The 140,591-nt window shown below is 41.4% G+C and overlaps 2 protein-coding genes and 2 pseudogenes across 6 annotated transcripts; 3 read left to right on the top strand and 1 right to left on the bottom strand.

The window, feature by feature from the left end:
• Positions 1–29,966: 29,966 nt before the first annotated feature.
• On the top strand, positions 29,967–48,251 carry CDV3 (CDV3 homolog). 4 transcript variants are annotated; one of them, XM_046002592.1, is made up of 5 exons: positions 29,967–30,606; positions 31,364–31,440; positions 40,746–40,891; positions 44,274–44,433; positions 45,856–46,027. In XM_046002592.1, the coding sequence occupies exons 1-5, from the start codon at positions 30,367–30,369 to the stop codon at positions 46,004–46,006; spliced, it is 774 nt and encodes a 257-aa protein (XP_045858548.1). In that variant the 5' UTR covers positions 29,967–30,366; the 3' UTR covers positions 46,007–46,027. The 4 variants fall into 4 exon arrangements, with proteins under 4 accessions (XP_045858548.1, XP_045858551.1, XP_045858549.1 ...); XM_046002595.1 differs by lacking the exon at positions 45,856–46,027 and adding an exon at positions 46,034–48,251 and having other exon boundaries at positions 29,970–30,606; XM_046002593.1 differs by lacking the exon at positions 45,856–46,027 and adding an exon at positions 44,867–45,840 and having other exon boundaries at positions 29,970–30,606.
• Positions 48,252–60,132: 11,881 nt separating this feature from the next.
• On the top strand, positions 60,133–72,341 carry LOC123940034 (annotated as a pseudogene).
• A 5,391-nt stretch (positions 72,342–77,732) lies between these two features.
• TOPBP1 (DNA topoisomerase II binding protein 1) lies at positions 77,733–138,609 on the bottom strand. Of its 2 annotated transcripts, none has more exons than XM_046003432.1 (28): positions 138,249–138,609; positions 137,677–137,767; positions 135,791–135,925; positions 133,583–133,726; positions 132,539–132,720; positions 131,364–131,560; positions 129,628–129,807; positions 128,770–128,939; positions 125,811–125,974; positions 125,411–125,658; positions 117,362–117,678; positions 116,503–116,675; positions 111,260–111,471; positions 109,718–110,004; positions 102,509–102,682; positions 102,309–102,418; positions 97,348–97,471; positions 96,625–96,771; positions 96,404–96,506; positions 94,206–94,398; positions 92,420–92,640; positions 91,221–91,387; positions 90,874–90,985; positions 89,510–89,673; positions 88,582–88,719; positions 86,586–86,675; positions 86,246–86,407; positions 77,733–78,466 (listed from the first exon to the last, which is right to left on the bottom strand). In XM_046003432.1, the coding sequence occupies exons 2-28, from the start codon at positions 137,758–137,760 to the stop codon at positions 78,323–78,325; spliced, it is 4,542 nt and encodes a 1,513-aa protein (XP_045859388.1). In that variant the 5' UTR covers positions 137,761–137,767; positions 138,249–138,609; the 3' UTR covers positions 77,733–78,322. The 2 variants fall into 2 exon arrangements, with proteins under 2 accessions (XP_045859388.1, XP_045859387.1); XM_046003431.1 differs by having other exon boundaries at positions 138,439–138,609.
• LOC123941010 lies at positions 115,931–116,055 on the top strand (annotated as a pseudogene).
• Positions 138,610–140,591: the final 1,982 nt, after the last annotated feature.

Here is a 140,591-nt window from a genome sequence, read left to right as displayed (position 1 = left end):
AGCAGTTTCTATACAACTGAGGTTTTTCATTTATTTATTGGCCTTCCTTCCTCTCTTTCATTCCACTTTCTGTGAATTGATGAGGTTTTATTATGTCTTGTTTAATCAAGACCAAACGGTCTATGACAGTGCTCTGGCTTTTATGTTTATTGGGGTTAAGTGGTGCCTAGCTGATACTCGGCAGAAGACGTCACACTCCCAGCATCCCTGGTGCCCAAGCTAGATTGGTATTCACTCCCGGCACACAGCGAACATTTCATCTTCCAGACATACGATTGAGCCAAGGTTCTATATGAGTCAAATGAAAAAGTAAGGCCAAGGGCACTTCTGTCCTTGTTTGGCACCTGGAAATATCGTTAACTTTCTCTGGGCTCCTACTGAATGCTAACACTCACCAGGAACTTTGCAAAGAGAAAGAAAAAAAGACGATGAGACAGAGAAAAACTGTCTTGACTCTTGAAGAGTTTAATTAGTATGAAAGCCAAGAATAAGCTGGAAAAATAATTATCAAGAAAGCATAAAGAAGGGGAGTGGTGCCTGGGTGACTCAATCAGTTAAGCATCTGACTCTTGATTTTGGCCCAGGTCATGATCTCAGAGTGGTGAGATGGAGCCCCACATTGGGCTCTGGGCTCAGCAAGGAGTCTGCTTGAGGTTCTCTCTCTCCCTCTCCATCTGTCCCTCCCCTCCGTGCTCATGTGCTGTCTTTCCTGCTACAATAAATTAAAACTTTAAAAGAAAAAGAAGGGGAGAAAACTAGCATTTCTTGAGATTCTACCATCTGCTAGAATGTGCTAGAATGCTAGTCCAGGAGTTCTCACAGTTGGCCAGTTATTAGAAGCCCCTAGAAGGCTTGTTAAAACAGATTGTAGAAGGAAGGAAGGAAGGAGAAGGAAGGAAGGAAGGGGAAGAAAGGAAGGAAGGAGGGAAGGAAGGAAGGAAGGGAAGAAGAAAGGGGAAAGTTTTGTTGTAGGAGGGGTGCCCTGCCCCCTACAGTTTCTGATTCAGTAGATCTGGGGCAGAATTCAAGAATTTACACTTCTAACGAGTTTCCAGGTGATGTTGATCCTATCAGCCTAGGGACCACACTTTGATATCTGCTCAGAGTTGCTATATGTGCTAGACTTATGTATTATCTCATTTAAACATCCCACAAGCACTGTGAATTAGTTCTCATTATCCCCATTTTGTACATGAGGAAGGTAAGAGTTCAGAGAATTTTCAGAACTTTCCCTGGGTCCAAACATTGAATTTTGGTCTGTCTCAATCCAAAACCCATGGTTTTGTCACTATTTCAAACTTTCCCCAAAAGCTTCCTGGAAAATTAGACCTCAGATATTATCTGAGATGGTCGCTGTCAGAACCTTCAGGGTTTGAGAGTAAACAGGCATGGTGGCATCATTTAGGATCACATGCTACTAAAGTAAGAAGGTGGTTAACTCAATGGTTTGGAAAGGATCCAGAATGTAAGAGTCAATGACCCTGACCAAAACTATCAGATTCTTTGAAGCTAACTCAGAATGCGCAAAAAAAAAAAAAAAAAAAAAAAAAAAAAATCCTTCAAGGCAACATATCCCAGTTCCTCCTCTCATAAAGATGGAGCCTGGGTGCCTGGGTGGCTCAGTTGATTAAGCATCTGTCTTCGGCTCAGGTCATGACCCTGGATCCCAGGATCGAGTCCCACATCCACCTCCCTGCTCGGCAGGGAGTCTTCTTCTCCCACTGACCTCTCTCCTCTCATGCTCATGCTCTCTCTCATTCTCTCTCTTTCTCTCAAATAAATAAATAAAATCTTAAAAAAAAAAAAAAAAAGATGGAGCCTGGTTACAAATCAGATTTTCATCTATCTCTCTTCTGCTTCCCATAAGCCCCCTGCTGCATTTATTCAGTATAAGAAATATTTTTATAAAAATGTAGAAAACCAAAAGCTTCAAACGTAAGTAGATTTTCTCATGTGAACAAAGCAATTCTATCGTCCTGTTGAATTTTTGTCTTCTAAGTCTTTACTTCAGACACAAATTACCAATTTAAGAAGTGAGAGAGGAGATATCACTAAAGATTCTACAAAGATTAAAAGGATGATAGGTACATTTATGAACACCTTTATATCAGTAAATTTGATAATTTGATGAAATGGATGCTTTTCTTGAAAGACACAAACTACCAAAGCTCACTGAAGAACGAATTGACAACCAGGACATCTACTAAAGAAATTAATTTATATCGGGGCGCCTGGGTGGCTCAGTGGATTAAGCCACTGCCTTCGGCTCAGGTCATGATCTCAGGGTCCTGGGGTGGAGCCCCGCATCGGGCTCTCTTCTCCGCAGGGAGCCTGCTTCCTCCTCTCTCTCTGCCTGCCTCTCTGCCTACTTGTGATTTCTCTCTCTGTCAAATAAATAAATAAAATCTTTAAAAAAAAAAAAAAGAAATTAATTTATAGTTTAAAAACCTTTCCATGAAGAAAGCTCCTGGTCCAGATGGCTTTACAGGTGAATTCTACCAAACTTGAAAGGAAGAAAAAATATCAGTTTTATACAAATTCTTTTGGAAAATTAAAGAGGAGGGATTACTTTCCAACTAATTATATGAGGCTAAAATTACACTGAAATGCAAAGACTTTAGATCAAAATTTAAAACTGCACTTAATATTAAGGGAAGAAAGATATCACAACTTTGGTAATGTTAACCAACATTGAATCCCGAGCCCCTGGCAGCCCCAGGGAAGTAAGCAAGCTTCATTCATATCCCTTTGGCAGATAAGGAAATAGTTAGAAAAAGCTCAACCTACATACCTTTCCTGTGGTACTAAGGACGGCAGAGATAAGAGGACACCAAAAATAAACTGCCTCACAATTTCTGTGTGAATGAGGTTAGAAAATGTTCAACGTCACCCAAAAATGTTAAATATGGTCCTTTTAGAGGAGGACCCCAAAGATGACAATTCACCTCATGGGAAGGTTTAACTTCTTATGACAGAATTTCAAACTTATCTAAAGGAGATAAATATAATGAAGCCCCATACCCAAACCCAGCTATCAACCGGTCAACCAGTCTATGAATCCAGACCTTCATCCTTCTCCTCTATCACACATTATTTTGAAGCAAATCCCACCCCTACTATCACTTTGCCTATAAATCTTTCAGGATTTATCTCTAGAACAGGCCCTCTCAACCTCAGCACTCTTAACATTGAGTGCCAAATAATTCTATGTTGCGAGGAGCTGTCCTGTTCGTTGTGGGATATTTAGTGACATCTGTGGTCTGTACCCATTAGAGGTTGGTAACACCCCTCCCCCAGTTTGGACAACCAAAAACGTCTCCAGATATAGCCAAATGTCCTGGAGGGTAAAATCTCAAAACTGAGGACCACTGCTCTAAAAGATGAGGACTCTTTTTAAAAATATAGCCATGGTACTATTATCACATAAATTATTAGTCATTATTTAATGTAATTAAATATCCAGTGTTCAAATTTCTAATTGTCTCATAAATATTATAAGTGATGAGGGCGCAGGAGGCTGGCTGAGAACAAAGCAAAAGCTAGCACCTTGCCACCCCCTCTCCATCCGCATGCCTCAGGCACCCCTGACCACCATAAACGAGAAACAAATAGTTCCCCTTGAGTTACAAATGTCCTAGAGATCCACAAACAAAGAAGTTACCTTGTGCTATGGATAATTTCCAGAGGCAAATAACTCAGTTCCTCAAGCCCTCCCCTCCACACACAAAACTGAAGGAGGCTGAGGTAGAAGGAAATGTAAAATAGTTAAATCTCTTCTGAACCAAAATCTCACTAACAAAGACGCTTGATAGCAGGATTGTGACACCCAGCCAGGAATCTCCCAACTATCTTGATGTTAATGGACAACGTGGATCAAGCCTGAAGACCTCCAGATACTCCCAGCACCTGGTAGGCCCTCTTTAGCTTGTGAAAACTCCGTTGAAACCTCCCTTCCCCTCACCTTCCCCCAACCGCAGGGTATATAATCTGCCATCCCTCACAACCCGGGGCAGCTGCGGCTCAGTCTGCCCATGGGTTGTGTCCCCGTGCTTTAATAAACCACCATTTTGCACCAGAGACATCTTAAGGATTCTTTCTTAGCCGTCGGCTCCGAACCTCACCCCACCGAACCTGACTTAGGTTCTGGAACTTCTTCATAAGTAGATTCTTTCCAATAGTTTTTTTTTTTCCTAAAGTTTTTAAAATTATTATTTACTTGACAGAGAGAGAGAGAGCACAAGTAGTCAGATTGGCAGGCAGAGGGAGAGGGAGAAGTAGGCTCTCCGCTGAGCAAGGGGGCCTGATGCAGGGCTCCATCCCAGGACCCTGGGATTATGACCTGGGCCGATTGAGCCACCCAGGCACCTCCAATAGTTGTTGTTGTTTTTTTGTTTTTTTTGTTTTTAATTTATTTGACAGACAGAGATCACAGGTAGGCAGAGAGGCAGCCAGAGAGAGAGGAAGGGAAGCAGGGTCCCCGCTGAGCAGAGAGCCCAATGCGGGGCTCGATCCCAGGACCCTGAGATCATGACCTGAGCTGAAGGCAGAGGCTTTAACCCACTGAGCCACCCAGGTGCCCCTCCAACAGTTTTTTTTAATAAGAATCCAAATAAGGTAGGGGCGCCTGGGTAGCTCAGTGGGTTAAAGCCTCTGCCTTCGGCTCAGGTCATGATCCCAGGGTCCTGGGATCGAGCCCCGCATTGGGCTCTCTGCTCAGCGGGGACCCTGCTTCCCTTCCTCTCTCTCTGGCTGCCTCTCTGCCTACCTGTGATCTCTGTCTGTCAAATAAATAAATAAAATCTTAGAAAAAGAATCCAAATAAAGTCCCTATACTGTGATTGATTGATATATCTTTTAGATAGCTTTTATTTTTTTAAGATTTTATTTATTTGAGAGAGAGAACGAGTAGGAGAGGAGCAGAGGGAGGGAGACAGAGGGAGAAGCAGACTCTCCACTGAGCAGAGAGCCTGATGCAGGACTTGATCCCAGTACCCCAGGATAATGACCTGAGCCAAAGGCAAATGCTTAACTGATTGAGCCACCCAGGTGCCCCTTAGTTAGCTTTTAGTCTATAGGTTTCCCCTCCATTACTTTATGCATTTTTTTTTTTCTAAAGAAAAAGAGGTCATTTGTTCTACAGAGTCTCCCGCAGTCTGGCTTTCACTGCATACACATTTATAGTGCACTTTAATATTTTCTCTGTGTTCTCTATTTCCTGCAAATTGGTAGTAGGATCTAGAGGCTTGCTCAAATTCAGATTGCAAGACTTCAATATTGTGTTCTTCCATGTAAACAGCCACTGATGACCAATGCCATTCTAATTCTACCATTCTTTCTCCATGTATTAACTAAATTCTTCTGTAAAGGGGAATTTTCCCTGAGAAGCAATTGTTTTGGATTAGTACCACCCCCACCTGCAAAACTAGGGTGATCAAGATTCTGAAGCCTCGTGCAAACTCAGTAGAAAGGCCGAGCACTGATGACTGATGCCTGACGTGGGCCGAAGACAGAACAGCAGTAGTTAATTCTTATCCCCAGTCTAATTTACTCCCTCTTTTAGAATTGAAGACTCGGTAGGAAGAAATAAGACCATTAAGAGTGGCATAGAATGGGGGCACCTGGGTGGCTCAGTAGGTTTAGCATCTGCCTTCGGCTCAGGTCATGATCCCAGGGTTCTGGGATCGAGCCCTGTATTGGGCTCCCTGCTTGGTGAGGAGCCTGCTTCTCCTTCTGCCTGCCTCTCCCCCTGCTTGTGCTCCCTCTCATTCTGCCAAATAAATACATAGAATCTTTAAAAAAAATTTTTTTTAAAAGAATGACTTAGAATGTGTTGAATATGATTATGGAGTCAGGGTGGACTCAGAATCAGAGTGTTTATTTTTCTTGTTTTTAGTGTAATCCCCAGTGTGGACAATATTCAAGGAAAAGCCACTTTGGGATACTGTTTGTGGGAATGTAAATTGGAACTTTTCTGGAGGACAACTTGACAATATAGAACCAAAACCTTAAAAGTTTGCATATGTCCTTTGACCTAGAAATTCTACTGCCAGAAATTTATCCTAGGGATGTGCAGGGAGACTTAGCAAAGACTGTTCGCGGCAAGTCTGTAATAAGGAAACATTAGAAACAATGTAAGGGTTTGCCTAGAGGGGTTAGCTAAAGGCAGAATGCTATCCAACTCATGACCTTGCCATTTTGTCATTTTGATATTACAGAATACATAAGGGCATGGAAAGATGTTTGTACCTTATTATTGAATGGGAAAAAAAAGTCTGAAGTAGTATATTCAGTAAATCTCATTTCCTATTTTTAAAAAAGGAATTTACACATGGAAATATATGCATAGTAAAAAAGGTCACGGTAGATGTGCCACAATATTAAGTTAATATTAAATTACTAATATTACCTGATGGTAAAATTGGGAGTAATTTCTATTTTCCTCCTTTTGCTTATATGATCTTTCAAAATTTTCTGTAAGCGATTCTCATCGCTTTAAAAGAAAAGCTTTAATACAAGTATTTTTAATTAGGGTTACTAAATAAAATACACCATGGGACATACTTATATTAAAAATTTATTGTGGGGCACCTGGGCGGCTCATTCGTTAGGCGTCTCCTTTGGCTCCGGTCGTGATCCCAGGGTCCTGGGATGGAGCCCCGCATCTGGCTCCCTGCTCAGTGGAGGCCTGCTTCTCCCTCTCCCGCTCCCCCCTGCTTGTGTTCCCTCTCTTGCTGTCTCTGTCAAATAAATAAAATCTTTTAAAAAAAAAGTATTGTTTGTCTGAAATTTACATTTAAGGAAGCATCCTGTATTTTTATTTGTTAAATCTGGCAAGCCTACTTTTCATGCAAAGTAATCAAAGGAAAAGGGGTGCCTGACTGGCTCAGTCGGTAGAACGTGTGACTATTAATCTTCAGCCCTGTGTTGGGTGTAGACCGTCACCAGCCTCACCATCCCCCCCCACCCAGACCCATTCATCCCACAATCAGTATGTCCTGGGGCGAGTTACCTGTCTTCCCTGAACCTCAGTAATAATGCCTGTCGTGCAAGGATCAAATGAAAAGTGTGTGACGGCACTTTGTAAATTACAAAGAGCCAAGAAGCCCGTTATTATCATGTTAGTAAATTACACACACAAGGACATGTTGAACAGGAACGAAACAGCTGCCACAGATGACTGCGGAATTGTTCCTTGCAGCAGATTTTTGATGGCTCTCTGAGGTCAAAACAACTCAAGGTTTAGTCACTCGGAGACTGAACCCGTATATTAACATCTATCCAAATTGTTCTTACGGTCCTATTTATAGATGCACTGATCACTAGATATTGTGGGAATACTTTGCCGCAAGTCGGTTGCTAAATTGGTTGGCAAGCAGCGGGCCGCGAGTGGCTCAGAGGAAGCCTGCGTGCTTCACGAGCTTGGCAGCTCATAACTCCAGGCCCTCACCTTGTCCTCACACACTAGTCTCGGTCACCTTGGAAACTGCCCTATTCTAGATGCAGAGCACAGAATGCGCCGGCTGGCATGGAATTAATCAGCAGCCGCCTCTCTTCTGGTCTGTTACTGAAAATCCATCAGTACCTCTCAAGCCATTTTAGGGAGGGCCCATGGTGGGGTTTTAAGGCTCTTCCAGGGGGAAACTAACACGGGAGGTCAGGGTTTATGGAAAAATGGAAAAATAAAATAAGGGAGAAAGAAATTAAGGGAGAAGGAAAGAGGAAAGAAGGGAAGGAAGAAGTGAAAGAAGAAAAGATCAAAGGAGGAACACACGAGATATTATCCTATTTTACAGATGAGAAAACTGAGGCCCAAGCTCACCCAACCAGGAAATATCAGAGCTGCATTTCAAATCCAAGGGAAATACAATCCCTGAAGGAGGAAAAAGAATCCCCTAAAATGATTGAATTTTCCAAGGTCCAAAACAGTTTCCGGTGGGAATCAGATACTCCAGAAATAGTGCCTGCAAAATGCAACTTGTGGCGTGGGACAGAGGAGGGGCGCGGTGAGAGGCGGCCCTCTGCGAATCGGGAAGAGGGCGGTCACCCGGACACTAACCCTGATCTTGGGCTCTCCAGCCCTCAGAACTGTAGGAAATAAGTGTCTGCTGTTTAAGCCCCCCAGGCTGTGGTATCTGTTACAGCAGCCTGAGCCTACCAAGCCGTGGCGATTCTATGGCTAACTTCTTAAGGAGTCATCAGAACTGTTTTTCACAGTGGCTGCGCCATTTTCCATTCCCTCCCTCAGTGTTTGAGGAGGGAATGTCAATGTGGAGCCCCCCCAGCCCCAGCCTCAGTCTTAGCTTTGCCACCCACGTGACCCAGCAACCTCCTCATGTGACCTCTCTGGCTCTCAATGCCCCCACTGGTAAAATGGGGGTCATCAGGTTGATGCGGATTGCACGGTGGCCTAGAAAAAGCTGCTAGCATACACTACGCAGTACGTGTCCGTGGATTCGTGGTTGTTGCAGAAAGAACCACAAAATCGCAGTATGGGAAGGGGCCCAGTAGGCACAATAAATGATTTTACTTCATGGATTTTCACAGCAAGATTCTCTATCGTGCATCCTGCCAAAAGTTACCCACCAACCTCACTGTGGGGCACAATGGGCCAGAAGCACCCACTGGACGTCAGACAGCATTTCCCAAGTATGTTCTAGGAAAGCTGGCTTTCATGGAGTATAAATGAGGATTATGAAGAGAGAAAGAATTCTGAAGTCTGAAAACTGTGGGTCAAAAACACCAAAGCAGATTTCTCTCTTGCAGGACTTCTCAGAGCATTGAGCAGGATTGTGCATTTTGAAATCGCCAATGAGGAATGGAGATGGCAACGATTCCTCAACTTCCCTGTGCTGGGAGACTTTTCCCAGCTCGTTGAAGTCTGCATCGGGAAATGAGGCATCTGTCCACACAGTGCGGAAACCACGTACAAGGTCAACCTCAGCCTTGAGTTCTAAATAGTCACCCCAAACCATAGCATTGCAAAAGTTTTCTCCTTTGCCACTTTAACCCAAATGGTGATTAGTGTCCGCAATCATCCCTGCTGTGTGATGTCGATCTCCAAGTACAAATTCAGGGTGTAGGATAATCTTCCAAATGCCCAGAGATGAGGGTCACCTTGTCAAGACTGAGGAAGCCCACTCTCCCCCTCCCCACCCTGTAGCAGGTCCTGGATGAAAGTGAGCAGAGCTGGGTTTCCCTTCTCAGCCAGGTTTTTCACCTGCTGAGTTCAGTAAATGTCCAGAGCACCACATTCTAGGGGTTCTGCAATTGCCCCTTTGTATGTTAAAGCACTTTTCAAAAAATCCACCATAAGTCTGGAGGCCATAACTAAGAGATGTAAGGAATGGTCAGGATCTGGGACAAAGCAAAATACTTAGTTATTTCCTGAGACACTAGACAAGGAGCTGGAGGCCTGGTTCCAGAAGACCCACCCTCCAACATTCACATGTAATGTAAATGCTAAAAAGTTACCCCCTCCTCTTGCACCTTCCAGAATGGTGAATGATTCCATCTCTGACGGCGACCCAATAAAACGACTCTCACATACAAGCTTACCTCGAGCTTTCTATTCTCCGGGGCGCTGAGGAAACTGAGGCCTTTTTCCTGAATTCTTTTAACTAAAATGAAAAAGACGGTCCCAGGAAGACCCCAAGACCCCAAGACAGGAACCCTGGCACCGGAGACTCTTCATTAAGCACTTACCACATGACAGATCCATGTGGTCCAACAGCCAGAGGGGAGAGCCAACTGCACGCAAAGGCCCATGGCTGGGATTAACCCTAGCGGGTCCCAGGACCGCTGCCTCCAGCTCCCCCACACCGCCCGCTCAGCTGGAGTTTGGGAAACCGCGTAATGTCTGCAATGTAAGGAATTCCATCCACCCAACCTTTATCAAGCCCGTCAGAAGGTAGCAGCTGCCCGTGAAGCCTTTGGGGAGATTTGCTCAAATATGAAGCCGGACGAGGGTCTTCTTTTACTGACACACTTGAGGGAAGGAGCAAGAAGAAAGGCCGCGGAGCTCTGCAGGTGGGGCATGGGGGACCTTTGCACCGGAGCCAGGGGGCCCGGCTATGGAAACAACGGGGTGGCATGCATCTCAGGCCTTTGCATGCCCCCAGGATCCGCAGTCTGGGACGGCAGCAAGTGTGCAGAGGAAGAACAGCAGCCTGCCATGGTGGGGTCAAAGGTCAGCCGCATGGCTGGGCCCCAACAGGCTGGGGGATCTGACCAGCTCATGCCCCTCTTCGGACCTCAGCTTCCTTGCCAGCCAAAAATGAGATGGTTGTTCTAAATCTGTGCGTTGGGATTTGTTTTTTCTTGTAATAAAATTCACATAACACGGGGCACCTGGGGGGCTCAGCCATTTGGCATCTGCCTTTGGCCCAGGTCATGACCCCAGGGTCCTGGGATTGAGCCCTGCATCGGGCTCCCTGCTCAGCGGGAAGCCTGCTTCTCCCTCTCCCACTCCCCCTGCTTGTGTTCCCTCTCTCTGTGTCTCTCTCTGTCAAATGAATGAATAAAATCTACCAAAAAAAAAAAAAATTCACATAACACAAAATGTGTTAGTACTGACATTTGGTCCATTCCCAGCACAGGGCAACCATCATCACTCTATGGTTGCAGGGCATCTTCATCAGCCCCCGAAAAAGCCCATATCCCCATGAAGCAGCTCCTCCCCAGTACCCCTCCCCCCGGCCCCTGGGATCCAGGAATCTTCTTTCTACCATGTGCATTTGCCTGTTCTGGGTGTCTCATATGAACAGATCCCACACTTCTGTGGCCTTTTGTGACTGGCTGCTGTCACTCAGCACCGTGTTGGCAAGGTTCATCTATGTTTAAGCATCTAGCAGCACTTTGTTCCTTTTCATGGCCAAATAATATTCCATCGTAGACATTTACTACTTTTTTTTTAAGATTTTATTTATTTATTTGACAGAGGGAAAGAGATATCCAGAGAGGAGATCAGGCAGAGGGAGTGGGAGAGGGAGAAGCAGGCTTCACACTGAGCAGGGAGCCTCATTCAGGGCTCGATCCCAGAACCCTGAGATCTGGCCTGAGCCAAAGGCAGATGCTTAACCGACCAAGCCACCCAGGGGCCCCACATAGAGTCTCCCTTAGGGCAATTATGGAATCACGGCCAGACAGACAGGACACCCAGCCTCCCTGGCATGGAGCTTTATCTCATGGGATGTCGAGGATACACTTCCCTGCCAGCTCACAGCTAGGAAGGGGCTGATTTTGCTGTATAATCATTTAATCACATATAGAAGGGAAATGCCAGCCCGTCAGCCAATTGGGTTGAGGACCAAAATTTTAGAAACTTGGTCACAAGGTGAATTTAGGGTTCTGGCTGAAAGGTCTTATACTAGCTTCCTACGGCTGCCCAAGCAGACTGAGACATATGGTATTGTGTGTGTGAATGTCTGTGTGTGTGTCTGTTTAAAGATTTTATTTATATACTTTATTTTAGATAAAGAGAGCAATCGTATAAGAAGGGAGAGGGGCAGCAGGAGAGGGGGAGAATCTCAAGCAGATTCCCTACTGAGCATGGAGCCCAAAATGGGGCCCGTTCTCACAACCCTGAGATCAGGACCTGATCTGGAACCAAGAGCTGGATGTTTAACCGACTGAGCCACCTAGGTGCTCCTGTGGTATTGTATGTTTAAGCGACTGAGGAACCCCAAACTCTCTTCCACAGTGGCCACACCATTTTCCATTCCCACCATCAATGTCTGAAGGTCCTGTTTGGTCCTCAACCTTACCAACACGGGGGCCCTTTTAAGCAGGGAGAGCATTTAGTAATAAAACTGCTGCTTTTTTTTTTTTAAGATTTTATTTATTTGTCAGACAAAGTGAGCACATAAGCAGGGAGAGCGGCAGGCAGAGGGAAAAGCAGGCTCCCGGCTGAGCAGGGAGCCCGATGAGCCAAAGGCAGACGCTACTGACTGAGCCAACCAGCTGTCCCAGTAAAACTGCTTCTTATAATGAAATCCTTCTTGGAACCCTACTGTAAGAAAACCGATAAAAGAGAAGCTGTTGAGTGGAGGGGATATGACAGCACCTCTGAGGAAGCCCTAGGCCTCTAAGAAACAGCGTGAAAGCCATTTGCTCTGGATAGGTTTGTTGGATCCTTCCTGGCTTGGAATCCAGAGCCCTATCTTGACCTGTTTCCCAGGTCCATCCAGGTCCTTGGAGGTGTGGCCTACAGAAGAATCTCCCCATCTCCATCTTACGCTTCTGGGGGAGGCTGGAGGTTACAGTGCTCTTCCAGATGTGGTGTGGGGCCCATCTGTGCGAGAAACATCTGGTTCTCCTTAAAAGGAAAATTCTGGGATCCTACCCCAGACTAATGGAATGGGAATCTTTTTCAGAGGAACCCTGGAATTTGCATTTTTTACATACTTCCAGATGATTTTGATGCCCCCAAATTTGAGAACCACTGGCCTGGAAGGGTCTGAGGGGGAGGGGTTTGCAGGTAGATGCCTCCGTACGTAAGGCCAAAGAGCAGCCATCTTGCTGAACTGTGGTAAGCTCCCTCGCTTGCTCTTTAAGTGAGAGAGACGCGCTGGATTTTGCTTTGGAATCCAAGTGCCCCCTGGAGCTACCCGAAGGTCATACTGGCACCACCTCCTTCCCACAGGACTGTGAAGTTCCAAAGGATAAGGACCCTCTTATGCCCCTCAGAAACTGTGCACAGTGTTTAAGCATTCCCAAGCGCTGTTATTTCTTTTAATGATGGTTATTATGGTTACTTTTTTGAAATTTGAAAATATAGCAGATCAGTCATAAAGCAATGACTATTTATGCAAGTTTTAGCAGCGTTAAGCAATGCCTTCCTTGTGCTGAGAATCAACATTATTTACTTTGGGAATCTTGCCCAGATTTCTGTTAACTCACTCACACATAGCTTCTCCTCCCAGCCTTGTGACTCAGTGAGGTTTTCCCCTGCTGGGGCAAAAAAACTGTTATGTACAGACCCAGTCTAGTGCAATGGACTCATCAAGGATCATCAAAAGCCCCCATTCCACTTACACCCCCGGAATAGAAACCCCCTCTTCAGGCTCTGCTGGGACTCCCCCAAGAAGGAGTAGCTACTGTTTTGGTTACACATCGCTATGTAACAAATCTTGCCAAAACTTAGTGACCTAACACAACAACCATTTTACGATCCCTCGCTGGTCTTTGGATTGACTAAGCTCAACTGAGCAGTTCTGCTGCTTCTGTTGTCTGTAAGACCACAGCCATCTGGGGGCTCGAATGGGCTGAAGAAGTCAAGCTGGCTCAGTCACATGACCAGGAGCTGATACTGGCTGTCAGCTGGGAGCTTAGCTGGGCCTGCTGGCTGAAATGTCCTATACATGGCCTCTTTGTGTGGCCTGGGCTTCCCGCCGTATGACAGCTGGGCTACAAAAGGGAGTATCCTGGGGCGCCTGGGTGGCTCAGTGGATTAAGCCGCTGCCTTCGGCTCAGGTCATGATCTCAGGGTCCTGGGATCGAGCCCTGCATCGGGCTCTCTGCTCCGCAGGGAGCCTGCTTCCTCCTCTCTCTCTGCCTGCCTCTCTGCCTACTTGTGATCTCTCTCTCTGTCAAATAAATAAATAAAATCTTTAAAAAAAAAAAAAAAAAGGGAGTATCCTAAGATCCAGTGTTCCAAGAGGGAGGAGGGAACTTAAAGCACTGGGATTCAACCCGAGCTCTAAGACCTTGCATATGCCATTTAATCTCCTAGAACCTAAACTTCCCCATCCACCACATGGAGATAACGCCTTTCTCATCAGAAGGACGTGAAGACTGCGATGGGGCATATAAAGCTGTTCACAGTGCTCACACAGAGTGAGAGGATCATGGGCACACCAGCACCTGATCCTAGGACACCCCGGCCTTCTCCACTTTTTCTCCCACCTTGTCCAGATTCCTCAGTGACCACCTCTCATTTGAAGACAAAGGAGAGTTTGCTGTCTTTAATGGGATCCTGTAGGTCTAGATGCAGAGATTAGAAACTCTGACAGGACTCCTTGGAGTCAAAATATTTGAAGATATTTGTAGGAAAACGTTGCTTGCTGCCGTGTGAATTACATGTTACGATAGCATGTTATCAAGCTAAATGTCTGTCAATAAGGGATGAGAGATGATAACATTCGTATTCTACTGGGTATTCTTTGCTCTAAGAGGGGCATCTAGCAACTGATCATCCTTCTTCTCAGGGGGAAACTCTAAGACAGGAACTAAACACCCCTGCTGTCTGCTCCAGAGGCTAAGAGGAAGGCAGGTGAGCTCACTCCTGCTCCCTGGAAGGCGTGTAAGCTGAGTGTGGGCAGCCAGATGCTCCTGCTGAGCAAAGTCACAGGCAGTTAGTGACGTTCCAGCTTCCCAGGCTGGATTCCGGTGGCATATAGGTCAGCAGCTGGCAGAACAGAGCTGCCTCCCTGACCCAGACGACTCAGCCTGGAACTGTTGTGGATTCGAGAAATGAACTTAAATTCATTAAGCCACTCTAAGTTGGGCTTTTTATGTTATATAGCTTATACTAGTTACAGTGACTTGAGAACATGGCCACCACGTTCCTTCCATTGAGGGTTAGAATCTGTGTTCTCTCCTCTCAAATCAGGACAGGATTGTGACCACTTAGATCAAGGACTATAGTGAAAGGTCATAAAAGGCCACATGGCTTTCTCCCTGCTTACGGAACACTAGCTCCTGGAGCACTGAGCCACCCTGTCAAAAGTCAGACTACCCAGGGGCTGCCACACTGTGAGGAAGCCTAAGCCATATACGGAGGCCATGTACAGGCACTCTGGTCAGAAGCTGTAGCTCATAGGGCACTTGGAGGGCTCAGGCAGTTAAGCGTCCAACTCTTGATTTTGACTCAGGTCGTGAACTCAGGGTTGTAAGAGGGAGCCACACATGGGCTCTACGCTCAGCATGGAGTCTGCTTGAGATTCTCTCTTTCTCTCTTCCTTTCCCTTTGCCCCTCCCCCCGACTCGCTCTCAAAATAAATAAATAAACCTTTTTTAAAAAGCCTTCAACCTTAGCCCAGGGTTCAAGTCATCCCAGCCAAATCTCAAACATGTGAATGAAGAAACTTCCTGATGATTCCATTACGCTCTTCCCACACCAGCTTTTCATCTTTCAGTTTGAACTTTCCCAGCTGAGGTCCCAGACTGTGACATCATCCCTGCTGTATCCTGTTAGAATTCCTGACCCACAGACTATATGAGCATATGAAATAGCAATTGTTTTATTCCACTAAGTTTTATGAATCGTTATACTGCAATAAATAATAGAACACTGAACTACATGTAATAGATTCTGTGGGCTATCAGTACTCTCTCAAAAAATTCCTCTCTGGGGCGCCTGGGTGGCTCAGTGGGTTGGGCCGCTGCCTTCGGCTCAGATCATGATCTCAGGGTCCTGGGATCGAGTCCCGCATCGGGCTCTCTGCTCAGCGGAGAGCCTGCTTCCCTTCCTCTCTCTCTGCCTGCCTCTCTTGTGATTTCTCCTGTCAAATAAATAAATAAAATCTTTAAAAAAAAAAATTCCTCTCTTGCTGATTCAGGTAACCAGACTTGGTTGCTGTTGTTGCCGTCAAGAATATTGACTGGTATATATACAATGAAACATGCCACAATGCTTAAACTGTTGGAGCTTAGATGTTCACAATGTAGTTTTGAGTGAAAATGGCAGGTTCCAAAACAGGTATAAAATAGTTCTATTTTTGTAAACTAAAATAATTTTTGCATAGAATAAATTCTAGGATGCTATGTACTAAAATTATACAGTAGTGTGTTTAGATATTAGAATTATGGGGGTTTTTTGTCCTTGTGCTATCTGTATATTCTAATTCTTTAATAAACGAATATCATTACACAGTTACATGTATAATTTTTTAAATTAAAAAATATTTTTTAAAAAATTAAGCCAGCATTATAGATTAAGGAATTTGAGGGTACTTAGCATACCTCTCCACCTTTGAGGATTTTTTATGTTGCCCATTGAAAGACACAAAAATACAATCTCTAGGAAGTATGATAGTCCCTAATAATTCCTCCTCTCCCTATTAACATATGCAGTTTCTCACACCAGTAGTGTTTGAGGCACTTTCCTGGCTCAGGTGTTGGAGCATGCAAGTCTTGATCTCAAAGACCTAAGTCTAAGCCCTATGTGGGGCACAGAGATTACTTACAAAAAACAATAGTAATGTTTAGGGGCACCTGGATAGCTCAGTTGATTAAGTGACTGCCTTCGGCTCAGATCATGATCGTGGAGTCCGGGAATGGAGTCCTGCATTGGACTCCCTGCTCAGCAGGGAGTCTGCTTCTCCCTCTGACCCTCTCCCCTGTCTTGCACTCTCATTCTCTCTCTCTCAAATAAATAAAATCTTTTTAAAAATATATTAGTATTTAGTTCCCCTTTTCTTAAGTCTGGGCAGTGCCTATGACTGCTTTGGCCAATGGAATAGAGCAAGTTTGAGGATTTCTGATCTCAAGAGTTAGGAAGACTTGTAGCTTTTGTTTCTTCCTCTTACATGCTTGTTCTTGAGATGTTCCCTCTTAGAACCTAGCCCAACCCATGTGGCAGAGAAACAAAACTCTCCAGTTGGCTGCCTCAGCTGAGCTTCTAGCTAATAGCCAACACCAACTTTCAGCCATGTGAATGAGTCATTTGGAATTCCAATGCAACCAAGCCCCAGATGACTTCAACTCTAGCCAACAATATATGGGGCAGAAGAATCACCCAGCTGAGCGCTGCTGACCCACAGACACATGAGAGGTCCTAATATGGTGGTTGTTTTAAACCACTAAGTTTTGAGATAATGGGGTAGCCAGCCTCCAAGATGGCTCCAGTGATCATCTTCTGATATTCGCACCCTTGCACACTATACCAGGGCTGGTCTGTGTAACAAACAGAATATAGTAGAAGTGATGTGTGGTGTGTTACTTCCAAGATTAAAGTATAAAAGACCTTGTTGTTTCTCTCTTGGTCACTCTCTCAGATGACTCTTCATGAAGTGAGCAGTCCCATGGAAAGAAATCTACGTAAGATGACCAACTTGTCACCAGGTTGCCCAGGACTTTCCTGGTTTTAGACTGAGAGTCTCGTTCTGTAAACCCCCTCAGTCCTGAGCAAACGAGGATGGTTGGCCACCCCACACTCATGTGGTACGGTCCTGAGGCCTTTGGACAACAGTGTGCTAGAAACTGAGGCCTCCTGACCATAGCTGCATGTGTTGTGCTATCTTGGAAACGGATCCTCCAGCCCCAGTCAAGCCTTCAAATGACTACAGTGCCAGCTGACCACTTGCAACCCTGTAAAAGACCCTGATCCAGAACTACCCAGGTAAGCTGATTCCAAATTCCTGAGCTCCCCCAGAAATTGTATAAGATAAAAAATACTTGTTATTTTAAGATGCTAACGTTGGGGTAATTTTTTAAATACCAGGAGGTAATTTATACAGGTGGCCTGTTATACCCAAATCAGTAACAGAAAAAGGGGCATGTTCCTGTCATCCACCCTGCTCTAAATAGCTGTGATGATCTTTCTGTCTGGGGACTTCCTTTCCTTTCCTGAAAATCAACCTGAGGGAATTTTGCCTCTTGAGTTCCTGAAGAGCAGTGCTGGACCGGGCCCCTGCTTACTGCTGGGGAAGCTCATTCCAGTTCTAATTGTCTTCCGGGCATTAACAATGAATCTCTTGGGCTCACAAGGTCCTCCCCCTCTCCACTTCCAAATACTCTCTGAGGCCATCCTGATTTCCCTGAAGGCCTGAGGTGCTTACCCACTGCTTCTGCAGGCTTCTCTGCTAGAAAGTATCCCTTGATCTCTGACAACTGACTATCTGTGCGCGGAAAACAACGCATGGGGTGTGTGATCAGCAGGACATGCGGACTGTTTGTGAAGATCTGGGAGACCTGACCTCAAATCTCTTCCAACCAGGCACCAAGGTATTTGAGATTTGGCCTGTTGCATGTGATTCATTCGCTTGGAAGGGCTAGTCTATTCACCAGCTCCTTTGTCCGGGTGAGTTGTAAAGTCCTTCTTGCCTGGGCAGGGGAGCAGAAGAGCAGTGGGAAATTAGTCGAGGGGAGCACAAATGGTAGGGGGCCCCCCAAAAGCTGATCTGGGCTTCATTTCTGGTCTAGTAGGGGGTTATGCTGGCCCCGTCTCTGGGCCCCCTGCGGGCTGCACACATGCAGGGCGCCCAGCACACTCGGGCCAGCTGCCGTGTGCGCCTGGGGAGCCAGAGACATCTGTAAAATAGATAAAGATACGAGTAACATGAGCTGAGCTATCAGTGTTCTGTAGTCAGACCACAGACCGCGTGGCTTCAAAGAACAGAAAACTATTTTCTCACAGTTCTGGAGCCCAAGGTCCAGAATTAAAGTGTCAGCAGGTTTGGTTGCTTCTGGGGCTGGGAGGGAGACTCCATCCCATTCCCCTCTCTGAGCTTCTAGTGGTTTGCTGGTCATCTTGGGCGTCCCTGCAGCCTGGCGCTGCGTCCCCCAATCTCCTGTTCGCCTGGTGTGGCCCTGGGTCTCTCTCTCTCGGTCTAAGTTTCCAGTCCTGATTGACCCCGTCTTAACCTCATCATCTGCAAAGACCCCATTTCCAAATAAGGTCACATTCACGGGGAGCAGGAGTTAGGACTTCAGCACCTTTGAGGGAGCACAATTCAAGCCATAACACCGAACATTTAGTAAAAACAGCTCATATCCGTGAAATGCCCAGCATTTGCTACGATAGGTATTTTGTATACATTATTCCTGATTCTCACGAAGATTTCCTAATTTTATAGCCGTAGAAAAAGGATTGGAAAGGTTGCGGGGCTTATCCTAACTCACATAGCTCGAAAAAGGAGGCTCTGGAATCAGCCTAGCTTCACCACTTCTGTGGGAGGGAGCCCTTGGACAAATTACTTAACCTCTCTGAACCTGTTTCTTCATTTGTAAAGCGAAGAATCACGCCTCCATCCATGCTGAGTGGCTGCAAAGGTTTTAAAGATAATGCACAGAGCCCGACCACAGTAATTACTGAACTCATGTAACTGTTATAATAAAGAGTAGAGTCAAGATTTAAATCCACATCTCACTTAGCTCTGATACCTTCATCGTCTCTAGGATGCCGCACAACCAGGTGCCAGGCCCTTCTTCACCCATGATCTCACCACATCATCACTGTATTTTATGGATGAGGGAACCGAGATACAGAGAGGTGAGGTGACCTGACCAAGGTCACCCAGCAGATAAAATCTTCTCATCTAGCTCTGCTGACTCAGATAATTTTCCAGTATGTAACCCCTCATCCCAGTGCACAGATACAATATAGTAGAACACTGTCCTCTACCACGGTTTGCTATATCTCCGGATCCAAGGGAGTCAGCCAATAGGAGTTCATAATCTTGTGGCCCTCCCCAGGTCTACTGCAGGCAAAGAATTCTGTTTCCATAATACTCAGCTCCTGCTGGTTCAGAAGGCTCAGTTCAGGGATGCCTGGGTGGCTCAGGTTAGGTCTGCCTTTGACTCGGGTCATGGTCCCGGGGTCCTGGGATCAAGTCCCACATGGGGATCTCTACTCAGCAAGGAGCCTGCTTCTCCCTCTCCCTCTCCCCCTGCTTGTGTTCCCTCTCTGGCCATCTCTCTCTCTGTCAAATAAATAAAAAAAATAAAATTAAAAAAAAAAAGAAAGCTCAGTCCAGAAGATAGACTTACTTTTTCTTAAGTCCTTCAGAACTCATTCTCTCTCTCTCTCTCTCTCTCTCTCTCTCTCTCACACACACACACACACACACACACACACAATGCTTATACTAGGCCTCACCCCTGGAACAAAGTTACTAATCACTGAAAGGGAATGGGTTGTATAAGCTACCTCAGTTAGAAAGCCTGAAAAGTTCAGAACCAGCTGTGAGGCCTAATCCAAATTTCCCTGGCCAACGAAGGTAGAGAAGATTCCAAAAGGCAAAAATAAAAACCGTATAAACACCTCAGAAATAAGCTCCTTCAGGTTTCTCTGTCAGGACAAAAAAAGAGACAAAGCAGCTCGATTCTCTGGCCAGGCCTTTCTCGGATCTTCCTTCTGCCGCCTCTTACCTAGCCAACCCTTCCACACCACAGCTCAGCCCTACCAAAGCCTAAGCTGGGCACCTTGGAGGAATGGTGACCCAGCGGCCTCCAGACAGGTCCCGGATTTTCCCATATTGGTTCTTGGACTAGGCTGTTTTACTTCCTCTGAGATGCCTTCAGCCCAGCTTGGCCAGAACTCTTCACACCTTTGAGGTCCCTATGAAGGCCTTCTCGGGACCTCCCAAACACATGCAAGCTTTCTTTCATTCGTTGCTCGAAATCACCTTGTCATTTTGAAGTCTTCTCACATTTGCATATCACAATTTCTCTTCCTGGGAGTCTTCCCCCGCTAGCCAGTGGCTCCAGCGGGGCCCAGCCCTGTAGTCGGCTTCACCACAGTATTAGACCCGTGAATAAGGACGCCATCTTGACCCTCTAAACCAGCCCAGTCGCCACTGATCTAATACCTCAGTTCATGCCACATGGAACAGAAGAATTGCCCCGCTGAGACTTGCACACATTTCTGACTTTTCCACCAGCTGTGAGATACAATAAAAGGGTTGCTGTTTAAGCCACTAAGTTTTAGGCCAATCTGTCATACAGCAGTAGATAACTGAGACAGTTGGGAAAAATAACAAAGTGTTTAATCTTGTTAACTATTTTCTTCAAGTTTTTTTACAAAAAAAAAAAAGTGTCTCTCACACACACGTGTGCACACACAACTTAGAGAAGGGGAAGAGAACTAGTAGTTATTGAACTAATTTGATTTCTGTTTGGCCATTTTACATGCATTATCTCTAATACTCAAGACAATCCGGCTCATATTATTATTTACATCTAAAAAAAGAAGACAAAGCCCAGAGAAGTTCAGTAACTAGCAGATGATCACACAGCTCATGAGCGAGGGAAATGGGAATTGAATGCCCAGTCTGGTCTATCCAGCCACAAGATCCAGGTTTTTGGCACCCACCTCACCTTCCTACACCGCCTCTCTGGGCTGGGACTGTGGTCTACACTCCACTTAACGTGACACCATATGTGGTCTCTTCATGTTGCTACAAAGCCTTCAGTCCTTCCTATTAAATGGCCACATACGTATATTTTTTAAAGATTTATTTATTTGAGAGAGGGAGAAATAGCAGGGAAGGGGCAGAGGGAGAAAGAGAATCTCAAGCAGACTCCCTGCTGACCCTGGAGCCTGACAGGGACCTCATTCTCATGACCCTGAGATCATGACCTGAGCTGAAACCAAGAGTCAGACACTCAACCAAATGAGGTACCCAGGTGCCCCAGTAAATGGCCACATATTATTCCAATTATAGTTTACATACCATTCCCCTCCTGCTGAGCATTTACATTCCTTCCAGATCTTTTTGCCATTACAAGAATTCTGACAGTTGCACCATGCCACAAAGAGTAGGAATTCTAAAGGGTGGGGTGAGCCTTTTTTGAGTTTCTTGGGTTTTACCAGGAATCTCATCTACGTGACTCCTCCAGTCATCCACTCTTCACCCAGCCACCCTCTCCACGCCGACTGCTGTAGGGAACCTGGGCATACAGGCGCCTGAGGAGAGTGTCCCAGGTGCGGCAGAGAAAGAGGAGAAGAATTTCCTTGAAACGCACACCCATTCAGCCCAGATGAGTTAATCACCTTTTATCAAGTTAATGCAGACCTCAGTAACCTTAAATAGCTTTGACAGCTGCAAAAATGAAGATTATGTCAGGATTCTTGTTGATTTTAAAAAGATTACAAATCCTGTGATTTCTAAAGGGCCAGGTAAAAGGTTTTTAAATCCTGTTAAGAATTTTAGCAGATACCCAGAAAGCAGTGGGTAGACATTAAATGGTTTTAAACAGAGGAGTGGGGACCTAATCTGATTTTTTTTTTTTTTTTAATCTGGAAAGAACATCCTGGATGGAGGGCAATGGCAGGATTTAGTGATTGAGAGGATGGAGGGTGGGGGTAGGGAGGACTCCAGCTGGGTAGGTAGGAGGAGAACCAGGAAGGAAATAATGGGACCAGGTGAGCTAGGGGTGCCTGAGGGCAGCACCTGGGCCAGGCCAACTTCTGCCTGCTAGGACCAGGGATGCAGACCTGGGAGGGAGGGCCCCATAGGCCAGGAGGGAGAGAGATCTGGAGAGCCACAGCAGGCCCCAAAGGAGAAGTGAGGAAAGACGCTGGGGAAAGGCCCTGAGGCCTCAGCAGCCCATGAGGCTGCCAATCCTTCCTTCCTAGGAAGGGGGTCCCAAATTACCCCATCTTAAGGGGCTGTTTGAGCTGGTCATCACATCCCTGGAGGGTTTCAGCTCAAAGATTCCCATGGATTTTATACTCAGGGGAAAGCACTAACCCAGATGGAGCCCCAGGAAGAAAATTTCCTTTCTTTCCTTTCTTTCAAGTATTTATTTGAGAGAGAGAGAGATATCAAGAAAGAGCAGGAAGGGATGGGGAGAGGGAGAAGCAGGCTCCCCTCTGGGCAGGGAGGCCGAATAAACTCAGGGCTCAATCCCAGGACCCCGGGATCATGGCCTGAGCAGAAGGCAGATGCTCAACTGACTGAGTTACGCAGGTGCCCCTAAATCCCCTTGTTTCTGACCTCCTAAAGATCTGTAGCCAGCCAGAGACAAGTGCCAAGGGGACTAGCACCAGCTCAGATCAGTGCTTTAAGAGGAGCAAAGACAGGCGCCCAGGTGGCTCAGTCGTTAAGTGTCTGCCTTCTGCTCAGGTCATGATCCCAGGGTCCTGGGATGGAGTCCTACATCTGGCTCCCTGCTCAGCAGAGAGCCTGCTTCTCCCTCTCCTCCCTGCCTATAGTCTCTCGCGCGCTCTCTCTCAAATAAAATCAGAGGAGAAAAGACAACCTGGGGGAGGCAGAATTTCATTCCACCTGGGCATCAGGGAGCAGATGGGATAGGTTTTCCTCTAGGCGGTGAAAGACAAGTGACCAGCCATGCAAAGATCCAAAGGGCAGGGGCGCCTGGATGGCTCAGTGGGTTAAGCCACTGCCTTCAGTTCAGGTCATGATCCCAGGGTCCTGGGATGGAGCCCCGCATCGGGCTCTCTGCTTAGCTGGGAGCCTGCTTCCTTTTCTCTCTCTCTCTCTGCCTGCCTCTCTGCCTACTTGTAATCTCTATCTGTCAAATAAATAAATCTTTAAAAAAAAAAAATCCAAAGAGCAGAAAATACAGGACAGGCCAGAGCTAGAGCCGAGGGAACTTTGCAGCCATACGATGTTCCAAGCAAGCCATGTGACGACGTAAGCAGATACCACTGTTTTCACTGCTCAGACTCACAAGATTGTGAAGTTCTGGGCAGCCATCTAACCACTGCCCCATAGGCTTTTTCATCATCAGTGGCTGAGACAGAAATTTTCTGTGACGTCATCTGGGAAAATTGTCCTCCAAAAAGCAACTTTCCAGAGCCTGTAGTTTAGTCGTGCATTTTTTGTACTAGCCTCCTTGACCAGCTTCTTCCTGGCCTACCTGAATATTCCCTTTTGCCCTCTTTCTTAAGCCTTTGGAGGAGGAGACAAGGTATGTAAAAATAAACAAATCTATAAAACACAAAACGTATCATCTTTCAAGAGACAGCCGTGTCCCCCAAATCTACAGGAGGGCCAGTGGTACTGTGAGTCTCATGGCGGGGGGGGGGGGGTGGCGGGTAGCTTGATGGGGCCAGGGAGGCAGGGTCAAGGAAGGAAGTCCAGGAAGGGGCAAGCCTGGGAAGGGGACTCTGGAGGCAGTGACTGCAGTGAACTGGGACAGAAAGTCCTCGGGAAACCCGGAAGGTTATTAGTCTAGCTACATGCTTAGAGTCGGCTTCAGGTGAGGCTGGTCAGGCAAGTCAAAGTCATTTCTGTTCCAAATGCCATATTTGAGAGTTAAGAGAGGACTTTTCAGGCTTCACATTTTCTACACCCAGGCAAAGAGATTCCCTTCGGTGTAGGATAACTTGGGAAATGTGAAGGACCTAGGGATGTGGAAACTGGGTGGGGAGATGGTGATAAACGCTCCTGGAACAACTGCAGAGCTGAGGCAATTTGGTGGGCGGAGCAGGGGCGGGTTGGGATCTGCGCTTCCAAGCCATGGGCATGGGTCGGAGGGGAACAAGAGACACAGTATCACTAAGAGCCTTCAATTAACTTTGCCATTTTACTGAGAATTTACAAGTGGAGTTATTCTTGGTCCAGCTGTGTTTGGCAGCAAGTTCAATACATAACATAGAATTGCTACATAAATTTACAATTGTTTACAAATACACGGCAACGATATTTGCTCCTCCAAGGCCACAACCCATAGATCCCGGCAAGAGGAGATTTGCCAGCAACAAGGGAGAAAGCCCCAATGCAACCTCACAAAAATTTTTCCAGTTCCTAACCTTTCAGCATTCCTTAGGCAGGGCCTCCTATTGTGTGGAAAGGTCCCTTCAGGACGGTGGGGAGGGCCTGTCAAGGGAGGCAGACCTCAGAATCACCATCTAAGATTAACTCCGTGCAGGAGGTGGGGTCATGGTCATCAAAATGCTTTCTTCTGTGTAATCATCAGATAGGAGGCTTATCAATGATTACCTGAGGAGACCCTTCTAGCTTCTCCCTTCAGATGCTGGACTGAGGAGTAGTAGGTCAGAAGTCCAGTTCTGTTTGGGCTGAGTGGGAAAGGGACTCCCCAGCTCAAAAGACCGAGTGGAACAGCAGGTAGCAGTGAGCTGCTCGGTCTGTCACTAGACAGTTCTTCAGGGTGGCCATTTTGATCCAGACATCCTCAGGTCATAGACGGTTTAACGTGAGTAAAAACTGTACAATCAGATTTGAGAGAAGATGCTAAAATACTAAGTTATTTCATACCTAGTAACTGCAAACATAAAGAATGACATTTTTTTTTTCTGTCAGTGAATGTTCCGTGATTGTCTCCTCTGGAGCGGACACTCACTCCGTAGGCACTCAAGACCCAGTAATGAAGAAGAAGCAGGGTCTGAGAGGATAGATACAAGAACAGTCACCTCACACTCCCATGTAACTATGATTCATGATACATGCCTTAGCAATAACATGAACATCCCAGTAACAAAACCTAACATTAATTGGGCTGACAATTGCAGGCCCTGAGCTGACTGGTCCTCAGTTGGTTCCCTCCTACAGTCCTCATAACTCCCAGGCAACTGGGTTCATCATCCCCTTTACGGATGAACACACCCGAGGCTGCACAGAAGTCAAAAGACTTGCTGGGAAGAGGCAGAGCTGCAATTTGAATCCAGGTCTGACTCCAGAAAGCTGGCACTTGACCCTGAGGTAAAGAGCAGGAAGAAGTAGTAAAGGACTTGCCTTTGGCATGGAGGAGATCTCTCTGTGCTCCCAGTACCCTCACCCTCATCCTGCCTTCGTAGGCCAAGTAGAAATGACGATTCCTTTGACCTACTGACCTGGTAACCAGGGCCAGAGAATTTCATATTTACTTGTTGGGTCATGAGATAGGACCAGGAATGGAGTTAGGGTCAGGAACAGGATAATCGTGCCTTTCCAGCATAATGACATCCTTGCACTCTGTGATCAAAATGATTGAGTCATGAGGTTTTTCTTAGTACCACAGCCATCTAACTTGCTCTCAAAGAGGTCACCCAGGGTTGTTTTACTTTGATGTATTTACCAGAGAGCTGACCCTGTTTTGCAACCAAGTCAGTACTCTGGGGTCCAGCTGCCTGGAGATGCCTGCCTCCCACCAATCCAACTCAGAGGAGGTTGACGCATATAATCAGATACTCGTGTACTCATTCACAGCTGGTGTTAGTCCTTCAGTAACTGGAATGCTCCTCCCTCAGCTGGGGCATCCTTCTCCCAAGAACAGCAATCGGAGAGCCAAATCAGCCATCAGCTGGCTGGTTGGGGAGTATATCCCAAGAGTTAGCTGCGGGCAGATTGCATTCAAGTCAGGGTGGGGCTTAGCGAGTCGCCTCCACCTCACAGCAGGGCACTTCTGGGTGAGCTCCAGTTTCCTGTTGTTCGTTCCTGGACCACGGTGGGTAATAAGTGTCACCGGCTGGCCTCTTGGTTTTACTCTACTTCTTTGTCTTTTCTATTCTCCAGCCTTCTCCCTCATTTTTGTTTCCTGCTTTCTCCATACAGTACAATTGATAAGATTGCTAGTCATTCCATTGTTATTATGTTCCAGCCCTGCACCCTGCCCTCCCACGATACATCAGGGAGGTGATCTGATGCGTGGGTGGGCTCGTCCAAGCTCTTCCTTTAGGTATTTATTCTCATATATATTAGGTTGAACCATATGAAACTGCTATATGCGCAGGCCAAAAACAGTCAGAAAGCAGCAACTTCATGTGGTTCAACTAACAGCAGACCAGATTTATTAGGGGTGGGCTTAATGTGTCCGACCCCTGCTTGCAAGCCTCGGTGGTGTGTGTGTATAGGGTCATACATGGCAGCCTCTTACTTAGCTCTAGAAACAGGCTTCTCTGGCTAGCCACTGGTCTGGCACCTTGTTCATCTTGCTATCTGTTCAGCCTCTGATTAGGGCCTTAATGTCAGGGATGACAAAGGAGGGACTTGAGGTTGAGGGAGAAAGTCAAATTCTTTGTTATACCTGAGAGTATGCGTTCTGAAGCCAACAGAGAACAATTTTAAGGAACACTTTTTGATAGTCCATGTCTTATTTATTCCCCTGTTAATGTGAAAAATTGGAGACTAATGGAAACAATTTTACATTCTACAACATCAAATACCCGTGCGATGCAGACTGATGCCCCGCACCATTCCTACCTTGGGCAGGGTTTTCAAGGGTTGTAGTTGTATGTACATGTATTTGTCTGTTTCTGTTTCGGGCAGCAGCTTACTGTACAGTAAGCTCTGTGAGGGTAATGCCTATCTCTGACTTACTTACCCTTAAATTGTATCATAGGCCTGGCATGGAGTAAGTGATCATTTTAAGAAATGTTTTACATAAGTGAATGAGTGAGTGAGTGAATGAAGTTAAACAACAAGCAAATCATGGAAATACCAGGAAGGCATCAAATACCATATCAAACAAAAGGTCTCTGGACCTTTAAAGGTCAGGAACCAGGCTGCCTGCAGAAGTCACCAGTGACTCCCCAGAGGAAGTGGTCTGAATGCATTTGCTCCCCAATTGGAAAAGGTTGTGGAATAGCTCAGGCCGTACGTAGCACAGTCTGCCTCACAGATGTGAGAGAGGAAGCCACAAATGACAAGAAGCCACAAATGAAAAGTTGCTCCGTATTTCCTGGCAAGCTCTTTGTCCAGTATGAGCCGCATTCCTTTGAGCTGAGCGTGTGTGGAATTTTCAGCCTAGGTAGCAGAATGGAACTTGGAACAAACAGCTCAGCAAAAAAGAACCCAGGGACAATGGGCTGGGTCCAGCTGCCCTTTGCCAGCTCTTGAGCTCACAGAATGTTGGCTCAGTGGGTCTCGTTGAGGGAGATAAATGATCTTTTGGATCATACCATTTCAGAGGGCTCAGAGAGACATTTCCATGTTCAGACAACTCCAAGATCCTTAGAAGATACGCTGAAATACCTGGGAATGGTCTGAGTCCTCACCACTGTTCAACTTTCCATCCAGCAAGAACAAGTTAAGGTTTGTTTTACTTTAAAGATGGATACGGTCTTGGGGTGCCTGGCTGGCTCAGTCAATTGAGCATCTGCCTTCGGCTCAGGTCATGATCCCAGGGTCCTGGGATCGAGTCCCACATGGGGTTCCCTGCTCAGTGGGGAGCCTGCTTCTCCCTCTGCCACTCTCTCCTGCTTGTGCTTGTTTGCTCTCTAATAAATAAAATCTTTAAAATAAAGATGGGGCGATCTAAATATTGGAAGGCGGAGGGGAAAAACCCATCAAGAGGGAGCTGGAGGATACTTTGAGGTGAGGGCAGGGGATGATGAGGGGATGACGGCAGGATTCAGGGCGCTGTGTAACCAACCTAGAGGAGGGTGACAGGGGAGATTGAAGAGGAACTGGTGGGAATGCATCCTGTCAGTTTCAGAGCAGAGGATTCAACTAGGAAGGGGTGAGCTTTTTGGAAGAAAGAATAACTACAGACAACAGACATATAGAAAGAATAACTACAGACACAACCACAAAGATACTGGTGTCTCTACTGGCCTGCCCAGTACATATGATCAAGTTCTGGGAGCATGTCATGAATCACACTGAAAAATGTAGTGGGAAATTTTGTGGTGTCAACCCTCAGCTGCTATGCCTTCTCTACATTTTCCCAAGTCATTAATTCCTTCAAGACACTGATACATTGATGGGGACCTAAGAAAGGGGCGGGGAGGGGGGGACTGAATTCCAGTTTATATCTGGAATTTCTTGATTATAAGGGAGTTGAAGCCAGGAATGACAAATTACTCAACCTAGAATAAGGCACATAACCTTAAAATATAGCTAAATAGGTGCTTCACAGATAAGGAAAGGACAAAAATTAAAAAAGGAGGCAGGGAGGAAGGGAAAGAAAGGAGGAAAAAGAAATTGGATCAGAGACGTTAAGGGAGATGGGGGTAGGGGCAGGACTTGGCCTGCATCACAGGAAGATAAGTGGTGTCACAGAAGGAAGTTACCTAGGGTTCACCTGGGTGACTGGGGGCAGGCTACATCTGGGGAATTATACCTATGCTTACTGTTGCCCACCGCTAAGTCCTTGATTTACTTTGTTGACACTGGGAACTCAGTTCTTTAATAGTAGTGGAGGTGGGGGAGGGAGGGAAGACAACCTTTAATGGTGAAACTAGAAAGGAAAAGACAAAGAAGTCACTCCTTTTACTGGCTGTACTGTGTCTACCCCATGAAGCTACTAACATAGTCTGAGTCATTTCCTTAGTAGCTGCACTCTCCTCTGTCCTTAGAAGGAGGAAGTTGAAAGCCTAATACTTGACATTAGGCCACCGATTTCAAATGAAAGAATTCCTTTCATTCTCAAGGCCCAAAAACTACTTAAATGGTAAAACCAGGTTTAACATGGGTATTTTATCCCCATCCCTATGACACACCGTTCTCCTCCTTTTACCAGATATATAAAAGCTAAGGATAAATTGCATCCACCATCTAGACTTAAGTCAGGGCAGGGAGCACTATTTAAATGTATTAAAAAGTCGTGCATCCCACATCCAAGGCGCGTTAAGCTCGGTGCTGGGTAGCTAACAGGTCCTCTACCCCAACTTATCTTACAAGAGCCAATACCCTCATTTTACATATCAGAAGCTCCAGGATCAGATTTCTTTAGCTTGACCTCGGTAGACTGCTAGCAAAGGGTGGAGTCCAGACAAAATTAACCCCTTATCAAAGACCAAAACTTCAAGCCCACGGCTCCTCTCTTTTCCTAGTAACCATCCCATAAAATGAAAATTTAAAAAGTTGCCAGACCAGAGGGGGTGAAAGTACAGAGTGCAGCGGAGGAGGAGTTACCATCTTGAACACAGCTAGCTTAACACACAACCTTTCCGTTTCTCTAAAGTTCAAGCCACAAGGCCACAGTTCGTTCTGGGCGAGCAGACACGCGTGCAGCCTACGCATGCGCTCAGAAGGAACGCACCCGCCCCTGCCACCGGACCTCTTCAGCCAAGTCACCAATGAGCCCTCCAAATGCCCGCCCTCAAGGCTAAACCCCTGGCCAATCGGGAGGCAAGAGCCATCAGGAACATCACTTATTTCGCATACACCCTCCTCTCTCTGTCCCAAGGCCCCGCCCCGTCTGAGGCAGGGATTGTCGCCTAAGCGCTTCGTTCTGACACCTGATTGGCTCCTCTGGCAGCTCCGCCTCCGTCTCCTCCCGCCGCCCTCCCCTTTGCGCTCCCACAGCGGCAGGCGGAGCTAAGTACGCACGCGCGGGCGCTGCCTCTCTCTTCTGGTGGCCCGCCCTCCCTCCTCCCCCTCCCTCCCCTCCCCACCCCCCTCTCCCTTCCTCTCCGGGCCTGCGCGCGCGTGTCTTCCTCCTGCACGCGCCGCCGCTAGCCAAGCACTCTCGGCGGAGCCGCTGGCCCGCGCGTTCCTTTTCCCCTCCGGCTGCGGAGCGGGCGGCATCCTGCACCGCGGGCTCGGCAGCAGCGGCAGCCCCGGCGCCTTCGAGCGGCGGCACCGGCTCGCGATCCCCTAGGCGGACCGTACCACCGCCCGCCGGCACGCGGGGGGAGCCGCCCGCCCCGCCGCACACGCCTCGGCGACCCCGCGGGGCTGAGGCGTCGCCGCGCCCGGGAGCTTGAGCGCAGAGCCGGCCTCGACCCCGAGCTCTGAGCCCCGCGGGCCGCGCCTGCCGCCGGCCCCACCCATCCAGGCCGAGGAGGCTGCGGCCATGGCCGAGACGGAGGAGCGGAGCCTAGACAACTTCTTCGCCAAGAGGGACAAGAAGAAGAAAAAGGAGCGGAGCAGCCGGGCGGCGAGTGCCGCGAGTGCGGCGGGCGCCGCCGGCGGGAGCAGCGGAGCCGCGGGCGCGGCGGGCGGCGGGGCGGGCGCGGGGGCCCGGCCGGGCGACGGCGGGACCTCGGGCGCCGGGGCCTCCGGCCCCGGGGCCGCCACCAAGGCCGTGACTAAGGTGAGGGGCCGGAGAGGCCGGGATTCGGGGCCGGGCCGCGCGCTTGCGCCCATGTGCCCGCCCCCGCCGGCCGCCCGCCCGCGGGGGGAAGCGTCCGGGAGGGGCCGGCCAGCGGGCGGACGGGCGGGGAGGCTGGCCATGTGACGGGGGCTTCCCACGCCGGGCGGGCGCGGCCCGCCTCTCCCCGCGGGACCCCCAGCCCTCTCCCGCCCCGCCCCTTCACCTCGTGTCGCTGGCCGGGACCGAGAGCCGGGCCGCGGTACCCTCGAGGGGAAATGAGTCTGGGTCCGAAGTACCCAGCCCAGAGCAGCATTTATCGAGTGACGTCTGCTCTGAGTAATTTGGTGTTCTGACTTCAGCCCGCCAGTCGGAGCAGAATTTTCTAACAATCGCATTTGTGGCAGCTTTAATTGCCATGGCTTGGTCTCTAAACCCGTAACAGAATAAAGTCGCATGACAACATTGTGGTAGACTTTTAGTTGTGGGGTTACCATTGACTTTTTCATTCGACTTTTCCTGGTTGCTTTCAAAGTAACAGCTCTCTGGACGGAACCCGGTGGAAGTGAGAGGGTCGGACCGCTGGGCACGTTTGTCCTCTAACCTAGTCGGCCGCCTTGGGATCAAAAAGGGCCTTTGGCCAGAAAACGAGGCTATATTTTAGGTTCTAGGCGCTTGATCCTCTTTTCATAGTCTGATACTTGCCTTAGTTGTGTTTTAACAAATAGCTTTAATTGATCAAATGGTGTGTGTTTTACAGGATGAAGATGAGTGGAAAGAATTTGAGCAAAAAGAGGTTGATTACAGCGGCCTCAGAGTTCAGGCGATGCAAATAAGGTATGGTCTGGTTACAGACTTTTTGATAACCCTTAGGTATAGTATGTTTGGTTTTTCACTAGCCCCCAAACTGTATCACAGGGGCCTCATGCTTTAGATATGCATATTAGGGCTGTCATGGATTGTGTCTTCCTCGTCTGTGTGGGGGCAGTCCTTCTGTATGCTGATCAAATTAGCTGTCAGCTCCAAAATCCTGTGAGAGCTTGCCTACTTATTTGAGACCGCTAAAATGAAATGGATTTTGTGGTTTGAAGACGTTCACTTTTAACATTGGTGTGTTGAACTTAGGGATTTCGTTCGTTTGATTCAAAAATAACGTGGTTTTCAGATCTCTCCAATAAGCGAGTTAATACATACGTATTTTTGTAATTTAAGTATACTTAATTGATGTACAGATTTTATATGTTCACCCAGTGAGACCAATCTGTGTAATCAACAGCAAGGTCAAGAAACTGAACAGTACTCCTGCAGAGGTTATCTAAAGCCCTTTTAGTCACTATCTTCACCCCCAAGAATAGCCAGTATCCTAACACTGCAGATTTATTCTCCCTAGAATTTTATAGGGCATCAGATAGTCTGAGCATATTATTTTTTTTTATTTATTTATTTTTTTTTATTTATTTGACAGAAATCACAACTAGGCAGAGAGGCAGGCAGAGAGAGAGGAGGAAGCAGGCTCCCTGTGGTGCAGAGAGCCCGATGTGGGGCTCGATCCCAGGACCCTGGGATCATGACCTGAGCCGAAGGCAGAGGCTTTAACCCACTGAGCCACCCAGGTGCCCCTGAGCATATTATTTTTTAAGTTCAAGAAAACAGGGGCACGTTGGTGGCTCGGATGGTTAAGCGTCTGCTGCCCAGGTCATGGTTTCCAGGTCCTATTGGGCTCCCAGCTCAGTTGGGAGTCTGGTTTTCCCTTTCCCACTCCCGCTGCTTGTTTTCTCTCTCTCTTTGTCTTAAATGAATAAAATAAAATCTTTTAAAAAAAAAAAATTGAAGAACACAGTGGTTTTTTTTAAAAATGGGTTGGTTGAAATTTGAAATTAACGTATTAAGTCCAATCTGTGATAGTTGGTTTTAGATTCATGTGAATAGATGTCTTACTTTAATGGGCTCGTAAAGTAGAAAAAACAGGTGAATGTATGGTTCCACCGTTTTTAAGGTTAAAACTCTTTCATTCCCAGTTTAGAGAAATAAATGTAATGAACTGCCTCCAGTTCAAGTTTGCAGTTTGTGTACACCAGTGACCACGTGGCACACTGACAGAAGTAATTTTCCTCAACAGAATACTGTCTTTTGACTTCTCCAAGTGGTAATACTTATGGCCTTACATAAGTTACTCACATTCAAACACCAGGGCTCATATTTTTGACTTTTGTTGAATACCTCCCAGAGTGCCAGGCGTTTTTCTCCTAGGTTCTTTCTCGTCATTTAGTGAGCTTAACCAAAGTGAAACCTGACTGATTGTGGGAAACATTTTAGGAAATGGGGCTTCTCCACTCTTGAGGTTCTTCTGAAGTAATGATAAGTAGAAGTGATAAGGCTAAATTTTACTCCCCAACAACTTCTTGAATTTGTGTGTGAGATGTTTCTGGAGAGGTGTAGTTAAGAAAATATCCCTGATTCTGGGGTTTGACCTGTGAAAATGAAGAGGAGGAGATGTGAAGTTCTTATCCACTGGGGCTTTGGCACTGGCTGTGCCGTTTCTGTTTGGCTGTAGAATAAGGCTCTTGGTCTGTCTTTCCTGAGCACAGGTTCTTAACCGCAGATTCTGAAGATTGACAGGAGGAATAGAGTTTGACCATGTTGAACTTACTAAGCAAGAGTAGCACTTTCTGAGGGGAAGGGTTTCAAATTCACTGAATGCTAGAAATTGATTTTATTATATTATGGAGGATATTCTTATTTTTATTATATTTTTTTATTACGGAGATTTATTTTTCTGTCATTGATTATATATCCTATATCCATACTCAAGGTTTTTTTTGTCTGTCTTTCTGGCTACTCCAGAGATGATGAAACATTTCTTAAATTACGTCTTTCACCTCTGTCAGGGGCGTAGGTAAATCTCAGCTAGTATGAGTGTTTAAATTCTGCTTGACCTGAAGCTTGACCAGCTTTTATGTTGTTTTTCCTCGTTATTCTTAGCACCTAGTCTTACTCCTGACTGGTCTGCCACAGGTCTTTCTCTAACCTAACATTGAAAAACATATTTTCAGGGCGCCTGGGTGGCTCAGTGGTTTAAGCTGCTGCCTTCGGCTCAGGTCGTGATCTCAGGGTCCTGGGATCGAGTCCCGCGTCGGGCTCCCTGCACTGAAGGGAGCCTGCTTCCCTCTCACTCTCTCTGCCTGCCTCTCTGCCTACTTGTGATCTCTCGCTGTCAAAATTAATAAATAAAATCTTTAAAAAAAAAAAAAAAGAAAAACATATTTTCAGGAAGCTGCTTTTGTGGCTCGTCAGTCACTGTGGAGGCAAGAGTCTTTTTTTTCATTACCTTCACAGTCTAACAGCCTTCAGGAAAGACTTGAGTGTGAGACATCATCTGAAGTCTAATAATAATGACAAATTTTCGCACTGTATACTGTCTATCCTTGTAAACTTTGTATTAAATGTTTTGACAGTGAAACTCGGTAGGATTGGGATCCACACTTTGTTTTCTTCATAGGAGTGGAAGTAGGTTACTCACATAAATGGGATGGAGTTGATAATGTCACGAAAACATGGACTTTGGGGAAAGAGGAGCCTGGGTTTCAGCTCTGCTTATGTGTGACCTGGGCAAGTCATTTTACTTTTGAGTGTTGGTTTTGATCTGCAGAATTGAGACAACTCGTAGGCTTGTTGTGAGGATTTTGGGATAGGGTAAAATATGCACTCAGCAATACTAATCTTCTCTATTCATTGGGTAAATTAGAATAACTTAGTCTTGGCAATTTGTTATTTAACCACGAGGCACCTGATTTACACCACCAAGATTTGAGGACAAGGGGTAGTGAAGGTACACTGACTACTATCATGACTAAAGACTCTGGTGAGTCTGTTCACGGTGAACCTAATAGAAAATGACATGTTCAGGTTGGCATGAGTATGACCATATCAAACAAAAATCCCTCTCAGAGTGTTCAACTATAGACCTTGAATTATTGTCTTCTGTAGCTTGGTCTTAATCTTTTAAGCAGAAGCCCTTAGGAAGGGGCAGAAGAAAGGAGATACCTTTGAGAAGTTGGGGCACATGATTCTTTATGCCTTCAGTTTGTTAAACTTTTTCTATGAGAGAGGCAACTTTGCTATCTCTGTATGAAACAAGGGAATATGAAACTTTGGAAGTTGACTTAAAATATCTTGACATTTTCAGCCTTACAATCTTAAAGTTTTTTCTTCCAATTTTTTGCTTTGAAAAATTAGAAACCTTAGGAAAGTTCCAAGAAAGATAAAATAAGTACCCAGATACTCTTTGCTTAGATCTCCTGGTCATTTTTGTCACATTTGCTTTAGTCCGCTGCAAATTCTGCATATAGCCTTAAAATTTTTTTGACACTAGACCTTATGATAGGTTAGCATGCTGGACCTTTATTGAAGGTAAGTGTTCATTTGAAAGGAAGTTTTCAGTAGTGGCAGACAATGCTGTTTTAAATGTCCTAACACATTTACCAACTAACTCAAGATTTAAGTGCCAAAAGTATTAAAAGAACTTGCGTACAGATTTTGTGTCTAAATTAATAGATGTGTTCAAGGTCCTCATTATGTAGAGGTAAGTTATTTAGAGGGGTGCCATTGGGATGGTGATAAAAGGGGCTTAACATTAGAGAGCTTGGATTGTTGGATTGTTAGCAGTCTAAATGAGACCTGTAGGTCTTTCATCTTTAAAATGGATTTAATTTAATATTTGAAGTTACTAAATGTTGAGCATTTGTCATGTTTCAATAATTAATTGACTTGTTGGAGGGGCACCTGGCTGGCTCAGTAGGGGGAGCATGCGACTCAATCTCAGGGTTGTGAGTTCGTGTCATGTTGGGCTTACTTTAAAAAAAAAAAAAAAAGAGTTCTTGGAGCCCATTGGTTTTTTAAGGAACCTTTTTAAGAAATCTAGAACTTGGGGTGCCTATGTGGCTTGATCATTAAGCATCTGCCTTCGGCTCATGTCACGATCCCAGAGTTCTGGGATCAAGTCCCGCATCAGGCTCCCTGCTTGGCGGGAAGCCTGCTTCTCCCTCATCCGCTCCCCCTGTTTATGTTCCCTCTCTTGCTGTCTCTCTGTCAAATAAATCTTTTTTAAAAAAGAAGAAAAAGAAAAAAATCTAGAATTTTAGGGACACCTGGGTGGCTCAGTTGGCTAAGCATCTCCCTTCAGCTCAGGTCAAGATCCCAAGACTTTGGGATTGAGTCCTGCATTGGGCTCCCTGCTCCGCAGAGAACCTGCTTCTCCCTCTTCCTCTGCCGCTCCCCCTGCTTGTGTGCGTTCTGTCTGTCAAATAAATAAAATCTTAACAACAACAAAAGAATCTAGACCTTTAAAACCATTAGGTAGAGCTGGGTAAGTTGTTACTTGAAGAAATCATTCCCGCAGCCAAGCTGGATTCATTGTAGAGAATCTTAGTGTGACTGTAGTGTGCTAGACATCAGGGTTGTAGAAATGATTCCTGCTCTCCTAAATACCAGTAGATCATTTCAGTGATGGGCAGGATACTGTGGAACACAGGAGAGAGACACTTAGTCTCCCATGAAGACACTGAGAAAGAGTCCTTGGAGGAAGCTGCCGGCATAGCTCGTCAGGCCATGTCTAGCCATTTTGCTGTTGTAACAGTGGCTGGGTAATAGGGCAAACCAGTGGAGATGGAGAAGCACGGTCAAGTCTGGATCTTGTTTTAGCTGCTAAAACCCTAGTATTGGGGAGGGAGGGTTAGGATGTATAAAACTCTCATGTAATGTCCTGTGAGAGAGAGAGGTAAGGATGCCCCATCTTTATTAAGAAACTGCTGCAGGTTGTGTAATCCTTACCAGCCGTACTGAAAATGAATTTGCTCAAAATAGAGAAAATTTCTGTGTCATATGTTAAGCTCTAAAGAGGATGAAATGAAAGAAGCAATCTGAGAGAGAGTGAGCTCTGGAGACAAGGGGTTTGGCTTGCTACTTTGTAGCCCTGGGGAAGGGGCTTAAATGTCCGAGTGTCTGTGTCTTCCTTTGTACAGTAAGTCCCCTGCCTGCCTTGGTGTTACTGTGAGGTTTAATTTGTGAAGTGATAGGACCGGGTCTGGCTTTCTAGGTTCTCAGTAAATATTACATTTTCTTGTCTCATTCAGCTGCACCACCGCTAGCTCCTCACCGGCTGTTGCTTATTTAAGACCATAGACTTTACATTGTGATCATTCATTTACAAGTAGCAGTGTAGTGTTTAGAAATGTGAAATTTAGCCGATATATTAATCAGCTCTAGATTTAGCTGTAAATTTAGCTATATATTCTGTTTGGGTCAAATACCAAATTTTAGCCTAATTATCTCTTGTGGAAATGATTCTTTGCAACATGTGTCTTAAGACATTTAGAGATTTGACATTTTCTGGAAGTGTGTAAGTAAGAAAAAGTAATCGGATTTTTAAGTTATTTCTACCCTGCCCTTAGTCCTACAGCCTTTTGACAAGGCTTCTAGCATCTCTGGGCCTTTGTTCCTTCCCTCTCTTGGATGAAGGGTCCTTACTAGACAATTTCCAATGTTTAGTTTAATACTTTAGAATCTTAAGAAACCAAAATATTGGGTTGTCTTGTGCCTATTATTACAGATGCACAATCCCTTTAATTAAATCCCTCTTACTTAGTAATATTTTGTAATCTAAAGGGATTTTTTAGATTTGTGATTTTTTCATTCTTGTCTCAGTGTGAAGAGGTAGTAAACATTACAGTAAAGGAACTTGTTTCACGTGGATCATCAATATTCTGTCAAGCCAAATTGGGGCTTTTCTTTAGTATTTTATTGTGAATTAGAAAAACTGTATTTTTTTAAAATATTTTATTTATTTATTTGAGAGAGACAGTGAGAGAGAGCATGAGTGACGAGAAGGTCAGAGAGAGAAGCAGACTCCCTGTGGAGCTGGGAGTCCGATGCGGGACTCGATCCCGGCGCTCCGGGATCATGACCTGAGCCTAAGGCAGTCGTCCAACCAACTGAGCCACCCAGGCGTCCCAGAAAAACTGTAATTTTAAAGGGTTTTTAAAAGGTACAACAGCTTAAAAATCATGAGTGATCTCTAATCCCTTCTGCTTAGAGATAATCGGTGTTAAAATTTTTTAGTTTTCAGTTTATTGCTTACTGTAAGCTGATAATTCCAGTTTAGATATTTTAATCAGCAAATATTCAAGAATTTGAAGAAAAATCTGTTTTAGAATACAGTATGTATGTTTGAACAAGTGATTCAGCACATTTGCTGAAGTAAGTGTTTCACGGTGTAAATGACAAGCAGAAAGCTAGCATACCTTGGGGATATATATGAGTATAAAAGTGCGGTGAAGGTTCTTAAAGTCCTTGTAGGGGTCTTCCTTGTCTGGCTGGGATTGGATTACTGGGACATGCTAACAAGTCTTACGTAACTAGGTAAATAACACTCGTGTTTTTATTCAGGAACCAAGCAAATTACATGAAAGTAAAATTACATTGGCATCAGTTCTCAGAAGTGGGTGACTGAAAAAAATTATTTTGGAACAGTTCTAATGTTAGGATACCACTGTTAGACTCCTGGATAAATTAGGACCTTCATATCCTTACCTGCTCATTCTTTCCATGTGTAAATTGTCAAAAACAGGGTCATAGTGTTTGGTATCTTATTTTTAAAAATCTATTTAAAAAGAACTGTTCATGTTGTGGGTTTTTGAGATTCTGAGTTTTGTTCTCTTATTTTTTTTTCCTAGTATAAAGATGGCATTCATCTGAAAACTCAAATGGATATTAAAAAGCATGTTATAGTGGGGCGCCTGGGTGGTACAGTTAATTAAGTGTCTGACTCGGTTTCAGCTGGGGTTGTGAGATTGAGCTTCTAGTCAGACTCCATACTCAGCATGGAATCTGCTTAATATTCTCTCTCCCTTTGCTCCATCCCCCACTCCAAAAAAAAAAAAAAAAAAGTCATAACATTTAACAGCACCTGCTCTATGTCAGGCACTTTTCTTGGTGCTTTGTGTCTATTAACTCATTTAATTTTCATAATGGAGCTAATATCCCCATTTTACATAGAGGAAACTGAGGCAATAAAAGTTAAGTGTCACACTCAAAGTCTCCTGGCCTAGTTCGTGGCAAAACCCAGATGATTTGAACCAGGAAGTCTGGTTTTAGAATCTGCTTGTAACTACTTGATGCATGAAGAAAATAATATCAGGCATTCTAGCACCCAGCTACTTTTTTAAACTTCTTTTTTTTAATCAAAATGTCCTTCTACTTAAATTAAGGTGTATAGATTTTGTTTTAGAAAGCCATTGGCTTAACTGACGTGAATATCACTTCCATGTCAGCATTTTAAACAGCTATACAGATTCTATTACGTGTTAACAAAAAGGAATTCTATTTTAAATGGCTGTACAGATTGTATTATGTGTCAACAAAAAAAGGGAAACTGAAGGGTGGCTTGGCCCTATTCTCATTCTTTTTTCCTCTTACAGTCTTAAGTAAAATCATGCTACAAATGCTGGTTGAGGATGTGTTTACTCCTCTCCCCTCCCTGATTGTCACCCTTGGCCTCTAAAATCTGGAATCACCTCTGTTGGTGGTCCTTGTCTTTTAAATTTTCCCGTGTCTTTTTTCTTTATTTAAGATCTTATTTATTTGTCAGAGGGACAAATATTTGTCAGGGGAAGTGGGAGGCAGAGGGAGAAACAGGCTCCTCACTGAGCAGGGAACCTGAGGCAGCACTTGATCCCAGGACCCCAGGATCATGACCTGAGCTGAAGGCAGACGCTTAAACCCACTGAGCCACCCAGACCCTCTATAAGGTCTTTAAAGGAGACCGTTGGTTATTCGAGAAATTTGTCTTATAGCTAGCACTTTCCCTGTTTTAACAGAAATGGCAGGAGAGCACTCTTGAGATGTCCTTTTGTAGAAGCCAGGAGGGGCTGTGATGTTCCCACGGTCCTACACAGTAGGGTAGGAGTCATCTGTACATTGTTAAGGCCATGATCACTGATCAGGTGTCAAAGGGAGAAGATCTCTGAAAGAGTGAAAGGTGGAGAACAGCTTTAGGCAACAGTCCTGTTTTTTTTTCAGTAGGAGAGAAAAGCTTGGTCAGAATGGTAAAGGAGGTTGATAGGCTGAAGTTCTAGGAAAAACCACCACTGTCATGAACCATAATTCAGTGAAAGGTTGGTTGTCTGTGCCAGAGGCGGTAGCAGCAGCAAGGGAGAATCTTGACAAAAGGCAGTTAGATTTGACTCCCTGATTCTTGAATCAAGCCAATTTAAGAATAAAGAAATAAGAAATAGGCATAAATACTTCACACAGCCTTGGGATACCACTGAGGCTATCTTCCGCATTTCTATTTACTAATAAAGCCAAAGACGGAGTTTTTGTGTTCTCTTCTTTAAGTGGGTGACATATATCTGGTGACAGGAACCAGTTCTCTATCTTCCCTGTGTCAGACGGTAGAGACCGGCACTAACAAAGTCCGTAGCATTGATGTCAACTCGAAACACAGGCTTGTTTCTTCTGTTGGAATGTGAATTGTCATTTTGAGAGTGTTTTGTAATATGTGCTAAAGGATTAGGAAATTATACAACTTTCAAAAACCATTTTATTACTGAAAATTTGCTTACCATGAGTGCCTATTCAGCCACTCTGGTCTGGTCCTAGAAAAATCCAGAGCTTACCCTCTTAATCCCTCTTAAGTCCCCTTTTCTCAGGTTAGCCTGGGCCTCTTCGTTCCGCAGTTGCATGAGGTTGGTAGCTGGGGTCCTGCTCTAACTCGGGGCTGCTGTATGTAATGACGTACGTTGTCCTAAGCCTGGCTCGTCAGTATGGTAAATATTTCTAAGTGCTCTCGACTACATGAGGTTTGCAAGAAAGGAAAGCAGAGACTATCAGACCACGTAGTTTTGTGAACGTTTTGTAGCAGTGCAGTCCTTTCATCCGAAGTCAGGTGAGAGTCCCAGTGTATAACAGATAACATCCCGTAGTTCTGTGTCTGTTTCTTTGAAGCAAGTGGGTCACTGGGGCTCTGAAGAGGTTGGGTGACTTGTCTTGGGGTCGCACAGATGAGCCTTGAAACAAGTAAGGATATGGAGGGATGATTTTCCTGGTGGTTCTATAATTGAATTACTTGTTTGCTTTTCCGCTAGTGAAAAGGAAGAAGATGATAATGAGAAAAGAGAAGATCCAGGTGATAACTGGGAAGAAGGTGGAGGTGGCGGCGGTGGCGTGGAGAAATCTTCAGGTCCCTGGAATAAAACAGCCCCCGTGCAAGCACCTCCTGCTGCAGTGACTGGTAAGCTTGATGTTTTATTCTCCTACAGCTGTCTGTGTAATTCAGTGTACTGCTGGCCTGCAACTAAAGGATGCTTGTAGTAGGATGCGCGGGGTTCCTTTCTGCTCTTAAGAGAGATGTTTGTATTTGTCTGTTTGAAGAGTTCCTCACATCCTGTGTAAAGGAATTTAGACCTTAAGAGACGTGTTTTTCTGTAGGCTCCTTAAATTTATATGTAAACTAACTTGCCAAACTGAAATACTTGTAATTCGTGTCCTTTTCTGACAGTTGGCTAAGGGAAATTGTACCTGCGTCTCCGCCTGTGTTGATGCTTTTTCCCCTGTTCCTCATTTACTCCGTCTTGAGGCATGAATTCTCAGAAGGGCACGTTGTATCAGGCCTTAGAGTCGATAAGAAAAGGTTCTTGGCGGGGCGTGAAGAAGTGTTCGATCTTCTAGTGGGGCGTTGCCCACCGAAGGGCCGAAGTGTGTGAGCAGGTGCACCGTGGATCTGTGGTATTGACATTTCCCGTGTGGGGCATGTGGTGTTTAGGAAACAGATGTCTAAAAGGGTTCCTTAGAAATTGCAGTTGTTGAGAGAAGTTTGAGAAACCTTGCGTTATAATATATACCCATTTTTTTTAAATGCAGGATAAGAGAATAATAGTTCACTCCAAATCTTAACTGCCCAGACATCACAGATAATTAGTATGTATCAGCATTCTTGGCATCCTTTCTAGCCCTTTGCTAGGTGTGTGTATATGTTTTTCCATTTAGCTTTTTTTACTTCCTCTCTCTCTGATGACCTGAGCATTGTGTAATCTCAGTGTCCAGGTCTCCATCCTCACCCAGTTTGCCCCATCAGCAGCGCTTGCCATAGCTGATCACCCCAGGACACCACAGTCTCCTGCTCCCTCCGCTGTTGATTCTGTCTCCCTGGCTGGGATTTCTTTTCTCCTGCCTCTGAGAGAGAACCTACCCCAGTGGCCAGCCCCTGCCGCTCTCTTTTCTGTGCCCTCCCTCCCTCGACAGTGTCCGCATGCCGCCAACTCCACAATTCACACCAGCTAACGTCTCTCCTGACCTCCGCACACGCTTAACCGCCCAGCCGGCATCTCGATAGCCACATATCCCCAGCTGAACTCATGTACAGTGGACCCTTGAACAATGTGAGGGTGGGGGCCCCGAACCTCTGTGCAGTCAGATCCACGTTTCACTTCTGACTACCCCAAAATTTACTGAGAGCCTGCTGTGACTAAAAGCCTTAAGAGTAACAAACATACCAGTAACCAGCTACTAGTTGTTATCAGTAACAACACATATTTTATATGTTTATCCTACTATATTCTTAGAATAAGCTAGAGGAAAAATATTAAAAGTGTGAAGAAAAAAATCCATTTACAGTTCTCTGCCGTATTTATCAAAAACATGAACGTGGTAGGGAGCCATGCAGTTCAAACCCATGTCAGGGGTTAGCACACAGCTTTCCTAATCTCCTTGCTGTTCATTCAGTCCCTTAGGCCACAAATCTTGGGGTCGTCTTTGATGCCTTTTCCTTACTCCACACCTAAATCTTTGTCAGTAAATTTGTTTCATCTTTATTTTCAAAATCAGACTCTGTGTGACTAGTTCTTTCCAGGGCCACTGCTACCACCCTGGTTTGAACTTAATTTTTATATGGATCAGTGAGGTCATCTCTTGCTGGTCTGCCTGCTTCTGTGCATGCCCCCCTCCTCAGAGGAGAAGCTGAAGTTCTCAGTGACCTGCAGGGCCTGGGATCCCTGCCTTGGGATCCCTTCTTCTGACTTGCTGTTTCTTTGACTCTGGTCCTCACTTACCCTGCTTCTTGAGGATACCAGGTACGCTGCTGCCGCAGGCCCTTTGTGTCTTGGTTCTCATCCTGAATCCTCCTTCCTTTATATTAGGAGCCTCTAAGAAAGCTGCTTCTGCAAAGGGCCAGATAAGAGTAATTTAGATTTTGAGGGCCGCGCGGAAGAGGGTTTTAATTGCCGGGCCCTGCTGTGACAGCAGAGAGGCAGCTGACGCAGACACCCAGTGAGTGTCGCTGCATTCCAGTGCGCCATTTAGGAAAGCTGGAGTCAGACCAGATTTGGCTTGTTGCCTGCTCTAGCTAGGTTTGCCTCCTTATGGCTTTGAGTCCTTGTTTGGTTTCCACCTCAGCTCTGAGACCCCTGCTCTCCGGATGCTCCCTTTACAGACCCTTTCCCCCACTCATTTTCAGTATGGCACCAACCTTTACATGGGTGCGTCTCCTTCCTGGAGCCGAGCACTGCCCCACAGTACTTTCTGCAGTGACACAATAGCATTGTTGGCGGAAATAGCTGCTAGCCTCAGGTGGCTGTGGCGCACTTAAAATGCGACTAGACTACTAGAACTAAGGAACTGAAATCTCAAGTTTATTTCATTTCGGATGGCTGCGTGTGGCTAGCAGCCTGAATATCCAGTCCAGTTCATGAAGGCGTGTCCTTAACATTTGTATCTTCCACCGTGCAGTTGAGGACAGTGCCTGACACAGCAGGTGCTCAGTCACTAATGAATGCGCGCGGTGCTACGGCGGTCCCACACTTCATTAAAAGCTGTGAGAGACCATACGCCTTTATAGTAGTAGTCAGGTGGCTGCGTTACATTGCCGCTAGTAAATGATGGCGTAGGCGTTTATTTGAAATGAAGTTGTTGATACATGGAAAACACACATAAAATACTGAATCCATATTGAGAATGGGGAGAGAAAAAGCGATACATAAGGAAAGGCTGGAAGATTCTGTCCCGAAAACATGAGCCATCCTGGAAGACTGGGGGCTGCTCAGCTGCCTCGTTCTTTTCCTGCTTGACCTGTGTTTATAAACTAAGACAAAGAGCCTTAAAATCCACTGATGTGGAAGACAAGGAGATTATTAAAGATATGTAGTGGTTTATTTTTACTTGTCTTTTAGAAGTAGATACATACACAAGCATTTTCATAAGTGAATTCTTTACACATGGTGTGTTGTCTAACCCACCAAACAGATAAAGAAGTCATTACCCACATTTACCTGTATGTAAACTGAGGGCTGAGGTGGTGCTATTCTGAAAGACAGTAGCTGACAGACTGTCTCCCAGGTCCACAAACAAGATTCCTCTCCCACTCCAGTAAGTTTGAAAGAACTCATTTACATAGGTAATCGAAGTGTTGTACATGGAAGAGAAGTTAGGAGACTGCCCCTGAAAGAGGAGTATTTTCTCTGTCAGACATTTTCTCAGATAACTTTCTTCTGTTGTTCAGAGACTTCTTGTGTAGGTATTGGGTTTTTCTCTGTAATTGTCAAGTCATTGGGAATGCGGAACTAGCTTACTAGAATGCCAAGGCATTTGAATAGTTTCTCTAAACTGTTATGAAATGTTAGTTACAGAGACCCCAGAACCGGCAATGACTAGCGGTGTGTATAGGCCTCCTGGAGCCAGGTTAACCACAACAAGGAAAACACCACAAGGACCACCAGAAATCTACAGTGATACACAGTTCCCATCCCTGCAGTCCACTGCCAAGCATGTAGAAAGCCGGAAGTAAGTACCGTCAACTCCTGCCTTTTGTCTGGAGCCCTGACCCTTGTCCAGCGAGTGGGATATAGGAGATAGGAAAACCCCCCTGAGGTGGAGGGGAGGGATCTCCTTGGTAAAGCCCAGGCTACAGCCGACAGGCAGCTGTGCATTACGGGGGATTTAACAAGCCTGGGGGTGGGGGAAGGGGGTAAAGACCCTGGAAGGGGGCAGTGGGTAAGAAGCACCAAAGATACAATGTCTGCAAGTTTCTTTATTCCTGGTTTGTGTTGTTCTGTAGCTATGACATGTATCTATTTAGAATTCTTTGTAAGCACATGTTCCTTATAACATGGAAACTAGAAATGTAAGAGCAGTATTTCATTGTATTCCCAGTTGATGTGAATAGGTGAAAGATGTTGGCATTTATAAATCTAATATTAAAATAATCTTATTTCAGCAGGTACTTAAAATGAATGCTACCTGGAATTAAATGACCACATATGACACTTCCACATCCTTTGTAGGGACATGATTTTTTTTTTTTTTTTTTTGAAAGTAAATAAAATGGCAAGAAATGTAAAGGACATCAGATGGAAATACTGGTTTGGGGGGAGGTTGGCATTTAAAGTAAATCCCAGTCTTTTTGTCTCTTTGAGAGCCCATCTGGCTTGAACTTAAGCCTCTGTTGGACTTGGTCCTTTGCTCTGTCCTACAGAATAAGGGGCAGTGATTCCCCACACTCAACTTGGCTTTATCTGATCCACTCCCATCAAGGAGAATTGAGGAGAAATCACTGAATAATGAGTAGAATGATTTGAATCAGAAAATTGTTGCCCTTGGGCATAAAGAGATGTATTGTTTGTATTTGCTAAAAATAAAAGTGACTCTTAGAAGGAATCACCGTGTCATCAGATAGCCTTTTGACTTTGCAGTCTTCAGATTGGTCCCAAAATAGGTTTGCAGTAAACAGTATTCAAATAGATTTGCTGCCGTAGAAGATAGGACCATAGAGACTGAGTATCTGGTTCTGTGAAGCCCAGAAAATGATCTGATGATGATTTTGTGTGCAGGTTTGCCCACTGTCGAAAGTAGAGAATTCCTATGAAATGGCTCCTAAGGCATAAAGCAAAGAGTCCCCACTTTCTGAAAGGTTGCATTACGCTGCTTTGCTTCTACCAGAAGACCTACTTTCTTTCCTAACTTACACTAACCGATAGAAAGCTGAAGAGGATTTTCACTGTTAAGAAAAAAGCTGTCACCGTACTAACATAGGTCTTTTGTAAAAGCAAGTGGTGTAGCCCAAATTTAGGGAAAGCAGGATTCCTCTGCCACTTTGCCCTCTTCTTCCTCCCTCAGGATACTTCCAAGGGGGGGTGGCTTTCTTTTTTTTGAGGATCAACAACCTAGTGAAGAAGAAATTTACTGATTACATTTCTTTTCCCTTAGGGATAAAGAAATGGAGAAGAGCTTTGAAGTAGTAAGACACAAAACTAGAGGTAGGGATGAGGTTTCAAAAAACCAGGCCCTTAAACTGCAGCTAGACAACCAGTATGCTGTGCTTGAAAATCAGAAAAGCAGCCACACACAGTACAATTAAGGAATGGTCTTTGCTAACCCTTCCAAGGTAACTAGACCACAGCTACCACCAGGAACAGCCACTCCTCATCTGACTCTGCTGGACCCACAGCCGATGCAGACCACTCGATAGAAGTGACCAGCCCTGTGGCACCGTGGAGGTGCCGGTGTCAAAGCTGCTTTTGTATATATTGGATTTAGGGGGATTCTCACTGTTGTATACGTGTGTGCACTAGTCAGCAGTGTTCTTTCGTTGTTACTCTGCAAATACAAAAACAGACTGCAGCCAGTGGTCATCTCAAAATCTCTTTGTGTTCAGATACTGAGCCTTCGTGAGGGCTGACTACCTCAGGCTTGCTGCACTCGTTGCGGACTTCATGTGGGTCACAACTTCTGGACACGGGAGGTGACGGCTAGTATGTGTCGGTGTGAAGCTTGAAACCAGCTCCACTGGATTCCCATCAGAAATCCTGCAGAAAGTCAGCCATCTGGGTTCTGATCTGCTGTAAAAGATGAAGATTTAAGTGACCTTAATTAACCCGTCCTGTGCCCCACCCTTAAGGATACTCTGTAGTGGGCTGTGTTAGACTTCCTGGAACGTGCCGCTCTCAAAAGAACTCGTGTTCAGATAATCTCTGTAGGGTTGTGATTTTATAATTTAAGCTTTGAGTTGTATTCTGAGGTAACCACAAATTAAATTCAACCAAACTTGGGTCCACCAAGTGGGAAAGGGGGTAGGGGAGGGAGTAATCTTACTTCTTTTAGTAATTTTTTATTTGGGTAGTGCTTTTTCTGTGTTCACACATTAAGGCCATTTTTTTCCTTTTTTTTTTTTTTTTTTTTTTTTGTTTTGTTTTTCCTTTGACTTGGAATAAGTTCTTTGACAGAGCATATTGCTTGGTTAAATAAGTGACCTGAAATATGCATTAGAATTGTGAAATGTCTTGTGAATTTGCCAATCCCTAGAGTGGAACCAAATAGCCTTTGATGTCAAGGGCAGTGGATGTGGGGGCTCTACTTCAGGTGCTGCTAAGCCTCCTCTAATCAGGTCTAAACTGTACAGTAAACTGCAGTGGAAAGAAGGGGGGTTCTGCTCAGGCCAAGATTTTCACTGACCGGCCCTTAGCAGTTCAGAGCGACGTGAGCAGAACCTTAACCTAAAACCCACTTCGGTTTTCACAGATCTTGCATATCTTTGACAGGATTTCCAGATACACTTGTGCCCAAATTTTTCAGGTATTGGACATTGTACAGATGCAGTGATTGTGCCAGTTGAGCTCTGTTAGCAACCTCCTGGTATGTCTTTATGTTCGTTTGAAGAGTCAGGGGTGAAAGACAGGCGATTTGCACTTCTGTTTTTAATAATTACGACTTAAACTCTCCGGTAATTTTTAGTCCTTAAAGGGACTTCAGGAAGCTACCCAGCATTACTGAAAAGTCTTTCCATCTAATGAGATAGTCTGGTAATTTACTAGTTTTGTATCTTCAGTTCAGTAGAAGTACTTCAAAGTGGAACGTGACCACCTGACGCAGAGTCTGGGTTTCTCTCTAATAAATCCCTTGGCCAAATGCAGGAGTTGCAGACTTGCTCCTGGCAAGAGTGAAGCAAGTGAACGAGTAAAACTACCCCGGTGTTGGGGGTATCTCCTCCAGGAGTTCAGTCTTGATGAAAGTGTCAGTGCAGAAATTGACTCCTGGGAGGTCACGGTATCTCCTGACAGGACCTGCCAACCACATCTGGGCCATGACTTCGGTGGTGTTTGAGGTGGCAGGCAGGGTGCCTGCCTTCTGGTGTCCTGGGGTGAGCAGCTGAGCCAGCCAAGGAGAGGTTGGATGATTAAGCAAGAAACAAGGGATTCTTGGTTAAACTGAAGACTTCATTTGGGAACCAAAAATCTTAACAAATAATCTCTTGGATCTTGAGCCACGTATTTCCCCTGAAAAGTATGCATTTTTTTTCTAGCAAAATTTTGTTGGGGGTTATGTTACTGAGGAATGAACTGAGATAAGTATGTGGAACTTTTATTTAATAGCATACTATACTAGAAATCTGAAGACCTGCAGGAGATTTAAAATTCCAACTCTTGTTATAACTTTTTAAAAGATTGTGAAATATAAAAATGCACATGAATCAAGTTTTAATATACTGTATGATGGGTGGGTGAGGCTGTCCATTGTACCATTTCTTTCTTTGAATTCTCAGGCATGGTTTGGCAGTGCAAGAACTCTGTAACATTAACAAATTCAATAAAAAGTAAATATATGGATTGTGCAGTCTGTTTTTATTTATTACCCCCCCCCCCCAGTTTTTATTTTTAACCCTTAACACGTGTATCCTCTGTTTCTGAAAATTGCTGATTGATGCCACTCCTCCATCACTGGAGGAGGATGGTACTCGCCGACTCCTGTTCCAGGAAGGTTTGCAGAATGTTAGCAAGACAGATCTGCAACGAAGGGGGCCGCAGCGCTAGGATGAGTATTCTTGACGAAAGTTAAAGCATTGAAATGTATGTTTTTTTCTTTGTTAGTGTATTAAATTTGTCATAAACCATAGCAAGGAAATCCGCAATCTTCACTGTGTAGCATAAAGATCTCGGGCCTTGTCCCAGGAGAAGCTTACACATTTGTGAAATGAGCAACCATTTTAAAGTTCAGGATTTAGTCTGCATTATAGTTCCTACATTTTCTAGCTAGAGAAGGTAAATTTTAAGTCACTTTTGGTAATGGAGTTTTAATGTGTAATGTTAACAATTGCTGCTAGGTCATTCTGGCTACTTGATTGAGATTTTTCTTGACAGCCCTACTTAAAATAGAACACTTAACCCCCCAAAAACCCAAAAAAGTCCCTGTCACTAACATCCCTCTTAGAATCTTCCACAGTTGGGGTTTTTGTGTTTCAGTGTTTTTTGTTTTTTCTTGAGCTGAAAGTTGCACTTCTAAAGTTTACATGTAAGTCCTGTTTTTAGTATAGTCTCAAAAATTGTGCAACCATCACTCTGAATTCTGGGACATATTCCTCATCCTCCCCTCCCCCTGCCAAATTCCATACCCATTAGCAATCCTTTACCATTTCCCCAAGTCCCCTACCCTAGGCAACAACTGTTCTTCGTCTCTTTAGACTACTCTTTCTGGACATCTCCCATAAACAGGGCTGTTCAACGTATGGTCTTTTCTGACTAGCTTCTGTGACTTGGTATGTGTCGGAGGTCGTCCGTGTAGCATGCATTAGCACTGTTCTTTGTCTTGCCGAACAGCCGTGTGGACACCATGTTCGGTGTTCGTTCATCACTTCCACATTTGGGTGGTTTCCACTTTATCCTTGCTACTGAATAATGCCTGCTATGAACTTTCATGGGTAAGTTGTCAGTATGTTTTCAATCCTTTTTCTGTATTTAGGGGTGAAATTGCTGAGTCATACACTTTTTTGAGTCACTGCCAAACTTTTTACATTTCCACCAGTGCTCTCTGAGGATTAGGATTTCTCCACATGCTCATAATGACATAGTTACCTGACAAGTTCTGGTCATCCTAGTTGGTGGGAGCCTGGTATCTTGCGGTTTTGATCTGCACTTCCCGTAACTAAGGACTAGTGATGCTAAATATCCATGTGCTTACTGGCTATTTGTGTATCTTTGGAGAAATGTCTATTCAAATCTTTTGCTAATTTTTTGTTTTTTGTTTTCTCATTTTTGAATTGAAAGAGTTACATATTCTGGATACTTGTCCCTCATCATTGTAATTAGTAATTATCTTCTCCCATCTTTACTTTCTTACTGTGTTTTGAAGCACAAACTTTTTATTTAATTTTGAGGAATCCCAATGTATCTTGTTCCTTTTGTTGCTAGTGCTTTGGGTGTGTCTAAGGAATGTGACCTAACCAAGGTCATAAATATTTATCCTTATTCTGAGAGTTTTGTAGTTTTAGCTCTTCCATTTAGATATTTAATCCATTTTGAGTTAATTTTAGGATATGGTGTGAGGTAGGAGTCTAACTTGGTTCTTTCACATGTGGGTATCCAGTCATCCAGTGCGGTGTGCTGAAGACTCCTCTGGTGTTTGATATACTAAACATTTTATTAGTCTATCTGCCTTTACTGGGATGTGAGACGGGACTGGAGTAGAAACCTGCAGGAAAGGATGTTGAGTTAGGAGTGGGGGATAGGAATAGGGAAGAAGAGCCAGGCTGCTTATGGTGACGGATGAAAGCGTTGAGGCCAGAATCCACACAGGCATTCCCTGGAAGTATTGAAGTTTCCCTTCCAGAGCACTGCTTTAAAGCAAATACTGCAATAAAGTGAGTCAAATGAATTTTTTGGTTTTTCTGGACAAAAGTTATGTTTATACTGTAATCCATTTAAGTGTGCAAATTGCACTGTGCCTAAACAATTTACATGCCTTAATTAAAAATATTTCTATAAAATAACTATCATCAGGGCTTCTGGCGAGTCATGATCTTTTTGCTGGGAGGATCTTGCCTTAGTATTGATGACTTCTCACTGACCAGTATGGTGGTTGCTCAAGGTTGGGGTGGGCGGAGGCAATTTCTTAAGACAATGAAGTTTGCTGTATTGACCTTCCTTTCAGAAAGGATTTCTGTGTAGCATTGTGATGCTGTTTAATAGCATTTTTAAAAAAAAGATTTCTTTTAGAGAGTGCACCCCTGTGTGTACGCCAGTGACAGGAGGGGCAAAAGGAGAGAATCTGAAACAGACTCCCTGCTGAGTATGGAGGCTGACGCAGGACTTCCATCTCATGATCCTGAGATCATGACCTAAGAGGAAACCAACAATCAGATGCTTAACCGACTAAGCCACCCAGGTGTACCTCTACTTGATAATATTTTACCTGCAGTAGAACTTCTTTGAGAATTGGACTCAGGCCTCTGAAACCCTGCCACCGCTTTATCAGCTCAGTTCATGGGATATTCTTGGTCCTTTGTTGCCATTTCTTTTCATATAAGATTTTATTTATTTGAGAGGGAGGGAGAGAGCTAGACCAAGAGAGTGAGCACAGGAGCAGGGGGGAGGGGCAGAGGAAGGGGCAGACTCCCCACTGAACAGGGAGCCCGAGGTGGGCTGCATCCCAGGACCCAGAGATCTTGACTTGAGCTGCAGGCAGATAACCAACTGAACCACCCAGGTGCCCCCACTTTGTTCCAGTTCAGTAATCTTCACTGCATCTTTATTAGAAGTTTCCATTTCAAGAAACCACTTTCTGGGGCACCTGGGTGGCTCAGTGGGTTAAAGCCTCAGGTCATGATCCCAGGGTCTTGCAATCGAGCCCCACGTTGGGCTCTCTGCTCAGTAGGGAGCCTGCTTCCCTCTCTCTCTGTCTCTGCCTGCCTCTCTGCCTACTTGTGACATCTGTCAAATCAATCAATCAATCAATCAATCAGTCTTTAAAAAAAAAACACACTTTCTTTGCTCATGCATAAGAAGCAAGTCCTCATCCATTCAAGTTTTATCGTGAGACTGCCGCAAGTCAGTCCCGTCTTCAGGTTCCACTTCTAGTTCGCTATCTCCACACAGCAGTTCCTCCCCCCACTAAAGTCTTAAACCCCTCCAAGTCACCCATGAGGCTTGCACTTCCAAACTCCTTGTTAATGTCGGTGTTTCGGCTTCTTCCCATGAATCATGAAATGTTCCTAATGACAGCTAGGATGGTGAATCCTGCCCAGAAGGTTTTCAACCTATCTTTCTCAGACCCATCAGAGGAATCACCTTCTGTGGCATTTAGAATCTTACACAATGTATTTCTTAAATAAGAAGACTTGGAAGTCAAAATTATTCCTCGATTCGTGGGCTGCAGAGTGAATATTGCTAGCAGACGTGAATATGCTGATTTTGTCCTTCTCCATCATAGCTCTTGGGTGACAGGGTACCTTGTCAATGGGAAGTGATATTTTGAAAGGAATCTTCTTCTTCTGAGCAGTCGGTCTCAACAGTGGGCTTAGAATATTAAGTAAACCATGTTGTGAATCGATGTGTTGTCCTCCAGGCTTTATTGTTCCATTTTTAGAGCAGAGGCAGAGTAGATTTAGCATAATTCTTTAGGACCCTAGGATTTTGGAATGGTAAATGAGCACTGGCTTCAACTGAAAGTGACCATCTGCACTGCTTCCTAACGAGAGTCACTCTGTCCTTTGAAGCTTGGAAGCCAGGCACCGACTTCTCCACCTATGAAAGTCCTAGATGGAATCTTCTTCCGACATAGGGCTGTTTGCCTACATTCAAATGCTGTTGTTTCATGTAGCCCCTCCATTCATTATCTTAGTTCCATCTTCTGGATAATTTGCAGCTTCTGCATCAGCCCTGGCAGCTTCACTTTGCAGCTTGATGCTGGAGACAGCTTCTTCCCTTAAACCTCATGAACCCCCCTCTGCTGCCTTCAAACTTGTCCTCTGCAACTTCCTCCCCACTCCCAGACTGCACTGAAGAGTCAGGGCCTTGCTCTGGACTAGGCTTCGGTTTAAGGGAATGTTGTGGCCGGTTTGATCTTTCCAGAACACTTACCGGCAATAACGCTGTGCTGCTTTCTTATCATTTTTGGTGTTCCCTGTGGTAGCACTTTTAATTTCCTTCAGGAACTTTTGTTTTGCATTCCCCACTTGACTGCCTGGTGCAAGAGACCTACCTTTCAGCCTGTCTTGGCTTTTGACATCCTTCCTCGCTAAGCTTAGTCGTTTCTAGCTTTTGACTTAACGCGAGAGACATGTGACTCTTTTCTCACTTGAACACAGAGGGTTCCTAATTGCCCTGATCTCCGTATTACTGTGTCTTAGGGAAGAGGGGGGTCCGAGGAGAAAGAGAGAGACAGGGAAATGGCCATTCAGTGGAACAGCCAGAACACACACCACACATTTATTGTAGCTCAGGTCATGGATACAGCTGGTGGAGCCTCAAAACAATTAATTACACAGTAGCAACATCAGTGATCACTGGCCACGGATCACGGTAACAAACAACGATAATGAAAACGTTTGAACTACTGTGAGAATTACCAAAATGTGACAAGGGAAAGGTGGAGTGAGCAAATGCTATTGGAAAAATGACGCCAATAGATTTGCTCGATTCAGGGTTGCCGCAAACCAGAAGTGGTGAAAAACGCAGTATTGGCAAAGCACAATGAAGCAAAATGCCTACAATGAGTTATGGCGCTATTTACCAAGTGGAGACAGAAGTTAGTGGGGTAATCGGGCTGGGCAGGAGAACCAAAGTAGAGAATCCTGTAAACACATACTCTAATAAGGAGTGTGAAACTGCAGGTCTCTGATGGTTTTGATTCACCACCCAGCTATGCAGCGAGGCATTAATGGGGCCTGCAGAATGCAGGCAAGTTATGAATTGCTTCCTGAGCTTGATACAACGATAATGAATATTGTGAAGGATACATTAATCAAAGAAAAGAAATAACTGCTCCGAATAAGCATTTTTATTACCTAAAAATAAATGAGAGGAATTATATCCACATCAAGGATTTAGGGGAGACACACACACACTCATTAAAGTAGCGTTTGGACATTGTAGTCAGTTGAGACCAGAATTCTGTGGTTCCTGGACATATGTAGTAACACAGAAGCTGGGTGGAGCTTCAGTTGTAACTCAGGTCACCTGGGAACACCCTCCCCAGCTGAACTTTCCAGGAATCCCTCAGAGCATGCAGCAAGAAACTTCTGTAAGGTTGGGGCGCCTGGGTGGCTCAGTGGGTTAAAACCTCTGCCTTTCGCTCAGGTCATGATCCCAGGGTCCGGGATCGAGCCCCGCATCGGGCTCCTTGGCGGGGAGCCTGCTTCCTCCTCTCTCTCTCTCTCTGCCTGCCTCTCTACTTGTGATCTCTATCTGTCAAATAAATAAATAAAATCTTTAAAAAAAAAAAAAAAGAAACTTCTGTAAGGTTGAGTTCCTTTGTCTCCAAATACAATGGAAAATAGTGTATACGTACTAAGGTCCCCGGGACAGAGCATCCCAACCTGGAGCTGTCCTCGCTGTTAAAGGCTCGAACAGACAGCTTTAGTAGCGGTGCAAGGCTGGGTGAAAAACTAAGTAGGAGGCAGTCATGCCCTCACTTAAAGGGGTAGCAGATTGAACAGAGAATAACTTTCGAAGTTTCTTGCAAATACCTTGTGTGATATTCCACATTTTGCAATGACATTTCAGGAAACACGGTTTTCTGCTTTTGTCTTCCTTTAGACCTGAACAATTTTAGACCCCAAGCTCTGAAGATTTAAATCTTAAACCAGCAGATTTTACTTTTTCCTACCTTGTTAGAACAAGTTGCAATAATTTTCTATATCCTCTCTTTACACCAGTTGGATCATTTTACCTTTTTTCCCCAGGAAAACTCGAACTTTGATTTTTTTTTAATCTTTTTTCATCTTTACATACAAAATAAACTTAAAAAAAAGATTTTATTTGTTTATTTGTCAGAGATAGAGCGTGCACAAGCTGGGGGAGCAGCAGACAGAGGGAGAAGTAGGCTCTCCACTGAGCAGGAAGCCGGATGCGGGGCTCGATCCCAGGACCCTGGGATCATGACCTGAGCCGATGCTTAACCAACTGAGCCACCCAGCATCCCCAAAATAAACTGTTGATTTTTTTTTTAATGTTAGCATATAGAAACAATCAGGGCAGAGACCGTGTCCTTCCTTTTTAACGCCAAAGTTTAGACCATCTCTCATCCCTAAAAAAGGCTGCAGTTTTTATCCTGGGTGAGCAACTTTCTTCATAAGAAGCAGGGTGACTCTACAGGTGTTTCGTGGTTCTTAAAATCCTGCTTTTTGGCATAACCAGAAGGTTTTAAAAAAATACTGATGCCTGACTCCTGCATGCTCCCCTCCCCTACGCAGTGTGACTTGCCCACAGGGAATTTATGTGTGTGTGTGTGTGTGTGTGTGTGTGTGTGTTTTAATGTTCCCCAGTTAATTCTAATGTGTTTGGGACACACTGGGTTACTTCCAAGTAAGAGAGAGATGACTTCTCTGTGACTGAGCTGGAAAAGTCACAGGGCTAGAGAAATGGAGAAATTGTTTTCAGTTGTATTCTTAGCCCAGAAAGGATGAACATGTTTGTAAATGCATTCTTGGATACTCTGAAATGGGGGGGGGGGGGGCGGTCTGTAAGGTGAAATAATAAATTCTTTTGATTTTTATGTATACCTATTTATAGTTCAGGAATTATCGAAATAAATACCATTTTTAAGATTTCCCATCATTTCTTAGAAAATGACCTCACCATTAACAGGATCCCTGTAGCTATTTTGTTTTCCTTCTCTATACAGTGATCTTATTACAGTGGCCTTGTGTCTTGACAGTAAATGTGACTGTTCCAGAATTCACTCCCCGCGGTTGTTAATCTGCCCTGCTCTGCTTGTGGCCACTTTTAATTTGCTAGTCCATTATGTTGCCCAGTTACAACACCTCTGGGTTTTACGGGTCTCTTCAGTTCTCCCTGATAATTCCAAAATGAACCATAATTAACTCTGCAAGAGATCAGCATCAGCATCTGCAGAATCCCGCAGCTCGTCTGCTTAGGAATTGGAACCTCAGCCGCTTCTACCACCACACTCTTGGCCCGAGATTCACTTCACTCACCAGCTTCTTCCTTTTAAGGGTCAGATGGTCGCACTTAGCATCCTTTTGAATGGTGGGTAGGCACAGACAGGAGTCCTCTGAGGCTCGATTTTGGCTTTAACATGCTGGCACCATTGCAATTTCCTTCCTGGGTTTCTCTGCTTTTACCGTTGAAATGAACGTCTTTAATTAGAACCTGAATTAAAGCTGGAAACAGGGATTCCCATCCTCAACAGCACCGTGCGAATGGGGGTAAAAGAAGGTTGCAAGCTTCCATTATACTTCTTCGTTCTTCCCTGACATTCCCTTCTTCCTTCTTTCTCCTCCTTTTAAACCTTAGCTCCAGCTGAGAGCTAAAAAAAATCGGGGCGCCTGTGGGTGGCTCAGTGGGTTAAAGCTTCTGCCTTCGGCTCAGGTCATGATCTCAGGGTCCTGGGATCGAGACCCACATCGGGCTCTCTGCTCAGCGGGGGAGTCTGCTTCCTCCTCTTTCTGCCTGCCTCTTTGCCTACTTGTGATCTCTGTCAAATAAATAAATAAAATCTTAAAAAAAATCATCGAAGTATTAAATGGTCAATCATTCATTGGAATTTTTAAAAAGCACTCATACAGTGGGCTGCCTGCCTGGCTCAGTTGATTAAGCAACTGACTCTTGATTTCAACTCAGGTCCTGATCTCGGGGTCCTGAGTTTGAGTCCTGAGTTGGTCTCCATGCTCTGGGCAGAATCTGCGTGGGATTCTCTCTCTCCCTCTGACCCTCCCTCTGCTTGTGTTCTAAATAAATAAAGAAACAAAACAAATAAAATCTTGTATTTAAAAAATACACATAGTATTTAACCTTGAGCCAGGCACGTTTCTAAACAGGAACAAGTGTTGCTCATTTAATCCCTGGCCGTCCCTTCACGATGAGAAAATAGGATCTTAGAGGTTAAGTAGCTTGCCTAAACCCCAAGACTGGTAATGAAGGTGCTGGAATTCCACCCCAGGTGTTTTGGCTCTAGCACGTTCTTAACCATGAGGCTTTGCTTCCACTCCTCTAGCTGGAATTAATGCTGGAGAAGCGAGGTGGGAAAGAAACATTTCTCTGGTTTGACTTGAAAATGCCTTCTGCCGAAGTCCCATCCCAAGGTCAGCACAGATGCACTAGAGCCTGGCTTCTCCACGGCCTGCCTCTCAGAACAGCAGCACATAGATTTCCTAACATGCAGGTGAGTTGTACTCTCCTCTATTTAATTGCTGGGGATGGGATTTTGTTTTTCTTAGGAGGTTGTATAATGAAAAACTTGAGAGAATAGTGTAATAGATGCCCTTGAACCCATAACCCACCTTCTGTGATTATCAACTTGCAGCCACTCTCCTTTCATTATGAACACCCTCCCTGTTTTCTGGATTACTCTAAAGCTAAACCCAGATCTATTTCATGCGTAAATATTTCACCTAGGAATAAAGACTCTTCACCATAATACCATGACCATACCTAAAAGCCAAACACTTTCTTAATATCAAATGTGTTGTTGGCATTCTCATCCTTTTATTTCACATGGTGCTTTAAAGTTGGTTTGATGGAAACAGAATCCAAGCAAGGATGACCTGTTGCATTTTGTTTTCTAGGCCTCCCAGAATTTCCCCCACTTTATTCTTAACGTTCAGTTATTGAAGAGACCTGCTCATTTGGCTTGTAGAATTTTCCACATTCTGAATTTAGCGGGTTGCTTTCCTAGATCTCCTAGGAGTCATGTGCCCGTCATTAATTGATTGCCTCTAGTTTCCAAAGCTGCCCTTCTTTGCCCCGTGTTGTAATTCAGGAGCTCTGGACCCTGTGCCCATCTCTCCTTTGCCTACTGGCTTTGCCAGCAGAGGGTGCTGGAGCAGCACTGTAGAGTCAGGAAGCGTGAAGGCCTTTCTTGCGGTCTCCAGGGCGGCCGGCGGATCGCTGTGTGGGGCCTAGCGCGTGCTCCTCAACAGCCCTCGTGGTTCAGCTACAACTCCCGCCCTCCAACTTTCTCTGCCAAGGTCAGGCTGGGTCCTGTGATGGCAACCGCGTTCTCCCCTCATGGGTTTGAGCCTCAGGTTTGAGCAGGACCCTAGCTTTAAGATTCTGAGTTCCTTGGGTGCTCAGTGTTCCTCAGCTGTATTCAGTCACGGCTGCTGTACCCCGACATACCTTTTACCCTTCTAGTAGTTAAGTGAACTTTTTACTAGTTCGTAATTCTTTATGTTACATTTCCCCTCTTACACTGACTGGTTTAATTTGTTTCCTGGCTGATGAAATGGTAGCAGGAAGGGTCTCAGGGGAAAAACCTTCCAAGTTTGGATTTGGGGATTGGTTTGCTGGTGCCTTTGGATTCAAGTGAAATGATGAGCTCCCTGCCGGGGGGAACGGGCTGCTCATGATCCGTGACACACAGTGGTATTACAATGAAGGTACTATCTCTGCTGGGGATGAAGCAAGTGCCTTGGGAGCCCCTGGGACTTGGGTTGCACTTGACCTTTACGGCAGTAATGATGACTGTGGGGACCCAGGAGGAGCTGCTTCTGTATCTGCTGGACTGCCTCTGGGAATAAATGGCAGGCTCGGGTCCTTAAACTCTCAACTCAAGTCCTGTAGTCCAGGGACCAGAGAGCCTCCAGGCCAGACCTAATAGAATCATTTCATGTAGCTGGGGACTAACTGATGTTCCTGAAACCAAACAAAACTGTGCAGAATGCAGAATGACAACTTGAGTTGAATTCACAACCTCATTAGGTGTCTCATATGACATTTAGAATATTGATTGGGAAAGAGGGTGCCTGAAACTCGGAATGGCAACATCTGGTTGAACTCAGCCTAAACCGAGACTTAAAACTTCAAGTCTCAGGGCGCCTGGCTGGCTTGGTCCGTAGAGCATGCGACTCTTGATTTCAGGGTCGTGAGTTAGAACCCCATGTTGGGCAGAAAGCCTACTTTAAAAAACTAAACTAGATTTTTTTTTTAAGATTTTATTTATTTGACAGACAGAAATCACAAATAGGCAGAGAGGCAGACAGAGAAAGAGAGGGGGAAGCAGGCTCCGCGCTGAGCAGGGAGCCCAATGCAGGGCTCGATCCCAGGACACTGAGAAATCATGACCTGAGCCAGGCAGAGGCCTAACCCACTGAGCCACTCAGGCGCCCCTAAGATTTATTCTCTTAGCCACTTTCAAATATGCAATACAGAACTGTGACTATAGTCACCATGCTGTACAGCACATCCCCAGGACTGACTTTGCTTATAACTGGAAGTTTGTACATTTCGACCCCTTCACTCATTTCTCCTACTCCCTTCCCTACTGCTGGTCATCACCTATCTGTTGTCTGTGTCTGGGTTTGGTGTTTTATTTTGTCTTTTTTTGTTTTTGTTTTAGATTCCACATGTTAGTGAGATCATCTGGTGTTTGTCTTTCTCTATCAGACTTTTTTTTTTTGACTTGGCATGGTGCCCTCAAAGCCCATCATGTTACAGGTGGTAAAATTTCGTTCCTCTTTTATGGATGAATAATTTTCCTGTGGAGTGTGGGCATGGGTGTTCCGTGTGTGTACATCAGTGTCTTCATCCTTTCAGCCACGGGTGGACTTGACTTGGGTTGTTCATTATGAATAATGCTGCAGTGAACATGCAGACATCTTGTCAGGCTACTGCTTCTACTTCCTCTGGACAAATGCCCGGAAGTAAAGTTGCTGGGTCATAGGATGGTTCCATTTGTAATTTTTCCGACTATTTTCTGTAATGGGTGTAACAATTTATATTCCCACCAAAAGTGCAGGAAGGTCCATTTTTTCCCCCCTCTGCTTGCCAGCACTTGCTATTTCTTGTCTTTTTGATAATAGCCTTTCAGAGAGGGGTTGAGTGTTACCTCCTTGTGGTTCCCATTTCTATTTCCTTGGTGTCCAGTGATGCTGAAGCACCTTTTCACATACCTGTGGGCCATCTGTATGACTTCTTTGGGGAAAAGTCTATTCAGATCATCTGCCTATTTTTTTAATTGGGTTGATTCTTTTTGTTCCTCAGTTGTATGAGTTTTTATATATTTTGGATATTAACCCCTTCTCAGATATGATTTACAGGGGGCAACTTTAGCCCTCCACACCTGGCAGTTCCTGCCTACTGCTTTTGCAACCCCCTTAGAACTGTGTGATCCCCAGCGGGTAGGCTGACCTGGCCTGCAGCGTGGTCTTGGCTGGAACATTTCTTGGTGGAGTCAGCAGGACAGAGTACATGCTGCTTGGTGCCACAGGCTGATCCCGCCACGACCCCGGGAGCAGTGATGTTGAGCAGCTCTGAGTCTGGACCTCAGGCTGGCATATGGTGCCGGGAGAACTTCAACCCCAGGGCATCTGGGTGGCTCAGTCGGTTAAGCCTCCAACCCTTGATTTCATCTCCGATCATGATCTCAGGGTGGTGAGATTGAGCATTGCATTGGGCTCTGTGCTGGGCATGGAGCCTGCTGAAGATTCTCTCTCCCTCTGCCCCTCCCCTGCTGCTCTGTCTCTCTCTCCAAAACAAAACAAAACAAAACAAAATCAAACCATCTCAACCCTGAGAAGGCACCACCCACCCAGCAATGCCTATCCACCCCAGGCTGGCGGTACCAAAGAGCAGGAACCCATGCATTCCAGCACCACAGCAGAGGCCCAAGACACAATGGGTTGCACCTCTTACGGATCTTCCTATAAATGATGAGTATGGCACAGTTCCTTCCTGGAAAGCAAACCATTAATGGCCTTGCATTTACCATTCATGCAGTTGAAGCAGGAGAAGAGACTCCAAAGAGGTCAGCTGAAACTAAAAAAACAAAAAACAAAAACAAACCAGAACATGAAAATGTCTGGGCTTTTAATTCAGCCATTCCTTTACCTAGACCAAGAAAATTACTGCTACCTCTTGACCATCCCATGGATGGCAGTTTGGCGTCACCACATGCTGTGGACTTATCAACTGGGCTAAAAGATGAAAAGCCAATGAGCGTCAATGAGTGACGTCCCAGACTACCATGAGGATGTTCCCATGTACCTTTGGGAAATGGAGGTTAAATGTAAGCCTAAAGTGGGCTACAAGAAGAAACAGCCAGACATCACTAAGAGGATGAGGGCTGTCCTTGTGGACTGGTCAGCTGAACTAGGAGAAGAATACAAAGTACAGAATGAGACCGTGCATTCTGACAGGTGTGAGATGGTATCTCATTATAGTTCTTTTCATTGTACTTTTGATTTTTATTTCCCTGATGAGTGATGTTGAGCCTCTACCTCTTCATGTGTCTGTTAGCCATGTGGATGTCTTCTTTGGAAAAGTACCTATTCATGTCTTCTGCCCATTTTTTAACTGGGTTATTTGCTCTTTGGGTGTTGAATTTTAGAAGTTCTCTATATATTTTGGATACTAACCTTTTATCAGATATGTCATTTGCAAAGAAGTTCTTCCATTTTGTAGGTTGCTTTTCGTGTCATTGATTGTTTGAATGTGTGCCCTGTGCAGTATCTTGCTATTCTGATGTAGTCTTGATAGTTTATTTTCACTTTTAAAAAAAGATTTATTGGGGCACCTGGGTGGCTCAGTGGGTTAAAGCCTCTGCCTTCGGCTCAGGTCATGATCTCAGGGTCCTGGGATCGAGAACCGCATCGGGCTCTCTGCTCAGGGAAGGGAGCCTGCTTCCCTTCCTCTCTCTCTGCCTGCCTCTCTGCCTACTTGTGATCTCTGTCAAATAAATAAAATCTTTTAAAAAAAAATAAAAAAAATTATGTGTTTGAGAGAGAGCGAGAGCATGTGTGCATGTGAGCAGGAAGAGAGGGAGTGAAGCAGACTCCCTGCTGAATAATGTTCAGAGACATTACTGCCTGTGTTCTAGGATTTTTATGATTTCAGGTCTCACATTTAGCCCTTTAATCCATTTTGTGTTTATTTTTGTATATCGTGTAAGGAAGTGGTTGTCTCATTCTTTTGCATGTAGCTGACCAACTTTCCCAACACCGTTTGTGAAGAGACTCTTTTATTTTTTTTTTTACATTGGATATTCTTTCCTGCTTTCTTGAAGATTAATTGACCACATAGTTGTGGGTTCATTTCTGCGTCTTCTATTCTGTTCTATTGATCCATGTGTCTGTTTTTGTGCCGGTACCATACTGTTTTGATGACTACAACTTTGTAATATAACTTGAAGTCTGGAATTGTGGTAGCTCTAGCTTTGTCTTTTTTTTTTTTTTAAAGTTAGATTAGTAATTTAATAGTTTAAAAATCGTGGAAAAAATATTAGCAATATCTTCAAAGAATTGCTGACTATTATCTCTGTATATGGATGTATGTGTGCTTCTAATGCTGGGAAAATTCAATAGCCATTTCAACACGTTAACATGGGTGCTAACTGACAATCCATAAATATCATTATTAGATTAGAATAATTTAAAAACCTGAGTGATTTTTATAGCACGCAAAACTCTTCTTAGAATTTCAAATGAGGGGCGCCTGGGTGGCTCAGTGGATTAAGCCGCTGCCTTCGGCTCAGGTCATGATCTCAGGGTCCTGGGATCGAGCCCCGCATCGGGCTCTCTGCTCTGCGGGGAGCCTGCTTCCTCCTCTCTCTCTGCCTGCCTCTCTGCCTACTTGTGATCTCTCTCTGTGTCAAATAAATAAATAAAAAATCTAAAAAAAAAAAAAAAAAAGAATTTCAAATGAAAAATTCTCAAAGGTGAATGATTTACTTTTTCATGAGAAAAAGTTAAAATGCACTGCTGGAGTCTGTGATTTTGCAAATCCCGTTCTTTAAAATCATGGCAAACTCTAAATAAAAGATTAAATACATGCCAAGTGCAGACCAAAATAATGAATCAAAAGCCCAAACAAGGGTGAAAACAAGTTTTTTTAATATATGACTTTGGGACAATTTGGTTAGTTTTCCCCCCCATCATGGTTGAGTGTACTCTTTATTCTCCACCCCTATTCTACCTATCTCCCTCCACACCTCCCTTCTGGTAACCACCAGTTTGTCCTCTATAGTTAAGAGTCTGTTTTTTGTTTTGTCTCTTTTTCTTTTTTTTCCCTCCCTCGTCTTGTTGTGTTTCTTTAACTCCACATGTGAGTGAGATCATACAGTATTTGTCTTTATCTGACTGACTTATTTCTCCTTGCATTATACTTTCTAGTTCTTTTTTTTAAAAAAAGATTTTATTTAAGAAAGAAAGAGTGCATGCATGAGTGTGGTGAGGTGAGGGTCAGAAGGAGAGGGAAAAGCAGACTCCCTAGTGAGCAGGGATTCTGATGTGGGGTTCAATCCCAGGACCCTGAGATCATGACCCAAGCTGAAAGCAGATGCCCAACTGACTGAGCCACCCAGGTGCCCCTACACTTTCTAGTTCTATTCATGTTATTGCAATGGCAAGATTTCATTTTTATGGCTGAATATTATTCCTCTGTGTATGTGTGTGCATGCATGTGTATGTGTGTACACAAACCACATTTTTATCCATCCATTTGGTGGACACAGGCTGCTTTCATATTTTGGCTATTTTAAATAATGCTGCAATAAACATAGGGGTGTATGTATCCTTTTGAATTAGGTGTTTTTGGTTTTGGGAGGGAGGTGAATACGTAGTTCTATTCCAGCTTTTCTTTTTTTTTTTTTTTTTATTGTGTTCTGTGAGTCACCATAAAATACATCATTAGTTTTTGATGCAGTGTTCCAAGATTAATTGTTTATATATATCACTCAGTGCTCCATGAAATCTGTGCCTTCCTTAATACCCATCACCAGACTCACCCATCCCCCTTACGCCCCCTTTCCTCTAAAACTGTCAGTTTGTTTCTTGGAGTCCACGATCTCTCATGGTTCATCTATCCCTCTGATTTCTTTTTCAAACTTGCTTTGGTTCTTTGGGGTCGTTTGGGGTTTCATATAAATCTTAGGATTGGGGCGCCTGGGTGGCTCAGTGGATTAAGCCGCTGCCTTCGGCTCAGGTCATGATCTCAGGGTCCTGGGATCGAGCCCCGCATCGGGCTCTCTGCTCCACAGGGAGCCTGCTTCCTCCTCTCTCTCTGCCTGCCTCTCTGCCTACTTGTGATCTCTCTCTGTCAAATAAATAAATAAAATCTTAAAAAAAAAATCTTAGGATTGTTTGTTCTAGTTCTATGAAACTATATGATTGGATATTTTGATAGGGATTGCATTAAATCTGTAGATTGCTTGGGGTAGTATACACATTTTACACACAATATTTCTTTTTTGATCCATGAGCATGGAATGTCTTTCTATTTCTTTGTGTCTTCAGTTTCTTTCTTTAGTGTTTTATAGTTTTTAGAATACAGGTCTTTTACCTCTTTGGTTAGGTTTATTCTAGGTATCTTATTATTTTTTGGTTTAATTATAAATGGGATTGTTTTCTTAATTCTCTTTCTGGTGCTACATTATTAGTGTATAAAAATGCAACATATATCTGCACACTGATTTTTGTATCCTGCAATTATACTGAAGCCATTTATGAGTTTTAGTAAGTTTTGTTTTTTGTTTTTTTTTTTTTTGGTGGAGTCTTTAGGGTTTTCTTTAGAATAGTATCATGCCCCTGTTAATAAAGTTTTACTTCTTCCTTACCAATTTGGATTCCGTCTGTTTCTTTTTCTTGTCTGATTGTTGTGGCTGGCGCTTTAAGGACTGTGTGTTGAATAAAAGTGGTGAGAGTGACATCCTTGCCTTATTTCTGACCTTAGGAGAAAAGCTCAAGGTTTCCCTACTGAGTATGTTGCTCTGGTTTTTTCCTATAAGGCTTTTTTTATGTTGAGGTATGTTCCTTCTAAATCTACTTTGTTGAGGGTTTTTATCATGAATGGGTATTGTACTTCGTCAAATACCTTTTCTGTGTCTATTAAATGATCATGTGGTTTTTATCCTTTCTCTTATTGATGTAATGTATCATGTTGTTGATTTGTGAATATTGAACCACACTTGCATCCTGGGAATAAATCTCACTGGATTGTGGTGAATGACTTTTTTAATGTATTGGATTCAGTTTGCTAGAATTTTCTTGAGGATTTTTGTATCTCTGTTCATCAGAGATATTGGCCTATAGCTCTCTCTCTCTCTTTTTTTTTTTTTTTTTTTTTTTGGTGGTGTCTTCATCTGATTTTGGTTGCCACCGGCCTCATAGAATGCATTTGGAAGTTTTCCTTCCTTTTCTATTTTTTTGAGTCATTTGAGAAGACTATGTATTAATGCTTTAAATGTTTGGTAGAATTCACTGGTAAACCATCTGGTCCTGGACTTTTTTTGCTGTTGGGAAATTTTTGGTTACTGTATCAATCTTCTTGCTGGAAATTCATCTGTTCAAATTTTCTATTTCTTCCTGCTTAAGTTTTTTTTTTGTTTTTAAAGATTTTATTTATTTATTTGAGAGAGAGCATAAGAGGGGAGAAGGTTAGAGGGAGAAGCAGACTTCCCGTGGAGCAGGAAGCCCGATGTGGGACTCAATCCCGGGACTCCGGGATCATGACCTGAGCCGAAGGCAGTTGCTTAACCAACTGAGCCACCCAGGCTCCCCAAATTTTTTTTTAATTAACATATAATGTATTATTTGTTTCAAGGGTACAGGTCTGTGATTCATCAGTCTTACACAATTCACAGCACTCACCATAGCACTTACCCTCCCCAATGTCCATTCCCCAGCCACCCCATCCATCCCACTCCCCCCACAAGCAACCCTCAGTTTGCTTCCTGAGATTAAGAGTCTCTTATGGTTTGTCTCCCTCTCTGGTTTCATCTTGTTTCATTTTTTCCTTCCCTTCCCTATGATCCTCTGTCTTGTTTCTCAAATTCATCCTATCAGTGAGATCACATGATAATTGTCTTTCTCTGACTGACTTATTTTGCTTAGCATAATAGCCTCTAGTTCTATCCACGTCGCTGCAAATGGCAAGATTTCTTTTTTTGATGCTGCATAGGATTCTGTTGTGTATATATATATACCACATCTTCTTTATCCATTCATCTGTTGATAGACATCTAGGCTCTTTCCATAGTTTGGCCATTATGGACATTGCTGCTATAAACATTGGGGTACATGTGCCCCTTCAGATCACTACATTTTATCCTTGGGGTAAATACCCTGTAGTGCAATTGGTGGGTTGTAGTGTAGCTGTGTTCTCAACCTTTTGAGGGACCTCCACATTGTTTTCCAGAGTGGCTACACCAGCTTGCATTCCCACCAACAGTGTAGGAGGGTTTCCCTTTCTCTGCATCCTCATCAACACCTGTCGTTTCCAGACTTGTTAATTTTAGCCATTCTGACTGGTGTGAGGTGGTATCTCATTGTGGTTTTGATTTGTATTTCCTTGATGCTGAGTGAAGTTGAGCATATTTCATGTGTCTATTGGCCATTTGGATGTCTTCTTTGGAGAAATGTCTGTTCATGTCTTCTGCCCATTTCTTGACTGGATTATTTGGTTTTTGGGTATTGAGTTTGATAAGTTCTTTATAGATTTTGAATACTAGCCCTTTATCTGCTATGCCATTTGCAAATATCTTCTCCCATTCTGTCAGTTGTCTTTTGGTTTTGTCAACTGTTTCCTTTGCTGTGCAAAAGCTTATCTTGATGAAGTCCTAATAGTTCATTTTTGCCCTTGCTTCCCTTGCCTATGGCATGGTTTCTAGGAAGGTTGCTGTGGCTGAGGTCGAAGAGGTTGCTGCCTGTGTTCCCCTCAAGGATTTTGATGGATTCCTTTCTCACATTGAGGTCTTTCATCCATTTTGAGTCTATTTTCATGTGTGGTGTAAGGAAGTGGTCCAATTTCATTTTTCTGCATGTGGCTGTCCAATTTTCCCAGCACCATTTATTGAAGAGGCTGTCTTTTTTCCATTGGACATTCTTTCCTGCTTTGTCGAAGATTAGCTGACCATAGAGTTGAGGGTCTATTTCTGGGCTCTCTATTCTGTTCCATTGATTTTCACGTCTGTTTTTGTGCCAGTACCATGCTGTCTTGATGATGACAGCTTTGTAATAAGAGCTTGAGGTCTGGAACTGTGATGCCACCAATTTTGGCTTTTTTTTTTTTTTCAACATTCCTCTGGCTATTCGAGGTCTTTTCTGGTTCCATATAAATTTTAGGATTATTTGTTCCTTCTCTTTGAAAAAAGTTGATGGTATTTTTATAGGGATTGCATTTATTTATTTATTTATTTATTTTTCATTTGAGAGTGAGACAGAGAGAGAGTATAAGCAGGGGGGCGAGACAAAGGCAGAGAGAGAAACAGACTCCCTGATGAGCAAGGAGCCGAATGTGGGGTTCAGTCTCTGGACCTGGAGATCATGACCTGAGCCAAAGGCAGACATTTAACTACTTTAAGACACCCAGGTGCCCCGACATGGATTACATTAAATGTGTAGTTTACACTAGTTAGCATAGACATTTTTACAATATTTGTTCTTCCAATCCATAAGCATGGACCATTTTTCCATTTTTTAAAAAATTTTATTTTTTTATTTGACAGAGAGATCACAAGTAGGCAGGGCAGCAGGCAGATAGAAGGATGCTCCCTACTGAGCAGAGAGCCCAATGAGGGGCTCAATCCCAGGACCCTGAGAGCATGACCTGAGCTGAAGGCAGAGGCTCAACCTACTGAGCCACCCAGGTGCCCCCATTTTTCCATTTCTTTGTGTCTTCCTCAATCTCTTTCATCAGTATTCTGTAGTTTTGAGTACAGACTCTTTGCCTCTTTGCTTAAGTTTATTCCTAGGTATCTTATGGTTTTGGGTGCAATTGTAAATGGGACTGAATCCTTAATTTCTCTTTCTTCTGTCTTGTTAGTGTATGGAAATGCTACTGATTTCTGTGCATTGATTTTATATCCTGACACTTTACTGACTTCCTGTATGAGTTCTGGCAGTTTTGGGGTAGAGTCTTTTGGGTTTTCCACATAAAGTATCATATCATCTGCAAAGAATGAGAGCTTGACTTCTTCTTTGCCGATTCAGATGCCTTTTATTTCTTTTTATTGTCTGATTGCTGAGGCTAGGACCTCTAGTACTGTGTTGAATAGCAGTACTGTTAGTCACTTCTGTCTCCCTGGTCTCTGGCTGCGGTCCATGCTTGCTCAGCCTGTGACCAAGTGTTTCTATCGCTGGCACACGGCCCCATTTGGAGACTCCAAACAGCAGCAGATTTCTGTGGTACGTGTTCCTCCTGGGGGAGGTGGGGTGGTCTCCCTGGATCTGCCACTTGTGGGGTCCCTGCTCGAAGTGTAGTGGTCTGACAGTGCCATGGATCATGGTTTAAGGTAACCCCAAGCTGAGAGCCCACTGCTCAGCTCATCTCTGTAGTCGACTTCCCCGTTCTGATACATGGGAGGTCTGCAGCACTCTGGTCCCCCCTTCTTTCTGTGACTGAGACCACAGTGTCCCAGCAGGTGTGTCCCACCCCCACACCCCCGCTTAGCCACTAGAGCGACGTCCCTCAGTGGAACAGACTTTTAAAGTTCCGATTTTATGCTCCACTGCTCCACTGCTTGCTGGGAACGCCCCCCACCCCACCCTATCTATCTTCCCATCTATCACCTCAGATTCACTTCTCCACATGTCCTACCTTCCAGAAAGTGGTTGCTTTTCTATTCATAGAGTTGCTGCTATTCTTTTCTTGGATCTCCTGTTGAGTTCGTAGGTGTTCAGAATGGTTTGATAATTATCTAGCTGAACTCCTGGGACCAGAGGAAATTTAGGTTTACTCCTCGGCCGTCTTGCTTTTCTCTCCTGAAGTGGGCTTTCACTGAGTCTCCTACTTCAGTTTTAGTAATTTATATGTTTCTAGAAATTTATCCATTTCTCTAGTTTGTCAAAGAAAGAAAGAAACAAGTAAGTATTAGAGAGAGAGGGAGAGAGCAAGCACAAGCAGAGGGAATGGCAGGCAGGGGAGAAGCAGTCCCCCTGCTTAGCAGGGAACCTGAGTGAGGCTTGATCCCAGGACCTGGGACCATGACCTGAGCCAAAGGCAGATGCTTTAACAGACTGAGCCACCCAGGTGCCCCTAATTTTTTGGCATGCAGTTTTTCATAGTATTAAAATTGTTTGTATTTCTGTTATATTGATTGTTATTTATCTTTCATTTGTGATTTTGTTTGAGTCCTTTGTCTCTCTCTCCCAGTTGTTGTGTGTGTGTTTGTTTTGTTTTTTCGTGAGTCTGGTTAGTAGTTTATCAATTTTGTTGATCTTTTCAGAAAACCAGTTCCTGGTTTCATTGATCTGTTCTATTGTTTTTGTAGCTTCTGTATCATTTATTTCTGCTCTAATCTTTATTATTTCCTTCCTTCTGCTGGTTTGGGGTTTTGTTTGTTGTTCTTCTTCTACCTCATGTAGGTATAAAGTTAGGTTGAGATTTTTCTTTCTTCTTAAGTTAGATCTGTATTGTTATAAACTTCCCTCTTAAAACAACTTTTACTGCATCTCAAAGGTGTTGGCTTCTTTTTTCATTTTTATTTGTTTGCATGTAGGTTTTTATTTCTGCTTTGATTTCTTGGTTGACTCATTCATCGTTGAAGTGTATGTTCTTTAACCTGCATGTATTTATAATCTCCCCAGATTTTGTGTGTGTGGGGGGGGTTGATTTCTAGTTTCATGGCATTGTGGTCAGAAAAGGCACATGGTACAATTTTGATCTTTTGGAATTTGTTGAGGTTTTGTTTGTAGCCTAATGGCCTAATATGTGATCTATTCTGGAGAATGTTTTATGTGCACTAGAAAACAATGTGTATACTGCTGTTTGATGATGGAATGTTCTGAATATGTCTGTTAAACCCATCTGGTCCAGTGTGTATTCAGAGCCACTGTTCCCTTGTTGATCTGTTTGTATGACCTGTCTATCAAGTAAGTGGTATATTAAAGTTCTGAAATTATTGCATTTGTTATTAACTATATTATGTATTTGGGATCTCTCAAGTTGGGTGCATAAGTACTTGTAATTGTTATATCTTGTTGAGTTGTCCCCTTTATTGTTATTTATTACATATTATATATGTCCTTCATTTCTTTTTACATTCTTTGTTTTAAGGTCGATTTTGTCCGATATAAGTATTGTTACTTGGCTTCCTTCCTTCCTTCCTTCCTTTCTTTTTTTTTTAACATTTTATTTCTAAGCAATCTTTACAGCCAGCAGGGGCCTCAAGCTTATAACCCTGAGATCAAGAACTGCATGTTCCACCAACCGTGCCAGCCAGGTGCCCTGATCCTTGGCTTTCTTTCAACACTCATTTACATGATAAATGTTTCTCTAACCCCTCCCTCACTTTCAATCCGCAAGTGTCTTTCGGTCTGAAATGAGTCTCTTGTAGGCAGCATATAGATGGGTCTCGATATTCTTATCCACTCTGTCACCACGTCTATTGCTTGGAGCAAATTTAGTCCATTTACATTCAAACTAATTATTAATAGATATGTATTTGTTGCCATTCTGTTACTTGTTTTGTGGTTTTGTAGTTTTCCCTCTCATCCTTCTTTTTCTTTCTTTCATGGTTTCCTGGCTTGTTTGTTTGTTTTTTTAGTGATATACTTTGATTCCTTACTCTTTATTTTTTGCCTATTACTGTTTTTGATTTGTGGTTACCATTGGGTTTATATATAACATCTTCTGCATATAACAAGCCTATATTACTTAATTTTGAACTCATTCTTTACTCCTTTCCACATTTTGATACTTGTTATATTTTACATTGTTTACTTTATGCTCCTCTTGTCTGATTTTTACAGATACACTTATTTTTTTTGCTTTTGTGCTTCCTATTTTTCTTACTGTTTCAATTTTTGCTTTCCACTCAGAGTTCCCCATAACATTTCTTGTAGGGCTCATTTAGTGGTTATAAATTCCTTTAATTTGGTAGGGGGACTCAATCTCTCCTTCTATTTTGAATGATAGTCTTGCTGGATAGAGTGTTCTTGGCTGCAGATCTGTCCATTTCAGAATTTTGAAAACATCATGCTACTTTCTTCTGTTCTGCAAATTTCTGCTGAAAAATCAGCTGATGGCCTTACGGGGGGGGGGGGGGGTTCCCTCAGGAGTTAACTGTCTTTTTTTTTTTCCTCTTGCAACCTTTAAAATTCTCTTATTATCACCTCTCCCCTCCCGCCCCATTTTAATTGCTGTGTGTCTTGGTGTGGACCTTCTTGGGTTAAATTTGTTGGGGATCTCTGTGCCTCCTGAATCTGGATCTATGTTTCCCTTCCCAGATTCAGGAAGTTTCTAGTTCTTGTTTTTTTTTCAAATACCTTTTCTGGCTCCCTTTCTCTTCTCTTTCTGGGACCTCTATAATGGGATTTTGGTATGTTTTAAATTGTCACAGGGTTTCTTTAACCTATCATTTTTTTTTTTTTTAGATTTTATTTATTTGACAGAGAGAGATCACAAGCAGACAGAGAGGCAGGCAGAGAGAGAGAGAGGGAAGCAGGCTCCCTGCTGAGCAGAGAGGCCGATGCGGGACTCGATCCCAGGACCCTGAGATCATGACCTGAGCCGAAGGCAGCGGCTTAACCCACTGAGCCACCCAGGCGCCCCTAACCTATCATTTTTAAAATTCTTTTTTCTTTTTGCTGTTTAACTTGGTTGCTTTCTACTACCCTGTCTTCAGATCACGAATGTGTGCTGCATCCTTTAATCTACTGTTGATTCCCTCTAGTGTATTTTTCATTTTATTGTATTCTTCCGCTCTGATTGGTTCTTTTTATATTTTTTCTTTGTTGAAGTTCTCACTGAGTTCACCCACTTTTCTCTCAAATCTGATGAGCATCTTTATGACCATTACTTTGAAATCTTTTATCAGGTAGATTGGTTATCTCGGTTTTGTTTTGTTCCCTTTTGAGGTTCTTTCTTGTTTTTTCATCTCGAACCTATTCCTCTGTCTCCCCACTTTGACACTAGGTGTTTGTTTCTGTGTATTAGGTCAACTATATTCCTGGTCTTGAAGGTAGTGGCCTTATGTAGAAGGCCTGGTGGTGGTTTCCCATGTGTGGACTGTGTGTGTCCTCCTGTTGTGACTTGGCCGCAACAGCTGCAGACCTGCTGGTGGTTAGGGCTGGCTTCCCGCATAGTCTGCTGAGAGACCTTGCTGTAGCTGCTTGCGTGTGCTGTCGGGTGAGGTGAGTCTCCCATGCAGCTCCCTGCAAGTCCTTGCCACAGTTTTTGGTGATGTGTTTGTGGGCAGGGTTGCCTCCCTTTCCCTGCTGGTCCTGGCAAAAGCTGTCTCACATGTGTATTAGGGTAGTAGTCACTTTGGAAGGATGCTGGTCTCAATCAGAGCTGTCAGTTGGATGTGGCTGGGCAGGAGTTCATTTGGAGGGGCACCTTGCCAGGGTGAGTGGGGTGGGTATGGAGGGCAATGCTGGAGTGGGGTGAGCAGCCCTAGCTAGGAAGATGTAGAGTGTTAGAGTGGCTCCCACAACACTGGAGCAGTTAGGTTGAAGGAGGGCAAGAAAAATGGTGTGTGTCAGCACCTCCATCCTTGGAGAAAGTTCTTAGAGCTCCCTGCCCCTTTGGCACATGCCTTATGGTCAATCAATCTCCTTCACATATAATCCAGGTGCTTTTGAAACTGTTGGCTCTGTGCTAGTTCTTGGAGTGAGTGATATAGTATGTTTTGCCTTTAAGAGTGGAGTCCCAGTTTCCTATATCCTTCTGGTCTCCCAGAATTTAGCCCTGCTGATTTTCAAAGCCAGAGATTATGGGAGCTTGTCTTCCCAGTGCAAATATCCAAGGCAGGGTGTGCTGGATGTAGGGATTGAATCCCTCGTTCCTCAGAGAGGATCCTTGTACCTGTGATAATCCTCCTGTTTGTGGTTCCCCATCTGTGGGTGGCCACACTGGGAATTTTGGTTCCCAACCACATTTCTGTCCTCCTACCTTCTCAATATAGCTTTCTCTGTATATCTTTAGCTGTGGAAGAGCTGTTCTGCCAGTCTTCATGTCACTTTCAGAGTGAGTTGCACTATATTTAGCTGTAGTCTTGATGTGTGTGTGGGAGGAAGCGAGCTCAGGATCTTCTTACTCCACCATCTTTTCAAGTTCCGCCTTGTAGTCTCTAACTTTTGACACTTTAATTATAATGTGTCTTTGTGTGGGTCTCTTTGAGCTCCTCTTATTTGGAACTCTGGGCTTGTTTCCTCCTCCAGGTCAGAGAAGTTTTCAACCATTATTTCTTCATATCTGTTTTCTGCACTACCCCATCCCTCCCACCTGCCCCCATTTCTTCTCCTTCTGAGAGCCCTGTAATGCATATATTGGTTTTCTTGATGATGTCCTCTAGGTCCCTTAAGCTATATTCACTTTTTTCTTTTTGATACTCTGATTCAATGACTTCTACTCTCCTGTCTTTGAGCCCTCTGATCTTTGTTTCATCTAACCTCCTGTTGAACCCCTCTAGTATAATTTTTTTTTTTAAGAAAGGGAGACTGCAGGGGGCAGGGGTGCGGGCAGAGGGAAAGGGAAAGAGAATCTTAAGCAGGCTCCACACCCAGTGTAAAGCCAGACAAGGGGCTTGATCTCACAGCTCTGAGATCATGACCCAAGCAAAATCAAGTGTTGGATGTTTAGTCAACTGAACCACCTAGGTGCTCCTCTATTGTACTTTTTTAGTTACTGTATTCTTCAGGTCTGTGACTTCTGTTTGGTACTTTGTTATATTTTCTCTTTGTTGAAATTTTAACTTCATTATTTTGAGCTTGGTGAGAATCTTTATCACCGTTATTTTGAACTCTTTACGAGGTAAATTTCTTGTCTCCATTTCATTATGGTGTTATTCTGAGGTTTTATCTTGTGTTTTTGTTTTTTCCTTTGGGAACGTTTCTTTTCTTAATTTTCCTTGAGTCTGTTAGTTTCTGTGCATTAGATAACACAGTTTGAAGGTGCGGTCTTGTGTAGGAGATGATCCTTATTGGTGCTAGCTCTTGGGTGTCTCTTGAACCATTGTGATTGTCCAAGCAGCATACTTTACTATCAGTTGACTCCTAGTAGCTGAAGTGTGCCAAGAACTATCAGGGTCCCAAAGGGAGGATCTTGGTCAGCACCTAAATTCTGATTGGAAGCCAGACCCTCATACAATAACTTTTAAAGTATACAGATATATCTTTTCCAGGGGAATGGAAATGGGCACATTGGTCTTCCTCTGCACTGAGTCCTGGGATGATCGCCTGTTAAATTTTTTTTTTTTTTTTTGCTATTGCCCCACTGAACCTGTGAACAGAAGCCCCACCAGCCACCACAATCTGGCTATCATGGGACAGATGTTCTGGGTGGTCTGCCATAAATGCTGGAGCACCAGATGTATATACCCATTCCTTTCTCAAAGACACCAGTGACCTGGGGTGGGACAGAGGGACAATGAAAATATGGTGCCCACTGGACCCCCATCCTGGTCTCTGCAGATGATAGTTGGCCTCCAGATGTGGGTTTAATTGGAAGCCAGCCCCTCAGGCCACACCTATAAGGAAGCCAATTGGCCTCTCACAGTAAGACTGGGGGTGCATTTCAGTCTGAGGTTTATGCTGTGCCGAGGGTGGTAGCTTAGAACTGTTTCTGGGATTATTAACAGCCCTATGAGACCTGGGAATGTAAGCCCTGTGTGCCACCAGACCCAGGTGGTCAACTATTATCTCCCAGGGAATAGTTACAAAAATGGGCCATCAGATGTGTGCACAAGCTCCTGTTTAGGAGATACTGATGACTCGGCGCTAGGCAGAGGGAGTGTGTGAAGATACTACTGCGCTCTTGAGGTCCCTGGAAAGGATTGTAGTTGGTCCTTGTCTTAGCTTAGTGTTTAGTTAGAAAACAGCCCCTCAGGCTACAGCTGAGACCTCACACAGAAAGACTGTGGGTATGTTTGTTTGCTGTCCCCGTGCTGTGCCCCAGGAGGTACCCAGTGAATAACTCTTTATGCATTTGCTACGAGACCTGTGAATGTAAGCCTTGCTGGCCACCAGAGCCAGGTGACCAGGTATGTCCTCTGGACAGAAGCCACACAAACATGGGCACCAGAAGAGTGCATAAACTCCTTCCTGGGAGATGCCAGTAACCTGGACTGGGGCAGGAGGAGAGGGCAGGAACAGTGCCCACAGGCCTCTAGATGTGTTAGATTAGAAGCCTGTCCTTCAGGCTGAAGCCTTCAGGTAGGCAACCAGGCCTCCTTCACAAGAAGTCTGAGGCTGAATTTCAGTCGCTGAGGCAAGAACCAATTAAGAACCGTTTTTGCTTTTGTTACCATCCCATGGGAGCCAGGTGATCAAGAGGTGTTCCCTGGGTGGCAGCTGCTGCAAAAACTGGGGCACCAGACGCACCAAACGTGTGAAAAAGCTCCCTTCCAGGAAATAGTAGTGGCTGGGAGTGGCAGAGGGAAAGCGCAAGATGGTGCTTGCCAGGCCTCAGACTTTGGAGGGTATTTAAGTAGGTCCTTCCTCTTCAATTGGATGCCTGCCCCTCAGGCTGAAGCTTTAAGATAAGCAACTGGGCCTCTCTCACAAAAGGTCGGGGCACTTTTCAGTCAGCTGCATCTGCTCTGGGCCGCAGAGTGGATGGGTCCATGTCAGCCCTTTAAAAAGCTGTTTCTCGGATTGCTGTTGCCATGTGGGCTTGTGGAAGCAAGCCTCTTTGGCTTTCAAAGCTAGATGTTTGGGGAGCTCATCTCTGAGGGGCAGGTCTTAAAAGTTGGGGTGCCAGATGTGGGGTTCAAACCCTTCACCTTTTAGAGAGAAGCTTGGGGTCAGGAGTTCCCTCCTGATCATGGGTTGCTGCATTAGAGGTGAGGTTTATGCTGAGATGTGGAAACAGCTGGCTGGCTTACTTTGTTGATAGATCCAGATTAAAAAGTCTTTTTAGGATTACATAGTGGGAATCGGCACACTATGGCCCATGGCCTATTTTTGTATGGCTTCGAGCTGAGAATGGTTGGGACACAATACCACAAAGACCCAGCTCACAAAGCTTAAAATGTTGACTATCTGGACTTTGACAGAAAAGTTTTGCCAATTCCTGATATAAAGCGATGTGTATTAAAGCACTGCTGGGTGAAATGTTTAGAATTATAGATTTAGACTTGGAAAGGTTTAGATTATAACAGTGGTTTGTCTTTTTTGGGTGGTAAGTCACAGACCTGAGTTGTAAAACTGAGCTCTGCCCTGAAAATGCACGTATACCAAATTGTGCCCATGCCCATTCTAGCCATGATGGCCCCCAGGTTAAGAATCTAATATTTATTAGTCCTGCATGAGATGCCAGAATTAGGGCCCCCAGCTGTACAATCTTGCTTAACCTAACTACCTCCCTAAAAGCCCTATCTCCAATTTGTCACTTTGGGGATTAGGCTGCAACCTCTGAATCTGCCTGTGTGTGTGCAGCACAGTTCAGTCTGTTAGACAGTCCTGCCTCTTTTTTTTATTTATTTATTTATTATTTATTTGTTTGTTTGTTTGTTTGTTTGACAGAGATCACAAGCAGGCAGAGAGGCAGGCAGAGAGAGAGGAGGAAGCAGGCTCCCTGCCAAGCAGAGAGCCCGATGTGGGACTCGATCCCAGGACCCTGAGATCATGACCTGAGCCGAAGACAGCGGCTTAACCCACTGAGCCACCCAGGCGCCCCAGTCCTGCCTCTTTAATCTCTGTGAGAAAGCATGCTTTCTAAAGGTGGTTTGCTCCTGAATCTCACATACTACGTATATGCTAAGGAATATTTGTTGAATTAATGAATGTTGGTCATCAGATTGATGCACATGAAAACCCACAGAGGAATATAAGATTCTAATTGAAGTGTCACATTGAAATACTGTAGCAGGGCCCCTGGGTGGCTCAGTGGGTTAAAGCCTCTGCCTTTGGCTCAGGTCATGATCCCGGAGTCCTGGGATCGAGCACCACATCGGGCTCTCTGCTCCGCGGGAGAGCCTGCTTCCTCCTTTCTCTCTGCCTGCTTGTGATCTCTGTCAAATAAATAAATAAATAAAATCTAAAAAAAAAAACAAAAAAACAAATACTATAGCAATTCTGAGGAGAAACTAAGAATAATCAAGGAAAGCTTTCTTCCCTTCTTAAATGAGAGAACTTCCTGTGCTTAGAACTATTTGCATGCAAGGACTTGCTGGCATTAGGACATTTGGAGTCTAAGAGTGGAAGCCAAAGCTTGAAACGGTTGATGTAGAGATTCTGAATAATCAGGAGGAGCCAGTGAGAGCTGGAGTCTTAAAGTTATAAACTATTTATTTAAGGACTGGAAAAACAGTTCATAATCTTGGCAGAAAAGGAAATGGTACATTATGTAATTTTACCTGGGCTAGAGAGAAAAAGGATCTAACATTCTCTTTAACAGAGTACACATGAAATCGTTTTGAACGGTGGTGACTATTTCAAAGAATTTAAAGGATGAAATTCAGCGAAACTTATTGCAAACTGCCAGTGAAAAGACTCCACTCACACAAAATGGCCCTGGTAAAAGCAGGTTGGGTGTTTTTGTTTGGGGACAGGGCATGCTCCATGGCAATGCTATCTATTTGGCTGTGCAGGACTTTTTGTCCTGAGCTGTGAATTTAGTTCGAAGCCAAAACCTCTGAAGGGCCGGGGTAACCCCCACTACTCTTTCTCTCCATTTAGAGGAAGATCTGATTAAAAACTTGAAGTTTTGTGTTCAGGTTAAGAATTTTAACCCTTCGCCACTTGAGTTTGCCTTTCAAAGAGTCATTATGAAATGGGACCATTTACATCAAAAACATGGTTCTGATTCTGGTTCCTCCTTTCAGCAAAATGAGGTAGCCTTACATTTCCAGGACTGTGGTAACACATGTAGTATTTGGTGTTTACGTTTAGATTAATAAAGGCTAATGCAATTTTGTAGTTCCAATAAAAGGGTTTTTAACCCAGGAATAGAATATCCTACGTAAGTAACAAACATCCGAAATATAACTAACAATTCACTGAGTTTTGTTTTTTAAGTTATTTTAGGGAGGGGGCAGAGGGAAAGGGACAGGGAATCCAAGCAAACTCTGTGCTGAGCCCAGAGCTGACTTGGGACTTGATCCCAGGACCTGAGCTGAAACCAAAAGTAGATGCTCAACCATCTGTACCACCCAGGGGTCCCAGCAATTTGCTTTTCAAGCTAAATCTTACAAATCATTTAATGCTTCAACAAGAGAATGGACACCAGAATGCTTTGCATTTAAAAACTTACCTGAACTTGTATGAGTCACTTTTATTCTTTATTGACTTTATTTTCCAAGTTTGGGCACCCAAACTTGGCAAACATCATGGAGATCTGTACAGACATGCATATACATATATACACTCACATATATTTAAGTTTAAAGCCTCAGTTCCTCATTAAACCTTGTACTCAGGCTCCTGTTAAAAAGAGGGAAAGGGGTGAGAAGAATCAGGGAAAACATGAATAAATCCCAATTGAGAACTTCCTTATTGTTACGAATTAAAGCAGCCATCTTAAGGCAAAATCCATCACCTTACTAAAACTTCCACTAAGCTACAGTCTCAGATATTTACAAGAAAATAAATAAACAGCCCCATACACCTTCAATGCAGTTTAATGACAAGCTAGCTAAGGCTTTGTGTTTTGTTGTTATTTCAGGTAAAACAGTTAATATTTCAGTGATTAAAATTTCAGGTGTTAAAAACTACAAGCAAGGTCATCATTACACTCTGAAGCGGAATTCTTCTTCAGACACTTGTCTTTAAATTACTATGCAAATCGAGGACAGTAACATTCAAGCTTTATAGTTAAAATACTAATGTTTGGTGACTGAAAAGTAAACATTCTTAGTTTACTCTAGGTCGTTTGATTTTATTTTTCTCTGTAGGAGCTTTCCTCTTCTGTGATAAACCAGGCCCAGGTTCCTTATTATTTGGAAGAAACGAAATTGCTTCTGGGAGACAGTAATTTTCTACTCGAGGAGGGGATTCCTATAAAAGAGGAAAAAAGATTGTTCATTTTTTTCCTTTGACTGTGCTCTTTAACCAGAAAAACTTAAACTTGGTCTTTTAAGGTATGCTACTTAGCACATCACATTTAGGGAACAGAACCGGTGTGACAAAAATCTCACCTTTTATGAGAAAAATAAATTTATAGCTTAGGTGGAATTGGGCCAGCTTAGATCTTGATAATGGTTTCTTTGTAAAGTATAGATGTGACACCTTGTATTGTCAATTTTTAAAAATCTTTTTTATTTAATCATAAAACATGTGAGATAGGTGTTTGTTATTCCTCATTTTACAGATAAGATATAATGTTATTTAAACTTTTTTAATAACTGGCAGGTGGCAAAGCCAAAATTCATACACTGCCTCTAAAATCCTTGCACTTCTCTTCCTCACAACCACATTCCAACCTTAAAGGACCTTTCCCTCCTTATTACAAGTGTGATAAAACTTAATTTTCTAGCAAGATGGCAGACTGAATAACATGAAAATGAGTCACAAAATACTGGGTAAGTGCCTTTTGATTTAACTCTTCCCTGATGACAACTTCTGACCCAAATATATGAAAAGCAACCACCCTAAGACATTTAGGAAGCACACCAAAGGCATTCTGTGGAACTGCAAATTAAAACCACAATGAGAGATTATGACATACTGAAATGGCTAAAATAAAGTGACAAATGATAGGTGAGGGTACAGAAAAACTGGATCACTTGTATGGGTAGGAATGTAAAATATGACCACCCTGGACACACACAACTTAGGAATTTATCCTAGTGCGATCAAATCTTATTTTCACACAAAACGTGCAAAAAATGTTCATAGCAGCTTTATTAATAGCCCCAAAGTAGAAACAACCCAGACATCCTTCAATACGTTAATGGTTAAGCTGTAGTATATATGAACTGTTCAGCAATAAAAAGTAAAAAAATACTGATACAAGTAACACCTCAATGATTCTCAAGAGAATTTTGCTACAAAAAAAAAAAAGATACACTATATTGATTCATTTTAAGATTTAAAGAAACTGACAACAGATTAACAATTAACTGTTACAAGAGACCGCTGGGAGAAGAGAATGAAGGGAAGGAGGTGGGTGTAGTTAAGAAAAGGCAAAATGAAAGATTGCTGTAGTGAGACTGTTCTGTGTCTTGACTGTGGTGGCAGACACATGAAGTCGAAGTGGGGAAATCAGAGGGGAAAGGGGGATTGTATCAGGTCAACATCCTGGTTGTAATATTGTACTCTGTTTTTGCAAGATGGTACCCACTGGGGGAACTGTATTATTTCTTACGATTGCATTTTTTTAAAGCTACAATTACCTCAAAATAAAAGCCACACATCTTTTTTTTTTTTTTTTTTTAAACAAAGCTTCCATGAAGAGTGACTTCTTTTTTTTTTTTTTTTTTTAAGATTTTATTTATTTATTTGACAGACACAGATCACAAGTAGGCAGAGAGGCAGGCAGAGAGAGAGAGGGAAGCAGGCTCCCTGCTGAGCAGAGAGCCCGATGCGGGACTCGATCCCAGGACCCCGAGATCATGACCTGAGCCGAAGGCAGCGGCTTAACCCACTGAGCCACCCAGGCGCCCCAAAAGCCACACATCTTGCTCATGACCCAGATGTTGGAAATAGTAGACAATGATACTAAAGCAGCACTTATCCTTGAAAAAGTAGACAAACAAACTATAGAAAAGAACCAGAGATTCTAGATGTAAAAAAAAATTAAATATCTATTTAAAAAATCTCATGGAACAGGCTTAAGAATAGAATAAAAATAAAAAAACATCAGTTAAGTTGGAGGCAGATAAATAAGAATTAGTCAGAAAACAGAAAAATGACTGCAAACAAAGTAACCATGGCCCGAGGGATCTGTGGGACAGTTTCAAAAGGTATGAGTGATTAAATTAGACAGGAAAGAATGGAGAAGTAATGATCCAAATTTCTCAAATTTGGTGAAAGAGAAGTTTACAGACTGAAGAAACCCTGCACACATGAAGCAGGATTAATATAAAGAAACCACACCTGGAAATATCATAAATGGTGAAAATCAAAAATGAAACAGCCAGAAAAAAAAAAAAAATCAGACAGTGCATTGCATACAGGAGAAGAATTCAAATTACTACTGACTTCTTCTCAGAAGCAATGAAGGGCAGCAGAAAGTGGAATCTTTAGTAGAAGAAAAAACTATCAACCCCAAATCCTATGCCCTACAAAAAAAATAATATATCCTTCAAGCATAAAGGTAAAATAGACACTATCAAATAAAAGAAAACCAGAAAACCAGAAGGGCGCCTGGGTGGCTCAGGTCCTGGTCTCAGAGTCCTGGGCTCGAGTCCTGCATCTGGCTCTCTGCTTGGCAGGGAGCCTGCTTCCTCCTCTCTCTCTCTGCCTGCCTCTCTGCCTACTTGTGGTCTCTGTCAAATAGATAAATAAAATCTTAAAAAAAAAAAACCCAGAATTGGTCCCATAAAATCAAATCAAAAACTAGAAATCAAAGTTTTGGAATGAAGGAAATTGATACCAGATAGGATAAATATGACTATATTATTCCTTTTAATTCCCTTGAAATACATAGGCTTGTTTAAGCAAGTTTTGCTTTAAGGCAGAACACTGTTCTGTGGAACTGTAAAGAGACAGATGGAAAATAGACAACAAACTACAGAAAGTTTGCTGGCCCCCTGCTTTACACTGAAGGACCCGACATTAAATATTTCAGGCTGTCTGGGACAGTCTCTGTTGCAACTACTCAGCCCAGCTGTGGGAGTGCAAAAGCAGAAAAGAGAACACATAAACGAGTGAATAGAGCTGTGTGCCAGTAAAACTTAGGAACACAGGCAGTGGACAGGGTTTGACCTGTGGGCTACAGTTTACTGGCCCCTGGTTTAAAGGTTAGGGGAAGTAAAGGAACCTGTGCGACTACGAGATTTCTACATTCCATGTGAAGTGGCACAATATCATTCTACTAGACCATAAAAAGTTAAGTATATTGTAATCTATAGAGCAAAATACACCCTTGCCCCCCAAAATAGGGCAAGAAAGGAAGAATACAAGAACAAAGACAAACTGAATTGCAAGAAATCCTAAATCCAATCATACCAATAATTACATGATGGACTACAGAATAAAAAAGCAAGACCCAACGATACCCTTTTTAAAAGAAAGCCATTTCAAATATAAAGGAAAATTCCATTTACAATTGCATCAAGAGTAAAATACCTAGGGACAAATTTAATCAAGGAGATAAAACACTTGTATACTGAAAACTAGATGACACGAGAAAAACTGAAGATGACACAAATAAATGGAAAGATATTCCACGCTCATGGACTGGAAGAATTAACACTATTGAAATGTTCACACTACCCAAAGCAATCTACAGGTTCAATGCAATCCCTATCAAAATTCCAATGGCATTTTTCTAGAAGTAGAAAAAACAATCCTAAAATTTGTATGGAATCACAAGGACTCCAAATAGCCAAAGCAATCTTGAGAAAGGAGAACAAAGCTGGAGGCATCATGCGCTCTGATTTTAAATTCTATTTACAAAGCTATGGTAACCAAACAGTATGGTACCAGCACACAGACAGACGCACAGATCAACAGCACAGAAAACCCAGAAATAAACCCAGGCACACACAATTAAAAAGGAGCCAAGAAAATACAATAGGAAAAGCAGTTTCTTCAATAAGCGGTGTTGGAAAAACTAGACAGCTACATGCAAGAGACTGAAACAGGACCACTATCTTAAACCATACACAAAAATAAACTCAAAATGGATTAAGATTTGGATGAAAGGGGCGCCTCGGTGGCTCAGTGGGGTAAGCCTCTGCCTTCGGCTCAGGTCATGATCCAGGGTCCTGGGATTGAGCCCCGCATTGGGCTCTCTGCTCAGCGGGGAGCTTGCTTCCCCCTCTGTCTCTGCCTGCCTCCCTATCTGCTTGTGATCTCTCTCTCTCTGTCAAATAAATAAAATCTTTAAAAAAAAAACACAAAGATTTGGATGAAAGACCTAACACATGAAACCATAAAGCTAAAAGAAAACATATGTCATGAGCTCCTTGACATTGGTCTTGATAAAAATTATTTGGATTTCACACCAAAATGAAAGGCAACGCAAAAATTTACATGTGGGGAGACCTCAAACTAAAGGCTCATGCATAGCAAAGGACACCATCAGCAAAAGGAAAGGCAGCCTAAGAAAGGGAGAAAATATTTGTAAATCATCTATCAGATAGGGGTTAATATCCCGAACAATCTGATTAAAAAATGGGCAGAGGATCTGAATAGACATTTTCCCAAAGACAGACGGTCACAGGTATATGAAAAGGTGCTTATCATCACTAATCATCCAAGAAATGCAAATCAAAATTATAATGAGATATTACCTAACACATGTTAGAATAGCTATTATCAAAAAGTGTTGATGAGGATGTGTACTTTTAGTGGGCATGTAAACTGATGCAGCCATTATTTTTTCCTTCAAAAAATTAATAAACATACCTCAAGAGTACACTTAGTCTGATGAGCACTGAGCAATGTACACAATTACTGAAGCATTATATTGCACATCTGAAACTAACACTGTGATAAATCCAATCTTAAAAAAAAGGAACTATCTGATGATTCAACAGTTCAAACCTCTATGTATCTAAAAGAAATAAAAACACGAATTCAAAAAGATATCTGCTTTCCTATGTTCACTGCAGCATTATTTACAATATCCAAGCTATGAAAACCTGAGTGTGCACTGACAGATGAAGAAAATTCACACACACATACACAAATGGATTAATCAACCATGAAAAACATTTCAGCCAAGGAAACCCTGCCAACTACAGCAATATGGATGGACCTCGATGGCACGATGCTAAGTGAAGTAAGTCAGAAAAAGAAAGACACGTACTAGATGATTTCATTTACACATGGAACCTAAAATAAAAAACAGGGGTGCCTGGGTGCTTCAGTCGGTTAAGCAACTGCCTTTGGCTCAGGTCATGGTCCCAGGGTCCTGGGATCAAGTGCTACACTGGGTTCCCTGTTCAGCAAGGATCCTGCTTCTCCCTCTTGCATTCCCCGTTTGTGCTTTCTCTGTCAAATAAATAAATACAATCTTAAAACAAAGATAAAACACCAACAAAATAAAATGAAAAACAAACCCCAAATAGGACAGATGGAAAGAACTGATGGGGTTGACAGATGCAGGGTGTGAGGCTAGAGGAAATGGTTAAGGGTGAACAAGAGGTACAAACTTCCAGTTAAAAAATAAATAATCCTTGGGGCACCTGGCTGGCTCAGTGGGTTAAAGCCTCTGCCTTCGGCTCAGGTCATGATCCCGGGGTCCTGGGATCGAGCCCCACATTGGGCTCTCTGCTCCACAGGGAGCCTGCTGCCTCCTCTCTCTCTGCCTGCCTCTCTGCCTACTTGTGATCTCTGTCTGTCAAATAAATAAATAAAATCTTTAAAATAAATAAAATAAATAATCCTGAGGATGTAATATTCAACATGGTGAGTACAATAGTTAAGACTATGGTATATCTGAAAGTTGCTAAAAGACTCAATCTTGGGAGTTATCACAAGAAAGAAAATCTGTCATTATGTATGGTGATAATTTTGCATATACAGTCATGAATACATACAATTGTTATGCTGAACATCTGAAATTAATGTCCTATGTCATTATATCTCAATTAAAAAAAAAAAAAAAAGGTGCCCAGATCCCTCCTTCAGGCAGACTGGAAGACTCCTCTGGATAAATTGAAACAATTCAAGTATACCTAAGTATGAACCCAGAAGACAGTCCCCAACAACTAGGCCACCAAGACTATTGCATCCAGATCAAAACTGCCAAGACCCAACTGTGTGCTCAGTACTTCCAATCAGCTTTTTATCCTCTATTCTTAATCTGATAACTTCCTCTAATATGGAAGATAAAGACCTAAACAAAGAGGAAATGCAGCTTAGTGGATAGAGAATATACCAGAATAAGTTAAAAAAAAAAAAAAATCAGTAAATCCTCTGAGATCCAGTAGAAGGTATTACATCTATGAAACAAAAAAGGTGTTATTAAAATACTAAAATGTAAATTCAAAAAACTAAAAAAGGTCTTAATTATTAAAAACATGATAGCAAAATGAAGACCTCATAAAAGGAGAAGACTGAACTGAGGGAACCTCTCAAAAAGTGAAGATTAAAAATAGCTGTGAAATAAAATCCAATATACAAGTAGCAGAAGTACTAGAGAAAACAGAAAGTGGAGGGGAAAAAAAATTATTAAAATCAAGATTTCCCAGAACTGAAAGACACAAGTTACCAAACCAGAAGAGGCCTACCATGTTTGGCATAATAATGAGACCCTCATGATAGTCTATCATTTTGAAATAACAAAACTAGGGACAAAAAGAGCTTCCTAATAGATTACAGTTACATATAAGAGATTATAAATCAAAATGGCTTTAACCACTCAACAGCAATACTAGAAGGAGATAAGAGATCAAAAGTCTAAGGAGAAAATAGGTTCCAACCCAGAATTTGATGCCCATCCAAATAAGAGAAATGTAATCACAGAAAAAAAGAATTTCCACACATACAAAATCTCAGTTTATCTCCCATGAGCTTTCTCAAGAAGTTACTACAAGATGACCTTCAACTAAATAAGAGCAGTTCAGGATGACATGGCATACAGAAACAGGAGATCCAAACGAGAAGAGAAAGAATGGTGAATGGGGATCCTGGGACGACACCGTTTGAAGTAGAGGGTGACCATTCAGGAGCAGTGTGACTGAGGACGTGTTGAACGCTGTCATTACCAAGATCCCTGCAGCCAATGCACCCAGCTTTTTAATTAATGTCCCCCCTTTCACCCCTTTGCATTTATCCTGAGGTCAGAACACTGGGGTGGCTCTATCTCAAGAGTCTTACTTGTGCTTGGCTTATCTCAACCATGAACTTGAACATGAAATCACTACTCTCCCTTCCCTAGTCTGCTGCTTTGCCCCCACAGAAGTGTTCTGTTTTGACCTACATCTGAGAGCTAGGTAGGCAATGATGAGCTCAGACATAGAAATACAGAGCAGCCACTCCCCCATTGCATTCCTCCAGACATCTAGTGCCCGACACACACAATACAACCCTGAGAAAAGCAGAGAATAAAATAACTTGAGCTTTTAAAAAAGTTATTTAGGTGTTTCTAGCAGTTAGTATTGGCTTCTTGATTCCTAATCAGTACATCCCACTGCTTTATGACAAAGATTTTATTGTTTACGTTTTAGCCATTCTTTCTATATATCCTGAAAAACTCCCAAACACAAACAGCAAAAATTATACAGCAGGCTGAGTTTTGGCTTCCCCTTATTTCTATACCATTATGTTTGAAATCCTTTGTAGTAAGCCATTTATTATCATGTGTCATACCTTGCTGATTCTTGATGGCATTTTAGGTGTTTAGGACAAAGATCTTTGTCTATTCAAAGAAAAACTGAAGCTATTTGTGAAAAGCAATACTCCAATATTATCTAGGGCACTTTTAAGACTTTTAGAGGTACCTAGATTTTTATACCTGCCTCATTTAACTCCAAGCTAAATGTTTACGTATGTATTCATTATTATAAAAAATAGAATGAAACTGAAAGGGATTGTAGAGAGCACAACCGAAGCTGAACATTCTATTAATAAACAAGCCAAGGGTTTTGCTGTGCAGTCACATCCCTATGCAGATAAGCCTATCTCTGGCGGTGAGGAGAGCAAAGACAAAATCTTACAAACCTGCATCAAGTAATCAGCAATGTACTCTGTTTTCAAGCAGTACACATTTTGGGCAGCAGCTTCTGCTATATTAACCCCTGAGTCATCTGGTTTCAGTTTACTGAAGTCAGAAAAGAGATGTGTGGCTTCTTTAAATAAAGGTACAGAATGACCAGGCAGTACCTAAAGAAAAAAAAGTAAGAAGCATCACAATCTATGGGTGCCCAGAAGTATTCAGCTGTATAATCTGTACTTAAGGACCACCATCTCACAAAGTACTGAAAATCAAGAACTGATCACAGCAATCTTGGTTGGAAAATAATTTGTGTAAAAAAATTCTTCAAGTTGACTCAATACAAACCTTTGCTCCTCCTGACTGAAGAAGGCGTTTGAATCCTGCTTCTCGGGATTGGTCAACATATAAGATAACCTTCCACCCACTAAATGCCCCCTACAAATGAAAAAATAATCAGTGTTGAAATTATTTGGGAAATAAATGCAAAAAATACATTATTTTATCTGTAAATTTAGTTTTATGTCAACAAATAATCTTATAACCTTTACCATCTGCCACAGCGGTAACTGTCTCTGGTCAGAATACTGTGAAACACATAGCCATGGTGTTCGGCACACAGTAGGCCATCAATAAATACTTGAGGAATGAAGGAAAATGTTTTAATGATTAACATAAAACAAAACAACTTCACTTTTGTCTAGTCTTTTCTTGTACTTTTTCTTATAATTAATCCAGGGTAGAACTTAATGCACAACTTCTCAGATTAGATGACACCCCCATTATATTTCTCTTGAAAATATTTACAAATCAGAACTATAAAATATCTCACTAAGGAATTACAATCAACAAAAGCCAGTGGAATTACTCTAAAAGAAGGGAATTAGGCTAAGAGGAGCTTGGACACAGTAGAGAGCAAAGCATACAACACACAAGATTGTTTAACTTGGGTTTCTAACATTTTTGTGAGCCACGGACCCCTCTGACAGCCCAGTGAAATCTACGGACCTGTTCTGTAAATAATTCTTTTAAAGAAACAGCTTTATTGAAATGTAATTTCTGTCATATGAACAATGTTTTAAAATACTGGTTTTAACATAAAGTGTAAAGGATTACAAAAAAACATTTTATTAAAAATAATCAAAATATTTACAAATTGGTGACATAATAGGTGTGCTTCTGTATTAATGAATTAAATAGAAGACCTAATGGTGGCTGGATAGCTATTATAATTTTAAAGTGGTAAAGACAGATGGTAGTTACACTTGTGGTGAGAACAGTGTAGTTGTCAAATCTGTTACACACCTGAAACTAACGTAACACTGTGTATCAACTATATTTCAATTAAAAAAAAGTGAACATAGGGGCGCCTGGGTGGCTCAGTGGGTTAAAGCCTCTGCCTTCAGCTAGGGTCATGATTCCAGAGTCCTGGGATCGAGTCCCGCATCGGGCTCTCTGCTCAGCAGGGATCCTGTTTCTCTCCTCTCTCTCTGCCTGCCTCTCTGCCTACTTGTGATCTCTGTCAAATAAATAATCTTAAAAAAAAAGTGAACATAAGCAATATCTCAAGATGCTTGGAATTATAATGCAAAGCAAAGATAGATTTCTGTTAGGGTAAAATCATAGGTACTATTAAAAGTTTGTGATTTGTTATAGACTTCTATAATAAAAGGAAATGTTTTCAATTGGAGGTGAGGAAAAATAAGGATGTATTCTCCTGCCCCATCCAAAGTGTATAAACAGTCCTCCTGAGTCTGATCTACAATGCCTTTGGGAGAGTCTGTGGATCCCATGTTAAGAACCCCGAAGGTAGATGCTAAAGTGTCTTTGGAAGAAATATAGTATGGGTCACATTTTACACATATATTTAAATTATTTTTACCATTTCTTTTTACTTTTTTAAAAAAAGATTTATGTATTTGAGAGATAGCATGTGCTAGCACTCACATGCACAGTGTGGGGGGAGAGGGAGAGAGAATCTCCAGCAGACTCCCAGCTGAGCGAGGAGTTCGATGACAGGGCTTGATCTCATCACCCTGAGATCATGACCTCAGCTGAAATCAAGAACTGCATGCCTAACCAACTCAGCCACCTAGGAGCCCCACTTACACATATATTCTTAAAAGAGCCATCAACATTATATATATCTTCTTCTCAATCATGATTAAAAGAATTAGGAATTAACATTAAGCCCAATTCAGAATGCCCAAACTAAGTATATCAACAAGGCATAAAAGACAAGTAGAATATCCTTATTTTGTTAATAAGCATATTCTCTTAAAATTAAAATCTGTAATAATCATGACACTAAATGCCATTCCTATCACCATATATACGTTAATACCTCAACAATGCCCGATTCTTGTCTTTGCTGGAGTTTCTTCCTCCATCTCATTGCTGCAAGTGCTAGTCTTCGTTGTTGAACATTGATTCCAGTCAAAACATCAAGTATGGAACTACTTCCCCATTCATAGTCTTCTTCCTAGACAATTAGTACAAAACACTTGGATCTGGCCCTACAATATGTCCTCAAGGAGCCCATAATCACATAAGAGTTAAAAGCTATACATTCAATTGTCATAAATAGCATTAAATAAGCATCAATTTATGAGCACAGAGGAAGGAAATATACATTAATTTGGCTTCATGGGAGGGTCAAGTATTCTGACATTTAATTAGAAATCAGAAAAATACTGCATACATTTCTAAGAAATACAGATAACTACACCTTAGTAATTGGTAATATATAGATTACTGGGCTTCATCTATTGTAAGAGGAACTTCAAAGAACGATAGTTTTCAGTGGAAGTATGTGTTAATAGCTTGATTACCTGTCCATGGAAATCAGATCCCTGAGGTATCTTGATTGAAAACTTCAAAAACTACATGATAGATGCTACTATGATGGTTAGTTAGGGACCAAAATATTATATACAATTTAATATTTTTTAAAAAAGTGTTAAGAAAAGATTTTATTTACTTGTCAGAGCGGGCAAGAACATGAGCAGGGGGAGGGGCTAAGGGAGAAGCAGGCTCCCTGTTGAACAAGTGGCCAATTCAGAACTTGGGATCATGGGATCGTGACCTGGGCGGAAGGCAGATGAGATGCTTAACTGACTGAGCCACCCAGGTGTCCCCAGATAATTTAATAATCTAATTGGTCACATTTGGTTATTTCAATTACACGAACGGTCAGTGTAGATGCTGGAATCAATTATTAGGGTAATTACTTTTAATGAATAATGATTCTTCATATTAACTTGAATACACACCGGTACGAAGTGTCCAGCAGTCCGGCACGCTTCCAGATAGGAGCGATGAAGCACCCATTTCCCAGCTGCCACTGAGGCTAAATACTTCTCGTTTCGAAGTGGATGTCCCACAACAATGTGTGTACAATTGGGATCAAAGCACTGTTTCTCTATTACTAACCCACCTAAAGTAGAGAAAAACTGAATTCTTAACTTCTTCCTAGGAAAAACATGTCAACTCAGCATAAAATTATTTATAAATAAAATGCACCAAATAACCTGAAAAGCCTTGACTGATGGTTATTTTACTTCACATATATATATTTTTATAAAATATATCTTTTAAAAGATTATTTACTTGACAGAGAGCGAGCAAGCAGCAAGCACAAGCAGGGGGAGCACATTCTAGTATCAAAACCTTTCTACTCAAGACTCAGTTACAGCACAATCTGTCCTCATCCGCCTCTCTTCTCTACCCTCTTCTAGACAATCCTCTGTTGATATTACTCTTGTCCAGAGTTTACCGGCATGGAACAAAATATAGGAAACAGGAAATGAAGCAGCTTCTTCTATTCTGGAAGCTCTAGGTAAAGCTGAACAATTTTGATTTATAACTTTTATAACAGATGTGCTGCAAGTGCAAAATGTCACTGATATTTTATATTGATTACATGTTGAACATACTTCATGTAAAGGTCAAATAAAATATATGCTTTATTAATTTCATTTTTTCCTTTTTAAATTGTGGCTACTACTAAGTTTAAAATTAGTGGCCTTTGCTCTCTTTCTATTGGACAGTACTGCTTAGAGCAAGCACCAGGTTACCTGTCTAGTATGCTGCTTCTAGGATGTCAGATGGAGTCTGATAATACTTGAATAAGAATGTTACCTAAGAAGGAGCTCCTCTCTGGGTTAATTACCATACCTCCAGCCTCACAAAAATGCAGTTGTATTTTAAGTCTGTAATTTCAATGATTTCATCAAGGAACAAAAGCTCAAGGCAGCAAAAGAGACTCTTAAATCATTTTAATGGTTGGTTTCAATTTAAATCTTTAAATCCTATGACCCAGTGACTTTAGATTTAGAAGTATAAAAAGTCAAAGTTCTAATGCTGAGTCAATACATACCACCTAGGACAAGTTACCCTTCTTTTTTTTTTTTTTTTAAGTTACCCATCTTTTATTTGATTCTTTTATTTTAAGTAGACTTCACACCCAACATAGGGCTCAAACTCATGACCCCAAGATATAGAACTGCATGCTCTACCACCTGAGTCAGCCAGGTGCCCCACCCATCTTTTTTTTCTCAATTTGTACATCTTACAAATGATATCAACTACACTGACTTCCAAGGAAGGTTACATTTTTGACTTAAAATACTTGTACCTAGTTTTTCAATCAGGTGACAATAATCAATACGTTCTTGAGGATTCAGAGATGACAACTGAAATATATACTGTTTTTTTAAATCTTCATGTGTTTCCTCTATTGTTATAATCTGAAATGAAAGAGTTTTATTTTAGAAAAAATTAACATTAAAAAGGTTATCAATCAGGTACATGGTTCTTTTAAGTGACATTTTTGGTTTTTGACTTACCAAATACAGAAATAATAGGATACAGAGAAATGCAGTTTTCAACACTTGCGAACTCTTAATAGTGGTACCAGCAAATTTCTAATGCAGCATAATAGCAATATCAAAAAGGTTTTCATCATACTAAGGATAAACTAACCTTCTCTCTAGGGTGTGGAGCCACTGGTGGGTTGGCAAGGGGGAAGGCAATACTGGGCGCTTGAGGTGTAGGGATCAGGTGGTTGTCTGTTACCGGTGTTTCCAGTTCTTCAGAGATTGGGGGTTTTGGAGCTTCAGTCACACACACGTTTCCGGGATCACAGACAGCTGAGGGCAATAAAATGCTGCAGTGTGATGTTATCCAAATACGACTAAGAACAAATTGAGGCAAATATTCTCATCTGTCTTAACCAAGATGAAATTAAACACAAATTCTGGAATGTAAAAAGTACATGCAAAAAGAAATAGCCTATTTCTAGAGCTTATAAATAAATGCAATTAATTAGCTTTTTAAAAAGGCAAATGGTGTTATCTGTGGGCTCCTCCCAACCCCTTATTTATTTTTTAGAATTTTATTTATTTGACAAAGAGAGAGAGATCACAAGTAGGCAGAGAGGCAGGCAGAGAGAGAGAGGGGGGGAAGCCAACTCCCCGCCAAGCAGAGAGCCTGATGCAGGGCTCGATCCCAGGACCCTGAGATCATGACCTGAGCAGAAGGCAGAGGCTTACCCCACTGAGCCACCCAGGTGTCCCTCCCAACCTCTTAACTACCCGGCTTTCATCAGAACAATGTAACCCAAATTTGTAAAATGAAAGCCATGTTACACTTGGAGAAAATCTACCTAGTGCAGAGACATAATCACGTGATATGAGAAAATGGGGGGGAAAAAGATGATGAAAGATGAAAGACAGGAATCAATTTGTCTTCAAGGTAAAGCTCAAGGGGAAAAAAACTGGGAGAATTCAGAAAGGAACACATACAAATCCAAAGAACAAATGTAGGTACCTGCTGGGTGGAATTTAGAAGACTTAGATGAAAATAAGATGACTGGGAAGAAAACAAACATTAATGCTACAAATAAAGGATGAGAATGAGAGGAAGAACAATAGGGAAAACTATGGAAAAAACTGCCCAATCCTCAATTTCCAAATTTAAGAATCAAAATATATTTTTCAATTTTACTAACAAGTTACCTCAATTCATAGCAATTTTTCCCTTACATTTAAACCAAAATCAGAAATATCTAGCAAGTTTTTTTTGTTTGCATGTGTAATTCAGAGAACTGTGATGTGCTTATCTATTTTTAAGACGTCAACATGTACTTAATACAAACAAATGAATAGATTTCTTCTCATTACCCTGTTCAGCAATTTCTGAGTCACGTAAAGGCTCCTGGGAAGGAGAGTCCTCCAATTTTTTAATGTCAACCTGAAGCTCTGAATACTGTGTGGGACAACTAGGCCACTGCAGACTGCTGGCAAGTCTTGCTCTCTCCTCCCTGGCTGTCGGGTCATCCCAAATGATCTGTTCATTCTGGGAGGGCTCTGTGTTGACATCAGGTACTGTTTGACGTGACTGCCTAAGGAATAAAAGCGACAATTTTAATAAGCAGTTAACTACAACAACATCTATAGTCATAAATTCCGTAAGTTAAATGGTAAATTTGAGGCTCACCTTTATATGCCCACCATCTAGCAAAGAGTAAGCTACCTCAAAATATTGAGTAAATGCATTTTGGGACATCTTTTCTTTTTAAAATATTTCTTCCAGAAACTGACAAAATATTTTAGTTACAAAAGGAAACACCCATTTTGACTAAATGTCCATTTATTTAAAACTTCAAAGGGGAAGGTTTACTGTCAAGAAATTGTTTTAAAATTCTAAAATGACTGCTGTATTTAAAAATGGAATTTCTATTTTATACAGACTTAGGGAAAGGAAACATGGTCATGTTCAGAAAACTGGTTACTTTGCTTACAAGATGTTGTATTTTTATCACTTGAAATAATAAAAACTATAATTAGTACTATAAAAGCTGCCTTAAAAGAAGGTCCCTTTGGCTCTTGGTAACCAAACCTCCTAGAGTCTAAGATAGAGCAGCCATATACTGAACGAGAGTGAAGTGTGTTTTATGTCATAATTTTAGCAACTCCACTAGAGTAAATATAATTCCAACTATTTTCTTTCTTTGTATATACATGTAAGTGGAATCTTAGCAAATATAATTTACCAAAGCTGATGGTACCCCCGCAGTTCATTTGCCTAAATACAAGGAAGATAGCCTTTTATTCTGAGTTTATTTATCTACTCTGACTTGGCACAAGATTTAGGGTCTCTGTAATGTCAACACATGATCTGAAGTACAGTAAATAAAAAGCCACTTTCACTCGGCATCCAGACATAGAATTGGCCTCATGAAACACATAGGTAGCATAAGACAGATGCATAGCTCTATCAATCAGTTCAAGATACAAGTCACCTAACATTCATCAATACAATTGGAGATTCTTCTATCAGGAAAAAGATGTAGTTACACTACGGAACTTCAGTCATATTATACTGTGATCTATAATCACCTTCTCTAGAAGATACATTCGTAAAGAGAATACAAAATACATGTAGTTCTAGTAAGAAATTAATTTAGAACTAATATTATTTAACACTAACATGACAGAACAGAGAGAATTACCGATTGAATCCATTTCAAATGAGGCAAACTGGATCTTAAAATCATTTCTCAGGGGAGGTAATAAAAAATATTAATCATATCACAACGTGAAAGCAGTTGCTTGGTATGGAACAAACCCTTGTCTGCTTCCTATCCCAAAGTAAGAATTCTAGAACTGCTTGGAACAAGGGAGGGAAGGAAAAAAGCTAGGGAGGAAGGAAAAGCGAGCCAGTTAAAGGCCACACAACCAATACATAATATATTTAGTTTGCGCTAAACAAAGCCCAGTGTATAACCCTTTTCCTGATCCTGATAATCTAATCTTTGGCTTTACAGATTGCAACCCCTCTCCCCCGCGGAAAGGTGCAAAACTAGGCTTAACTCATGGAATTGAGGCAGCAGGAACCTAAATAATGAACTACCTTTCTTTCCAGTCACAGAGTCACTCCTTTCCACCATCAGTGACAGGTACGTACCTCAGTGCTTCCAGGACTCTACTTCGCCCACTGCGGGCAGAGCGAGTGCTATCAGGGGTTGAAGAAGCACTGTTACATCCACTTCTTGAAAGGGAAGCCCTCTGCCCTTGGGGTTTCACTATTGATGTTGCAGACATTATCTCCTGCAGCTGCTTTTGAAAGTTCTCTCTCATCTCCAAGGTCTGTGTCAGAGCTTGAAAACACATAAACAATTAAGTTTTTCTCTCTTAAGTTTTAAGTTTCTTTTTTATCGCATCTCATACACATTAACTGTTTTGTCTAGATCTGGTTGAACACAAACTTATTAACTTGACGTTTATTGAATACTTACTTCACACTATAGTAATGCACTAAGACTAGAAATACTGCAGAATACAGCAGAATACTGCAGAACACAAAGGCAGTCCTTACCAGGATGACTGCATATAAAAAAAATCAAGAAGCTCTACTAAGACACACTGCTAAGATCTGGTGATTATCCCTTTTGTGGAGCTCCCTGCCTGCTTGTGACCCTCTCCTGTGTTATGTACTGCACTCTGAGGTGCACTACAGGAATTAACATATGTGATTTTTCCCCTGTGGTCCTTGAAAGCAGACCACAGTATATTTACCTTTGGTTTCCTTGTAGATTAAATATAGAACTAGGCATGAAATTAAATATTTTTGGAATGAACTGAGTGGGATTAAATAGGTAAGTCATAAGGAAAGCTCTAGCAGGATAAGATGAGTAAGGAAAATAGAAAATATTAATCCATTAAAAATAGGATATCTATAGATACAAAGTTATTCATTGGAGCACTCTTTGTAATAGCAAGAAATCAGAACTAAACTGGCTGCCCTCAACAGGGACTGGCTAAACGGCCATTCACACCGCTGTGAAAGAAGATTCAAAATGAAGCACTGCTAAGAGAGTCACTTGAAACAGAGTCAAAGAACGCTAAGGAAGTCGGGCCTGCGTAGTCTCCGGTTTCAATTCCCAGAACTCCATGAATTATTAACTTCTGTCAACTGTGACTTGTCAGTTGCAAACTCTAACACCTCCTAGAACATATCCTTCTATTTTGGACTGAAGGAGAGATGTTAATACCTGTTAGCCAAATGATAATCTTGTATTAGTCAGTTTAAACTCTGACACCACCAGGGGCAACTGGGTGGCTCAGTCAGCCAAGTGTCTGCCTTCCGCTGAGGTCATGATCCTAGGATGCTGGAATCGAATCCCACACCGGGCTCCCTGCTCAGTGGGGAGCCTGCTCCTCTCTCTCCCTCTGCCCTCGCCAGGCTTGTGCTCTCTCTCGCTCACTCTCTCTCTCAAATAAATAAAATCTTAAAAGTACATAAACAAATTTTGACAGCACCAATCTTATTGCTTTCAAAACAAGTTATACAGCCATCTGGTTTTTGTCTATATAAGCCTGTACTCCCCACTTGCAATTAGAGGAGTTTCAGTGGACTATATCACCTGGACTGCAATCCTAAAAACTTCAAATAATCAGTTTTGCTTGCTTTATAGCCTCCTCTTCTCGGTCAACACAACGAATACTAGACAGTTGAAAAAGAGAAAAGAAAAGAGGAAAGAAAAAAGAAAAAGACCAAAGAAGCTCATGTACCAAAATCAAACACTCCGCAAGTTAAACTATTAAGCAAAAATGATAAGGATCAAAGGGTAAAACAGCATATATAGTATGTCTACCCTTTATACATTTTTTAAGTGCAGAAGGGGAGAACCTATGTACTTATGATGATGTATGCATAAAACAACTCGAATAACTCAAAAACCTAAGAAACTAAAAACACTGGAAGGGTGGGAGAAACTCTTCATGCATCCTTCCATACCTTTAAGCCATGTCATATATATAATATACCAAAGCTTTCTGGAAGTTACTGAAAAGAACTGAACTGAAGAAGAAATCTTTACAAAACCACCAATCCCACCTACCTTTAACAAAATAGGGCTATTCCACTACCTCCGTAAAATACCTAGTTCCACAGATTTCACAAGTTTGACACTTAGAAATCACTAAAGCTTTGTATATTATTACTAATGATTGGCATGGAACTTTAATTCAATCCTCAAATATATGCCTTATAGCGACACAGAAAACAACTGTTTTTCCATGCAATGGAAGCATTCTGTATGAAAGATAATATATTTAATATATTTGTAAACAAATTTTTTTTTGTAATTTAAAATATTTTACCTCCTTTAGAGTCACTCCTTCCACCGCCATTTGATGTTGCTGATTCTTTGTTACTGGTGGCCACACTGTCTATATCGTTTTCTTCTATAGGTAAATGATCTGGCTATTTAAGGAGAAAAGTTACAATGTCTTAAACCAAGTCACTGCATAAAATTTCAAAGCACCATATGATTAGACATTCAGCTTAAGGAGGGGGTAAATGTGTCATCCATATTATCTACCTCATCATCTTTTGTTGCTGAATCCACTGAGAGTAGTCGACTATTAGAGAGTCTGCCATCTTGCACTGTACTGATATCCAAGCTCATTTTGGGATTGTAAGTATGTGGATAAAGAGATTCCGGAAGGTGTTTATACTCTTGTGCACACTGCAATACAATGGAATGCTTTAAACAGGACTGAAAAACATCTTAGTGAATAAATTACATGAAGCAGAATAAGGACAACCAATACATTACATCCTAAGATGGCAAAAGTTTGCAGAATTTAAGTTTTGAAAAGTAGGTGATACTGAAATATACTATCATACAAATGACAAAATTGCTCTAATTTTAATGTCATGCACACTGAAGGATAAGATCTAATTCATTCCTATGCTTTTGCCAAGGAATCATTCATACTTCTAGAAATATTCAGAAAGCAAAGAAATAGTTCTAAACTGCATTGGCATGCTAAATTAATTCTCCTTAAATTATGGTAACATTATCTTTCACACAATTTTTAGTCAGTGAAAAGAACCAGAGAAATCAGAAAGAGTACCCATTAAGGAGTTGTTAAGTATTTAGGGACTGATCTGAAGTTTTTAATGCCAAAGAAATGAAGTGTGCACTGTTAACTAAGGTTATCAAACTTGTTTACATACATGGAAACTGGTTTGTGTCTTCAAAACAATGTTTGTATACATTCTCATTTAATACAGAGGGAAGGAAAAAAGTCTTGCTTACTTCTAAAAGCCAGTGCTCTGAAACAATGTGTATTCCTCTTTCTTTTACAGATTTATACTCTCGGTTAGTGTCATTTGGTCGGCCTTGATAAATGAAATGAGTCACTGTTTCATCAAAACTCCATCTGAAACAACCAAATTTTAAAAAACAAATAACTAAGAGAAAATCTGAGTTTAAGATGATCATTACTCTCTATGAATAGAATATATTCGCCTTCACAAAACTTTCGCGATCTAGAGTAAACACGGACATTAAATGACAGGCTCCATTTTTTTTTTTTGGTCAAATGTTACATACATATCTCTAAGTATGTAAGTTCAGAGAAAGATCTGGAGGGCAGTCTTTCAAAATATTACTTTTTTCTTTATGCTTTTTTGAATTGTTTAAATTTTTTTTTTTTTTTTTTTACAATGAGTATCACCTTAGAGTAACAATAAAGAGTATTTTCAAATCAATAAAATAGACTAAGCATCCAATCTCTCCTCCAGTTATTGGCAATTACTAGTCATTCTACATCTGCTGTACACACCACAATAAACTATGTTCTTTTTTAAAAAAAATTTATTAATTTGAGAGAGAGAGAGAGAGAAAGTGAAAGACCATGAGAGGAGAGAAGGTCAGAGGGAGAAGCAGACTCCCCATGGAACCGGGAGCCCGATGTGGGACTTAATCCTGGTACTCTGGGATCATGACTGGAGCCAAAGGCAATTGATCAACCAACTGAGCCACCCAGGCACCCATAAACTATGTTCTTTATATAACATCTCAGCCATTCCTCTCAATAATCCCAACACATTAATATTATTATATCCACTTTACAGATAAGGAGACTGAAGGTTAAGTAACATGTTTAAGAATATTCAGTAAGTGGGGCGCCTGGGTGGCTCAGTGGATTAAGCCGCTGCCTTCGACTCAGGTCATGATCTCAGGGTCCTGAGATCGAGCCCCGCGTCGGGCTCTCTGCTCCGCAGGGAGCCTGCTTCCTCCTCTCTCTCTGCCTGCCTCTCTGCGTACTTGTGATCTCTCTCTCTGTCAAATAAATAAAATAAAAATTAAAAAAAAAAAAAAAGAATATTCAGTAAGTGAAAGAGTCAGTTTTGACTTCAAAACCCATACTCTTAAGGATTACATAGTTTCCTGACCTAGGAAAATAATCTAAGAATTGTAAAATACATACTGTACTTCTTAAAATCAAGTAAAAACCAAAGAGAAAGTAAAAATTATATTTCTGAATATAATCGCCAAAATAGAGGTTTCTCGTTATGGACACTTAACACACTTTCCATTTACTAAATAAGAAATATCTCTGAACATTTTAAATAGCCAAGTTAAACAAATTAAGAAGGCATATTTCCTTCTAAATTATAAACATCTCTAGTTCCTACTCTATTGTCTTTGTTTCCTTAAAAATAAGAGGAAAGAACATCTTGCCTGATTTAGTTGTTAGTCTAATAGTTGTTTCCACTTCTGATGTTAGGGAAAACAATACGAACTTAAATAAATTATAAATTTAAAAAATAGAGGAACATATCTGCCCGATTCATCTTGCTTCATGCCTCACTGTGATGATATGGAAACTATGAGTTTCAGTCCTCAGAGACCCTTTAACGACAGACTGTCAATGGTCATAAATGGTTTAGATCAGGAATTAGCAAATTTTTTCTCACAAGACTAAATGATAAATATTTTAGGCGTTGCAGGGCAAAAAGTTGTTATAGTTGCAACTGTAAAAAGTAACAACTATTCAACTCTTGCCTTGTATTAAAGCAGTCATAGATAATACGTAAACTACTAGGCATGGCTGTATTCCAAAAAAAAACCTCACAAAAACAGATGGCTGACCCTCTAGTCTAGATCAGTGCTTTCAGCAAAACTGTTACTTTACAAGCTATTTTGTAAATATGTGGGAGTGATTTTGTTGTTACAATAATGTGTTTCTATGATGAGGGGCGCTAATAGCATTTAATATGTTCAAGGGATGCTAGAAATTCTGAGGAACAGTTATAAATACAATTATCCCATATCTTGCATGATTTTCTAATGTCCTGACACAATTTCAGAGGTTAAAAGTTTGTTTACAATTAGATAAGCCTGAGGCCTATTTTACTTAAAAACACAAGTAGGTTGTTTTTTTTTTTTTTCCCAGTTTAAATATACACTAATGTACAGGACATCCAACTACTGAGCAACTGATAGAAGACTATACTTTGCTTAATTTGTAACTTTGCCAAATTGTGAACAGATCTTGGTAAAGTCCTGTTACCAAAGGAAATGCTGCTCATGGTATCTGAGTCTCTGTACCTGTTTTAGCCTTGGGGCTGTAGCATTTTAAGTGATTTTACGTATGTATGTAAGCATATGAATAGTTTTCTTCCAGTGTCATCAGTCACAGGCATTTACATACTAAACATATATTTTATGGTTCTGTGCCTTCTGATGACTTTCATTTATTAAAATTATGAAAGTGGTTAAGTTATGGGGTGCCTGGGTGGCTAAGTTGGTTATGTGTCCAACTCTTGATCTCAGCTCAGGTCTTGATCTCAGGGTCATGAGTTAAGCCTGCACTGGGCTCCACATTGGGTGTGGTGCTTACTTTAAAAAAAAAATAGGGGGCGCCTGGGTGGCTCAGTGAGTTAAAGCCTCTGCCTTTGGCTCGGGTCATGATCCCAGGGTCCTGGGATCGAGCCCCACATCGGGCTCTCTGCTCAACAGGGAGCCTGCTTCCTCCTCTCTCTCTGTGCCTGCCTCTCTGCCTACTTGTGATCTCTCTGTCAAATAAATAAATAAAATCTTAAAAAAATAAAAATAAAAAAATAATTGTTATGTTTGTGAAATCCTTTTATAAGAAGTAATGCTATGACACGCCGAGGAGCTCTGGCCTAGGTGTTTAACAGTAGGAAGCCGGAGGTGTGTCAGATAATCTCTTCAGGATGTTCAGGTTCTAGCTTATGGATGGGAAAAAGTAGGACAGTTTTCATTTGAGAACACATTACTCTATAAACATATAAATATTGTAACCTCTACATATTAAAGTGTTCTTCTCTCTCATCTAACACCAAGTCTGAGAAATCCCTTTCAGGAATAGATTTTTTTTAAGATTAATTTATTTAGAGAGTGAGTAAGCATGTGCACAAGTTGGGGGTGGCGGTGGAGGGACAGAGGGAGAGGGAGACAAAGTCTTTTTTTTTTTTAAATTTTTTAAAAAGATTTTATTTATTTATTGGACAGAGATCACAAGTAGGCAGAGAGGCAGGCAGAGAGAGAGAGAGGAGGAAGCAGGCTCCCTGCTGGGCAGAGAGCCCATGTGAGGCTCGATCCCAGGACCCTGGGATCATGACCTGAGCCGAAGGCAGAGGCTTTAACCCACTGAGCCACCCAGGTGCCCCGGGAGACAAAGTCTTAAACAGACTCCTTGCTGAGTGCAGAGCCTGATGTAGGGCTCAATCTCATGACCCTGAAATCACAATCTGAGCCAAAACCAAGAGATGGGCGCTGAACTGACTGCACTACCGAGGTGTCCCAAGGAATGGATTTAAGCAAACTTTTAATCAGTTAAATCTGAATTACTTACCAATTTCAGTAACAGATTCTATTTTCACACTGAGAGGACTAGCATTCTTTTTTTCAATTTAAGATTTTTATTTATTTATTTGACAGACAGAGATCACATGTAGGCAGTGAGGCAAGCAGAGAGAGAGGAGGAAGCAGGCTCCCCCCTGAGCAGAGAGCCTGATGTGGGGCTCGATCCCAAGACCCTGGGATCATGACCTGAGCTGAAGGCAGAGGCATTAACCCACTGAGCCATCCAGGCGCCCCGAGGACTAGCACTTTAAGTCTTAATAAAATTCAAGTTCTACAGGTTCCTCTTATGTCTTATATCAAGTACAGATGCCAAGTGAACATACAAGAAAGCGTTCAATTTTGACAAATACACATACCCTCACAAGACTCTTTTGAGAATGAAATGAGATAGATAAAGCTTGGCTCATACTAAGAGCTCAGCAACTGGTAAAAGGTAATATAATAATATATAATCATATAGTAGATATTATATAATAACACACAAAGCAGGTAATATAAATATTAGTTCTAACAGGTAAGGAAGTTTTTCTTTTCTACAACAGATATACTAAACACATTAAGATGCTTTTAACTATCTCAGATACATTTTATTTTTATTCTCCTGATCTAATTTATCAAATAGCAAGCTAACCAAAATAACACTTAACTAAAGGGGAAGATAGAGCCAAATGTATTTCTCAAACCATTACTTGTAGAACCAATCATTATGTTATCTATAAATGGCTGAACAGAAGTTATCAAGAAAGCTAGCACCGCAGACAGTGGAATACGAGGGACTCAGGATTGGCTGGCACGGGTAAGGCTCTCTCAATCCCTGGCACACATGCCATCTATGCTGGAGGTCTGTGTCTAGCTTGGCTGTCAGGTGGAGGGCAGATATGATAATCTGTCTCCAAAAGTAGTGAAAATAAATAGAAATTAAACCAGCCTACAAAAAGACCACTGAATGCCTGGATGGCTGCAGTACTGCTCACAGAAGGGCTCTATGCTGAAACACACTAAGGTACAAATATGCTTAATCTCACACCTCATATAAGTCAATGTCCTATGAATCTTTTATTATATATATTAGGCAAGGATTCTTCTAGATTGTACTCATAATTCACGGAACCCAAGTTTCTAGAATAGTGAGTGGTACGAAATCGGTTCTCACATATGGGTTGCACATACCCTAAAAAATACATGTCTCGAGGTGAATTGACAATGGGAAAGGGTATTTTTCAAGGCTGAAGTAAATGACAAATCAACTGGACATACTGCAGACAATACGGCATGTTAAAAGGCAAAGCAAATGTTCCTTTGTGGAGGCACACAATAGGTTTAGGTTCTCCCACACGTTTAGACAGTATCAGCACCAAACAGAAAGAGGTGCCACCTACCTGTAATCTGCTCCTAGAGAGGCTGCGATCCCATTCAGTTCACCCTGTTTCTTACTGAGTTTCTTACTCACACATACCACTACCTTGTGAAGTGGTTTGGGGGCTTCTTCCTGTCCATGGAAAAGAAAAGACATAGATCAACTATTATTGTTTGAAATATTTTATCTATAATTTGCTTTTGATAAGAGATCTAATTCTACCTTCTTCGATTGGGCATCCTTCAGCTGAGGGCTGGCAGACAAAGCAACAGCATTTCGAGAGCTATTTGCCAAAGCAAGTTTCAAGTTTCTGACAATGACTTCTGAAAGTGGCGTACTCAGTTTCCTTTTCTGCTGGCTAGGACCTCCTGGAGTTTCCAAGGCTGCAAGTGCATCCTATACGTATGTCAGTGGAGAGAGAAAGGGGGAGAAAGAAATGTAGGAGGAAGAGGAGAAAAGGACAGGAGGGAAGAAGATGGGACAGAAGGAAAAAGGAAGGTAAATAGTACAAAGAAAGAGGAAGGGAGAGGTAAAGAGAGAAGAGAGATAAACCTCAAAATTAATTGGATTATAGCTTTAGCCTCCTCCATTTTTTTTCAAACAAAAAGAATGAAGTATTAACTGCATCTGAACATAATAAAGAAAAAAAATTTCATACTGTCCAGCAAATGGGTTCGAAGAGACTCACAACATACTCACACTTTCAGCTGTGCTCATCACATTTGGCTGAATCTCAGAGTGGGAGGTGCAGATAAAATTAAGGACACCAAAAAGCAAAATGAACAAACAATAAACATGGAAGGAAACAAGCAAGGATGGATATAAGCGAGATCTGAACTGTAAGGTTAATAAATCGACTGAGCTGAGAATTGTGAAAAATCCTCAAAAGGACAAAATATATTCCTGTTCCCATGTCACCCACAGTTCCCTCATGAGAAGGGGCCACTGTTATTCAGGCCGCGCTGCTCATTCTCTTTTCCATCTGTGTAGTATTCCATGCACACAGCTGACTGGATTTGCCACTATTCAACTGATGAATATTTAGATTAACAATCTTTTGCCAATATGATGATGCAACAAACAACCTTGTACACACATCATTTTGCACATTTAAAGGAAACATATAAGCAAAATTTATGTAACAATGTTGACATTCTCATGAGCAAAGCATTAGAATGGTTCCCAACATGTTTGACAGCACCAGTGGGTAATCAGATTTTTCTTTTTGGCCCATCTGATAGGTTAAAGAAATTTAACTGTATGCTCTAATTTTCTACCATCCTAAATGAGATTAAACATCTTGATGGATGTATAATATCTCCATTTAATTTTTTGTGGCAGCTATCTCTTCCTAACTTTGCCTATTGTCCCCATTACTTTGTCTTTAAAAAAAAAAAATAAATTATTTATTTATTTATTTATTTAGGAGTGAGACTGCAGGGGGAGGGGCAAAGGGAGAGAGAGAATCTCAAGCAGAGCTTGAGCCAGACACAGGGCTCGATGCCATGTTCCTGAGATAGTGACCTGAGCTGACGGAGAGTCAGGGGCCCTGCTTTTTCTTTTTTTATTCACTTGCCTGAATATATTTCTAAGAGTTTACATGCATACATATACATTGAGATATATGCACGTTTGTTCTCAAATTGTCCTCAAATTTTTGTCATGGAGAATTTTAAAATACTTTTATTGCACATTTATAAAATCTGCAGTTGAATGTGGAGAATTTTTTAATGCTGTCAGATTCATATGACTCTTATTTCTTTTGAGGTATACGTTATAGTTAGAAAGGTCCTCCTAAGGCTGGCATTACTGAAAAACATACTTATTCTTTCATGGCCTGTTCCTATAATCTTTATGCCTTCATTTCTTATACTTAAATATCTAATCCTCTGGAATTTATTCTGGTGTAAGGGGTGAGTTTTCATCCCAACTGTTTTCTCAGATGGTTACTCAGCTGCCTGATTTGAATGCCACCTTTATCATATAATATTTTCCTATCCGTGGGGTGTAATCCCGTGGATCAGTATGAGTACTCATGTGATGACATACTGCTTCAGTTACTGCAACTTCATACAATGCTTGAATAACCACCTACAAACTTGAATCCCCAAATTTCTTTCTCTACCCAGATCATAATCCAAACTTCAAGCTATGAATGTAACTGCCTATCTGACAACAGTACTTGGACGTCTAACAGGCATCTCCAACTTTATGTGTCGAAAATACAAACTCTCGGTCTGAGGCCCTGATCCCAACCTGTTCCATTCAACTCAGTTGACCAGCAGCTCCATTCATCTAATCTCTCAGATCCAAAATTTGGAGGATTCAAATTCTAAACATTTAAACACCTGCCATGTACTAGGGAAATCTGATGGAGAACAATCATTATCTAGACATACCCTTGTAAAATCATTAGATTTTAAAGATAAAATTAAACGCCACATGGCTTTCTGGCAAAAAAGATAAAATAACTTACGAAAACAACATAGACGGGCATCAGAAATTTCAAAAACATACAAATAAAAGGGGCGCCTGGGTGGCTCAGTGGGTTAAAGCCTCTGCCTTCGGCCCAGGTCATGATCCCAGCGTCCTGGGATCGAGCCCCACATTGGGCTCTCTCTGCTCAGCAGGGAGCCTGCTTCCTCCTGTCTCTCTATCTGCCTCTCTGCCTACTTGTGATCTCTGTCTGTCAAATAAATAAATACAATCTTTAAAAAAAAAAAAAAGAATAAAACATACAAATAAAGGAAGCAGTAGAGTAGCATTTTCAGGAAACTCAAGAAAAAAAAATGCAAACCAAGAACAGTACATCCAAACAATGTGTCGAATAAGCCAGGCCCTGGTAAAGGTTCTGAATGTGCAGAACTCGGGAAATACTGTACACATGTCCTTCCCCAAATTCTAGAGGGTGCACTTCCTCCTACCAACAGATGACAGGGAAACTTCACAAAGGAATGCCAGTAAGCATTTCACATATTTGATTGTAGAGTTAAGACTAAACAAGGGTGAGGTCCATGGGTAAAAAAATATATAAACATTTTATCTTCTGACAAAGTTGATAAATGTAATTAAAAACAGTGGAAGAGAGTAAATGAAGAACCAGAATAAGATCACTGACTGCAACAGTAGTAGGGGTCAAAATATATAATTTACAAAGGACATAAGGTTAAGATAGGGGTTTAAGGGCACATTAAGAATAAAACTAACAAACCCTTTCCTAAATAAAAGGAAAACAAAAAAACAAAAAGAGAGGACATGGCACCTGAAGAAACATGTAACATACATACACACATAACGTAAACTAATTATGATATATGACAGAATTGAGACCAAATAGAAATCATATTAAATGTGAATAGGCTTGGGGCGCCTGGGTGGCTCAGTGTGTTAAGCTGCTGCCTTCGGCTCAGGTCATGATCTCAGGGTCCTGGGATCGAGTCCCGCATCGGGCTCTCTGCTCAGCAGCGAGCCTGCTTCCCTCTCTCTCTCTCTGCCTGCCTCTCTGTCTATTTGTGATCTCTCTCTGTCAAATAAATAAATAAAATCTTTAAAAAAAAATAAATAAATGTGAATAGGCTTAAGTCACCTGGTTGAAAGGAAAAGTTTTTTTTTTAAGATTTTATTTATTTATTTAGACAGATAAGAGATGACAAGTAGGCAGAGAGGCAGGCAGAGAGAGAGAGAGGGGGGGGAAAGAAGGCTCCCTACTGAGCAGAGAGCCCGATGTGGGGCTCAATCCCAGGAACCTGGGATCATGACCTGAGCCGAAGGCTTTAACTCCACTGAGCCACCCAGGCACCCCAAAAGGAAAAGATTTTTTTTTTTTTTTTTAAAGATTTTATTTATTTATTTGACAGAGAGAGATCACAAGTAGGCAGAGAGGCAGGCAGAGAGAGAGGAGGAAGCAGGCTCCCTGCGGAGCAGAGAGCCCGATGCGGGGCTCGATCCCAGGACTCCGAGATCATGACCCGAGCCGAAGGCAGCGGCTCAATCCACTGAGCCACCCAGGCGCCCCAGGAAAAGATTTTTTAAAATGGCTCATAAAGCAAAACTCAATTCTATGCTCAATTCTACCTTTAAAATGCAGCAATCTCCAAAGGCTAAAATGAAGGAATACACAGGATTATAATGCAAATGAAAATCATAAAATGGTATGGATTGAAATCCTGATACCAAAGTAGACTTCAAGCCAGAAAGTATTACATGAGAAAAAAACACATTCCAAGTTACATTAATAGTTGTAATATCTACGTACTAGTTAACATACCAATCATCTATCTAAAAACAAAACAAGATGCAAGAAAGAGAAACACACCATATTATGAAACTTAAAAACACCACCTAGTATGAGTGAGTTAAATGAACAAAAAATAGGAAAGGATATAAAAGATCTAAACAACATGATCAGGAAGCCCGATCTTGTGTGTATGCCTGTGTACGGTAAAGACTATCCATGTTGGAGAATATATCTGCTCATAAAATGCTCTCAAAAAATCAAGCAATGTTCTCAAAAATTGACATATATCAGGGCACAAACATCAGTAACTTCTATGAGGTAGAAATATTACAAACAACACTCTCATCACAATGTAATAAAATAATAAAAACAAAACAAAGTGTTTCCATCTGGAAAGCAATGAAAACTCTATTTCTGAACAAATGGTATATGAGTATTCCTCCTAGTATTTTTATTTTGCAACTTTTTAAAGAAATTATTTCCAAGTGAAAAGTAAAAACCATATTAACAATAACAACCTCAAACCTTATAATTTCTTATTGGCAAGGATGGGGAACACTGGGTGTTCAACACATTACTAGTAGGACTATTAACTGGTACAACCACTTTGACAATTTGTCAGTCTCTACTAAAGTTGAAATATGACCCAGCAAGTTCACTTTTAGGTATATACCAAAAAGAAATGCATGCACACATATTCTAAGAGACACGCAAAAGAATGTCTACATGATTTGTAAGAGCAAACATCTAGTAGCCATCTAAATGTAAATTATGGTATACTCATTTAATGGAATATTCTGCAGCAATGGAATCAATGAACTAAAGTTAAAGGAACATGGACATAGCTTTCAAACAAAGGCTGAACGAAAAAAGAATATATATTATATTCCACATTTAAAAGTCAAAAAAACAAGCATAACAAAGTTAGTGTTAGAAGTCAGGAGTGTTGGGGCGCCTGGGTGGCTCAGTGGTTTAAGCCGCTGCCTTCGGCTCAGGTCATGATCTCAGGGTCCTGGGATCGAGTCCCACATCGGGCTCTCTGCTCGGCAGGGAGCCTGCTTCCCTCTCACTCTCTCTGCCTGCCTCTCTGCCTACTTGTAATCTCTCTCTGTCAAATAAATAAATAAAATCTTAAAAAAAAAAAAAAAGAAGTCAGGAGTGTTATTTCTGGGAGGAAGGAGGAAACAGTGATGAAGGAGAGGCATGAGGAAGGCTCTAAGGCACCTGGCAATGATTCTGAACATGTACAGGAGGCTTCCAGCTGTTAACTTTAACATTTAGCAGCACATCTGCTGTACTTCTCTGATGCCAATTAAAAATTAAACAGGAGATTTTTAAAATATGAGGCCTAATGTGTTCAATTTTGTGATTATTTCATGGGCCCTTCTGTTTTCAGAGTAAAAATTTCAATATGCCATATTACACCAATTTGAAGAAGCACTGATTGTAAGACGAAGTACCATTTTATGTATTACCAAAAAGAAAAAAGTCCCCCAAACCACCACCCCAAAAGAAAGAAAAAAAAACCACTCCTAAGTGAACTATGACTCTAAATAATAAAACTTTATTTAAATGTGTTTTGTGCCTTCACTGAGACTGTTTAGAACCATCAGCTTTCTGCAAGCTATCTATAGAAGAACAGTGTCAATGACAGGGAATATTCTTACTTTCTTGTCTACAGTGTCATTTCATCTACTATTCAAAAAGTTTGTGGGGGCGCCTGGGTGGCTCAGTGGGTTAAAGCCTCTGCCTTTGGCTCAGGTCATAATCCCAGGATCTTGGGATGGCCCCGCATCCGGCTCTCTGCTCAGTAGGGAGCCTGCTTCCCCCGCTCCCCCGCCTAACTCTTTGCCTATTTGTGATCTGTCTGTCAAACAAATAAATAAAATCTTAAAAAAAAAAAAGTTTGTGAGCTAAGAGACCTTAGAGATCATCTAGAAGAGACCTTAGAGATCATCTAGATATACCCCATGATTTTATAGATGGAGATGATGGAGCCCAAAGAGGTTGACTTCTTTCAAAGACGGCAAGAAGCAAAGGAGAAGCCTGATTCTAGATCTCAGGTCTCAAACCAGAGATTTTTCTCCATTTCTTAAGGCATAATGAGCAGTGTTAATCATAGCACAAAATGTTACTTTTTTGAGCACAGGTTTTGCTTAGTGAAACTATCCAAAGTACCAATTTATTTTTATTTTCTGAACATGAACAATCTATAAATTGTATAAACCTACTTCTTAACACACCAGTAAAAATTATTAGAATGTTGTGGTTTTTTTTTAAAGTAGGCTCCATGCCCAGCATGGAGCCCAATACTGGGCTTGAACTCCAGACCCTGAGATCAAGACCTGAGCAGAGATCAAGAGTCAGACACTTAACTGAGTAAGCCACCCAGGTACCCCAGAACCTTGCTTCTTAATACCCTATAAGCAAAATTCCAATAGATGACTAGTATAATAACTGTGCAAAGACTCATGGATAAAAAGAATCATAAACAATGACTTGAATAGCCATTCGAAAGGCCAACAGCTACTAAAGAAATAGTAAATAAAATCATTTTGGGGGAGTAAGAGGAAACCATTTATTGTCAAATAATGTCTTGATCTGGGAATGAATTTCTCAGAAAGGGAGGCATCCTCCAGTGCTCAGGAGATCAAACAAAGACACAGACTTCACCCATCTTTTCAAGGGAAATGACCACAAGATAAGGTGATAAGAGTCACATTCTTGGATAGCAAGCGCTGAGTGTACTGCTAGAATCAAAACCTAAGTAGCAATGGGTTTCTATCATAGTTAATAAAATTATTTCATCACACCATTTCATTGATCCTTCAGATAAATCTGTGAGTTTTCAGAGCAAGTGATATCCTCTTTATACAAAAGAAAAAGCTTATGTTTGGATATGTTAAATGATCTGTCTAGAGTCATACTGCTCATGACAGATGTAGGACTTGAACCCAGTCCCAATTTCACACCATTTTACCTCCAGCTGTTATCTCAACCCCAAGTATATGGAGGGACTCCATAATATGATCTGCCAGTATCTCTGAAGAACTTACTACCACAAACTAGAGGTGATGCAGAATGTGGAGCTTCAATTAACTTATTATTATAAGTTATATTATAACTAATTATTAACTTCAATATACTACGAATTGTTAATTGTTAACTCTAGGACCATATTCTGTAATCCCTACCTTTACATCAAAGGAAGGCTTAAAGAGTTTGTCCTTGGACAGAAATTTTGATGGTGTATCCAGATGTAAGGAGGGCTCTTTCTGAAGTGGTTGTCCCACTGGTGGGGAAGCCGAAACCTGTCTGGTGTGTTGTGAGATCACAGCATGGAAAGCTTTACTCTGAAAGCGGTTCATATCTAAAGGCGTGACGGCTGTTTTCCTGTGAGTTTCCATGTGTGCAACAGGATGCTCTGGAGTACCTGGGTTTAGATTCAGCCTGTCTGTTGTTTCCGTTTCCACACTTTGTTCTAGAGATTTAAAACGAGAAGAAACAAATGTGAGCCACTAATGTCATCTTTTATCTTTGAAGATGAATACACGAAGTGCTATTTTTATATCTCATTGTTAGTTTTCATGTGAATTCTCAAGTACATTTTAAAATCACAAAGTTATATACCTACTTTATAAGAAACAAACCAAATGATACATTAAAATATATGTTGAGTTAAACACAGAACATCAACTGAAATAATGAAATTAGATTTCCTGTTTCATTTTATTGTTAACTTGAAATATTTTTTAATAAACCTCATGATTTGCCAAATACTATATAAGTGTCATCTTGGTGAATGACAGAGTTAAGGAAAAAAAACAAAAACAATTGCATGTACTCTGAGTTAACAACCACAGTGAAGATTTTATAAAGTTCTTACTGAAATTTTAATATGACTTAAATATCACTTTGCGTCAGTTGTAAAACTTCCAGTCTGTATGGGTAAGCAATAATGGCTCTGAGAGCTGTTCCCAAGCTATTGAAGTTTGCTCAGGGATGCCATTGTCTTATACTGTGTCCTTCTACCAGTCTTTCTTCAATATTTAACAAAAACACTTATTAGATGGCTATGCCATGCCAAGTCCAATGCTGGCCAATGGAAATATATAATGCACAAGACACATGTATTCTTTGCCCTTTCAGAGCTTGAAACTGAGTAGGTAGACATGAAAGCAAACTAGATATTAGAACACTGAGATCAAAGGTTTAATGGGGATAATGCAGGGAGATTTGGCAAGGCAAAGGCCATACTTGGGAGTCAAGGAAAGCTTCCAACGGAAAATGAATCCAAGCTTGGAGAACTGAAAAATAAGGACAAAGAGGCAAGCATGAGGTGGGCCAGAGAAAAAACACAGAAGTCCAAAGATGAGAGGAAGAGAGAGCACATGAATGACATGGTGTGTCAGTGTGAGCCACAGAAGAAATAATAAATGGGATCCTAGCCCACAAATTTGGACTTCAAACACTGAGACCCCAGAATGCTTCTAGATTGTTTTGTATCTTCCAGCTCTCAGACACTGCCTGTAGTAGAGAGCGGATAAAAATTAAATATCTGTGCTATGAACACATTTATTTTGCCACCCAATAAGGAATGCTCAACAGCAGTGCACAACACTCAATGTGAAAACTAGAAATCAATGACCTTTTCTAAAAACAAGATTCAACATTCATATTACAGAGACCATCAAATTGTAAAAATACGTGTAAAAGAACAAAATAAAAGTATTAACCTTCTTTAGCAGACTTTTCAATCAGAAAATGGCTTTCATCTGCTCTCTTTCCCATTCTAGCAGTCTCCAACAGCCAAGATATGGTGACTGCTGGTAAATTCCACTTCTTGGCAGCTTCATATTTAGAACCACCTGGTTCTTTCAATACAAGATGTGTACTGGCAAACATGCCTTTCTTTGCATTGGATTTGCGAACAAAGAATTCTTGAACGCTGAAAATTATATTTAAATAAAAACAAATGGTCATAAACACAACTAGTGAGCAAGCTAAGAAGGAAGTTTCTAATACAACTGTTGTTAGACTTCTTTGTATAATACTCACTGATAAAAAAGTTGATACATTTTCAAACCCTCTTACATGCCTACTCTAAGGTAAAAATGTATTGCTACAATAAAAGTTTTTATAAAAACATTAAGATTAATTAAAATTAAACTAGACTTTCAAGAACTAACCAGGAAAATTACCTCCTTAATTAGTCATCACCTACCCATCTTTGTCTTTCTTCCCAAAAGGAGGCATGAAATAGCTAAGGAGCACAGAAAGGGTATGACTAACACACTGTATCTTTCCAGTCCACTATGTCTTTGCAAGAATTTTCAGACATAATCTCTTATGAATATTTGTGAAGTACTAGTATTTTATTTGCCAGAGAGAGAGAGAGAGAGAGAATGTGTGTGAGTACAAGGGCGGGTGGCAGGCAGAGCAGGCAGAGGGAGAAGCAGGCTCCCCACTGAGCAGGGAGCCCAATGTGGGACTTGATCCCAGGACCGTGGGATTATGACCCGAGCCGAAGGCAGATGCTTAACCCACTGAGCCATCCAGGCGTTCCTTTTACAAAATATTGTAAAGATACAACCTGGGAAAAGATACAATTAAGTGAGAGGGTGGTTGGGTCATGCTATGGTGAGTGCTGTGAACTGTGTAAGCTTGACTATTCACAGACCTATATCCCTGGAGCTAATAATACATTGTATGTTAATTTAAAAAAATGCAAAGAAAAAGAAAAAAAAGATAAAATTAAGTGACTTGCTTAAGATGACAGATATTAAACACAGAGAACGCATGGGCAGAAAGAGAAGTCCACCACTTAACATTTAAACAGAATTTTTTTTTTAACAACTGCTAGGTTTTATGCTCTAGTCCCCACTTTTAAGATTCTTTAAATTTCCCACATTTTTCCTAGCACTTTCATGGTTTCATTTTTCACATTTAACTCACTGATCCATTTGGTACTTATTTTGGTATGAGATGTGGCTCTAACTTTATTGAATCCTATTTACTGAATAAGCCATCTCTCTTCTTCAATGACTTAGAGTATCACTTTTTTGTTTAATAAAGATTTGAGAGAGAGCACAAGCAGGGGGAGGAAGAGGGGGAGAGGGAAAGTCCAACTCCCCACTAAGCAGGTAGCCTGATGTGGGGCTCAATTCCAGGACCCTAAGATCATGACCTGAGTCAAAGGGAGATGTTTAACTGACTGAACCATCACCAGGGCATCCCAAAAATATCACTTTTATCATACCCTAAATTCCTGTTTGTATTTGGGTCTATTTCTAGACTTTCTGTTCACTCACTAAACTTTCTGCAACTTATTAAATCCACACTGTTATTTAGTGAGGTTTTACAAAATATATTTAAATAACTATTCTACTTCAGAATTTTCATGACTTTCTTACTTGCTAAACTTTACTTATGAATTTAAGAATTTAGTTTGCTTAATGTTATCCCTAAAAAATTTGGGCAACATTTTAACTGGGATATTAAATTTATATAGTAATATAGGAGACAATAGACACTTCTTTATAATCTTCTTTCCGAGAACATGGATATCTTTTCTGTTTCCTTAATAGCATTTTATAAGCTTCTGTAGCTCTTGCAAGTTTCATGTTAAACCTGTTGGTAGGTATTTTATCTCTCATTGTAAACTTAGTTTTCATTAACTTTCCTAACTGGTTGGTATGAAGGTCAATGATTTCTGTATATTAATTTGCTACATAGCCATTTTATGGAATTTTTCTCCAAGCACTGCTTTAGTTTACCCCATGGAACCTGGTGTCATACTTTTGCTGTTGTTACTTTCTAGATCTTCTGCAACTTCAGTTTTTAAAAAAAAGCTTTTCATTGTTTAGCCTAATTCAAATACAGAACACAGCGAAAAAGGAAATACAAAACTTGGAGATTATAATCTATTTGGATATTGATGGCAATCACTTCCTTACCTTTCCTTAGTTTTATCACATAGTGCATTCTTTTTTTTTTTTAAGATTTTATTTATTTATTTGACAGGCAGAGATCACAAGTAGGCAGAGAGGCAGGCAGAGAGAGAGGGGGAAGCAGGCTCCCTGCGGAGCAGAGAGCCCGATGCGGGGCTCGATCCCAGGACCCTGAGATCATGACCTGAGCCGAAGGCAGCAGCTTAATCCACTGAGCCACCCAGGCGCCCCTCACATAGTGCATTCTTAAACACTACAGTTTTGTTTTGTCTTTTTAGTTGTAGGATCCACCCTCTTTCTCTATCCCCTTAATACATATTTGTTGAAGACACTGTATTATTTATAACATAAAGTTATCTCAGAGCCTGAATTTTGCTAATTGCATTTCTGTGCTATAGTTTAACATGCTATTCTCCTACTTCCTATAAATCAGTAGTTGAATCCAGAAGCTTCATCAGATTGAGGTTTTATCATTTTTGTAAGGCCACTTTAAGGTGGCCGTGTGTTCTTCATCAGGAGGCATATATGATGTCTGTTTTCCCCTTTATTACATGATTATTGATTTTCAGGGCCTAGATGTTTTCATTCATTAGGAATTATAACCCCACCCTTCTATTTGTTGGAATACCTCTTAAAGGGAAACTTTGACTTATCCATTATTGTGGTACTCTGATATAGATTACATAGGAAAGGCAGGATAAGTACTTGATCCTTTCTCTTTCTCTAACAGCTTTCAAAATAACAGGCTGGTTCCCCAGCATCTTTCACATATGACCAATTAGCTTTGCCTGGTGTCATTATAAAATTATGATTTAAACATTATTTGATGTGCTTGGATCCACTGCCATTATTCTCTCTAGTGGTACTTAAATTGTCCTGTCTTTGGCCAGCAGAGGTCCTTTGATGTGACTTTCTTAGTAGTCCTTGCTACCTGGTCTGACAAAATGTTCCAGACTCACTGGCACCTTTTTGCCCCAGATCTGGAAAATAAATAAATAAATAAATAAATATATATATATACGTGTGTGTGTGTGTGTATATACACGTGTATGTATGTATGTATGTATATGTATACATGCATACATATACATATATACACATATACATACATGTATACATACATACGTATATATACATATATATAAATACATATATATGTACATATATATAAATACATATATATGTACATATATATAAACACATATATATGTGTTTATATATATGTACATATATATATAAAGACTATATATATATATGTATTAAGACTTGGGGTGCCTGGGTGGCTCAGTGGGTTAAAGCCTCTGCCTTCGGCTCAGGTCATCATCCCAAGGTCCTGGGATCGAGCCCCGCATCAGGCTCTCTACTCCGCGGGGAGCCTGCTTCCTCCTCTCTCTGTCTGCTTCTCTGCCTATTTGTGATCTCTGTCTGTCAGATAAATAAATAAAATCTTTAAAAAAAAAAAATAAAGACTTTGAGAGAGTGGAGAGAGAGAGAGAGGTAGCAAGTGAGCAAGTGAGCAAGTGAGCATGAGCATGAGCATGAGCACAAGTGTTGGGGGGTGGGTAAAGGGAGAAGCAGGCTCTCCACTGAGCAGGAAACCCGCTATGGGGCTCAGTCCAACAACACTAGGATCATTACTTGAGCTGAAGGCAGACACCTAACGGGCTAAACCACCCAGGCACCCCTGGAATTAATCATTTCTTTACATTTTAGTTTCTTTTAGCAAGAAATGGTATTTTAGGATCACAGTCTGGGCACTGGGATTGCTCATTACCATTGTGTTGATAAATGACTTCTAGGCTTATAAATGGGTTTGAACTGCCCTTGGAACCAAGAGTTATGAAATAGTTCTAAAATGTCCAGTTTATACGGTCTTTTCATTTTCTATTTATACTATTCATTTCTAGTCTTTACATCATGATTAGAAAGTATGGTCTGCACCCTTCCTATTTTAGGGAATTTACTGAGGTTTTCTTTGTGGCCAATTTCATTACAGGCAATGTTTGTAAGTGTTCTACAGGCACATGAAAGGTATGTTCGGTGTTTCAGGGTAGATGACTATGCTATTGAAATCTAGATCCTTCCCTGTTTTCTATAGGACTCTCATGAAGTAAAAGATGGGAATTAAAGTCTCTTACAAGTAATGTATTTCTGCTGATTCCATCTTGTATCTCCTATTGTTTTGGTCTTATGAATAAGTAATGTTCTTTTTGAGAGAGAGAGAGATATATATATTTTTAACTTCAGTGTGAATAGCTATTTATAGCGCTCTTCTTTTTCTTATTTAATGCCTTTTCATTTGAGTCCAAACTTGTCTGACATTAGAACTGCAACCCCTCCTTTCCTTTTGTTTGCATTTCTTTGACATACCTTTGCCCATCTTTTTCTTTTTCTTTTTTTTTTTTCAGATGTTCTGAATCAATTTGTTTTGGGTGTGTCTCTTTAAAGTCATTTTAAAGCTTTGCGCAGTGGCAGTATCGTAGCCAATGAGGTTTATCCGAGGCGCGATTATTGCTAATTAAAGTCATTTTAAGTGTTGCTTCAAGATCTAATCTAAAAGAACATTTTTTTTTAATATAAAAGTTGAGTTCCTTTACATTTACTGTTAGAACAGTTTTCTACTTTGTTTTAAAACAGTTACCACCTAAGGTTCACTTAGGGGTTGGATTAATTTGGATTTTGGAAGTAACTTTCAAGTCCATTTTTTTTTCCAAGTATTCATTACTGAAAAAAAATAAATCGCCCAAATGGACCCATGTAAGGGAATAAAGCTTGGATATGCCATATTCAGTAATGGCCCTTGTATGAGCTTTACACATTCCCTCTGCTGGTCGGTGAGCCCGAATGCCCATGGTCTGAACCTGTGCCAGGTATCCATCTAGTAGTACTGAGCCATAACATAGGTACACTATACCCTACCCATAAATATTATAAAGACACCCGGCCCAATTCCAATTCGAATGTTCACCAATAAGTCAAAACAGAGGAAGATACACCATGATAGCGAGTGCACAAAAAATACTACATACCTTGCTCCAAGGCGATTTGCTAAGAATGTCAATGAATCTTTTTCTGCTCCTGCACACTGGCTGAATGAAATAACACAATCCTCTAAAGGAGTCATTCCTGCCATCACTGGGACTGGCATGAAGAGAGGATTTGACTTTGGATCAATTAAAGTCTGATAGTCTATGCAAGTTACCTTTTAGAAACAAGAAACACAAGAATGCCAAGCTGAAATAAGCAGCCAGTGGTTAACACTGGTTTTTACACTAGCAGTAATTTGAGTTTACATGAAAAGCAATTTAATATAACCTTGTGTATGCTCATTCTCAATACATTTCACATTATATTAAAAAAATCAACTCATCACACAGGATAGTAAGATCAGGAAGGGTTATCACTTAACTTACTAAATACTGCTGTAAATTTAATTTCTTCCCTAGTTTGTAAATTTTCCTCTTAACTCTTGGAAAGTAAAAAAAAAAAAAATGATGAAATTACCACTGTTCAGTCAATAAAAAAGATACAGGAAATAAAAAGAACAAAAAATAAACAAAATAAAAGAGAACAATCCAAAAGTGCACACATGCTTTGGTTGCGAGAAAACAGGGAGGACTGAAATAGTAGGAGATGACCTAGGGTAACTTCTTAAGAAAGAATGTTGCTGCTGTGGCCCCAGGGAAATAATAAGCTCTACTCTGCCAGGCTTGGGGCCAAGAAGCTTGTGTATTTTCCTATCTTACAATTCCCTTTGCTAAAGGCAAAATCTAAACCTTGCTCAAACACCAATTCACCTAAACTGAATTGTCTACGAAATAATCATTGACACTCTCAGCATCTGATATCCTTCAACACTACATTTCAGCTGCTACAGGGTCTTCTTACCAGCCACGTATTTGTGACAACTTCTCCCACAGTTGCTTCTACTTCACACCCCAGCAGAGGAACCACAGCATAATCAGCAACAATTCTGCTCTGAAGGGACACGATTTTTCCAGCATTTTCTCTTATGATATTTGCAATATTAGATTCATTTTCATTATTAAACCCCAAAACAAGGAAACTCTTTTGGCTAAATAAACCTTCTTCGATAATTGTAGAAGTGTCAGGGAGGCAACAAGTGACAGAAGACTGGTTTTCTTCTGGCAGAGAAATAGGAGTAGAGTCATTAAAGGGCTCAACTTCAGACTTCACAGCTTCAACTGAAAGAGAAAAAGAAATGTTTTCTAGCAGAGGATTTATCTTATATTTAAAGGTAACACGAAGCCTGAGAATAGTGACCACACTCACAAAAAATAAGGCTCAGTAAGTACACCCTGAGGAAACGATACAAACCCACCTCATCTTCTTGGCTACCAAGAGTACAGTTATTATTTCCACCTTCCATTAGGAATGACAAGAGCAATCATGTCACTGTTGTAGGAATTCCTAGTATACTAGAAACTCCAATTAATTGAAAATTAGGGGACTCCGATAACTCTTTGGGCTTGTCTCAGTCCCAAAATTGGTTTTGCTAATTCACAAAAGAATTGAGAAAACATTGTTAAGGAAAAAAACAGAAGTAACAGGCCTAAGTGATCAAGTCCTTCACATGGAAATAACTGTGTGAATATAATAAGGAGAACTGTTTTTTTTATGGTTACTTATTTTTCAAAAACTCCTAAAATTTTTATATTGAGATTATAACTGTTCAGTTACTACAATATGGATTTAAGAGAACTGATGAAGGACTCAAGCAAATAGTTTCAACTATTACATTTCAGAATCAAGTTGGCTGACAGATAAGTAGAAGAAAAAAACACAACTGTCAGTAAAATATATAATCCCTAATATGGATAAGCACTGGTGAATCAAGACTAAAAGTTTAAATGGTAAAAACTTTGTACTGTTTAATATACTACTGGAGGTCCTAGGCTTAGCAATCACACAACAAAAGAAATGAAAGGCTCCAAAATGGCAAGGAAGAAGTCAAACTTTCACTATGTGTCTATTCTAGACAACATGATACAATATGCAGAAAACCTGAAAGACCACCAAAAAATTGCTAGAACTAATACATGAATTCAGCAAAGCTGCAGGATATAAAACCAATGTGTAGAAATCTGTTGCATTACTATACACCAATAATGAAGCAGCAGGAAAAGAAATCAAGGAATCGATCCCATTTGCAACTGTACCAAAAACAATATACCTAGGAATAAACCTGACTATGGAGTTAAAAGATCTATACTCTGAAAAGTAGAGCTCACTTATGAAAGAAATTGAAGAGGACGCAAAGCAATGGAAAAACATTCCATACTCGTGGATTAGAAGAAGAAACATTGTTAAAATGTCCATACTACCCAAAGTAATCTATGCATTTAATGCAATCCCTATCAAAATACCACCAGATTTTTCACAGAGATGGAACAAACAATCCTAGTATTTGCACGGAACCACAAAAGACCCCAAATAGCCAAAGCAATTTTGAAAAAGAAAAAAACTGGAGGTATCACGATTCTGGATTTTCAGCTTTATTACAAAGCTGTAGTCATCAAGACAGTATGGAACTGGCACAAAAACAGACACATAGATCAATGGAACAGAACAGAGAACCCAGAAATGGACCCCCAACTGTATGGTAACTGATATTTGACAAAGCAAGAAAATAATATCCAATGGAAAAAAGTCTCTTCGACAAATGGTGTTGGGAAAAGAAAACTGGACAGCAACATGAAAAATGAAACTGGACCATTTTCTTACACCATACATCAAAATAAATTCAAAATGATGAAAGACCTAAATGTTGAGATACAAAACCACCAAAATCCTAGAGGAGAACATAGGCCCCATCCTCTTAACCTTGGCCTGGTAACTTATTAGACACGCTGCTTTAGGCAAGGGAAGCAAAAGCAAAAACGAACTACTGGGACTTCATCAAGATAAAAAGCTTTTGCACAGCAAAGAAAACAATAAAACTGAAAGCCTATGGAGTGGGAGAAGATAGATGCAAATGACAGATCAGATAAAGAGTCAGTATTCAAAATCTATAAAGAACTTATCAAACTCAACACCCAAAAAACAAATACCCAGCAATGAAGTGGCCAGAAGACATGAATAGATACCTTTCCAAAGAAGACATCCAAGTGGCTTACAGACATAGGAGAAGATGCCAACATCACTCATCATCAGAGAAATACAAATTTTTTTTTTTTTCCTAAAGATTTTATTTATTTATTTGACAGAGATCACAAGTAGATAGAGAGGCAGGCAGAGAGAGAGAGAGAGAGAGAGAGAGAGAGAAGCAGGCTCCCCGCCGAGCAGAGAGCCCAACGCAGGACTCGATCCCAGGACCCTGAGATCATGACCTGAGCCGAAGGCAGCGGCTTAACCCACTGAGCCACCCAGGCGCCCCGAGAAATACAAATTAAAACCAAAAGGAGACATCACCTCACACTAGTCAGAATGGCTCAAATTAACAGTACAAGAAACAACAGGTGTTGGTGAGGATGCACAGAAAAGGAGCCCTCTTGCACTGTCAGGAATGCAAACTTGTGCAGCCGCTCTGGAAAACAGTATGGAGGTTCCTCAAAAAGTTGAAAATAGAGCTACCCATGACCCAGCAATTGCACTAGCGGGCATTTACTCCAAAGACACTAATGTACTGATCCAAAAGGGCACCTGCACCCCAATGTTTATAGCACCAATGCCCACAATAGCCAAACTATGGAAAGAGCCCAGATGTCATCGACAGATGAATGGATAAAGATGTGGTGGTGTACACACACACACACACACACACACACACACACACACACAGGAATATTAGTCATCAAAAAAAATGAAATCTTGCCATTTGCAATGACATGGATGGAGCTAGAGTGTATTGTGCTAAGTGAAATAAGTCGTCAGAGACAAACAAACACCATATGATCTCATTCGTATGTGAAATTTAAGAAAGAAAACAAGTGAACATATGGCAACAGGAAAAAGAAAAAAAAGGAGAAAGGCAAACAAGCCATAAGAGACTCTTAAGATTAGAAGACAAGCTGGGAGTTGGTGGGAGGGAGGTGGATGGAGATGGGCTGAATGGGTGATGAGTATTAAAGAGGGCACTTGTTTAAAAAAAAAAAAAAAAAGTAAAGAGGATGCTTGTGATGACCACTGGGTGTTGTAAGCGATGAATCACTTAATTCTAGTCCTGAAACTAATATTGCACTGTATGTTCACTAACTAAAATTAAAAATAAAAAAAGGTAACAACTTAGTTTTTGAAAACTTTATTGGTGCTTTGTACAGGAGTGGTTAACTACAGCCTGAGGGCCAAACTGGACCTGTAGCCTGTAACTTAAGAATGGTTTTTATGCAGGACACCTGGATGGCTCAGTCAGTTAAGGTCTGCCTTTGGCTCAGGTTATGATCCTGGGGTCCTGGGATCAAGCCCTACATCAGGATCTTTGCTCAGCGGGGAGCCTGCTTCTCCCTCTGCCTGCTGTTTCTTCTGTTTGTGAGCTTTCTTTCTAAAATCTTAAAAAAGGGGGGGGGGGCTGTTCATGAGGCATCTGGCTAACTCAGTGGGTTACATGGATGTCTTTGGCTCAGGTCACAATCCTGGAGTCCAGGGATTGAGGCCCATGTTGGATTTTTCCCTCTTCCTCTGCAACTACCACCCACCCCACTTAGCAAACTGAATTCAACAATATATCCAAAAAAAAAAAAAAAATCATTCACCACAATCAAGTGGGACTTATTCCTGGGATGCAAGGGTGGTTTAATATTCACAAATCAGGGGCGCCTGGGTGGCTCAGTGGTTTAAGCCGCTGCCTTCGGCTCAGGTCATGATCTCAGGGTCCTGGGATCGAGTCCCACATCGGGCTCTCTGCTCGGCAGGGAGCCTGCTTCCCTCTCACTCTCTCTGTCTGCCTCTCTGCCTACTTGTGATCTCTGTCAAATAAATAAATAAAATCTAAAAAAAAAAAAAAAAAAATTCACAAATCAATGTGATGCATCCCATCAATAAGAGAAAGGATAAAAACCGTATGACCATTTCAATAGATGCAGAAAAAGCATCTAACAAAGCACAATGTTCATTCATGATAAAAACTCTCAACAAAGTAGGTTTAGAGGGAAATACCTCAACATAATAATGGCCATACATGAAACATCCATAGCAAACACCCAATGAGGAAACACTGAGAACTTTCCCCTAACAAGGAACAAGACAAGGATGTCCACTCTCACCACTTTTATTCAACACAATACAGGAAGTCCTAGCCATAGCAATCAGACAACAAAAACAAAAGGCGTCCAAATTGGCTAAGGAAAAAGTTAAAACTTTCACTATTTGGAGATAATATACTATATACAGAAAGCCCAAAAGATTCCACAAAAAAACTGCTGAACTGACAAACGAATTCAGTAAAGACACAGGATACCAAATCAATGTATAGGCTGCATGGCTGGTTCAGTCAGTAGAGCATGCGACTTTTCAGCTCCAAGTCATGAGTTCAAGCCCCTGTGGAGCCTAGTTAAAGGAAAAATAAAATATAAAAAATCCCCCAAAACAACAACAAAACAAAAACAAAATCAAATACAGAAATCTGTTGCATTTCTCCACACCAATAATGAAGCAGCAGAAAAGAAAGAGAAATTAAAGAAACAATCCCATTTACAATTGCTCCCCAAATAAGATACCTAGGAATAAACCTAACCAAAGAGGTGAAAGACCTGTACTCTGAAAACTATAAAACACTGATTACAGAAATTGAAAATGACACAAAGAAATGGAAAGACATTCCACTCTCATAGGTTGGAAGAACAAATATTGTTAAAATGTCTGCACTACCCAAAGCAATCTACACAGCTAATGCAATCCCTATCAAAATACCAACAGCATTTTTCACAGAGCTAGAACTAATAATCCTAAAATTTGTGTGGAACCACAAAAGACTGCTGGTAGCCAAAGCATCTTGAGAAAGAAAAGCAAACCTGGAGGCATCACGATTCCAGATTTCTACAAAGCTGTAACAATCAAAACAGGATGGTATTGGCCCAAAAACAGACACACAGATCAACGGAACAGAAAAGAGAACCCAGAAATAAACCCTTAACTATATGGTCACTAATTAATGACCATGGTCATTAATTATGGTCATTAATTAATTAATCTTTGACAAAGCAGGAGAAAATACACAATTGGAAAGGATAGTCTCTTTAACAAAATGTGTTTGGAATGCTGAACAGCAACATGCAAAAGAATAAAACTGGACCACTTCCTTACACCATACACAAAAAGGATGAAAGACCCAAATCTGAGACCTGAAACCATAAAAATCCTAGACGAGAACACAGGCAGTAACCTCTTTAACATAGCCCATAGCAACTTTTTTCTAGTTAGGTCTTTAGACTCATTAATCCACATCACTCATTAATCCACCATCCCTGCACCTCTGTCCCCTCTGATAGCCATTAGATTGTTCTCTATAATTAAGAGTCTGTTTCTTGCTTTGTATCTTTCATTTTTTTTCCACCTTGCCTATTTTCTTTCTTAAATTCCATATATGAGTGAAATCATTTGGTATTTGTCTTTTTCTGATTTATTTTGCTTGCATTATACTCTCTACCTCCAACCACGCCATTGCAAATGGCAAGATTTCATTCTTATGGCTGAATAATATTCCTGTGTGTGCATACACACACACCACATCTTCTTTATCCATTCATCAGTCACTAAATACTTGGACTGCTTCCATATCTTGACTATTGTAAATAATGCTGCTATAAACATAGGGCTGTATGTATCCCTTTAAACTGGTGTTCCTGTATTCTTTGAGTAAATACCTAGTAGTGTGATTGCTGAATCACAGGGTAGTTCCACTTTTAACTTTTTGAGGAACCTTCATACTGTTTTCCAGAGTGGCTGCACCAGTTTGCATTCCTGCCAACAGTGCACAAGCGTTCCTTTTTCTCCATATCCATAACCTGTTATTTCTAGTGTTTTTTTATTTTAGCCTTTATGACATATGTGAGGTGATATTACATTGCTGTATTCCTAGCATAACTATTTTTTAAGAACAAGGGCAAAAATAAAGACATTAACAGAAACTGAAGAAATTTCTAAAGGATATTATTTTATAGGAGGAAAGAAAATGATTCCAGAAGAGAATTCTCAGATACAACAAAGAATAAGAAGCAAAGAAATTGCTAAACATGTTGGTAAATCAAAACAAGTATGGACCATATAAAACCCAAGTGTCTGTCAGATTAAAAAAGGACAATGAAAATACTGGCCCAAATCACATAAATAGAGTGTATGTAGGGCGGTATGATTAGCAGTGCTGTTGAAGATAGTGTATAAAGTTCTTGTATTATTCAAGATGAAGAACAAAATTCTGATTAACTTTAGATTTCAAGTTATGATGCACATTCTAGTTCTAAGTAATCACTAAAAATATAAATAGATGTAACTTCTACATCAATAGAGGGAGGATAGGGAGGTGGAGATTGAGGTGAGAGAGGGCAAGCTCAAGCTATCCAAAAGGAAGCAAAAATGTTAAATATGGAGGCACAGAAAAACGGGACAGTGTAAAATAAGATGGTATAAAATAATAAAAATATATCACAACAGTAAAGGTAAAGCGACCAAATTTGCAGTTTTAAAGAAAAAGTCAGTCATACCAGATAAATACTGACTCACATGAGGCAGGGATAGTTCTATTAATATCAGACAAAACAGATTTTTAAGAAAAACAAAATTAGGAAAATGAGGATCATCATGTAATAAAACATCAAAATATATTAAAAAACTAAATTTGACAGAACTACATGGAGAAACTGTCAAGGTCAACATTATAGTGGAGGAGTTTAAGACATGTGCATCACTAATCTATACAGAGCAGACCAAACTTGGCATCCTGTACATGTAAAGAAACCTCTGAGCATCACAGAGACATAGGTAAGAACAATCTCAGCAGTACTGTTTGCACTGGCAAAAAAAAAAAAAAGACACAATAAAAATGTCTATAAGGTGGGAAAACAGATAAACTGTGGTATTTTCAGTTACTTGGTTAGATATTTCTCATGGTTGGAGGGGAGCAGCAAAAGAGCACATACTGTATATCATCTATATAAGCTAAAATATACACAAAATGAGTATCTATATTGCATATAGATAAATATATATATTTACACATGCAAACTATAAGGAAAATGGAGAGACTCACAGGAGGCTTTGGTAGAGTGGAATATTCTATTTTTCTTATGCAGTAGTATATGGCTACTCATCACATTATTCTTGACATTCTTTTCACTGTATTAAATATTTCAAAAAATTTTTTAAGTAAGAAGAAATTCTGCTCACAACTCTTCACTGGCAAGTCTCCTTCTCACATTGAGAAAACTATATACAGAGGTTGTGGTACAGTGCAGCACTGTATGCATTAAAGATCACAATAACCAAGTAAGAGGTAATTACAAGGTTAAAATAAAAGTGTATGCTGTTACATGGGGCGCCTGGGTGGCTCAGTCTGTTAAGCATCTGCCTTCAGCTCAGGTCATGATCTCAGGGTCCTGCGATCTAGCCCTGCATTGGGAATCCATGCTCAGCAGGGAGCCTGCTTCTCCCTCTGCCCCACCCCCCTTATGCATACTCTAAAGAATAAGTAAAATCTTAAAAATTTAAAAAGAAAAACTCATGCTGTTACAAACTCACACTAACAAACTGATGCTGGCATATAAAACAGATCAAAGAGGAGCCAGTGAGTTGAAGAGAGACAAGGCAGTCAGAGGGTTCAGCAGCCCCCAGGCTTTGCCTTAGAAAGAGCAACAAACATAAAACATTAAAGGAAGAAAAAGGTTTAACTTAAAATCTAGAAAAACTGGCAGAAATCACATGTGTATGTATTAAGTTATTAAAACATTTCTTAATGACTGTAAATACTCGTCAACTACTTCTTACCTACTGTTGGGTTATTATTTATATACTGAGAGAGCAGATCTTCATCAGCTTGTTCATGCTTTTCATCAGGAGCCAAGTTTTTCTTAGAGAAGCTGTTGTTCTTTTTTGAAAAGGCTGTTTTACTTTCAGGTTGATCTGAAACTGGAATTTCCACTGGCTGGTAGTTAGCATGGATATATGGCTCTTCAGGAAGCATGTAACCTTTACTAAAACACTCTAGCAACCATTTTGCTCCTACTACATGAGGCCTGCAAAAATAGTACATAATTATTTATTAGCTTAAACCATAAAGACTATCATATCATCCCACTTGCCATCCAGTTACCATAACTGCACGGATACGCAATTTTAAGAAAAATCATTAGAGTAGAAATTGCTTTGAATTAAAAACTGACAAAACCTGTGGGCTGATTTATCCCAAAACTGCTTCAATTCATCATCATAATCTCCCACGATAACATGAGTTACATCTTCATTGAGCTGATTAAAACGAACTCCACCTCCACTGTTAATAAGCCTTCTCAGTTTATCAAGCTTTCTGCCACTAAAACCACAAAGATAGATCTGCAAAGAAAGAAAATATTTACTTTAGATTAATGCATTTAAGATGGTTTGCTTCTCTCAACAGAAACACACATACACAGCTCTGCGTACATTTAATACATTAAGAATAGAGTATAATCTGAAACTTTTTTTTTTTAACAATTCCGACATTTTTTTAAAAAAAGATTTTTAAAATTCATTTGAGAGAGAGAGTGGGAGTGAATGGGAGCAGGAGCTGGGGAGAGGGTCAGAGGGACAGGGAGAAGCAGACTCCGGGCTGAGCAGGAAGCCTGACATGGGGCTCAATCCTAGGACCTTGAGAACATGACTGGAGCCGAAGGCAGACGCTTAACCAACTGAGCCACCCAGGTGCCCCAATTCTGAAATTTTTATTTTTTATTATTTCTTCACAATCCCATAGCATTATTATCCACTGTAGACAGCAGGAAGTACTTTGAGGCTTTAAATAGAATGGAAGCTAGAATTCAGTTACCTTCTGGATACTAGTGCACAGCAATATCTAAAATGCAGGTAGCTCCATAAATGCTGAAGATCTTACTACTTGTAAATTTAAATTATAGAAATAAACTGGAAATGAGATACCACCTCACACCAGTCAGAATGACTAAAATTAACCAGTCAGGAAATGACAGATGCTGGCGAGGATGCAGAGAAAGGGAAACCCTCCTACACTATTGGTTGGAATGCAACCTGGTGCAGCCCCTCTGGAAAACAGCATGGAGGTTCCTCAAAAAGTTGAAAATAGAGCTACCCTACGACCCAGCAATTTCACTACTGGGTATTTACCCCAAAGATACAAATGTAGTGATCCGAAGGGGCAAGTGCACCCGAATGTTTATAGCAGCAATGTCCACAATAGCCAAACTATGGAAGAAACCTAGATGTCCATCAACAGAAAAATGGATAAAGAAGATACACACACACACACAAACACACACACACACACACACAATGGAATACTGTGCAGCTATCAAAAGAAATGAAATCTTGCCATTTGCAATGACATGGATGAAACTAGAGGGTATTATGCTGAGCGAAATAAGTCAATCAGAGAAAGACAATTATCAGATGATCTCCCTGATATGAGGAATTTGAGTCAGGATGGGTGTTTGGGGAGTAGGGAAGGAAAAAAATGAAACAGGATGGGATCAGGAGGGAGGCAAACCATAAGAGACTCTTAATCTCACAAAACAAACTGAGGGTTGCTGGGGGGAGGGTGATATGGAGAGGGTGGTTGGGTTATGGACATTGGTGAGGGTATGTGTTATGGTGAGTGCTGTGAAATGTGTAAGCCTGACGATTCACGACCTGTAACCCCTGGGGCAAATACATTATATGTTAATAAAAATAATTTAAAAAAATAATAAACGGGAGTTTATCTGAATTCAGAAAACTTGGGTGTAAATTTTGGTTCAGAGGCCAATAATTAACTACATGCCCATGATAAGTTACTTAGGCTCTTTATTTATTTATTTTTTTTTTTTAAAGATTTTTTATTTATTTGACAGAGAGAGAGATCACAAGTAGGCAGAGAGGCAGGCAGAGAGAGAGGAGGAAGCAGGCCCCCCGCAGAGCAGAGAGCCCGATGCGGGGCTCGATCCCAGGACCCCGAGACCATGACCGGAGCCGAAGGCAGCGGCTTAATCCACTGAGCCACCCAGGCGCCCCTACTTAGGCTCTTTAAACCAGTGTTCTCATCTATAAATTGAGATATCCTTTACACAGTTGATTACACAAGAAAATTTAAGTAGAGCCGAGGACAGTACTTTGAGGATTATATGCAATAATTTATTTCTAAGTATCACTATGTATATATTTAAACCAATTTAATAAATATAAAGCTTTTTCATCTGTATTTTAGATGTCTTTAAAAAAATTTCTTAGGAATGGCAGATCTATTCCTAACTCCATTTATATCCCAAACTAAATAACCTCGGTTATTAGAAGATACTGTAACAAAAATCAGGAATCATAAACTTCCTGTAAGAATAACTAAAAGTTAGGGGCATCTAGGAGGCCCTATTGGTTAGGCGTCTAACCTTGGTTTCAGCTCAGGTCATGATCTGAGGGTATTGAAATCAAGCTGCATGTTGGACTCCATACTCAGTGCAGAGTCTGCTTGAGATCTGCCCCTTCCTCTTGTGGTATCCTTTCTAAAATAAATAAATCTTAAAAAAACAATAACTAAAAGTCATATCCATAATTACCAGAGTCTAGGATAAAAGATTATGTAAGACACTTTCTGTTCTGACAATAAACTGATGTTTTATCAACTAATGTACAGCCTATTCACTCTACAAGTAGAAATATATTAAAATTCAGCTCTAGGAGATCTACAGCATATGATGTTTCCATCAAGGCACTTATAAGATAGTTTATTTATACATTAAAAAATTAAGTAGCCCAAGAGATATAAAACAAAGTAGTGAGTCTAGTGGTTAGGAACATAGGATTTGGAGTAGATGGATGTCTACTTAATATCTACGTGAATCTGAACAAGAACGGAACAAGCCTCAGTTTCAGGGTAATATCCATTTTAGAGTTATTTGTGGGAGTTAAAGGAGATTACATACAACATATTAACAATATATATTAATTGATTAGCACAGCCTAGGATATTAGTAACACTTAATAAGTGACAGTTATGGACAGATGTGGCCCAGTGCTTACATCTGCTTGGCTAGAGTGAAGAGTTTACATGGATAAGGAATAAGCCCAACTCTGAGGGGTCTTCAAAGTCAGGCTAGAAGTACTGATGTACATTATCACTGAGGTATTACATAATAAAGACATACCCGACAACCATCTAATAAATCTTCAGGTGCTTGAAATGCACTGACATCCAGATTTTCTAGATTTTCAAGTGTAGGCTCCACTTTGCTATTAAGAACTGAATTACACATCGATTCATTTATACAACTTGCATTGATGTTGGAAATATGGCTGACATCTGAAAGAGTACGACCTACATATCGAACAAAGATGCAGAAATTTATGGAGATATAATAGTGATTACCTATTTTCCTATAGGTTAATTTTTCTTAAACACAAAGGGCTGTGAATAATTTCCAAAGTAAGCATCAAATGTTTTTATTGAAATCTTGGTGGCCAAGCATGACAAGGGAAAATGAGACTAAGGCTCGTATTTTATTTCAAATAAAAACATTCTTAATACATTTAATAGTGGCTTGCTTCCACATACAATCTGAAGTTGTTCACTGTAGGGTCCAGGAAAGGAAAAAGTATAATGTATGCTAAATTCTAACATGGCATGTACAAAATAGAAATGGTTTTCAATTTTATATGAATACAGATGGTCTGTAATAGTAGCAAAATAATAAAAATGTATTACATTTGCCCACCGTCAGGTTTAGAAAAATTCTTTTTTAAGTCTTTATAGTAATCTTGACTTCTTTAATCATCTTTTGCATTAAACGAAGGTATGAAAGAAAATATACATCCATTATAAAAAGAAATACCTAGAATTCTGGACTAGTTTTCATACAATTTAGCTATTACATAATTATGCCTGGAAACATAGCAATAAAGGATGGAATTCCCTACTGTATCTCACTGATCATCTTTACAAATCAATTCTTACAAAGAAAGTGATGTCAAAAATGACTGTTTACTTTAATCCCACTGAAACTTACTATCAACTGTGTTGATCTGGCCAGTAGGAGTTGAAGTATCAGGCACAGTCTTTGCTTCTGGTCTCGGTTCTGTCTTGTATATGGATTCATCCTGACAAAAACCTTTGTCAACACTGTCAAAAAACCACTGCGTGGTCACACAGTGTACATTCCATCTCTTGGCACATTCGTACTTTTGACCTATCACGTTCATTAAGAAATAGTGAGAAATGTAAACTATTAAAATCTATCTTTGTAGAAATATTTAAGTATGATAGGTTATGGGAAAAAACTCACCAAAACAAAATTAAAGTTACCAGTAACTATTCTTAAATAAATAGTATGCTATATGCTGTATGCAAGGGGGTTTGTCTCTTAAAATTGCATAATTTATATAGGGTGACTGAAATACTAGACTTGGTTTGAGTATAGTCTCCATTGCTTAATTTCTTTAAACCAGTTTCTTAATCTGTAACATGGGAATAACTCACAGAATTATGTGGCTTTAGTAAGACTGAATAAAACAACTGTAAAGATTGTAAATGTCCGCAATATAAAAATACCAGCTTTGAATAGTCTACTCTAATGTCAACAGGATTTGACTTGAAGTCCAAATGGACAGGCATATTATAAGAAATATATCTTTTTATCCCCTTAAAACAACTTTTAACACAATGTATTTTGAAACAGTGCCATAGAGAAACTGAGGTCAATATGTACTAAACAATAACACAAAAAGGATTTTTTTGGACATTCTTGAGAGCAAAGAAATGAACTGCCTTCAGGTTCAGAAATTCAATAGCAGTTACCAACTCTACTCACAATTATAATATCATAGTTGGCCATACACAGAGTTCTGATTTAAGGACAATTACCAACTAATTTTAGCAGGGTTTTTTTTTCCTATTTTGCTCCCTAGGTAGCTTAATAAAACACAGGCATAAATAAATAACAAAAACATTAACAAAATTCTCTCTCATCAATTTGTATGTATTTTAAGGGTATTTATAAAGAAAAAAAAATCTTCCAAAATAGATATAAACATTACAGGACACCAAAATTAAACACAATTTTAAGGAATTCTTCTTATTGGTAGTATATTTTTCTCCTTTTAACTGCCTCGTGTTCTGCAAGGTGTATCTTCAAGTTACAACTTCTAGTTCATCCAATAAATCAGATTAATTCAATTAAAAACTAAGCCAAGCCTTTAAAGTTTATCATTAGAGGGGCACCTGGGTGGCTCAGAGGGTAAGGCCTCTGCCTTCAGCTCGGGTCATGGGATCGATCCCCGCCTGCTTGGCGGGGAGCCTGCTTCCCCCTCTCTCTGCCTGCCTCTCTGCCTACTTGTGATCTCTCTCTCTATCAAATAAATAAATAAAATGTTAAAAATAAATAAATAAATAAAATTTCATCATTAGAAAGAATGTAATTTAGCTACATCTATTAGCCTTTTCGTTGTTCATCCAAATTTCTTGTTTTATAAGTATTTGGTAACTATGTAGCAAACTTTGAAAAAAAATCAAACAATAAAAACCACTGGAAATTGAAAAAAATATTTTTTCAATGACCTGGATAAACCTGGATAGTCCTGTAATTTTTCTACAGGTTTGTGAACCAAACTATTTTTCTAAGATTTTAGGGGGAAAATATATGAGAGTTTTAACAAGTCATAAGCAAAATCTAGTCTGTAAAGATCTTAAAATGTTAAATACTAGAGAAAATTTTGTATTTTTTCCATTTGGGAAACATAGTTTTACCTTTTGGTTCTTGCACAATGAGGTGTGTGCATTCATTCATTTTCAGTTGTCCCATGTATTGACCTCCATGCTTAATTGTGAGTTGCTGAACTGCCTTCCTGTCTAAGCTACACAAACCAGTCACACAGATAATGCAACCAAGAAAAATGGGACACTTGAAGTCTTCCATGTTTACATCAGTATACCTAGTTATTTTTCTGGAAAAAATACGTAACAAGGAAAAAATTAACATATTAACATACCAAATGGTTTAAAATTTATCAGAATAATGACAAACAACAGAAATCACTAATGCTTTCCTCATTTTTTAGAAAAGGGGTACTGAAACTCAAAATTACATTATCTGCTCATCTAAAAAGTAGTATTTCAAGATAGAGATTCTTAAATAAAACTGTTTTAAGGGAAAATGTTATTTCATTAACTCTTCTGAGTTCATGCTGGTCAAAGTGGTCTATTTTCCAAAATCTTACATGTGAATTTACTTAAAAACTCAAAGGACCTTGGTTGCCTACTAGAAAGATGGACTTTTTATCCTTCCATCATATGATATAAATAATAAGCAATAATTTTGGGCAGAATACTAACAAAAATGTCATTCTTTTTCCATTTAAGACAGATGTGTTAAAACGCCCATTTCTAAGGTCCACAGGGGCAGGCAGGGATACCATGTCTAAAGCCTAGCTCAGGCCAGGTACATAAAATGAACTTGATTAACATTTACTGAATGACCACATCCTAATGGCTGACATATGTTTATATTCAACTTTACATAGACACCTTTGTGAGAGAATACGACAGTCAAAATGGCTAATTTACTCTCCATCTTAGCACAGTAGTAGAAGGATAATGCAACTTAAGAACTACAGTTGCCACAGTGATCTTCTCAACTATTTTACAGGCATTTACTGCTGAAAGCAATCTTTATTGTCAAAGCATTTCTTACCTTGTAACTAGTATTAAATCAAAAGCCTATTCTACCTATCAACTTACACCTTGATGAGACCTTGCAGATTATGCTTATTTTCAGTGAAGAGTAATAACACCATTTTTTTGTCCCTGAATAACAAATCCCAAGAGGACAACATAAAACTTCCCCTATAATAACCCACAATATGCCAAAATGATTGAATGTATCATTTTTTCAAATCTAGAAAACACATAAATGTCTTTCTTACTTCTCTTGTGACTTTTCCCAAAGTGTTTTAATCCAAGAAGGGAGCAAAATAGGTTTCTTTAGGTTCGCAGCAACTAAATATTTTTTGCTGCCAACTTCTCCTGCAATAAGGTGAGTTACTGATATATTAAGGTCTCTATATACACGTCCACCCATCATTTGTACATATTTATGAACTTCTTCCTGTAAACCCAAAAGAAAATACATTAACACCAAAGCAAAAAATACCTCTTCCATTTTTTTATACAAAAACTCAAATATCTTTTGTTGTTATTAGCTTGAAGGCACAAATGTTTCTCACCACTCTAAAGTTAAATAATCAAATTACTTTTTGGATAACGATAAATATGAATTATACATAAATCTAAAAATAATTACTTTCATATAGTTGTTTCTTTCAACGCCATGAGTTTATTAACTTATGTTGTTTCTATAATATACTGTGCATATATATTTAAAAGTATTAATTGTACACATTATATATACAAATATGTATTTTCTCTTTTAGCATTATCAAAGCATTTCTTTCCTCATAGCAAATGTTAAATCCACAGCCCATTCTACCTCTCAACGTTTTTTAAAATAATTTTTTTAAAGATTTTATCTATTAGAGAGTGAGTGAGCAAGAGAGGGAGCGTGAGCACAAGTCGGGGGAAAGGGAGAAGAAAACTCCCTACTGAGCTCAGCGCCCAATGACCCCAAGACGCTGAGATCATGTCCTGAGCCAAAGTGAGAAGCTTAACCAACTGAGCCACCCAGACACTCCATCAACATTTTTTTTAAGAAGATTAACCATCTAATATGGAAAAATGTGACTCAAACTCTAACTCAACTGCACAGGGGAAAAAGAGTTTTCTTTCAAGTAGTCCTCAGTAAAACAGATTCCACTATTTCTATTTCATTAAAATAGAAAAGATATACATTGGTGTATACAGACCTTAAGTCATGAACACCGAGTACAAGGTCTTTCAAAGTGTCTCCTATGCAGTGAAAGATTAAGTGTGGAGATCAATATATTGATCACGATATTCCTCTCAGTACCTACCCTTTTATCTTTTTCCAGGCTTGTACAAGATACAGTTACATCAGACATAACCATATTATAAACTGGATGTTCAGCTCTTGGGACACATCGCTGGTGGTCCATACAAAATATGACTACTTGAGGGCCAACAATTCTGCAGCCAAGCTACAAAAAAAGGGAGAAAATTTAGTATGTAGGAAAAGACCTCTCGCTTATAAAATTACATTTTGTAATACTTAGCAATTTTTTTTTTTTTTAAGATTTTATTTATTTGACAGAGAGATCACAAGTAGGCAGAGAGGCAGGCGGTGGGGTGAGGGGGGACGGGACGTAGGCCCCTTGCTGAGCAGAGAGCCTGATGCGGGGCTCAATCCCAGGACCCTGGGAATATGACCTGCGCTGAAGGCAGAGGCTTAACCCACTGAACCACCCAGTCTTTTTTTCCTTTTAAAGATTTTATTTATTTATTTGACAGAGAGAGAGCAAAAGCGGGGGAGTGGCAGGCAGAGGGGGAGGGAGAAGCAGGCTCCCTGCTGAGCAGAGAGCCCAACATGGGGTTCTATCTCAGGACCCTGGAATCATGATCTGAGCCAAAGGTAGACGCTTAACTGACCAAGCCAGCCAGGTGCCTCAATGTTTAGCAATTCTTTTTTTTTTTTTTTTTTTTTTAAAGATTTTATTTATTTATTTGTCAGAGAGAGAGAGTGAGCACTGGCAGATGGAGGCAGAGGGAGAAGCAGGCTCCCTGACGAGCAAGGAGCCCGTTGTGGGACTCGATCCCAGGACCCTGAGATCATGACCTGAGCCGAAGGCAGAGGCTTAACCAACTGAGCCACCCAGGCATCCCAATATTTAGCAATTCTTTACAGAAGTTGATGACTACTGCTAAATTATTATAAGACAAAATAAGGACCATTATATAATTTCTCAGAGATACTACACATTAAACACACAGGCAATTAATGCAGGCTATCGAAAGAAATAAGCTTCAAGAGCCACATTCAGTCACAACTCCCACCAAATTTTAATATCAGAAACAGTCTTAATGATAGGTTATAGGAATAACAGACTTATACTTTAATAATTGGGAAAATCCATATAGTTTTTAAATGAAGTATCCAGCCAACCAAGCAGTTCTACAGTTTAAGAGCCTAATTAACCCCTTCTAAAATACCTATTCTGTCACACGAACATAAAAAATCCTAGGCAGTTTCTACATTTGTGTTTTAAATACTTTGTCTTTAACTCAATGTCTTTCCAAGTAAGTATTTCTCAAAGATATTACAAGGCTATTAAAAATGGCCTTTTATTTTCACTGATAACTGAGTTAAGAAAAGTTGACAGTCTTGCTCAACATCAGCACATTCAAGCCAGATCTAAAAAGCATATGGCTGCCAAAGTCACCAGGGCATGACTGATTTAAAGATGCACACAGTAAACAATTATTGTTACCTTTTTGTTCAGTCATAGGAAAGTTTGTTTTTAATGCTCTCGATTCTATCTGACAAGGTGTGTTATTTCCAAAAGGAGGGCAGACCAACAATGCTTTTGGCAAAAGTGGGCACAGACCTTCCATAAATTGTGCAGATACTGCATCTACCTACTCTTCTATGTTTTCTTCTCCTTCAAACAAGAATCACTTCTTTGTAATCTGGATGGAATTACAGCCAGTTTACTTTTATTTCAATGCTTCTCTCTTGTCCAGACACCAAAAAAGTAATGAGTCAGTAGACTCTGGAATCAACAGAAAGAAATCAGATGGCTCATTGATATATTAGCAATATTCATCCCCAAAATGCTTCCTTTAGGCATATAATGTTTCAGACCCTCTCTACAAGGTATAGGTATGAAAACTGTGTGTGAAAGAGCACATAGGAAAGACAGTAAATAACCAAGCATTATCTTGAGATCTTTCCCAAATTTTCACGGAAAATCTTGCAATCAAACTGAGTTTAAGTATGGCAGAACTCCATCACTAAAGTGTTTTATTACTATATCACTGATTTAAGCTAAGTGAAGTTAAATATCCTGAAATATAAAAATTACGTATAACAAAAGCCCATCATAACATGATTAGTCTTTAAAAATATAATTCTGGTCTCCCAAACCGAAAGATTCCTCTATATTCATCATCTGTATAATACCTCATGGCCAGTAAAGAACTTATGTCCACTGAAACAAAACAACAAAAATCAGACTACAGAAGGAACACACAAAAAGTTAGCAAACCTTTTTGAGGTGATCAAAGACAACGCCACTAAAAGGGTCACAGACATAAAGCGACCTGTCATTTTCCTTAATCTTCAATGCCTCTTCTTCTGTAATAATCTGAAGATATTCTTCTGATTGGAACTCTTTTATTGACTGAAAGAAATAAAAAAAATGAAAGAGTGCACCTGAAAATTTTCACCCGTATTTAAGTCCTATGAACTCTATCTTCAAAAATCCATCTCTAATGCAATCTTTTCTCCCATTGAAAGCTACCCTCATCTCTCACCTAGACCTCTGCAGAAGTCTACAAAGTGGTTCCTTTTCCTTTCCTTGCCCTAAATCTATTCTCCATACAGCAACTAGTAATCTCTTTAATGATACAAATCAGGTCACGAGTCTGGCCCCTGCCTATCTCCCCACTCTAACCTTCTACCTCTTTTCTCCCCTGTTTACCATTCTCTAGTCACTCCTTTCTTGCTAGGTCTGGAACAAGCCACGCATAAACTCGGTAGAGGTTCTGCTCTTGTTCTCACTCCATGAAATATTTTCCCAGTCTTCACCTGACTTGATCCCTCACTTCAATCAGATTTGCTCAAATGAAAAAGTCAAAGTCCTTACCATGGCCCTTAAGGCTCTTTACATGACTTCTTTACTCTTACTCTCTAAAGCACCCATTAATGTTCTTCCCCCAACCCTTGTTCACCACGCTACAGCCACACTGTATGTTGGATAGGCACTCCAAGTACTTTCTCAGGGACCTGTGTATGGCTGTTCTCTCTGCCTGAAGGCTTCCTCCCCAGACATTCACATGTCTAACCATCCCACCTCCTTCAAGTGTACTTATCTTCTCCATAAAACTTCCACCAATCACACTCTACTTAAGACTGTAACCTTCCCTTCTCCCGCAACAAACATCCTTTAGAACTCCTTAAACTGTTTTGCTCTTTTCTCTTCATAGCACAGAGCCCCAGGTAACATATCATACAGTTTACTCATTTATCCTGATTTATGTCTAGGTCCTCCTGCTAAAACAGAATGTAAGCTCTGAGAAAGTACGGGTCTTTCCCTGCTGTGCTCACCAATGTATCCCAAGGACTACAACAGTGCTCAACAGGTCACGACACTCAGTGATTATTTGCTGAGTGAACTTTAAAGAAAAACCTGCTACAACAGTGCTTCTTAAACTCTAATATATATAGGAATTACACCGAGGATCTTGTTAAAATGCAGAATCTAATTGGGCAGTCTGAGTTGGGCCCAAGGTTCTATACTTCCAACTCTACTGATGTTGCTGGGGTCTGTACGTAGCAAGGCTCTACAACACCCCCCACATCTTTCCATATTACACTGTACACTGTGAAACACACTTTTAGCTACAAAAAAATGAAGTGTAACCAGTATATAACAGATTCAAATTTCTTCAGCATACAAAGGTCTACTCCAGTTAGTAGACATAGAAAGCAATGTAATTTCCAAGAATAGCAAATTTGCGAACTTCAATATAAATGTCATAATGGGGTGCCTGGCTGGCTCAGTCAGTTAGGTGTCTGCCTCGGTCATGGTCTCTGGGTCCTGGGATCAAGCCCCACATCAGGCTCTCGGCTCAGCAGGGAGCCCGCTTCTCCCTCGGCCTGCCTCTCCCTCTGTTTGTGCTCTCTTACCTCTCTCTCTACCCAATAAAATCCTAAAAAAAAGTAATAGACTTCATGCTCCCCAAAATACATTATAATGATATATTTACATCAATCCAAAAATATGTAACAACACATCTATATTAATGTACATTACAATAAAACTAGTAAGAAAATAAATGACTAAGACATAGAGTCCAACAAATCAAAAACACTGAAAACGAAAAAAAATGAATTCACAGCATCAAACAAGGCATTTTCAACGATTCTTACCTCAAGTGCTTTAAAAAAACATTCCGAATTGTCTGGAGACTTTAAAAACTTCACAAGAAACGGTTCTTTGTCATTGCTGGACATTTTTGAACTGCCAAAATAAAGGAACCATTAACAAGGACAAAACACACCATGTGTGAAGTTAAAAGTTTAAGGCGTCTCCTTTCTGTGCAGACGACAAAGCCCAAGGATAGACATTCTGGCCTTGTCCATGAATTCGTTCATTCGTTTCTAAGAAACGCTGGAATGTGGGCAAAGTCAGGGAAAGAGATGACACTAAGCAGGGTCGGGCCTGGTTAGTACTTGGATGGGAGGGAAAGAGATGACAACACCAATCCTGGCAAATCAGAGAACAAAATTAATGTCCCTAAATGGAATACATTCGGGCCCTTTGTTATGGGGCTCTAAGCCCCCCAGTCAATGGGCATTCAATTGCACTTAGCTCAAGGATCCACGAACGAAACTGTCCACGGCCCCTGACGTTTGTTCAACCCTCAGTAAACGGACTTTAATGGAAAAGTGGAACCGGTTAGCAAGGCCATGCCCCCAGAAGGCCGAATGCTCTTGCTTACCAGCTGCCACAGCGAGGCCCGGCTCTCGGTCCAACCGCAGCCACGTTCTTTCCGGCGTCAAAGTCCCACTCGCCGGTCCGAGGGCCGGTTACACGGCCGGGAAACAAGGGCCCCAAAGGCCAGGGAAGGTGTCGCGACCCCCCAATTGGGGTGGGGAGGGAGCTGGGTCCTCTCTCTGTGCCTCACTCACCTCGGTGGAGCCTGGGGGGGGTCTTCGGGAGTCGAGTGGAGGGGCACGCGGCCTGCTGGGCGGCGGCTGGGGTCGGGCGCCAGCCCGGCGCACACCCGCCGCAGCCGGCGGCGCCCCCGACCCGAAGCAAACGCCGAACCCGGAAATTGCCAGGCCGGCGAACCGACTTTCGCGCCAAGCGCGCGGACGCGCCCGCCTCTTCCTGCGGAAGTGACGCGATCGCAGCTGAGAGAGGAGGGCCGAGATGTCAAAGGTGGGGGTGGGGCGGTGGGCGCGGCACTGTCGCCGATAGGTTTAGGGGTTGCCCAGGTTTAGGGCTTTGAAGGGGCTGCTTGGGCCCCGCTGGGAGCAGGCCGAGTGCTCACGGCTCAGGGGATGGGGCAGCAGGCTAGGAGAACCGTAGACGCGGTCCTAACACATCGAAAAATGAAGCCCCAGGGAAGATTAGGTTTCCCCAATCAGTATTTTACACCTGCCGTTCGCCAGACAGTACGTGAGAAACCACGTATTATCACCCCTCTATGAGGCGAATCGTAGTATCTCCGTTTTACAGATGTGAAAACGGAGGCTTCAATAAATTAAATGATGTGCGGTCACACTTTCAGGGGTAGGATTAGAACTGCATCCAAGTCCTTGACTCCACAGACAGGGTCCTTTTACCTCTAATACAACCGGCACGTGAGCACCACCTACCGCAATCCAGAGCTCTGAGGGGAAGGAAGATGTCAGGATGGCTTGAATCACACAGCCAATGCAAAAGCATCTTTTCCAGATCGTCAGTAGTCTCTGCCCGTCTTCAAAGGGCATCTCCTTTTCTTTCCCTGTAACTCCCTGAGTGTTGGGGAGATTCTGGGGCAGAACCTAATGTCCAAAGGCAAAGGTCAGGGAGAGGGGTTAAGTGGGCCTGCAGAATCTTGGCTTGTTGAGAACCAGTGACAAACTGCTTGGCTGATGTTTCTTATTTCATTCCTCACTCTCGAGACTGAGAAGCTCATGACTTTGGGTTGAGTAATATGGAGCTTAATGGCACGTATCCCGATTGCTCTTCTTTTTAGTGCCTGCAGATGGGTCTACGTGTGTAAATACGCCCGTGGCCGGTGAGTCAGCATCAGCAACATTGGGGCTCAAAGGTAAAGGCCATCGTAGGGGAGAGGGTGAGAAAAATGTTAAAAACGAAGCAAAGTTACTAGAGCGGTAAAAAATAAAATAAAAACAAGGAGGGTGAGCTACCATCACTATGGCTTATTGTTAAGGAGCAGATGTGTCACAAAGCTGTGGTGATAAAGACTGTTTGTGGGCTTCGTCACAGACAACAAAGGACTCCTGCTTGCACTATTCCCATTTACTCTCCTGAGCAGTCCTCCGGGCTGTGGGCATCATTATCCTGTGTAGATGGGGCAAGTGAGGCCCAGGGCCAGCAGCCAGGGAGTGGCTGCCCCTGGGCTTGAGGAGAGGTGGTGTGACTGGAAGCCCCTGGCCCTTCCTGACACACCACCCTACTCCTTGCCCCGGGCTGCCTGCCCTTCTCCGCCCCAGGAGGCAGGAGCCCATTCCTGGCACTTGTGGGCCAAGCGGAGGCTTCAGGATAGGAGGAGAGTCGCCACTGCTCTAACGAAGAAGAGGGGGGAAATGAGCTCGACCTTGCAGCTTTCAGCCAGCTGACTGTAATAGCGGAGGCGCCCATCTTGTCCTTAGAATAGACGAGGTGACAGGTTCTCCCATCTCTGTCTCTACATGGCAGGGAGGGTCTGGATCTGTCCCTGAAGTACCTGATCTTGGAAAAACAGAGCAGTATTTCTCGATCCAGTGTAGTGCCTGGACTGGCTGCATCAGCAGCACCTGAGAACTTGTGAGAAATGCAAATTCTTGGGCCTAATCTCAGACCTGCTGCGTCAGGAACTCTGCATGTGGGTCCAGGCATTCTATTTTAATAAACCTGCCAGCTCATTTTGATGTCCATAAAAGTTTGCCTGAAAAGCATCTCTGAGGAAAGAATGAAAGTGGTGATATGGGTTGTGGTCCATGAAAGTTTTGGTGAAAATGGGGAATAGCTGTGATTTTTCCACAGGCTGCTGCCTCAGAAGACAAGGTTCAGAATTAACTTTCCCTTCACTTCTCTGGCATTCAGGGTCATCCTCTTGCTTCTTGGGCAC

The sequence above is a fragment of the Meles meles genome, chromosome 4 (genome assembly GCF_922984935.1).
Source record: "Meles meles chromosome 4, mMelMel3.1 paternal haplotype, whole genome shotgun sequence".
NCBI lineage: Eukaryota > Metazoa > Chordata > Mammalia > Carnivora > Mustelidae > Meles > Meles meles.
This window is presented reverse-complemented; position numbering and strand designations above follow the sequence as displayed.

Coding starts and splice junctions, on each gene's coding strand:
- CDV3 (XM_046002592.1), top strand. CDS start 30,367: ATGGCCGAGACGGAGGAGCGGAGCCTAGACAACTTCTTCGCCAAGAGG. Junction 30,607..31,363: donor CCACCAAGGCCGTGACTAAG/GTGAGGGGCCGG, acceptor TGTGTTTTACAG/GATGAAGATGAGTGGAAAGA. Junction 44,434..45,855: donor AAGCATGTAGAAAGCCGGAA/GTAAGTACCGTC, acceptor CTTTTCCCTTAG/GGATAAAGAAATGGAGAAGA.
- TOPBP1 (XM_046003432.1), bottom strand. CDS start 137,760: ATGTCCAGCAATGACAAAGAACCGTTTCTTGTGAAGTTTTTAAAGTCT. Junction 116,676..117,361: donor TTGTCACAAATACGTGGCTG/GTAAGAAGACCC, acceptor TGTTTCTAAAAG/GTAACTTGCATAGACTATCA. Junction 92,641..94,205: donor AGAGTCCTGGAAGCACTGAG/GTACGTACCTGT, acceptor TTTATTCCTTAG/GCAGTCACGTCAAACAGTAC.